Source organism: Nanorana parkeri, unplaced genomic scaffold (genome assembly GCF_000935625.1).
Source record: "Nanorana parkeri isolate BGI_ZX_2015 unplaced genomic scaffold, ASM93562v1 scaffold147, whole genome shotgun sequence".
NCBI classification, from domain to species: Eukaryota; Metazoa; Chordata; class Amphibia; order Anura; family Dicroglossidae; genus Nanorana; species Nanorana parkeri.
In genome coordinates this window covers 1977816-2086228 of record NW_017306415.1, presented here as the reverse complement: position 1 = coordinate 2086228, position 108413 = coordinate 1977816, and the positions used below count along the sequence as shown (strand labels likewise).

Here is a 108413-nt window from a genome sequence, read left to right as displayed (position 1 = left end):
GCGGGCCGCGGTAAAATTATCAAACGTTGACCGGTCCGCTGCGATAAAAAGGTTGGGGAGCACTGATATAGAGGACAAAAAACTCCACTAGGGATTCAGCAACTTTCGTAGAAGTTCACTGTTTTATGCAACTCTGTCAATTATATCTTCAGAATCTAGGTTCATTAGTACTGTATATCTTTTTCTGTTGCCATCAGCATGAAAGAGTTCAAATGCTCCTTAGAAATTAAATTTCTCATACCGTTCTTAATAAACTTCAATGTAGAGAAACTTCTTTCACAGGCAAATTGAGTGAAAGACAGTGTAGGCAGAAATTTGTAGGCATCAGTTAACAAATTATAGCGCCATAGAATCTTATAGCAGCAAATAGCACCGTTCTTACTTGTCATGCAAGACTTGTTTACCAGTTCTTGTAACTGTAAGTTTTTCATATGTTCCCTGTACCATTTGAAAAGCTTTTGAGATGTCCATTTGACTTGTCTGCAGATATTTGGACAATGGTGTTGTCAATTCAAATATTCACAAAAATATTTGAGCCATGAGGATGGTTTTATATTTCAGCAGGGATTCTACATATGATTTTGCTCCAACTCAGATCTCAGGTTGGATGACACACTGTCTTCAATTCTGTTCAATGTGCAAATTAAGCTAAAAAACAAAGCAAAATCAGGATTTGAAAAATCCTTCGATGATGAGGGTCTTGACTGACTTGTTCCCAGATATTCATGCGCTGGCAAGAATCGCAAATAAATATTCCAATGTCATTAAACAAACTGAATAATGATGCACTTGCAACCACTGTTTTTGTTGTATCTGTAAGTACTAAATTCAGTGCATAGCAACAGATGTGAATTTGGCCTGGTGATTCAGTTGACAGCCAAGAAGAGAAACCGTTATATTGACCTTGCATATTTGCTGCTCCATCTGTTGAACTGCCAATACATTTCGTAATATCAAGTTTGCATGATTCTATGACCTTCATTACCAATTTAAAAAGATTTTGTCCTGTTGAAGAATCACATTCAACCACTGCAAGAAGCTTCTTATTCATGCAGTCACATAGCAAACAATTATAGAGCACTGATCTTTGGAGGAGATATTCTGTACTTTGTTGGAGATATTTTCCTGGATGAGCAGCCGAATAGTTTTTACTACTTTGTTAACAGTTATTTTTGAGAGCAATGTTATTATAGATCCTCTTCCTTTACCACCACAGGACTGCAATTTTCTGCTGTGTTCAATACATTTGTTTACATAATCTTTCATACAAATGTCATACTTGCTGAGAAAGAGGAGAAGCTCTAAAAAATTTCCGCAGTCTTTTGTTATGTCCTCTAGATTGAATGCAGCCTCATCTTCATTTCCCCTGCAACTCAACCCTTGTTTTTCTATGACTTTTATAACGTCTACTACTCAATGCAGTACTTGCCGCCTGTTTCTCAGTTGTTTTCCCTTACAGATATTTGTTCATATAAAAGTAGATTATCAACACTAGCACTGCTGGATTTCAGAAAAAAGGATTCGGCACACACATTCTTTGATAGACATGACGCTTATCTGTCATTCCTTCAATAAAAGCATATGTTTCATGTGACTGAAAAAGCCAGACAAACAGAGCAAAACAGCTTTATTTTCATTACAGTAGCGGTGCCATTTTCTATGTGTTCCATCTTTACGATTTACAGCCTTTTTAAAACAGGATCTGGAATGACCTGTCGTGGGTGATATCTGAAAAAGGCAGCAAGTTGATTTTTATATGAGCAAAATAATTGAATGATGGATTTAATTATTTGTCTATTCAATTAATGTCTTCAGTTTGGCACTCTGAAATATCTATAGTCACTTGTTTCCTTTGTAAATCAATGTGTCCCAGTTCTCTATGTTCTGCAGTGGATAATTCTGATGTTACATCAACACATTTCAATCGTTTTCCTGCTCTGTCTCCATCTCCTCTGCCCCTAAATCCCATTGTCCAATGTCCATCTATCTCTCCAAGTCCCCTGCTCTGTTCCCATATCCCCCTGTTCTGTCCCCATCTTTTTACCCATGTCCCCCTTCTTTGTCCCTATATCCCTCCTGACCCCATATTCCCTGTTCTGTCCCCATTATTTTCCCCATATCCCCCACCTCTGTCCACATTCTTTTCCCCATTCTTTTTCCCATGTCCCACTGTTTTATCCCGATTTCTTGTCTCATGTCATTGGAATCTGGCTGCACACATTGCATAGTATACTATTAGTATGCAATGTGCGTAGTTGAATTCTATTATCCTCCTCCTTTGACCAGTCTTTGCTGCTGCCTATGCCCTGTCCAGCTCCGCCTACACAGAACCAGGTGATCCTGCGCCACCTCAACAGAGTCATTGGCCGTTCTGGGCAATCCTGAAATAGAAACAGGCTTCTGGACAGGCCTGTTTAAACTGCTTAAGGACAAAGTATTCAGAATCTGGATACTCACTTCACATAATATACTACATGAAGTAAGTAGCTATATTTGTATTACTTCTTACCTCAGGAGCTCCTTAAAAAGGCCTTTTTGTATTCCAGGATGGCCCAGCATAGCTAATGATTCCATGAAGGTGGTGCCCTGTCACTTAAGGATTACCACAACACTATCCTGCAGAACATTACCACAACAGCACCCAGCAGATTATTACTACAACAATGTCCTGAAGATTTTCACTATAACAGTATCCAGCAGATTATGGCAGTAACATGTCCGGTAAAAAAAAACCTCCTAGAACCAATCAAATGGCAGTGAATGCCTTTGACCACCATTTGTACTGCTCTCTGAGCCTCTGTTGAGGAAGTAACTTTTTGGCTTGGTAAAACACATAATTTATTTCCCAACTGAGCCCAGCAGACAACAGCTTGCCATTGCTAAAGGGAGATGATGAAGATGGCCGCGGGCAGACGTGCACGTTTGAGAGCACGCTGAGAGCTCCGGCCTCTAACCCAGGAGAATGATAATCAGTAGATAAGAGACGAAGGAGGATTAGCTCTGACAGCCCTGCATAGCTCCAGCTAACAAGGAATGAGCAACGAAACTGAAACTAAACTGATACGAGAGACAGAAGACTCTGCAACGGAGGTGGTGGGGGATAAGAGAGGGAGAGGAGACGGCTGCCAGTAAGACAAACTACAGGAGATAAGTAATCCACATTAACCCTTTACAACCTATTGCTGTGGACCATTGAGCATTTACAATAATCAGCATAAGAAGAAGGTAAATTGAGGGTTAGGTGGTGTGGATAACTGAGCAGCGTACCCCCCCACCATTCAGATGGGTCGTTGGACGGGACATAGAAGGTTTTTTTGTGAAAAATACTGAGTCTGCTGAAACTGAGCTTACCCCGAAAGGGGAGCAGAGGGGGATGGATAGAGATTCCCAGGGGGGTTCCCTTCCAGTCTCCCCTGTGGATTCAGATCGCTCAGAGAGAATGAGTGGAGCTGGGGAGCTGCCTGAAGCGACTGAGGTGAAAGGAGGAGAAACACAGATCTCGCAGGGGCTAAACGAACGCTTGGCGGAGTTGCCAACAAAAAAGGACATTGAGAGGATGTTTAGTAAAGCGGGAAAGGAAAATAAGGAGGTTATGCAGGAATTGCACGAAACTATGCAGGAGTTTAATAGTCGAATGGAGGGGATTGAGTCCTCAGTGGGTCAGTGTTTTGCAATAATACCAGAAATGCAAATGATTCTACAACAGCAACAGGATACTATGCAGATACTTTTTTTTTTTTTAGTGTGCGTTGTTTTTTGTGTGCGTTGTTTTTTTTGCGGGCGGTTGTTTTTTTTTTAATTGTTTTTTTCATATCTCTCTCTTTCTTTCTCTCTCTCTCCTGATCTTCTCCCTTCTCCCTCTCTCTCTTCCCTTATCTTTTGCTTTCTTTTTTTTTTTTAAACAATTTTTATTGCTGAATAAGAAAATAACAACAACTTACATACACATTCGTGAATTGTGACATCTTGAACACATTCACATACATAACATCCGTATATACCTTGCAATACCATAACTTTGATTACCTTTTTTTTATTTTATTTTTATTCTATATTCTCATTTTACTAACATTCTGTTTTCCTGCTGCTTACATTTTGTGTACATCATGTTTTGCCATATCCACCTATTGTGCTCATATCTGTGACAAAATCATTGCTTACACTTATAGTGGCTAAAGGGCTGGCGGTTAACTGGTGCTGTCACCCCGAATTCCATCATCCACCATCCATACTCTGTGTCTGACTATATATTACTTGTTCAGGCATTTACAATAGCATTGGGGTCCCTGTACTCGTGGGTTGTGCGGTTCTTAGGGGGAAGGGCTCTATGTAGTTACCTGTGTTGTAAATAGAGGTGTGTCTTTTTTGCTTCCCTTTTTTTTAAATGATCTTTTATTGATGTATTATTTGTTTGTTCTTATTTTGTTTTAGTTAGGTCGTTCCCATTAGCCTAGTCTGCAGTATAAAAGTGGAAAAGCTAAATGGAGATAGGAATGCCTCCTTTTCCTGAGGACCGAAAAGAGTATCTATAAAGGACATCCATCTTTTAAGGAATGTGGTCACTTTATTGTCCTCCTCTCTTTGGGTCTCTGCGTCTAGCTTTTCCGGATGTAGTAGGTCCAGTAGGACTTCCTTTACCCCCTGTACTGTGAGGGGGTGAGGTGAGATCCATTCCCGCATTATTCAGCGCTTGGCTGCCAAGAAGGCTATGCTTATCCACTGCCTGTGATTCTTACTAAGCTCATACGAATGTTCCCAGTAATTAAACAGCATTAAGAGAGCTTCCAGTGGTATTTGCCGACCCACCACTGAGACTACAAAGTCAGTCACCTTCTCCCAGAACCTCTGAATCGAGGGACAGGCCCACAAACAGTGGAACAATGGGGCAGCATGTGCCAGGCACTTCGGGCAATGATTCAAGAACCCCTGATCATGTGAGGGTGTGCGTTTAATTTGGAATGCGCAGTATGCCCTATGCATGATCTTAAATTGTGTCTCTCTCCATTGCTCATTAACCATCGCTTTGCAGATAGAGCGATAGCCCTGTAGTACTTTATCAACTATATTCTCCGTGGGGATGTCTTCTTGCCATTTGAGCAGGTTAGAGCTCGTTAATAGAGGAATGTGAGCTTGTCTCAGGTGAAAGTAGATGGTTGAGATAGACTGTCTATCAGTGACCATGATCCTGTCAATTAGGGACTGATTTACAGATTGAGATATCTTGTGACCTATTTTGGCTAGGTGAGTCGTGGCCTGCATAAAATGTAAAAAGTCTCGTGAGGGTATCTGATAGGCTCTTTGTAGTTCTCCATACGTTAACCTTTTGCCAGTGGTGGGGGAGATTAATTGAGCAAATCTGGTTAGTCCCTTGGCTTCCCATTTGTGAAATGCATCATAATCCTCCCCCTGTGGGAACGATGGATTGCCTCTCAGGCCCAGATGTTGGGAAAAATATGGGTTTAGTTTCGCTATTTTATGAGCCTCCCTCCAAGCCACGACAGTATCACGAATGATAATGTTGGATCGCAGGGGTGGAGGTATAGTAGAAAAGGGGCAATGTAGGAGGGCTGCCAGCGACCATGGATAGACCATCTCAGATTCCAGATGGAAATTCGAGTAGTGGGAGGACCCACCAATCCAGTCAGCTGAATGTCTTAGGAGGCAGCTCAGGTTATATAGCCTTAGATTGGGAAAGGCCATTCCACCCTCGCTCCTCAGCAGAGATAACTTTTGCAGGGATATTCTTGCCTTCTTCCCCCTCCATATAAAGGCCAGGAAGGCTTTGTTAAGTGATTTTATGTCTTTGTGTTTTAAGAGGAGAGGCAATGTTTGCATGGGATATAAAAGTCTGGCAAATGGTATCAATTTTATTAGGTGAATTCTGCCAAAGAGCGATAGCGGAAGATCCCTCCACACCTGTAGTTCTTTACCGATTTTTTCAAAAAGGGGCAAATAATTTAGGTTATATAAGGAGGCTGGGGATTTACCTACTAGCAAAACCCAGGTATGTGATGGAGTCCCTAGCAACACAGAACATCTGAGAAGAGTTCAGGGATAAGGACGCAGCTGAAGTCAGAGGTAAGACTACTGACTTGGCAGCATTAATCGTCAATCCAGAGAATTGTTTATATTTTAAAAATATGGAGTGGATGAGGGGAATATCACCGGACGAGTTGTTCGAGAACATAACTATATCATCTGCGAATAGCATTATTTTGATTGGTGATGTACGGAAGGGGATCCCTGTGATATCCGGGGTGCCCTGAAGAAATAGCGATAGCGGTTCCAAGGCAAGGTTAAACAGTAGAGGTGAGAGGGGACATCCTTGCCTGGTGCCCTTTAGCAATGGGAAGTTGGGAGATACGTGACCTGGTGTGCAAATGCGAGCACTTGGGTTTGCATACAGTGAAGACAAGAATTGTTGAAAACGACCCGAGAATCCCATCTCTCCCAGTACTCTAAATAACCAAGGAAATTGTATACTATCGAATGCTTTTTCGGCATCGATCGAGATAAGATCTAAGGTGGAAGCCGGTTGTTGTTTGGCGTATTCCAAGACTGACAGTAATTTACGTATGTTGGAAACTGCCGATCGCCCTTTGATAAAACCTACTTGGGCTGGGGAGATCAGCTGTGGCATAAGAATGGCTAGTCTATTTGCTATGATGTTGGATAAGAGCTTGGCATCTGCATTTATGAGAGATATAGGCCTATACGAGCCTGGTAGAGTGGGATCCCTATCTTTTTTAGGTAATAGCTTCCCTTAAGCCTCTGTGCCCGTTCTCAGGTATTCTCCCCCTTGCCACATAGAATTAAATACCCTGTGTAAGGCGGGTGAGACTTGGTTTTGGAGCAACTTATAGAACTCATTGGAATATCCATCTGGTCCTGGCGACTTTCCGTTGGAGGAAGTTTTAAGAGCCTGCAAAATCTCCTCCAGGGAAATGTCATCGTTGAGATGAGAGAGAGCCTCCTGGTCAATAGCTGGAAGAGATACAGACCTCAGGAAGGAATCTCCCATTTCCATATCTAATGGGGTAGCCAAGTACAGCTTACGATAGAATTGTTCAAAGATGAGGTTAATTTTCTTTGGGTCGGAGGTCATATCTCCATTCTCTGAACGAAGGGCTGATATATGTGACTTTTGGGCACGCTGTCTCGCTATATTCGCTAATAATTTGCCTGATTTATTGCCGAACTTGTGGAAAGTCAGTTTAGTGTGGGAATAATAATAATGATACTGTTTCGAATTCCACTGGTCAAACTCCAATTTCGCTTTCAGCCATTTCTCCCTCAATTCTGGAGTGTCGTGGTGTGTATAGCTTAGCTGCGCTTGCCTTAATGTCACACTAGCTAACTGAAATTGTGTTTTGGCTTTTCTTTTGTTTGCTGCGACATATGACATAATATTGCCCCTCAGGACTGCTTTTGCTGTTTCCCAAAACAGATGTGGGGAATTGATGTGTTCCCTATTGCATGTCTCATAGTCCTGCCATGCCTCCAACAGCATGGCCTTGAACGAGGGGTCAGCGTACAGGTGCGAGGGAAAACGCCATATATAGGAGTCGCCTCTTGGCAGGTGATCCTGTAACTGAATCAAGACCGGGGCATGGTCCGAGATAGCTATAGGATATATTACTATGTCACTAACTAGGGAATCCACAGCTGTCGTTGCCAGAAAGCAATCCAGTCTGGCAAATGAGTTGTGGGCTGAAGAAAAATGTGTATATTCACGTTCAAGGGGATTACGCACTCTCCAGACATCTGTGAGAGCTAGATGTGCCGCCATGTCATGTAGTTGTGTAGTTGTCTGTGCAGCAGAGGTGTGTTGTCGTTTTACCCCTCTCGATCTATCCTCATCCACAACCATCACCGAATTAAAATCACCCCCCAGAATCTTTTATGGGTTGGCATCTTGGGTTATCCATGAGGTGATCTCCTGAAAGTATGCTGCCGAGGGGGAGTTTGGAAAGTATAGGTTGTATAAGGAATATGTTTTATTATGGATTTTGATTTTGACCAATAACTTACGCCCCTCTGGATCCTTGGTGATGTGCTCAATACTGTAAGGCAATGATTTATTGATCAAAATAGCTACCCCCGATCTTCTCCCCGTAGCTGGAGAGCTGATTACTTCGCCCACCCATAATTTCCGCAATCTATCACTATCTTCGGACGGAAGATGGGTTTCCTGCAGGAATACTATGTCTGGCTTAAGCTTTTTAAGGTGGCGAAGTACCATCATACGTTTTGCCGGGGATTTGAGGCCATTAACGTTCCAGGAGATCACTCTCATATTAAGTCATACATCAAAAAGGAATAAGCATGGGATAAAAACATCGTTAGTTTCACAGCTGACAGTGGCATAAGCGTTCCCAGCAAATTGGGATATCGGTGTGACATGTGTGTCAATAGATCTGTACGCGAGGTCCAAGGCTCGCTAAGCAATATACAATGCAACCTGAATAGATGCCGTAAACATGGGTAGCAGGATCTACTTGTCCCTTTTCGGGGAGATATATAGGAGAACAACCGGTCAACATGACCGCAAACAAATAAACTTAAAGAAGAAAATAGAAAACTAAAAAAACATTTCGCTTGTGACCACTTTTTTCCTTAAGAACGTTACAGAGTGAGCGGAATGACTTCCGCTGAACCAGGTAATTTTTCTGGAATTTTTCTCTGGGGACTATGTTTAAGGTTTAAGTAGATGTTGGGCTATTTGGTCGGGGATGGAGCTACTCTTTTCGGACTCTTAAGCTGTTCTGCTTCCTTTAGTATCTATTTCCTTTTCCTCTTTTTGTCTCTTTTTTATGCTCGCACATGTGAGCCGTTTAGTACATAGATGCTGGACAGAAAGTCTTCTATTGATATAGATATGGAGGAGATCATAACAAATGTTTGCTTCAGACATAGGCGGACCCCTAGGTTAGATATTCCTCTCAGACTGTTCTGATTTTTTATTTTAGTGATGGGGGATAAATTGGCAAGAATAGGTGGATAGATATGTTCTGTTGTACAGAACTATTATATATTGTGTGTATGGCCTCTAGTGATCCCCTCCTACTACTTGATTATGCTAATGTGGGAGAAACGGTAATGCAATTGTATGCTATACTGATTGTGCATCATGTGCTATTTTATTGTTTTATTGTATTTTGGAAAATTAATAAAATACTTTGAAAGTTAAAGGGAGATGATATCTGTGATTCAACCCACCAGTTTTCTTTGCAGTACTGTAGTGGTATGGACAATCCTTGATGAAGAAGAAGTAACTGAAGTGCAAAGTGACTATTACAAACTATGTCTGGAGGAAAAAGGGAAATATTACTACTCCAGATTGACTTAAACACATAGAAGTGGTTTAGTTTTTGCTTACAAATATAGCAGGCCCAGTGGCAGCTGTAGACTTTGTGAGGCCTTAGACAAAACATGTACATGAAACCCCTAGAGAATTAGGTGATCCAGTGTGTCACGTCCTGGTCTCAGCGATTATAGAATCAGGATCTCAGCTACGGAGTTGAGGGAGAGTTGGACTCAGGTTGAGTAGTGTGACGGTAATTCAGGCTTGAACCTCTGGCGTCACTCACAATCTAATGGGGAGTTAGAGGTTCGTGCATCATAAACCGTACATAAATCAAAACGGACAGTAGTGGCTATTACTTCATAGACCACAATGTGGCTAGTAATTACAATTACTACATAGCGTCAGCATCAAAGTATATATAAGTAGTTCGTTGTGCGTCCTCACTTGAACAACAGGTACTACGTATAAGCACGGATATAATGCACAGCGTGGCACAGCACAAAGTACTCCTGTAGGGTATAATGTCAATGAGGTTCACAATGCTAAATCAGTGAATGAAGTCCACTAACATAAGGACTGCAGTTTTAGGTGCAGAGTACTTGCAGTTTGCAGAGTGGAGGTTGCAGAGTGGTGGCTGCTGAAGAAAATCCTCCTGGCAGGCTGTGGAGGGGTATTAGGAGTCCTGAGGCAACAGGAGGCTTCAGCTGGCTTCAGATGGCTGGTTCGGGTGGAGGGTTAGCAGGGAGTTCGATCCTCAATAGTGGAATGCCTTACTAACCTTGTAGGAGTCTTTAAATAGCCCGCAAGCCCGGGAAACGGAAGAAAGCCCCAGCGCCGCTTCCGCGTTCCAGAGTGGAACGCATCGGCCGGCGTCTTAGTGAGGGGGCGTGACAGCGGTGATCCTCTTCCTGGTGCGTTCCACCCTGGAACGCACACTCGCCGCTGGACATACCCGGAACCCCTTACAGTACCCCCTCCACAAGGGAATACCCCTCGGGTTCCTGACCGAGGAAGGCCTACTAGGGTATCTGCTGTGGAACTGCTTCTTTAGCCTAGGGGCATGGACGTCCTTCTCGTTTTCCCATGAGTCCTCCTGAGGTTCATACCCTTTCCATCGTATGAGATATTGGATAGAGCTCCCCATTCCTTCAGGAGTCAAGAATACTAGCGACTTCATACTCAGTATCACCGTGGACCTCAATAGGAGGAGCCGGGGAGGATACCCTGCTAGGAAAAGGGTTAGGCCTAAAGGGCTTGAGGAGAGACACATGAAATGACGGATGAATCTTGAACTCCGATGGCAGAGTGAGTCTAACGGTGTTAGGATTTATCACCTTTTCAATGGGAAACGGTCCAATGAATTGTTTTCCTAGCTTCTTCGTGGGTATTTTAAGGTGAGTATTTCTTGTGGAGAGCCACACTTTCTGGCCTGTTTGGTAACTAGGGGGTGCACGGCGTCTGAGGTCGTAGTAGTGTTTCTGGCGCTCTTGTGCAGCCTTTAGGTTTCCTTTTAAGATTTCTGTGATATGCTGTAGATCGGACATGAACTGTGCTGAGGAAGGTACGTTGGTGGGAATCATGAAAATGGGTATTTGTGTAGGGTGGAACCCGTAATTAGCACAGAATGGTGAATGGAGGGTAGAAGAACTGGTGGCGTTATTGTACGCAAATTCTGCAAGGGGTAATAGAGTATACCAATCATCTTCAAGGTGAGTACAATAACATCGCAGGTATTGTTCTAAGCACTGATTGACTCTTTCGGTTTGCCTGTTCATCTGCGGGTGGTAGGCACTAGACATTCTATGGTCAATCTGTAAAGTGGTACAGAGGGATTTCCAAAATTTTGAGACAAATTGACTCCCTCGATTGGATATGATACTGGTAGGTACTCCGTGTAATCTAAGTATGTTGGTGATGAACGTTTGAGCGGTCTCTTTTGCAGTGGGTAATCGTTTTAACGGAGTGAAGTGGGCCATCTTGGTCAAAAGGTCTACAGTGACCATGACCGTGGTGTGACTTTCTGATGTAGGTAGGTCAACTATGAAGTCGACAGAGATGACTTCCCATGGTCTATTGGGAATTGGGAGTGATAGAAGCAACCTGTATTTAGGTTTCCTCTCACGTTTGCAAGTTGTGCACACTTCACAAGTGGTGACATACTCCTGTATAGTCTTGGACATTTGGGGCCACCAGAACTGCCTCTTGACTAGATCAAGAGTTTTGGAAACCCCGGGATGGCCTGCCAAAGGGCCGTCATGCAGTAGTTGAATAACTGCGACTCTCATGTTAGAGGGAACGTACATTTTAGTGTCCTTGAAGAGGAACCCTTCCTCGTCTGGTTTGAGACCAAGAGGTATCGTCTCCGATTTGGTGGTCAGATTAGTCTTGAACCATTCTTTGAACGTCAGGGTAGCACATATGAATCTTTCTTGGGGAATGATGGACACCGGAGGAGACGACAAAGTAGAGTCCTCCCTCATGCGAGATAAAGAATCGGCTTTTGCATTCTTAGACCCTGGTCTGTAGGAGATGAGAAAATCGAACCTGTCAAAAAACAGACTCCATCTGACCTGTCTGGCGGACAAAGTTTTGCAAGATTTAAGAAATTGTAGGTGATCCGTGAATATAGTGAAGGGGAATTTGGTGCCTTCAAGTAGGTGTCGCCAATTCTCTAACGCACCCTTTATAGCTAGTAGTTCTTTTTCCCCGATGGGGTAATTCTTTTTTCGTAGGGGTTGAGGGTCCTAGAAAAGAATGCGACAGGGTGCAGAGGAGCTGCAACCTCAGCACGTTGTGAGAGAACAGCTCCAATTGCAACCTGCGAGGCGTCTACTTCGAGTACATAGTGGCTATTTGGGTTTGGTAGTTGTAGTATGGGTGCGGAGGTAAACCTCTGTTTTAGCATGTCAAAAGCTTCTTGGGCTTCTGTATTCCAGGAGTAGTTGCATTTGGAGCTAGTCAGCGCCGTCAGGCGTTTAACAACGGTGGAGAAATTCCTAATAAACTTTAGATAGAAGTTGGCAAAACCCAAGAATCGCTGTAGAGCTTTTCTGGAACGAGGGTTAGGCCAACTTAAGATGCAGTCTATTTTTGATTTGTCCATCTGAATTCCCTCGGGGGAGATTACATATCCCAAGAAGGCTATGGAGGTTTGTTCGAAGACACATTTCTGAAGTTTGACGTAGAGGGAATGTGCCCTGAGTCTTGTGAGGACGCAACGTACATGCTTCCTGTGTGTATGAAGATCTTCGGAGTAGACGAGTATGTCATCAAGATAAACGACTACGCCCACATCTAAGAGATCTCTGAATATATCGTTTATGAAGCTCTGGAACGTAGCAGGAGCGTTACATAAACCGAACGGCATCACCGTATATTCTAATCAAATTGTAAGCCCCTCGGAGATCCAGTTTGGTGAAAAATCGAGAGGTCTGGAGCCTCTCAATGAGCTCAGGTATGAGCGGAAGAGGATACCGGTTCTTGACGGTAATTTTGTTGAGCTCTCTATAGTCTATTATAGGTCGAAGAGAGTTATCTTTGTTTCTAACGAAAAACATTCCTGCACTTGCAGGGGAAGTAGAAGGCCTGATGAAGCCCTTTTTTAGGTTGTCGTCTAAATATTTATTTAAATGGTCGAGCTCCGGCTGGGAGAGAGGGTATATTTTCCCAGTGGGCATGGCACTTCCCGGAATTAGCTCTATGGGGCAGTCATACACTCTATGTGGCGGAAGAGTCTGGGCAAGTTGTTCACTGAAAACGTCAGCGAATTCCCTGTAGCGTTTCGGTGCCTCTTCCGAGGTAATGAGCAATACAGGGGTTAAGGGGTAGCACGTCTCTTTGCAGTATTCTGACTCTAGCTGTATACCCGTCCCTGACCATGATACTGTTGGTTTGTGAAGCCTTAACCATGGAAGGCCTAGCACAACCAGGAAGAGTGGTGAGGGAATGATGTCAAAGGACAGATAAAGGTGACTAACAATGGTTGGATCTGGCTACAAATGGGTCCTGAGGATGAGGTAGACCCCTCAATAAAACTGACAGACACCGGGTTATGTTTTTTGAGGTGAGGTATTTTATTTTGCAGAACTAATTGGTGGCCTATGAAATTTCCGCACGCCCCCGTGTCGATCATGGCGTCAACCGCTATCCTCTCTTGGTCGCACTGTAATATGAGAGGGACATAGATGTAAGAGTCAGTCTGGGAAATTTTTGATGTCAGTTTGCAAATGTGGTATATATTACCTTCTGACTTCCTTTTGATTAGAGGGCATGACCCAACGGTGTGTTCAGACGCGGCACAGTAAAGACATAGGTTCCTAGCGCGTCTCCTCATCCATTCTGCGGGGGTTAGAGGACCTCTCACCGCTCCGACTTCCGTTGGTTCCTCTCTAGGAGGGGGACTTGATCTTATGGGAGCGGTTGCACCCCCTGACCAACGTTCAGCCCTTTTCTCACAGAGATGGCGGTCAATTGTGCGTTGAACCAAGTCGTCGAGAGTATCAGGTAGGACGTCACGGGCGATTTCGTCTTTCAGAGCCTCAGTGAGGGGCCTAGGCAGAATTGGTTGCGGAGACTGATGTTATTCCACTCAGTCTCCCTGGCCCAGCGTTTAAACTCTGCAACAAAGTCTTCGACTGGACGTCGACCCTGTTTCAAGGCACTTATAGCAGTCTCAGCTGTTAACTGCTTAGTGGGGTCTTCATAAAGCAGGGACATGGTGTCAAGGAAACACTGGAAGGAATCAAGGATGGGGTCTCTTGTCTCCATATAAGTGGTTGCCCAAGCACGGGGCTCCCCCCTGAGATATGATATCAGTGTAAGTACCTTGACCCTATCAGTGGGGTAGGTCCGGGGTCGTAACTCGAATAGTAAGTTGCAGGAATTTCTAAACTCGCAAAACTTTTTCCGATCGCCAGTGAAGAGGTCAGGGGGGCTGACCTTAGGTTCGGGGCCATCTCTGGGTGGCAGGGTGGGTGCTTCTATGATCTCTCTAAGGGATTGGTTCTGTAACTGCAGCTCTTGTACAGTTTCTGTTAAGGACTCCACGGTTTGAGTGAGTCGCACGATGTGCGTTGCTAACTCCGTTGGATCCATATATAGAGGTTCCACTATTCTGTCATGCCCGGGTCTCAGCGATTATAGAATCAGGATGTCAGCTACGGAGTTGAGGGAGAGTTGGACTCAGGTTGAGTAGTGTGACAGTAATTCAGGCTTGAACCTCTGGCGTCACTCACAATCTAACGGTGAGTTAGAGGTTCGTGCATCATAAACCGTACATAGATCAAAATGGACAGTAGTGGCTATTACTTCATAGACCACAATGTGGCTAGTACATACGATTCACGTAACTTAGGGCAGGAAATTACTACATAGCGTCAGCATCAAAGTAATATAAGTAGTTCGTTGTGCGTCCTCACTTGAACAACAGGTACTACGTATAAGCACGGATATAATGCACAGCGTGGCACAGCACAAAGTACTCCTGTAGGGTATAATGTCAATGAGGTTCACAATGCTAAATCAGTGAATGAAGTCCACTAACATAAGGACTGCAGTTTTAGGTGCAGAGTACTTGCAGTTTGCAGAGTGGAGGTTGCAGAGCGGTGGCTGCTGAAGAAAATCCTCCTGGCAGGCTGTGGAGGTGTATTAGGAGTCCTGAGGCAACATGAGGCTTCAGCTGGCTTCAGATGGCTGGTTCGGGTGGTGGGTTAGCAGGGCGTTCGATTCTCATTAGTGGAACGCCTTGCTAACCTTGTAGGAGTCTTTAAATAGCCCGCAGGCGCCGGAAACGGAAGAAAGCCCCAGCGCTGCTTCCGCGTTCCAGAGTGGAACGCATCGGCCGGCGTCTTAGTGAGGGGGCGTGACGGCGATGATCCCCTTCCTGGTGCGTTCCACCCTAGAACGCACACTCGCCGCTGGTTGTACCCGGAACCTCTTACACAGTGCCGCCTCAACAGAGCCATCGCATTAGCCATTTTGGTCCATCCTGGTCAATCGTGAAATAGAAATAGACTTCCGAACAGGCATGTTTAAACTCCTTAAGGACAAATTGGTGTATCCTCTCTGCATCACCAGCTGTACCCCGCACATCTGTACCAGCTCTCCCTAGTTCCAGTCACCAGCTTCTGTGTAATTTTGAGTGCCAGTATCGGCAGGAGTTACATGCGAGCAGGGCCGGACTGGGATAAAAAAAGGCCTGGGCATTTTAGACTCAGCAGCCCAATCATGTGACCCCAACATGTACTGCCCCATCACAATCCGGGGGAGGAGCCAAACACTGAAGCACAATCGAAGGGTGAGGCCAGCTGCTGGTAAGTGCAGGACGGCACAGCCGAAACATAAACCTTGCTATAACCAGCATACTGTTAGGGAACCAAGAAACCAGACAGAAACTTAAAGTGCAGGTTTAAAAAATAATAGGAGTTTATTGAAAACTACAATAAATATAAATGGCAAAAAACAATGGAGAAAGTCCAGGACGTTGTCAGTGCCAAGCCAGAAGTCAGATGCCAAAGTGGGTAGTCAGCCGAAGTTAATTACTTATTTTACTGTATTGATTGCATGAAAATGGAACACAGACCAGAAGAGGTAACTGTATAGAAAAAAATAATTTTCTTCTTTTCTTTATGGTGGCAATATAGAAGAAAAGTATATATATTAGACATGTGCACTGCCAAAAATTTCGTTTAGTTTCGTTTCGTTTTAAATTCAGATTTGTGTTATTTCATTTTTCGGGATTCGGGTGTGAAAGTCAATTTGGATTCGGAATTCGGATTCGGACGAAATTTGGTAGCGGTAGTTCGGTCGAAAGTTCGTTTCGTTTTCGTTTCTTATTCGTTTCGTTCGTTTGCAGCAAAGTGACATTTGAAAAAAGTTTTTCGCCTTCTCTGTCACTTTGCTCCAACGAACAAAACGAAACGAACGTTCGACCGAACTACCGCTACCGAATTTTGGAAACGGAAATTCGGATTCGTTTGCAATCGTTATATCTGTAATTCGGATACATCCGAATGTCCGAATTTCCGAAAATTCGTCCGAATTTCGATTCGGAACGAAACTAATCGCACATGTCTAATATATATAGAAGAAAAGAAAAATATGGTGGACAGCCGATCAGCCATACTCTTTGACAAATATTTAGCATCTTGATTCAACAGCGAAATGTGGCGGTAAGATCCTGGCTTCAGAATATATTTGTCTAACCCTAATATAGGCCTCATTGAATGTGGGGGGATACATTTTATGTTTAAGAATATAATTGAATAAACCCAAGAGGGTAGGTGAAACCTCTTCTAGCAACAATTTGTAAAACTCTGAGGACATTCCGTCAGGTCCTGGTGCTTTGGCTGGGGAAGAAGATTTAATTACTCGCTGGAGTTCTTGTAATGTTACATCTGAATTAAGATAGGGAAGGTCTGATTCTTATAGCAAGGGCAATGGAAGAGAGTATAAAAAAGAATCTCCTCTGTCCGGCTCAAGTGGAGGAATATTATAGAGAGTTTGGTAAGATCTGGAGAAGATGTTGGGCATACGTTTCGGGTCAGTATGGACCTGACCCTCGTTGTCAGAGAGATTAAGTATATGCGAGGAGATATGAGGTCCCCGAGCCATATTTGCCAGAAGTTTGCCAGGTTTGTTGCCAAATTTAACAGATCAACTTCTCTATAAGAACGTATTTGAGAGTCATATTGTTGTAGCCAGTGATCACAATTTTGTTTGGCGTGTAACCTGTGGGAAATAGAGGGGTGAAGCTTAAAAGCAGTGTATGCCTGTCTAGCAGTCCTGCATGCTTCTATGTAACAATGTATAGTCAATTTTTTACGAGATGTGCAATAAGCCAGTATCTTACCGCGGAGTACCGCTTTAGCAGTTTCCCAATACAGGATAGGGTTGTCAGTATGTTGGGAGTTACATTCCTAAAATTCCTGCCACCCTAATGATAAATTGTGTTGGAAGGTGTCATCATGCAGAAGGTAAGCAGGTAAACGCCAGGTCAAAGGCAAGGAGGGGATGTCCATATGATTGAGGAGTATGGAGACAAGGGAGTGATCCAAGATAACCATGGTATCGATATTGGATGTAGCAGGTGCACACTTCAGCTCCGTCCCACACATCTCCTTTCACAAATTTTATTATTTTTCATACAACATACAAAGACATGTGTAACATATAACCATATAATATTATAACATCCGTCTGAAAAAAAGGGGGGAGGTTTCCCCATTAATTTTTATGTTCAACTATTGTTTCATTTATGTCTTTATTCAACCTCAAATACTATGTAACTATGTAACATGCTGTGCAAATATACAATCAAATAACCTTCGGATGCTAAAAACCCCCCCGATCTTTACATTTTCGCAGCCTACCATAGATAGCTATTACCAGTCAGGGTTGCTATCCACATACTCCCTAAAGCATCTCTTAAACAAAAACAACACACAAAAAACAAACAACAATAAAAAAAAAAAGGAGAAAGGATAAGTCAAAATTAAATATTACGAACACAGAAAAGAATAACCCTGTGTCCAGGTGAAAAATTTGGTCGGAGTGGGCTGGAGCCCAAAATCACTCTGTCTTTCTCATATTGTTGGAGGGCTTATATGAGCCAACCAGGGATCTCATGTTAACTCGAATTGTGCCACTTTATCCAGGAGAATACTTGCCAACTTTTCATGAGTCATAATCCAGGATAGCTTAGTCTTCACTTGTCTCATAGGGACCCTGGATGTTTTCCAGGCTCTAGCAATCGTAATCATCCCACACATCTCATGCCCAGTATCCTGACACTCCTTCTGGAAGCCATCTCCTGCTTACCCGCAGCTCCGGTACTTCAAATGGTCGCATGGGATATATTTGTGCCAGATTTATGATGCTCGATAAACAAAGATATCCCCTGCACACAGTACAGCAATGGGGACCGTGTTTTAAGATAGTGGTGGTGCTTGTAGTGATGTCCACGGATGGCACCATGCGTATCAAAGGTTATAACGATGAAGATCACCAGCACTCAAAGGATAATATAAATCCAACAGGGTTATTCACAAAAGGGTGAAGAGTTTGGAGAAGGCAGGAGAAGTGAGCAATCTAGGACAACATAGCTGAACTGGAAAGTAAGCTCAATTGGAGAATTTTTCCAAATCATCTATTTTGGCCTGGATTGTTCACTTCTCCTGCCTTCTCCAAACTCTTCACTCTTTTGTGAATAGACCTGCAAGTGTTATTTTATTCAAAGAAGCATGTCATAAGTGTTATACAGCCAACGTTTCGGAAAACACCCAGGGTCCCTTCATCAGGGCAAACATAGTGACACCAGAATGAGTGTTATACAGAGTACTGTATGAAGCACTGCTGTATAAAGTTCTGACACTTTACTACACTGACACCAGTTAGCTTGCACTACACTACACTAGGCATGGGCTCGGTGTTTGAGTCGAACGTGAGTTCAACTCGAACATCGGCAGTTCGTGTGTTCGGCGAACACACAAACTGTCAGGCTATTCAGAAGGACTAGTATGTTGCGCTTGGTTTGATTAATCTATTTGGTTTTGAATTCCCTCATATATATCATTAAACTATGAAATAATATGTTGATCTAAGTATAACACCCGCGGTGATTATTATGTTGTAAATAATAAAGTGGTGATTATAAATATTTCGTACCAATGAACTCTGTGAATAATAAACTTAGATCTTTGGTATTAAATGATTACTTGTTTGTGTCTCTTTTCAGTGATTATCTCTTAAATGTGAGATATTCTAAATACTGTATGGCGTGGTCTAGTGAGCCCCACCCAACTTGAATAAGTGTAACCACTATGTGTGTTTTAAACACATCACACTGTGGGGTGTGAACTTATGAATATAAAATGTGCAAAATAACAATGGTGGTACTTGATTAATAATGCATAAACAAATTACAAGTTAAACTCCAAAAATTGTTGGATAGAAAGGTGAAAGATAAATTACAGCATGTATTCAGTGCAGCGTGTATTCAATGTGACAAACAATATAGCATTTCAACAGTTAACTGTAACAAAAATTAGATGTGCCCAACAAGTTAAACTGGTATAGTCACATACAAGGGACCTTTCCAGAGTGGAGCGAAGCCAGCAAAGTCGCCGCTGTTATTGCTTCCTTTCCACCTTCCTAGTAAATTAATCTTATCATACACATCACATACTGCAAGCATTAATTCTTCTTTTCATATTAATTAAAGAAGAAATCTTATCTGCAGTCCTTTTACCTGTCCTTATCGAGGTCAGAGATTCGGGGAAACAGTCAGCAAAAAAGGTAGGATTAAAGTCTCTTTTTTCTTCACTCTGTCACAGAGCTGATGGAATCACTCTTATTTCTTTCCCCTCCGGTTAACCCGTCATTCTCCTCTACGGCGGAGATGCCAGCCCACCGGGTGCAGTTGGAAACAGGACCGGGCAGATTTGGTGAAGGGAAAACGAAAGAAAAAACACTCCTAAGTGCAGCAATCAAACCATTTATTAAAAGCAGAAAATGTTCACACTTACAAGATTGTACAGTATAAAAGCATTTGAGTGTAAAGGACACCCAGCCTTGTAGATCATCCGGTATGTCGGAGAAGAATCCCTTGGCGCGTTTCGTCGTGTCTGGACTTTTTCAAAAGGGTAATTTCTTCTATCTCCCACCGGAACTTATATAACGCAGTTAAATACTTCATACATCAATTAACTTCTAGGTGCACCTCCTCTATAATCGCAGGTGCGCTACGTCCCAGTTACTACCAGAATTGGCAAGGATGGAACGAAATCCCTCCTATATTGCATTTTAACACCAATAAAAAGGATATTATATGAAATATAAATCTCTGCGAGTTATATTTAAACCATGTCGGCTATAAATGGTAATCCTAGATGGATATATAAAATATTTTCGTTAAATAAGATGTAACTATAATTTAGATTATTACTAAAAACATTTACAATTCTGTCAGTCAGTTCAATAATTCATATAATGCTTATATATACACAATACATTAGTTATTCGTGTCCTTCGCTCTATACTTCAGATTTCACATTATAACAGTAGGGGGCATCTCGATCACTGGATCTCAAAGGGGATAATTTAAATACAGTTATACAAATGGATATAATACATATTCATAGTACTATTAATCTCAATAATGTATTTTTTTTTTTTGTAAATGAACTAGTTGTACAGTTTGTACAAATTAATTAACTGATCAATTAGTTAAAACTTAGAAAGCATTTAAAAACATAGAAGACATTTAAAAAAACAGTAATGGATGTCTCGATTATTAAATCAATAGTAAGGGAGGTAGCTTCCGATCCAAGTTAATGTAGTGCATGATCCAACACATGGTATTAGTGGATCGTTATATTATGTTCAATTCATTAGTTATATATTTATTTGCAATGTTAAAAGTAAAAAATAGGTGGAATACATATTCTCAATCGTAATAGTAATCCAGTATTATATTTGATTCATTATATCTACATTAGCTAAAATATTAGTTAAAATATTAAAATATCAAAACAATAATATATTCCTATTACTGAATCTATATTAGAGGAGAATAATTTTGATGCAATCATATGGCTAGGGGTATATAGTCTTCATAGTGGTACTCAGATGTTATATTAAAAGGTTGTATTAAGCTAAATCCTTTTTAATTGCATCAGTAAGGTGGCTTATACATTCATAAAAGCACATAATCAACAATTTTAACGAACTAAATTAAGTAAAATTCCTATAATAGAGTATTTTTCATTGTATGTGAACTATTTATTATTGCATCAAAATCTCAGTGGTTAGAGGGGTAGGCTAGATATTGATAACATTTTATGTACTTATAATTGTTTGGCGTAAACAAAAAGGGGGGGGGGGGTTTAATTTCTTTTTAAGATCGATATCCTACTTTTTTGCAATCTGAGGGGTGAATTATATTTATTTTTATTCTCAGCAGTAATTATTTACATATGGAGGAGAGGCATCTATATCTTTTAAAAGGTATTATATCTCAAAGAATAGGGGGCTCACTACCTCTTCCTAACTCTGTATAGGCTATGTCACCCCCTTTCTGGATTAGTCATCAGCCAAAAAACAATTTAAGTCCAGTTCCACATTCAAACCTTTTGGGGTCATAGTTTCCATGAGGAAGATCCATTTTGTCTCATTCTTTGAGACCTCCCTTTTCATGTGATTCCCTCTCCAATGTTTTTGTATTTTGTCTAGGCCTGTAAATTTTATTCCCTTAGGGTTACATCCATGTTTTTCTTTAAAATGCCTAGGCACACTATGGTCCAGCTTTCCCTTCTTTATGTTATTTATATGTTGTCTTATCCGGATTCTGAGTTCCCGTGTAGTCCTCCCTATATATTGGAGTCCGCAAGGGCACTCCAACATATAGGTAACATGGGTGCTTTTGCAGGAAATGAAATCTTTTATTTTGAAATTTCGGTTGTTGTAATTAGATTGAAATTCCAATATTTTTCTCTTCTGACCTGTCTCTGTGCACCCTACGCATTTTCCACACGGGTAAAAACCCTTTCCTTCAAAAAAAGAGAACATTTTCTTGGGGGGGTCCACTATATTGTGTACTAACCGATTTTTAACATTGGGGGCTTTTCTATATATTACTCTGGGCTTTTTTTGTATCACTGATCCTAAAATCCTGTCATTCATTAGAATTGGCCAGTGTTTCTGGAGGATATGTTCAAACTCTTTGTATTGGGTCGAAAAGTCTGTGATGAACAGTATGCATTGATCTTCTTTTTGTTTTCGTGGATTAGGCTGTAACATATCTTTTCTATCCAATTCTTTTATTTTTATTTTTGTTCTATCTAGGTTCTGTTTGCTGTAGCCTTTTTCCAAGAATCTATTTTGGATCATAGTTGCCTGTTCATCATAATCTTCAACTCTTGTGCAATTCCTTCTCATTCTTGTGAGTTGTCCTTTCGGAATTCCTTTTATCCAGGATGGGTGGTGGCAACTCCCTACCGGTATATGTCCATTTCGATCAGTGGATTTAAAGTGGGTTGTAGTAATTATCTTGTCTCCTCTCCCTTGTAGGGTTAAGTCCAACAAGTGTATTTTTTCTTTACTGTAGTTGTGGGTAAAACTAATTCCCTCATTATTGGAGTTGATGTGTTTAAGGAACTCTTCTAAGGAGGTAGTCTCTCCCTTCCACACAACGGCCACATCATCTATATACCTCTTCCAGAGTTGTAATTCCAGCCATTTGTGTTCATAGATTGCACTTTCCTCCCATTTAGCCATAAATAAACTTGCAAGACTTGGGGCGAATTTCACCCCATGGCCACACCTTTTATTTGCGTGTAATATTCTCCTCCATACCAGAAATAATTGTTTTTCATGAAAAATCTGTGCATTTGATGAGAAAATCGATATGTGTGTTTTCTAATCCTGAAAACTTTGTTAGACCCCATTTTATAGCCGCTAATCCTTTGCCATGTGGTATGTTAGTATAGAGGTATACTACATCCATAGTTGCTAAAATTGTGTCATTATCATATGTCATGGTTGCCAGTGTATTAATGATTTCTCCACTGTCTCTGAGGTAGGATTTAGTGCGTTTAAATAGTGGTTGCAAAAACCAATCGATGTATTCCCCTAAGCGGGATATAAGTGAGTTTATACCACTGACAATTGGTCTTCCCGGTGGTTTAGTTGAGTTTTTGTGCATCTTAGGTAAGAAGTATATTACCGGTACTCTTCCCACTGTGGGTAGTAAATATTTATATTATTTTTTGGTTAGGATCCTCCTTTTCAGTCCATCTTTTAACAGATGTTTTAATTGTTTCTTAATTTCTATTGATGGATTTTTCTTTAGTTTCTTGTATGTATCCTGGTCTCCCAGAATGTTTGCCATTTCCTCTTCATAATATGTCTTGTCTAGTAGGACCACCCCTCCTCCTTTATCTGCTGGACGGATCACAAGTTCTTTCTTCTCTTCTAGGAGTTTTAATCCTTTATCTATCTATATATTCTATATTCTTTATTTCTTTTGTTTTTTATCTTCAGTCCTTGATTTAGTATTAGGATTAAAAGTGGATTTGTTCCTTAAAGTAGAGTGTTTGAATGTCTCCCTTGTTTCCTTATTCTTTTCGAAAAAATAGGATGATGCAGCAAAATGTATATTTAGTTTTCTTATAAATTTGTTTAAGTCAATATAGGTGCCGAATTTATCCAAATTCTTTATCGGTGCAAATTTTAGGCCTAGATCTATACTTGAATTTCCTCCCGAGACAGAATAGCTGAGCTTAGATTGAAAATGCCCTCTCCTATTCCATTGTTGATATCCATTGTTGATATCTTTGTTAGTTTTTTTTTTTCGTTTCTCCATTTGGGTGGGGTATAATCGTTGTGCTCTGTTTGGTATAGTTCCTTCCAGTGTGGGGCCCTCTCTCTGGTACGTACCCCTAAAAAATTTTTGTTTGAGGTATTTTGTCTTTGGTCTTTGATACCACTTTGTTGTACCCTCTGAGAGTCTTCCAATATTGGGTGAAACCTTCTTGTGGTTTCCATGGTATGTTGATATTTTTCTTCCTGCCCATCCATTTTCATACCCCGTGATTGGTCCTTTGTTGTTTCACCTTCTCTTTTTCTTTTTTTATTGTTATTACTTGTTATTTTGTTTTCTACCTCCATTTCATAACTCAAAAAGTCTTCTTCGCTACCACTAATGTCTCCCTCTTCATCCTTATCACTCTCATTCGATGATATTGTATTAAAATTGCTTTTCTGCCATTTGTATACTGTATTGTTTATAAAGTCTCCAGCATCTCTCATGTATTTTTGAAATACTGTCAGGCTATTCACCAGCTGAGGTCCCCACAAGGCACTGCTCCTTGTGAAGCCCTGATTGGCTAAAGCGTTGCACCTGATCACATTCAGGGCCCAGTACTCTGTAAGAGCCATGATTGGGCAAAGTCATGATGATTTTGCCCAATCATGGCTCACCTGGCAGATGCCGTAAAACTGTAAAAAGTTGGGCGGAGATAGCTGTCACCGATAGCTCCGCCCAATTGTTTATATGTTGCCGACATCTGTCAAAATGACATTCTGCTGCGGTGTTCGTCGCGAGTGGACGGGACGGTAGTCGTCGTTTTTAAAAATTATTATTTATTTTTTATTTAACAGAGGTTTGGATACACGTCTTCTGCAGAAAATTTGAAAGCTGCACAGCCGCGCCAAGGCACCTTTTATAGTGCGGTCCTGACTCTAAAATATGAGAGTCTCCATCTTGGAGCACATGGGTCAGAAGATAAAATTGGGGGCAGGTTTGTCAGGAGGAAGCCCAACCTCCCTTAACGGCACAGGAATGCACAAGGGATCCCGCACATCCCAATGGCAGCTGAGACCCCCCATGCATCACTGCACCAAATCAGTCAAGCAAAACAAATGACAAATGCACTCATCAATTCGTCACCAGCTTTACATCAAGGTGCACATGGAATGGGCTTTAAACAGACCTTAAGGGCCTGGTATGACTTTACCACACACACTTTTTTTTTGTTTTTTTTACAAGGGGTCCCTCCTAAAATTCCTACCAGGCCGTAAGGGTCTGGTATGACTTTTGGGGGGAACCCCACGCTCTTTTTTTTAAAAATGAGGTTCCTTCTAACATTCCTACCAGACCTAAAGGGTCTGGTATTGTTTGGGAAATGAACCGCATGCTTTTTTTTCTTTTTAAATGTCATTTTTTTCTTTAAAAAAATCATTTTTGCTGCAGCAGGTTCTACACATCATACACATGTGCCACTTTACAGACATTTTAAGGGAACCCACCAGGCACAATTTTTAAAGGAATTTTCCATTTTTATTGTTTCACTTTCAGTGATGTTAAAATCATTGCTCCTTTAAAAACTGTATTTTTTTCATTGATTCATGTCCCCCAAGGCAGTACCCAAATCCCCATACCATGTTATGGCCAATAAATTGCATATAAGCCTTCAAAATGGGTTCAATTGATTTTCAAAGCTCTAGCTCTATAGACTTGCATTGAGTCCATGTTCTAAAGTTCGAATTCGATGTGAACATTGGAGTGTTCGGCCCATCACTACACTACACTACAATGCCAGAACCACTCTTTATTTAACTCCAGCAACACACTACATAAGGCTGCCGTGTAAGCAGCCTTATATAGTGTGGGGCTGGGACTTAGCTGTGAGCCATGATTAGGCAAAGTCATCATTACTTTGCCCAATCTTGGCTCAAACTTGTTCTGTGATTGGGCAAAGTCTTGCACCTGACCTGTGGTCAGGTGCATTGCTTTACCCAATCAGGGCTCTCCAATGCTCGCCAACCACACGAACTAACCATGTTCGAGTTGAACTGTTGTTCAACTCAAACATCGAGCCCATCTCTAATCAATTTGACAATAGGCATCTAATCAGCAGAGGATGTTAGTAGCAAGGATAACTAGTAGGAGGTTCCAGCACAACCAGTACATCACAAAAGTAAAGAGAATGGGCATGTACCTGACTAGGGCTCTCAACTAGAGTTAGAAGCCTGTGCCGGTCAGAAAAATGCACCTCCATAGAAACAATACCCAAAATGCCCTCACCCACCTAGCTCTACACAAGCTCTCAACTAATCGAAAGCTGATTAATCGATGATTGAAAATGTTGACAACTTTTTCAATCATCGATTATAATCGACTTAGTCGATTAGTTGTTGCAGCCCTACATTCATCCCCGATTTCTTGGGACAGTCCCCGGATTGAGGAGACCGTCCCCTGACAAATTATATCCCTGGGAACATAAAATAAACCAATTTTTTTATTTTTAATACTCACTCACCTGATCCCTGAATCCACCGACAAGCGCAGCCTCCCGTCTCCCAAGCTGGCTTCTTAAACCGGCGCACGCTGTGTGCAGCTTCTGAGAAGATACGCTATTAGCATAGCGAAGCAGTCGGCTGCGCATTTTGCATCGATCCTGCTACACTAATAGCGTATCTTCTCAGAAGCTGTACACAGCGCGCCGGTTTAAGTAGTAACCAGCACACGCTGTATGCAGCTTCTAACAGCGTGGGAGACCGGAGGCCGCACTTTTGGTGGATGCAGGGGTCAGGTGAATATATAAAAAAAAGGTTTATTTTATGTTCCCGGGGTAAAATGTCCCCGGATAATATATTTTAAAAACGATGTCGCCTTACTTTAGCCTGGTGGTCAGTGGGGGGCTCCATGGACCCTGTTTGTGGGGGGGTCTGCTGTAAAGAGGCGCATACAGAGGCGATCCGGGCTGGCTGTACCAGGTAGATGCGGCATGTTGGAGGGCCCCCTGCTGGGACCTCCCGAACAACCCCTTGCGGAGCAGTGGCTGCGCCAATCACAGAGCCGCTTTGGATGCGGCGGACCGGCCGGGTGCAGGTGGCAGCGGAGTTTGAGGGGCCATTCGTGGCAGCATCGCAGAGGCCCGGGGGCAATTGCCGCCCTGCCCCCCCAGCCCCCCAGCCCAGTCCGCCCCTGCCCCTCGGGTCTTATTTGTTGCATTCAAAGTGTGATAAGCTACTGGATAGTGATGGCCATAATGTTTGGGAATAACATTAGCTTCAAACCACCACAAACGTTTTTTGGGGGTGTTAAGACTAATTGCATTTAGAGAGAAACATTTCCAGAATTACTGTTAGCAGAGCCATGTGGTAGAGCAGGCATGACTCAACAAGCTTCCATGTAGAAGACTAGAAGATGTAAGTAGCCACAGGATCATGCTGAGGGAGATCCCACTCCCAAAAAAGCATACAACATGCAATAAATGGAGTATGTAGAGGGCTCTCAGATACAGTAGAGAAGCAGAGGGCAGCCACAGAGGATAAGAAGAGGGTGACAGTGCAGTGCTATCCTGCAAATATAACTGAGGATAATGGTCTAGTAGATCCCTTGTTTGGGGGCACCCTCTAGGTCAGTATAAGGTACCAAAACAAAGTACTTAGAAGTCCTGGGAAGAAGGGGTAAGGCAGGGCATAGTGTGCAGTGAGCTTGCCCCAGGTTATATATTAGCAAGAACAAAAGTAGGGTAGGAGAACAACAAAGGTACATTGAGGATGGCAAAAGAACTTGGGTGCACTGATTCCTGAGAATAGCAGTGTGACTGGGGAGGATAGAGGACAGGGCAGACAGGTACTTTTCTGGTTCCAGGGGACAAAAGGATCTTCAGAGCTAAATGTAATTATTTATTTATTACAAGTAGTTGGCACAAGGCTCTGGGGAATCCCTAAGTGAGTAGTGCAGGGGGCTTTAGGGTCCCTGCAGAGGGTGTGGTGCAGGATTTCAGAGCTGTAAGTTATCTCGGTTGTAGTTGCATTGTCAAGAAGATCTAGGTGGTGATGACTCTCTGGGCCTAGTTCAGTCATCTGAGAGCATGAAATAGTCATACCAGTTAGGAGCGCAACCACTGGGATCCAAAGTTGAGAGCAGAAATCTCTAGCGGTAATGTGCGCAGGAGGGTCATGTGACCAGCTCTGGTAGCTGAAAGGTAGAAGGGAAAAAAGCCAATGGTGTGTGATATTGCATGTGAAGCAGAAATCGGAAGGTTCTCCTGTGGTCTGAGAGACATATTGGTAGATTTGTATCAGCCATCCATTATATAATAGCTGCTCCAAGTCCCAAAAACTGTTGGTTTTGGGACATGAAGACTCTTTGTATGGTGTAAAGTGTAGCATCTCTCCCCTGAAGGAGCTCTGCCATGGCAAGTGCCCCCTAAGGTTGGTAATAGCCAAAGCAAGGTTGTTCTTAATATCTGTTGTCACAAATTGGAAGTCAGACACACAATGGAGCTTTTATAGCCATGGCCATGACGTTGTTTTATCCTGATGTGGTAGAAGAGAGCTCCGTATTAAAGACTGTACCCAGAGGACAGGTCACAAAAAAAGTGAGAGAGGCCTGCAAGCCCACAATGCTATTCGGGTGTTAGGTTCCCAAAGATCCTAGGAATGTTGTGGCTAAGCTACGTGGAGAAGTCATCTGGGGGTTTAACTGGATTTAACTAAAAGTCCCTCCACTGTTGCTAGAGCAGTGAGGTTAAGTAGCCACTTTAGCATGCATCCAATATTTGGCCTTTTAGTACCCCACTAGGAAGTGCCATAAAGACCGAGGAAAAAATTCTGTCAAATAAGACTGGATCCTGACATGGCCATATTGCTTCACAAATCAATGCCCCTCCTCCTCAACACTTTATTAAATACTGTAAAACATTATCATATTGTGGTCATATTCCCAGACCTGCAGTTTTGATATGGTACATGATCTGTTTTATGGACAGTACTAACTTCAATGTCCCAGTTATTTTATCACCAATAATAGGGACCCCATTTCTTATTTGTAGCAGCTTTTCATGTTAAGCAGTATTATTTATGTGAGGTAGCTTCAGCTGTGTCAGTTTTGTTAAATGGCTAAAATAAATACCAGCTACATTACAACTATATCAAAATTGGGTGGACAGAAATACAAATCCTTTGGTAGATAAAACATCTCCTTTAGTACTCTTTAATCAAGATTTTACAGTCAAGCAGACCTTCCCCCCTCCCCCATTTCCCCCGCTGTACGTAAATCCCACATGACTATACACAAGTCTGAACCGAGCTTGGCCGTCGCCAGGACGTGGAGATACCGCTCTCAACCTCACCCTGCACAGAGATTTCCCAGCTCGCAGGACACAATCTCATGCCAGCAGACTGAGAGCGATCGTCACCAGGGTTGGTTAACTCTGCAGTTAACCCTTTACCCACAAACGTTCACTGCCACCATGTGTTCTTTTTTTGTAACAGCACACAAACCATGCCCAGCAAATGCTGCGACAATTTAAACACTTAAACAATGCCTGTGATACCACAGTCCTCTCAGACAGAAATATGACAGGATTCACTATACAGTAGCGCTCTTCACAGAGACAAGGATACTTTGAGTTTGTATTTAGAGCGTAGACATAAGCTTAACGATTGGAAAATTGTTCGTGTTTTAAGTAATATTTAGGCTTAAAATGTGCATTGTAATGTGTGCGGAAAAATTTAAAATGACCCTGGCATCTGTTAAAATCAGTCTTCTTGTTTACAGCAAGACTATGAGCAATACTGATCCCTACACTCTTTTGAAGTGCTCGTTGCAAACTTAGGTTAAATCATTAACTATACACCCCCCTTTTGAAATAAAACTAGTAAAGCTTGCTTTGCAACTTTAGTTTCACACTGAACATAATTATTCACTCTTCAGAACACTGAAACATACTAAGTGTTGTGTCATTCTGTTTTGATGTAGAAATACACCTGTATATTACTTTTGAGCAAACTAATGTTTCTTTATTTCTCCTGTAGGTACAATGAATTTGCTACTAACATTCAAACGTCTTCTGATGGCGATTGCTGTGTTTTGTCTGCTATCAAGCATAATTTATTTTCAAAGACTGAGGAAGGTAACATTAGGATATAAGTAATAATTTTGTCCAATAACGTTTCTAAAGCATATGTAATGATCTGTGTTTAATTATAAGCTTGGTGCTCTTTTTATATGTACATTGGTGCATACACTGTGTTCATGATTTCCTTTCATGTCAGATGAAACCTGTAGAATAAAGGTCCCTCGATTCAAGAGTACTGTTAAACAAATACCACCTCTAAAGATAGTGAGGCGGAAAAAAGAGGTTATGCTTCAACCAGTATCGATAATCATAATTAGCCTATTGGCTTACTTTATTTATATATGGAAAAGGATTTTTTTTGTATAAAAGAGTACAAACACAGCACCATCGTGACAGCAACTCTCTAATAAAAATTGTCAACGTTGTCAAACATATCACTCACTAAAAACATGTAGGAACAACACGGTGTCTTAGACCCCTTATGATTATTTCATTGAATGCCCCCACTTGTAATAATGTCCAGCTCCACTGATAATAGTCATCCCGTTGGTATAAGTGCATAGAAAAGCAATATATAGCTAATGGATAACCTGTTTTTGAACAAAAACAGGACTGACTTTCTCCTTGAAAAAGTCCCCAAATTGTAACTTGCAAGGATCAGCTTTCCTCTCTCATGGCATAATAAATACTTTAGTGTGTCAAGTTTCAAAATAGAAACAAAGTTTCGTAGCAGAGAGCCTGTGAGATTGTACCATGCAAGGACCGACTTTTCTCTCTCATAGCATAGTAGCCACTTTGGTGTATCAGATTTCAAATAGACACAGGGTTTCGTGGCAGAGAGACATCAAATGATTAAACAGTTAGAGTAGCTTATTGAAAGAGCCGAGTGTCAACATGGATAAATCATCCCAGCCGAAGCCGCATTGTGCACACAGTTTAAGACAGAAGGGAGAGAGTAATCTTACTGTTTCCCTCAGGGACGAGCGCCTTATTCCGTACTTGGCAGCTCACTCTGAACACCTGATAGCGGTGTGTTTGTCAGAGTATAGCCGCTCCTCTTCGTTGCAGGACGGCTCAGTTTTTGAGGGTACACATAAGGCTGATCTCCCATCTCAAGCACAGACTCTTTCCAGGTATCAGGGGCATATCTGCCGCGAGGCAAACAAGGCGTTTGCCTTGGGCGGCAGATTCCAGCCGAGCGGCGAATGTACCGGCCCGTGAGACGGTACTTTATTTTATTTTAAAGTATGAAATTTGGCAAGCGGCCCCCAAGAGAGAAAAACATTTGTCGAGTGGTACCTGAGACGGAAGAGGCGGGGGGCGAAGACGGAGCTCCAGTCGGGCGGCGAAGATGACAAGGAGGCCGTGTCGGGTGCCAAGGATGAGGAGGCCGTGTTCCAAAGAGGTCAGGCCATGCAAGGTAAGAGGACTGTGCTGGCAGAGCCCAGCATAGATTCTGCACAGCCCACCAAAGAGTCTCAGGTGTGCTGTGCAATACTGTACCGGCCCGCGAGACGGTACTCTGGCTGTGCAGGATCTGTGAAGGGCTCAGCCGGGTCTCAGGGGGGCTTTGCAGGATCTGTGGCGGGCTCTGCGGGGTCTATGGTGGGCTTAGCAGCCTGAGACCCCGCAGAGCCCACCAAAGATCCTGTAGAGACCACCGCAGAGCCCTCCTGAGACCACAGCCAGGTGGGGTAAATTTAGTGTATGGGGGGGGGCGCCCGAGTTTTGTCTTGCCTAGGGCATCCCCAAACCTAAATACACCACTGCCAGGTATATAGGAGGAATCACATCCATACACTCCAAACCAAAAGGAGATGGTTAGCAGTCCACAGTGGATTTATTTTCAAACTTGATTTTAGCCATGGCAGTCTGTATTCATGTGGGTCATGATGTCGGGTTAGTTCCACAAACCCGTTAACGCGTTTCACCCCGCCTCCTCCAGGGCTTCGTCAGAACGTAGAGGAGGGTGGAGGCAGAAGGTACTTATAAGGAAATCCGTAATTAGCCTCAACTCAAATCATTAACCCTCTCTTGGTATATCAGTACATATAGATTCAATAGTATAACGCAACCTCACATTCTAAAAATGTTTAACAGGGTAATTTTTCTTAATACTACAAGCATAGCATTTGTTGGTGGGAAGTCTAGTTCCAGAAAAATTGAAGGCAAACTACAAAAACATTTGCAAATTAAGTTCAATGTTCAAACCCCGTGGGACTAATGTCTTCAGTCTGTATATCCACATTTTTTCTTTCTGTTCCAGTATCTTATCAAAGTCTCCCCTCCTCTGGGGCAGATCTAGAACAAAAACTTCCTTTACTTTAAGACCTTTTAATTGACTATTGTGGAATTGTGTAAAATGCTGTGCTATTGGACTATCCTTGTCATTACATTTAATATCTCGCATATGTTCGCCAATTCTAATTGTTAGCTGGCGCTTTGTTTTCCCCACATAAAGTGTATTACAGGGGCATTCTAGCAGGTAAACCACCCTCATCATTGCACAATTGATGAAATGATTGATAATAAAAACCCTTTTACCCTCTGAGTCCTTAAAGATTTTTGTCTTTTCCACATGCGGACAGATTTGACATTTTCCGCAGGGGAACATCCCCTTCACCTTACTAAAATCGGATAGCCAGGTATTCGAAGGGCTGGAGGTGTACTCAGAATGGACCAAATGGTCTTTTAAATTTCTTGCTTGTCGTGCAACCATTTGGGGATATTCTCCCACAATCTTTGATACATTTGGACAAAGCCATAGGATGTGCCAATGTTTTTTTTAGGATGCCTCGAAATGCATGCCATTTGGATTCATATTGTGTAACCAGGCGGACGGGATCACTGTGTTTCTGTTCTTTCTTAGCACCTTCATTAACCAGAATGGATTCTCTTGTTTTCTTACCAATTATTTGTTGGCTACGTCTAAGCACTGCATGCGGGACATTTTAGGTTAATTTCAAACTAGACTGCACATTTACACATGTTACACTGCAGCTTGCAAAAGTAAATAACACCATGCTGCAGCTTTCAAACTGACTTGCACTGACAAGGGGAAAATGACTCCTGGACAGAATCTTCACCTCTCCCTTCCCTATCTGGAATGTTTCCTTCATCTATGAATCACGTGCTGTCTGATTATTGATCCAATAATGTCTACAAATTGTGACTAGGTTGTTGCTTGGATAAGGACACTGCTGAATGAATAAGCTTTTACAATGGGTGAGATGTAACCCCTTTTCATAACCTGCACCATTAAATATTGGCACATGGTCACAACTGCTGTCCAAACACAACACAAAGTGTCCACTTATATACACATTACAGCAATTCATACAAATTAAATTCAAATTGTAAATATGCTCTAAACTGTCTGACCATGTTTGCCATAATGTGTTGTTTTTTTTAATGCATTTTAATTAATATGTTAAATCAGCAGTTCTCAACTTTAGCGAGAGTCCAGTAAATTCTTCCAAAGCCTTCTGTGACCCAAAAGTAAAAAAAAAAAAAAAAAAATTAACACTCAAATGATAAAATTATGGAAATGCAAAGTATGTATATAAAATGTATTAAATAAGGGAGTAATCAATTATTGAAATAGGAGTTACTGTAATTTAAATAGAAACTTTAAGGGCTTGTTCACCAGACCAGATCTAGATGCGTTTCTGCGAAAGCATGTATTCACATTTTTTATGTGTTTTGATGCTTATCTTCTCAATTGGTTTTGCTTGGGTTTTTTGTGTGTTCCAGTGCGTTCTGGTGCTTGTGTTTTTGTGCGTTCCCCTGAGAGAAAATGCAGCACACTGTATCTTTTTTAAAGGCTGTAGAACCAGCGCAATTGTGTGAACGAGCCTCTTTTAAAACCATTGGAATTGCTGTGTATGCATTTTTGGTGCAGGAGATGGTGTAAACTGGCCCTTAAAGGGGTTCTAAACCCTCCCGTTTTTTTGCCTATATCTACTGCTATTGAGCAGTAGATATAGGCAAACAGTTAAAAAAAACAAAAACGCTTTAACAGCGGTTTAAACTTACGTTGTTTTCGCTGCAGAGATGCAAGGTAAGTCTATGGACGCGTGCACCCGCATGCAGACACCATGGGATCAGAAGTGCCAGCAAGCAGAGAGGAGTCAGCGCTGGATCGGAGAGCCACCGCACCGCTGGACGGACAGATGAAAACATCAGGAAAGAAGAAGAAGATTGGATTAAGAGACATTATTTAAGGTAAGTGCTGACATTAACATTGGGGGGAGGGGAAAAAATGTATCCTTTAATGTAACTTTAAGCTTTATTTTTCCTCATTCTTGCAGTCTTTTTCTCCTTTTCTCTCTCTTCCTCCCTCATCTTCCCTCTCATTCTCCCTTTCCTTCTGACACTGAAGAATATATGAGAGCTATATTAATGTAAAATAAATAATATAATATAAATGATAATAATAAAAAAGTGTGTGACTGTGGTAGGATATTAGAGTGTAAACTCCTCTGTTGCAGAAACTGACGTAAAAGGCTCAGTGTTCTATTCAGCTCTGCAGAATATGTAAATGCTATAAATAAAGTTTTTTGATAATAATAATAATTATTATTATGTGTGACTCTGTTGGGGCAATAGACTGATGTGACTGGTGCACTGTTCTCTGTACAGTACTGCAAACTATGTCAGAGCTATATAACTGTAACATATTAATAGCAGGTGACTGTGTTGAGATATTAAAGTGTAGGCTCCTCTGGTGCAAAGAATGAAATGAGTGGCTCAGTGTTATCTGTACAGCACTGTGGAATATGTCAGAGCTATATAAATGTAAATTATTAATAGTAGTGTGTGACTATAGCGGGACATTAGAGTGTAAGTTCATTTTATGCAGAGACTGATGTGACTGGCTAATTGTTCTCTGTTCAATACTGAAAAATATGTTAGAGCTATGTAACTGTATAATAATTCTAGCATATAAGCTTATATGGTGCAAAGAATGAAATGAGTGGCTTAGTGGTCTCTTTACGGCATTGAGAAATATAAAGCTAACATATTTAGAAAGCCTGACCAAATTGTATATTCCTCTACATTAATGTAACCACTTTTTTAGGATGGTAACTCTATTACAGTAGACATTATTGAAAATACTGTATTTGAAAGTTGACTTTGGGGAGTTCAATTAGTGGCATCACAAGGGGGGTGTAGGGGTTGTGTAGGGTCGGATTTACTTGTCAGTAGCCTGTAGGTAGAGAGAATCCGAAGCGCCCCCGTACTGTAAAAAAAAAGAAAAATGTCTGGAGGACAACAAATTCCAATACACACTGTAGGTGAACCTCCAGTGTCTCAAAGAAAGTAAATGCAATATTCACTATATATGGACCTTCTACCTTTTAGAATCAGTTCCTCAGTGTCTTTGTCGAAGCACTACCAGTGGCATTTCCTCCAGAGACCAGATAGGGTGCAGTTGAAGTGGCAGGTGCAGTGGCTGTCCAGGGCCAGACACGGGCAGGGTGAGGGGACATCCTGGTGCTGGCATTCCTGGTGTGAAATCAGCGAGTCTCCTACCCTGAGGATCAGACAGACCCCTCTGGGCAGCATCTCTCCACCTCCACAGGCAGTTCAGGTCTGAAATTGTCCCCCTCAGAGGGGCAGGTGGTGGCATGGGGTGTACGTGCCCCTCAGTTTCCTGCAGTGATCCCTGTGCATCCGAGTATCCGTCTCACACTGATTGGTGCTGAGTGCCACCGTCAGATTTGCCGCCACTCACTGTGATTGGAGAGAAATGAGAGGCCCTAGGGAGGAGTCATTCCAGAGCCTCGAGACTGCTGCTGAAAGATGGATGTGCTGTATACCCAGGAGACAAGCTGTGTGCATCCATCTGTCTGATCGCAGCCCTGTAAGGCCTGCAACAATATACTAAAGGAACCACTGAAATACTATAGTAGGGGTGCAAGGAGCAAAGCAGGGGATAACGCCAAACAGGGATACCAGCTGGTAGAGGGAAGCCAAAAGGCACAGGGATCCAATAGCAAGCGCAGGGAATAGGATCCCAGAGGTAGTCAGAGACACAAGGCATAAGACTTGTTGCTCGCACCAAGAGCAACAAGTGAGGAAGTCCTAAATAGGGGAGAAGGAGAGCAGATTGGCTGCAGCCTTGTGAGACACCATAGGCTGACAGCCCAGAAACAGGGAGCAAAGCGAAAATCCGGCACGGATTTCCGGATATTGTGACAACTATGACTGCTTGAAAAATTAACTTTTTAAACCATTTTTAAACCATTAAACCTTTTTAAACCATTTTTAATTAGTAGGCTGCTCCGAACGTAGGAACAGCTAATAATAACCTTAGAGACTGATCCTGACTTTAGTCAGATTCAGATCTCACTAAAAGCTCTTTGATCGTGCCTAGACGATCAGAACTGATACATTTCACTCAAAAGATATACATTGTATCTTTTTAGTGAAATGTATCTAAACATCGGGCTCTCAAAACAAATAGCAGAGAGGTGAGTCACTGCTACCTCTCTGCTATTTTCAGCTGTCAAATACGGGATCGCAAATTGTGGTCCTGTATTTGCATGTAAGGGCTTCATTCTTTCATTAATGAAAGGAAGAAGCTTTTACAAAAAGCTTAATTATTTCATTAATGAATGCCTCAATACTGAGGCATTCATTAATGACTGGTAACTGCTGAGAATCATCTGTTACCAGCATTACAAAGCCTGATATAACTCATCACATACAGTGTACATGGCCAGTCATATAGGCACAAAGTCCCAGGATGTACACTTTACGTCTCCTGTCATGAAGGGGTTAAGGTATTACTAAAGCATGTTATTTAAAGTATTTATTTTTAATGTTTCCCTTAAGATGCATTAAAAGGCCCTCTTCCGCGCTGAATTTTTTGTATTGGTACATGTTCCCATGGTGTGCCCAGCTACGCATGACATTTATTTAACCAAAGCTTGCAAACTGGCCAGGAAAAAGGATAGAAAAAAACAAGATACAACTCTCATTGACTTCAGTGGGGTTCTGCTCTACGTTCTATGTTAGAAAACGTTCTCCTGGGTTCAGCAAACCGAACTTTACCTGTTTTGAGTGAGTGTTGTCACCCTAGGATACGAAATGTATAACTGGCTTGATCCCCAAGTCAAAATAGAGGGAAAAAAGTAGGAAAAATGAAAACCAATTAAGCCACCACATCTAAAGACTGGTAAGGTACAATATATAACATTTTTGTTTTTGGGTTTAGATACACTTAAAACTAGTTTTGAACAGACACACTGGAGAATTTTCTGGCTTACCATGCTGGCATCTTGTATCTATTATTGGCAGAACTTCCACTTTTAAAGCATAACAACTCTTAAACAATCTAGGGCCAATTGCTACCCCCCTGGAGGCTTGAAAATTGCTTCTTAGGACCTATGTAGAAAAGCCACACACATGGCAGTGTGTCATGGCAGCTAGCTCACTAAGGAAAACTACAAAACGGCATAAGAGAATTGCCCAGTATTAAGTGTGGGATATGATGGAGACCTTCCTAAACACCAATCTTTCTAGATTTCTGAGATAAAAAGTTCAGGGGCTATTGTGACACCCTCCAAATTGTTTGACAATTGTACCTACTCATGGTGCTTTTACAAAAGTTAGATTTCTGATTGATTAGTAGCACACTTTTTATAAGGCTGAAGAAGCATTCCCAATTACTTTGTTACCATCTTATTTTTTTAAGGCTGAATTGAAATAAATGATGCTTGGTCCTCCTCAAAAGCAATAATCTTTTGTGCTTGCTGTTGCCTATCCTGGTGCTGCCCAATCTCCTGTTTAAATGTTCGTTTCCTGAGCAATGATTAGTGACACAATATTTATAAGAATTACAAAGTATAAAGAAACATAGATACTGATAAACTCTGGTTCAAATATTTTTCTTCCATTTCATTTAAGTGTTGGATGCAAGATGCCTCTTATATATTATCAGATGGGACAGTGGCACAGACATCAAAACTTCAACTGGAAATAAAAAACATTTTAAATCGAATAGATCAGACAATCCCTAAAAATAATATTACAATCAAAGCAAAAGCAACCAGTGCTAAAGACAGCAATGTTTTCCTAAGAAATCCAAAGAGCAGCTATTGTGTTGGAGATCATTTAATCGTAGAAGTTGAAATGTTTGATTACCAAAGAAATCAGAAGACATATGGAGGGGACTTTTTAAGAGCAAGAATGTTTACATCAGAGCTTGGAGCAGCATCTTCTGGTAAAATTGAGGACTTTTATAATGGGACTTATCATGTCCATTTTACTTTGTTCTGGGAAGGTAAAGTAAATATCTCTATATTTCTAATGCATCCTAGTGAAGGATCATCAGCTCTTTGGAACTTCAGAAACAAATGGCATGGATATGTAGACCATATGGGTAAATATACCAAACATCAAGAAGTACAAGAGGTAGAATGTGGATTTGAACGCATGAAAACGCAAGAGCTTTGTGAATATAAAGACGAGCGAGATGAAGAATATTTTTACTGTGTCAAACCTCAGAATTTTAGCTGTGAATCGCTTACACATGTGAAGAGCTGGAGAAGGTATGAGAAGACATTTTTCACTGAGTTCGAGTATAGTTTGTTTAACAAGTAAGTCAATTATGCATTCATACTGGTTTATGTTCAGCTAATTGTTTTTATTATTGGATAGCGTAGGGAAGGATTAAAACCCTGTCAAGTTTTTATTGCTTTTAAAGAATGAAAGAAGGAGAATGTAAAGCCCTCAATATCAGTCTAGATGTAATTCTTTAGGTCACAACAAAAGATTACTTAAGAGTATATTACCCAATGCATTTTGGGGATTGTATGGAAGACCACCTTCATCAGGGCTAAAATGTAAAGTGAACAAAGTTTGTTTATATATATGTAGAAACTGCTAGTAATGTATGAATTCCATACAAAAGTATTTTATATTTAATATAATAATAATAATAATTATATATATTTATCATAACAGTTATGATTTTAACCCTAATGAAGGGATAATTCCACATAAGCCCCAAAACATGTTTGCTACTGTTGTGTTAAATATTTTATGACAAATAAAGCATCAAAGATGGACTGATATTCATTGTTTAGCTCCATTTCTTTGATTCAACACAAAGTGGATATCCTGAGAGACCCATCAAGGTTTTTTTGAGGCATCATAGAAGTATCTGAATACAATTCTTTTTAATTGATTTTTTTTCTTACCTATCTTGGAGTCCAGCACTTCACTACTCTAACTATTGAAGTTTTTATTGCAGCTTGCATTCCTGCTACATAGGTTTATCTTCTCTGCTCATTTTGACAACCATTTGTACTGAGACAGAAAGTAAAGGGAAATCATAGCAATGTTTTTTTCCAGTGAGATAACTGTCTAACAGGGGAAATCTCCTCAATTTATAGAGATTTCATTTTACTTTCTGTCATGTCTCGTGAACAGGAAAATGAAGTTCAATTTTCCCAATGTAACAGAGACACACAAAAAACTTACGGGGTTTTAACCCTTCCCTAATCCAAAACTAAAGAAACATTTTAGCTAGATATATAATTTAGGGAATATACCTAAATGCATAGGCAGTAACTCTTAGGATTCATCTTTTAAGTACTAAAAGTTGGCACAGTAATATAAGCTGAGCACTGGTTGGTTGTAACTGGTCACTGAGTTTGACATGCCGTGGCTTTGTGTACAAAGCACTCCAATTGCTTTTTTAAGTCTGCAGAAAAAAATGCCTTTAGAGCTCTTTCACATAGCCATTCATGGCTGTGCATACTTCCTGTTGCACAGCTAATAGAAAACACCTAGCTGAACCCGCCACAGAAATATGCTGATTTCAGTGGCATGTGGCCATGAAATGGTGTGTAAATGAGCCCTTAAAGGATTGTATTGTTCAGATATTACAGATACAGAGAGAGTCGGACATAAATGCTTAGATGGATAAGTAAGAATCCTTCACTACTATTTCCAATAGTGCACTTCTCTAAGCATTCTCAAGTGGCTACCAAAACAATTGGTTTTGAACAAAACCAATACCTTATGTGGAGTTGGCTATGTACATGGACATCCTAGCAGGATGTCCATGAACATAGAACATAGGGTTGTACACTATTAAAGTCTATCAGGGGCAAGCCTTGTCATTTTATCTGGCCTTATTAAAGGTAACAACAATAAAATGGGCATACAGCCTGGGTGGCCAAAAAAGGGAGGCCAGCCATTAATTATTTTTGAGAGTGCTTCAATATCTGAACAATATGTTAGTGAAGAAGATTTTTTTAGCAGGAGCTTCTGTTACAGTTCTACTGTATATATATATAAATATAAACATTATCACAAGGACACTGCGGGGATATCTCCAACAAGGACACAGATCGCATTAAAAACACTTTTTGTTCATTAGAGAAAGGCTAGAAACCCTAACACACTGGTACTGATGTCTGTGTCCCAGTTGCAGATTTGCCCTATTTCCCATCTGGTGATATCACTCTTATCAGAACAGGAAGTGAAGGTAACTCTTTGAACAGAGGCATACAACAATAAAAACCTGACAAATCTAACATAAAAATAGTGTTAATTTGTGTTAAACTTTAAAGCTGAAGTGTATAGTATGCATTTAATACTTTCCCTTGCCTTGACCCACTTCCCCATACCAATGAAGATTCAATTATAATTTTTTCAATTAAATAATTTCATAATGTGATTACTGTGTCTTTTTGCTGGTCTTTGTTCTTTTGTAAGAGTTTGGTGGGAGGGATCAGTATGTTCCTGTAAATGGCACAGCATTCTGCCTCAAAACCTTTTTCAAGAGCCCTCCCAAGCAGTTGGCTGGCTCATGATAGAACTTTATAAGAAATGTTAATGGCATCACTCTTTTTGCAGTGTGATAGACACATTTTCTTTAGCTGAAATATACATATGTCTTCCAATGATGTTCAGTGTTTCAGGAGTCCCAGAAGCCTAGTGATCACGTATAAATAAGAAAATATACAGTATTTTTCAAAGTATAGAATGCAAATTAGTGTAAATACAACTTTTTAATTCTTTTGTGGTTAATTGATCTAACATTTACTTTTGGTGTTGATTCAAAGGTCTAACATCAGAGTTGAAATTCCAAAAGACTTTGATGCTATCAATGTGTTATCCTGCAACAACAGTAAGTCTTTCTGTTGTAACGTGTTTTTATTTTGGTTGGTGTGATGGAAAGTTAATAAGCTTATCTTTCAGCCTTGACAGACGTCTTCAGTGAAACATATAGTAAATTTATAAAAATTGTACATTCTATACCTTAGTGATACTTCATATGATGTCTTATCTTTTCCCATCTCTGCAAAAGTAAAACTCAAATGTGTTTCATATGTGCCTTTTGCAAATCACAAGGAGAATGAGAAATCTCCAGTAGGGATAAGCAAACCAGGTTTGGTTTTGTTCACAGGCACTTTGGTGAATTCCAAAATTTTACATTGGTACATGTCCCTCATAGCAGTGATTAGCTTTGCATGCCCTTTTTCCAAAAAATGCCCATTAGCCTTGAAAAAGGCCAGAAAAAAAAAAAAAAAGCTAGTTTCTTCTATCAGATGTCAGTGTTCAGCGTAAAGTTTTGGATTCACCAAAGTGCCTGTGAACAAAACCAAACCCAGTTTGGTTATCCCTATTAAAATGTTTTTTTTCAAAATGTGGCTTAAAGGGAAACATTACAAATCCACAATTCCACTAATTAACATGCTTGGAAGATGCCTTAAAGCTGCATGTGGTGTTACAGAACAGTACAATGTAGTAGTTTAAAAATGCAAAAGAAACGGCAAGGAGTTGTTAACTGTACATGGTCATATATCATGATCAATGACATCACCCAGGATCCTCAAACAGAAATGTCCTGTCTGGATGGCAGAGCCTTCAAGCAATACTAGCAGGCACACCATGGCAGCAATAACGCCACCACTGCAGTGTTGTCACTTCAAATAAGTGTGGCCTAACAATGATTCCTTAATAGAAACCTCCCAGTCTCTGTATTCTCTGAACATCTGTATTTTGTGGCCCATAAAATAATCTATGCTGGTAATTTGTACAGTATTTTTCTCCTTTGCCACAAAGAGAATATAATCTATTTTTTTTTGTAATTAAAGATGCAGTCTGCCTGCTCTCAGCCTCTTGCCACCTATGAAAAAGAGTTTGATAGAAAAAAAGATGAAAAGTGTCTTTGCAGCAAATCTGTATATATACTTTTGTGTCAGAAAAATAACAGTCTAATTTAATATTTTTGGCTGAAATATGACTTCTCTCTGCAATTAAATCCTATTTAAATAGATGGAATTCTGTGCATTAAATGTAAAATTTGTATACAGTCTCTCCTAAAAATTACAGTATAATTGAATTTTTGTGGCTGAAATATGCCCACCCCTTCCTCCAAAATTGCCTTACATTAAAAAGGATGAGATTCTGTTTAGCAAATCCAGTACAATTTTTATCTAGGGGGTTATTCACTAAGCTGCCAAAGGGTTTAGCTGAATGTTTGGCCAACCCTTCGGCTCGCTTTGACTGCAGGAACCCTTCGGTTTAGCCACATCATAGGGCTACTGTATGCGCTATTTACAATAACCCGTACAGCAGCCAAAGGCAGCCGAATGCATATGCTTCACCTCGGCACAGCCAAAGCAGGGAGAACGGTCGAAGCCAACTAACTCCCCGCAAATTGTACAAGAAAGATTTAAAAAAGCGTGGGGTTCCCTGACAATTCATACCAGACCCTTTAGTAATGGGGGACCACTGATGTAAAAAAACAAACAAATGCGTGGAGTTCCCCACAAAAGTCATACCAGACATTTTAAGCCTGGTAGGAATTTTAAATTGATTTTAAAATAAGTGCGGTCCCCCTAAATTTCCAAACCAGACCCTTAATCCAAATAGTGACCTGGCAGGAAAGGGGGGAACGAGCAAACGCCCCCCTCCCTGCACCAATACCAGGTCACATGCTTTCATAAAGGGGGAACCAGATGCCACCCCCCTTGTGAAGGGGTATGCGTTACCCCTAATCATTCATCGTTAAGTAAAATGTAAATAAACAGACAACACCTTGAACAAAAAACAAAGTTTTTGACAATTCCCCCCAAAACAATCGTGTTTGAAGCTGGATTACATTGCTGGATAAAAATGATGACCATGGATTGCAGATTTTTTTGGGGGGTTGCAATAAAGGACTTTTTTGTTTCTGTTTTTTGTTCACTTAAAGGATTTTTTTCTAAGGTGTTATCTGTTTATTTACTTTTGACTTGACGCTTTGGTGAATGAGTAGGGGTAACAAGGAGACACACCTTTATGAAAGGCGGTACCCAGATGCAGATACCCCCCTGCCCGTAGACCCCCACAACCATGAGGCCAGGGTTGTGGGGAAGAGGCATGGAAAAGCACCCTTCCAATGCTGAGGGCATGTGGCCTGGTTTGGGGGGTGGGCGCTTGCTCATACCCCCTTTTCCTACCCTACCAGGCCAGTGCTTGGATTAAGGGTCTGACTTTTGGGGGGAACCCTATGCTTTTTTTTTTTTTTTACATCGGAGGTCCCTCCTAGCATTTCTTCCAGACCTATGATTTGGAAAGGGGGACCCCATAAAACTCTCATTAAAAAAAAAAAAACAGTAAAAGCAAAACAAAACTCTCTTTAATTTGGTACACTTAAAAAGAAAAAAAGGTTGTGAATACAAACTAAAATTAAAACACAAAAAAGAAAAGCAAAGAAAAACCCCCTAAAAAGGGGGAGCCACAGAAACAGAACTTGTTGCTGAACCACACAATTTTTTTTTAAAAGTAGCCTTAAGTTGGCCATACACCTAGATTTTCTGCAGATTTTTGTTATGGCCAGATGGAAAACATGCAACAGATTCCTCCATCTATGCTAAACTGTGTGGCTGGAAGAATCTCCCACTGGGCTAAGCTTCAGCATCTTGCTTGTCTGCCCTGCTGGCTGTCAAAATACCTAAACAATCTGATTGCATGCAGGCATTGTTCAGGTGTTTTGAGAGCCAGCGGGGCCGACTAACAAGATGCTGAAGCTTGGCCCTGCGGGAGATTCCTCCATCCACACAGTCTAGCATAGATGGAGAAATCTGTTGCACTTTTTCCATCTGACCATGGAAAATCTGCAGAAAATCTTTAGCTGTATGGCCAGCTTTACAAGAACTGTTTGACCTATTCAAATCACAGTTAATGGAGGTGGACTTACACTCCATACAAACTTCAATTTAAATCCAGCACCCTTTCCTAGTTTGTATACACTTTAAACATCTGGCTATTACTGTAGATGCTGCCTAGATAGATGGAATGGATGGTCATACACATAAGATGCTTGTTACATGTTGAATTATTTAATCTATAGTTGTCAACCCTCTGCTACAAAATTAAAAAGATATAAAATAAAGAAAATGAAGAAATTAAAGTGAACCCTGCCGCCCCTGCCATCTGGTTGCCATTCTTCATTGGGCGGAGGTTTGGGGGGGGGGGTGCATTGCAGAACCTGGCCTTGGGGCAGCAGAGAGAGTAAATCCAGCCCTGAGGACAGGAAATTTGTTAGGACTGCAGAACACTTCCCATCTTCTCTATAACATGGGGGAGTGTTCAGTACCAACACACTGCACAGAATACAGGAATAACACTAGATTTTTAGCAGGATCATCAGGTAATTTCTGTGTTTTCGAAGGCATTCTTAAAGTAATAGTAAAGCTTTAGTTTTTGTTTTTTTATCAGTGGGAGGATTTTTTTTTTGCAGATCTTTGTTTTTTTTTATTAAATTTCTGAATTCCTCGTTTTCTAGTGGGTCCCCGCATACTCTCTCCCCCCCACACCCTGCAGGGTGCCGCTAACAGCTAAGCACCCAACAGTTTGAATGACAGCAGAAGGAGCCTATGGCTCCTCTGCCCTCAGTATCCTCCCTTGCAACCAAGAAGTTTGAGACAGAGGATCGCTTTGAGGACTGGTGGCGGCGGTCACAAGTGGCGATGACAGGTAAGTGTGAGGGGGACGGGGGAGTCAAACAGGTACTGGGCATTTTTTACCTTAATGTAGAGAATGCATTAAGGTGAAACGCCCAGCCTTTAATACTACTTTAAGAGAATAAAGGGGCGCAAACAACTAAAGTTATTGAGTTTTTCATAACCTTAAAGTCCATTTCGATCTTTGTAAGTGATTAGCGTTTATTGTGGTAATAAAGATGTGCACTGATTTATGAAAATCTGTGCACAATGATTCCCATTGCAAGCTTTCTTCACTTTTTATCATGCTTGAATCCTATAATTTAAAAATTTTCTTGGATTTTTTCGGATTGTAAAACAGGCTGGAATACACTGCCTGGGGGGAGGGGGGATTACTGCCACTATGAATACTAATGCATGGGGGTGGAGAGCTCACTGAGAACTCAGTTGTAATCTACACTGATTGCTTGCACAGCACAGGGGCAGCCATTTCCATGAGGATATGAAGAGGAAACCTAACAAAAAAATTAATTAAGTTTCTGTGTTCATATATACCAACTGCATATGCCTGCTTCATGTACACTCGGTGTACATTGCTGCCATGTTTTTATAAAATAGCGCCGCAAAAGGTAGAAATAGGCTTTAAGGGTTCCAAAAGAGGAAGATGGGTATAATCCATAGTATGATCGGTAACCTGCAGTTTGTGTTTGTGTACTGTCTATATAAACATATTTGCATATCAGAATCATATTTTGTAGCACACCAAAAAATCCAATTTGTCATTTTCCCAGGCTCTACTGCTATGAAAGATAAATGCACAATTGGAATGAAGTTAGAATATCCCAGTGGATATGTCATGAATGATGTATGGTATCCAAAGGCATGCAGTATGCTGAAATATGACAATTTGGAAGAACTGGGCAAATGCATGGAAGGAAAGTTCATCTACCTGTTTGGTGATTCAACTCTAAAAATGTGGATATGGTATTTCCTGAAACACATAAAAAGTAAGTTTAAAACTATACAATAGTGCTATTTTTCCTTGATGGAACTGGTATAATAAAATTAGGTCAACCACTTGTGTGCCTCGAGTATGCAAGGTATGCCTTAAAAAACCTCTTCAGTGTGTACCTCATACACCTTGGTCCTCCTCCCATCTGCAGTTTCTGTACCAGGTAAAATCCCCAGGATGGGTTGACAGCCATGTCCCAGCATCATTTGATCTGTACATAACAGGTAAAATAAGTAATTTAAAAAAAAAATAAAAACACATAAAAAAAAACACAACACAGTTAACTTTTTTTCCCATCTTCTGCAGACTTTAAAAAAAAATACAATTTTTTTTCTTTTCTAATGTCATTTTGCTGCAACGAAATTTCGTCCAAAAACAAAATTTCGACCGGACTACCGCTACCAAATTTTGTCCGAATCCGAATTCCGAAACGAATTTCATTTCGGACCTGAATCCGAAAAAAGGAATAATGCAAAATCCGAATCAAGACGAAACTAAACAAATTTTAGTTTACTCCCAGGATCCCCAGGCACTTTGTTAACAAACAGAAGCCAGCTGCTGTGGCCCGTATGTGACAGATCCATGGCACTGTTTCTAAATGGTGCACCTGCAACTTCACATGCAGGTTTAGGGTTAATTAAAAAAACATCTTCACACTTTTTTTGGTATTCGAAAACTTACTGACAGGTTCAGTGAATGTGCAGGAAACCAAAACTTTGCCTGTTTTTCGTATTACTATTCATGAGTCAAACAACATTAACCCAATTTTAAGCCAGTGTTATGTAATCTCTTCAGCTACAAAGCAGAAGCAGGATTGGAGTTACTACTGTATGTGTCTTGTTATATTGTTCACCCCCAAAAAAATTAAAAGACCCTTGCAAAATTATATAAGATAAAATGTACCTCTCTCAATTCAAAAATTAAACCTTAAAATGATAATCCCCCAAATACCAACCCTAAAAAATTAAAGCCCAGAACTATAAAACTTTTCTAAAAAAAATAAAAACGTGAAAAAAAAAGAAAATAATTTTTAAATAGCCTATCTACTACACATAAGCTGACGGAAACTCTAACTTTTATAGGGAGGGGGCTGACACATTAGGAAACCCCCATTATCGGACCTTTTGGTTGCCATGGTGGTGAATGATCTCATTTGTTTGTCCTCTTCCAAACTGAGTAACCACATTTTGGGTCCAAATTCTGGTTGACTCAAACACCAAGCACATCCCTAGTAATGAGCTACTTTTTACCCTGAAGAGAAACTGAATTCAGGAATTTAAAAATGGCAAGAGGGCATAGGACTAGTCACCAATTTTGCCTGTTGGCTCCCTGCAACAAATTTTTCCCTATGACTTACAATTCCATGTTTTGTACCATCTTGGAAATGGCAGGACTTTGCTTTTTCATGCCAGAGCCTCCAGCAAAGAGCGCAGTAAGTAGCACAATAGTGATATCACCAACTCTCACTCCAAATCTTCTAATACTATCTAAGTGCCTTAGCTTCACACTGCAGACATACAGCTATAAGGCTGAAGGAACTGGAATGCCTAGGAACTTTCACATAATAGGACGTGCACTGCAAATCTTAGGAGAAATTTAAGGCAAAGGGAAGATTTTAAGGTCACTGCCTAGGTACAGTTAATACTTGTAGATGTTCCCTATAAATAACAAATCTGAATTTGGGTCCACTTTTAGAATATGACCTATAAGTAGTGATTGCTGGTTGTGTAATGTTCATAAGGCTGTATTGTTTCTGGAAACATAACCTAACAAAAGTTTTATTTACAGTTAAATGTTATGATACAAACCTACAGTATATATTAATACATATACAGGGAACACATTTTATAAATTACAAAATATTTAAATTAAAAATAGACTTAAAACATATAGATATACATTCAGATAAAAAATAATAATTTGGGGGGGCTAACATAATGGTATTCAGCATAATACATTTATAATTCCCATAGAGAATCAGGGGTCTATTCACTAAGCTGCCATAGGCAGCCGAGTGAATGACCGACCTGAAGTGAAGTGAGCCGAACACTGTTCGGCTAGTCACTTCAGGCTGGTACGGCTGATTTCAGCCGTACATCGGCTGAAATCATCCGTATATCGGCTTGCTTCGCATGGCTTCGGGTTGGCCGAACATGCTGAGCCGAAGTGCAAAAGGAGTTTGACTCAGCCGATCCAACCTCCGGCAGGCTACTCACTGCTGTTTGGCCTATTCTTATAGATGCCGAACAGCAGTGAGTGAATAGCTGAATGCCGCTGAGCGGCATTCGGCTCAGCTGTTCTGCTCGGTCCCACAGAGGGACCGAGCAGAACAGAAAAATAGTTAAAAAAGTTAAAAGAAAGTAAATAGAAGATGATTGTGCGGAGCTAGCAGTGACAGCCAGCTCCGCCCAATAGTTTCCTATTGTCCGGCGGCTCTCCTGCCGTCAAAAAAACACGAAAATAAACAACTCTCCCGGGCGCTCTGGGAGCCTCCCGCTCCCGGCCGCCCAGGAGAGAAACACTGCTGTTTCTTTTTTTTCTCTTTATTCTGACACGGAGCGATGTCAGAATAGAAAAAATAAATATATATATTTTTTTCTACTGAACCGAAGGGGTCCTGGGGCCGAAGCTAGCCGAAGGATCGGCCAAAGCTACGGCTAGATCCTTCGGGAGCTTCGTGAATAGACCCCTCCAATGTTTTTTGCAGATTTTATCCACTTCTTTCAGACCATTACAAAGAAATACTTGCTCAAAGCTTCACTGTTCTGTATATTTGTCTGAGACAATAGATATAAATATAGTATCTTATTACAAAACATGGATCAATTTTAATGAACATATGCTTGCTACATATATACTTATATATTACTTATATTATATGTGTTGAAGTGCTATATTGCTATTCAGGAATCTGGGAGACCTTTAGATTAAAAAGTAAAAAATCAGTGTGACTTAAAAAAGCAGACGTTTCAGAGTCTAACTAGGCAACTTTAAATGTTATATTTCTTTTTTTTATGGTCATCATTTAGGCTCTTTGAAAAGTTAATATAAGACATAGAGAGGAAACCTATTTTTTCTAATTTGAATACTGTCAATTCACATTATTTATTTTTTTTATTTTAGCATTGATACGGTTCCAGCTTTATGAAGACAATTGGGCAAGTCAGATTTTAGGTCTGGACCTGAAAAGGAATATGAAGATAACATGGAAAAGGCACACCTTTCCATTTATTAGTGGCTCATATCAGTCCTGGAAGGAGGAGCGCACTATTGCACGAGAAATTGACCTAATTGGAGGTGATCAGCGTACTGTGATTGCACTAAATATAGGGGTACATTTTAGATCATACCCTATATATTACTTTATTAGACGGCTCCTTAATATACGATGTTCTATTGAACGCCTCTTTCTTAGAAGTCCACAAACCAAAGTTATTATTAAGACTGAGAATACAAGCGCAATGAAAGAAAACTTTGAAACCATGAGTGATTTTCATGCTTCTGTTCATTATTCCATAATGGAAAAAATGTTTACTGACCTCAATGTTGGTTTTGTCAATGGATGGGATATAACCAATGCATTTGACTCAAATGAAATTCACCCTCCAGAAACAATAATTAGGAATGAAGTTAAAATGTTCATGACCTACATTTGTTAGCCAACTATAGGAATACATTATGACATTCACATTACATTCACTTAAACCTGTTGTACATAGCTGATGATCACAGATTTAACAAAGCCTTCTTAGAATGAAGGGAGCTGAGAAACAAAAATTACATTTGAAAATGTGTAATGGGTATGCTACACATACTTGCTTAAGTCTTGTCTAGCAGCTTGTTTGTAATTTCTCCATCCACACAGAACATGATTTCCATAGGAAACACATTTGCGTTGATTTACTAAATCAGTTGAGAATCTTCACACAATAAATTATGTGAATATTTACTTCAGGCATCCAATCATGTGGGCAGCACAGTGGCGTAGTGGTTAGCGCTTCTGCCTTTGCAGCCCTGGTTCCCCCGTTCAAATCCCAGCCATTTGCAAAGAGTGTACATGTTCTGCCTGTGTTTGCGTGGGTTTCCTCTGGGTACTCTGGTTTCCTCCCACACTCCAAAAACATGCCGGTAGGTTAATTGGCTCCTCTCTAAGTTGGCCCTTGTATGTGAGATAGGAACCTTGGATTGTAAGCTCCTTAAGGGCAGGGACTGATGTGAATGTGCAACTATGTAAAGTGCTGCATAAATTGTCGGCGCTATATAAATACCTGAAATAAATAAAATGTGGAGATGAACTAGGTAAAGAGGAATTTTGGTTTTTGTATGCTTGGATAAATGAAATTAATATTCATACAATGTTTATTGAAGATTCTCTGCTCCTTTCGTAAATCATCCTCATAAAGTTCTGAAGGGAGGGGGAGTAGAGAAAGTAAATTAACTGTGCTTTAGTTGTTATAGCAAAAAAAGTGGTCTCTCTATAGTGGTCAACTTACAGAGGTACTAAAGTTCGGACCCAAACATGTCTGGAGGTCCACACAATAGCTTAGTTTTTGTAAACTTGCTATTACTATTTATTAAAATGCTAGCAATAAAGTATTTAAAGTTTTCTACCTTTTATTTTGGGCAAACAGATTTTCTTCTAAAATTTATGATTTTTAAGAAGTTCTGAACTCCTTCCTTAATTGGCTATATGACACAATGACAAAGATCAAGAGTTGCTTTTCTCCCTTTTCAACATTCTCTCCTCCAGTTCCTTTCCTGATTGGCTGTGTGACAAACTGATAAAGTGATTTAGATTTGATTTAGAGGAGCACTTTCACTTTGTGAAATTACATCATGATGAGTCCTAGGAAAAAAATATTTGCTTGTGCAGATTGTTAGTGCAACATGAAAATCAAGTTGGGTGTACACAGACATACATGAGCATGAATGCAACACATTTACAGATTTTCAAACATTAAAATCATGAATAACATTGTGTTCACTTAAAAGAGCACTTGACAACTCACACAGTAAAATGAAATGTCATCCAAACCATCTTCTTTGAACTGAAGACATATCTCTTGAAGATTAATGTAAGGATGGGTTATTTATTTTATTGATTTATTTATCATTTTCTAAACTTAACCAACCAGATCTGGTCTTGTGAGTCCTAGTTTAGCCCTCCTCTGCACCAACAGATAACAGCTGCCAGAAGATCACTATTATAAGTTATCAAATCTGATCCAACCAGATGACCTCATTGCATGTCCCCTTTAAACATAATGCCAAAACATTGTGTTCTATTGTGCTGCAACTGAGCTCTATATAGCAGGTTAACAAGCCCTGGAAATTATTAGATCTTGTGGTTTGTGCTGGAAAATAACAGTCAGCAGTTCCAACAACAAAGTCCACTGGTGCTGGTAGGGCTCAATGTGTGGCCCATTGTGCTATAGACCTTAACTGAGGTCTGACCAGAATAATAAATCTATTGGCAGGTAAAGTAGTAAAATATGCATCTGTAGCACCCCCTTACTCCCTAAAGACAATAAAGGACCCCCAGAGGTCAGGAAGGCTGATATTTCACCTCATTGTAGAGTCTTTGATGCATAGTAAAGTTGTGAACAGATGTCAGTCAATTTAGAATCAAATCTTAGAGTTCATTTGCCACCCTAAACTCGGGGAAAGAGGGTCAGGGCACAGGACACCCCTAGGGACATGGAAGACTCTAGTAAAACATACAGGTAACAGCACCTTTAAGCCAAATCAGCATCCAAAGATTATAGACACTTGGCTGTGATAACCAATGCAGCTTTCTCTAAGGTGAGACACCAGTTTTCTGTAAGATCCAACCCACCTCTGGCTTAACAGGCACCTCCAGCTAGAGTCCTTCCTTGGTGAATGTTCCTAGGATCAAACTCCACTCCTCTTGGGAAGATCCCTCCAGCAAGGCTGGGGCAGCTTAGGCCCCAGACCTAGGCCTTATTTCAATAGCACATGTTTGCTCTACCTAGACAGCAGGCCTAGAGATACAAGACTTCCACCCACACACAACCATCAATTCCGTTTAGGCTGACTACAGCCCTTAAAAGATAAATTTAAAGAGTCACTCCTGTTTAGAGGTGGGTGGCTGCACACTATGGGTGGAATTTATCAAAACTGGAGCAGACAGAATCTGGAGCAGTTGCCGATGGCAACCAATCAGCATCTATCTTCAGTTTGCTCAGATAAGATTTGAAAATGGGACAGAGAAGCTGATTGCTTGCAGTTCAAATCTGCTCCAGATTTTGTCTGCTCCAGTTTTGATAAATTCCCCCCTATGTGTTTCAACTGTGATTTTAGCTGTTTCCGTTTAAGAAGGGATAAGCAGAAAATGGCTTTGGAAATAACCTTATTATTTGTCTGGGTATGAGCTAAGAAGTCTTAAATGTTCAGGCATCATATTTATAAAACAAAACCTAAGAAATAGAATCTGTCTATAACAGTCAACTTTTACTTTTACATGCATTTATATTCGCAGGATTCAGAGTTGGATTTCCTCCAAGCTTTTAGGTATGTATTCCGGCAGTATATAGTATGGTGGCTTGGATGCATGGGAAATTGGAGTTGCTTGAGGTCTTTGATGACATTGTCAGAAATTTTAATAAGCATTGGGAAGTAACTGTAAAAAAATAAGTCAAAGCAACTGGACTTGCTGTATTTTTCATAAAGACTTTTCACTGGTCAACCAACCAGTTTAAAACAGACAGGGATGTGATGTTTTATGACCCCCACCACCCTCTAGACCACAAACTGGGAGTCATCAGGACTCTACACCACTGGGCAGACAAAATTCCCACCAGAACAGAGGCCAAGACAAAGGAATTCAAACACCTCAGGGGGGCCTTAAAACTTGCGGGTATCCAGACTGGACTTTTGTCAAAACAGAAAGAAGAGGAAAGAATGCCAAAAGTACCAGTGAGGGTAAAAAGCATGAAAAACGGAAGAATTTGGTCATTCCATATGTAGCTGGGGTGTCTGAGAAACTCAGAAAGGTTTTTAAAAAACATTACATCCCTGTCTGCTTTAAGCCCAGCAATAGACCGAGACATCTCTTGTCTGCCACATATAATGCTGTTTTAACACCTTTCTCTGGGCAGATTATTAACACCTAGCTCAAATTATGCAAATTCAATTAACACCTGGTTGTGACTAACATATTATGTGATTTGGAACAACATTCACCATATTTATTCCCAGATAATTTTTGTACAAGTCATTCTTAATTGAGAAAGCTGGTTGGATGACCAGTGAAATGTCTTCAAGAAAAATACAGCAAGTCCAGTTGCCTTGACTTATTTTTTACAGATATACCATGACCTGGATAAATGAGAACCTTCACAGTCATTAACACGCAGCCTTGCTGGATAGAACATAGCATATTTCATTTGCATTTTATGGAGCATGTTCGGCCGCCCCGAAGCCACGTGAAGCCACCCGATGTACTGCTGATTTCAGACGATATACGGGTGAAATCAGCCGTACCAGGCTTCTCTTGTGGCAGCCTGAAGTGAATAGCCGAACAGCGTTCGGCTCACTTCACTTCAGGTCGGTCTTTCACTCGGCTGCCTTACGGCAGCTTAGTGAATAGACCTCTATGTTGAACACAGATGGGATCAGTAGTTTCCTTATGCTCTATCTATTCACATGGACAAGTTTGCAGTTAACCAATCAATCATTGAGTGGTTCTTCCTGCATCTGTGTAGGGTGGAGTTTTTTTTAACACATGTAAGTGAGGTACTGGTTTGTATCAGCCACCTCTATGAATAAGCCTATGGGGGAAACGCATAAGAGGTTCTGGATAGTTGGGGGTTTGCGGTACTAGTGTTGATCAGTTCATACACTTTTTTAATAATTTGCTGTAAGTTTTAATAAAAGCCTGAAGTATTGGAACTCTTTGGAGTGCGGTCTGTTTGGATATCACTATGTTCTAAGGTTAAAATGCACCCATTTGACCAGCACTCGGGGAGTCCTTGTGGGGGCCGAGGAATTGGAGCAGAGAGATCTTTCTTTGCTCTAAGCTTCATCCTGGTACTGGAACTTTTTAAGTCTAGCGGTAACTTTGAAGGTCCGTTTTGGTGAAGACATGTCAGGTGAATGGGTAACTGGCAGTAGGAGAGTCCAGGGGGTACAGGTAAAAAGGCTGATATTGCTGCAGGAAACCCAGCAGGATGATGTGCAGGATACGAGCAGAGCTCTCACAAGGTGCATCTTACTGCATGCCATACCAAGCCACTCCCCCTAGGATAATCAATTTTATCATGCTTTCCCACACTTCCATTATTATTCCATTATTATTGTGTCCACTGGCACCAATGCTGGGGTTTATCATTGCACCCAATGACATCAATGCTAGGGGTTATTATTGCATCTAGTGACACCAGTGTTAGGGGTTATTATTGCGTCCAATGACACCAATGCTTGGGGGGGGGGGCGCAGTTTGACATATTCTCCCTAGGCACCAGATTACTTTGTCCCTGCACTGGAAGGAGGAGCAGTGGGTGGGAGCCGGAAGAAGAAGAGGTGCCCTCAGCATTGTTGGATGCCGCTGCCACCACCAGGATTTCCTGGAGAACTGGAGACTAGTCATTCCACCAGAGGGATAAGTGTTTGTATGTATGTATGTATGTATGTATGTGTGTATGCATTCAGTGTCACTGAAATGGTTGGTGTGTGCACATGGCTCCCACCTATCCACCATTCCACTGGCAGTGCCTCTATGTGGCAGCCAGGTGCACTGTCAGTGCCACTGGAATGGTGGATAGGTGGGAGCCAGATGCATACACCTTTCCAGAGATACTCACACCTATCTGCCATTCCAGTGACACTTACAGTGCCTATAAGTGGCAGTGTTAGTATCGCTGAGATAGTGTGAGCACCTAGCTTTTACTTGTCCACCATTCCAGTGACAATGACAATGCACCTGGCTTCCACCTCCAGGCACTGTTAATGTCATTGGAATGATGGCTTAGTGGGAGCCAGGTGTACTGTCAGTGTCACTGGGATGGTGTACACACATTGTACCTGGATCTCACCTATCTACCATTCTGTAGACTCCGGACCTATAGAAAAGAACAATTTGGACACACCGCCATAGCGCCACCCACCATCCACCCACATCTACTGACCCAAGTCAGTAGAAGGAGAAAATCGGAGGGGTTAAGCAAGCCGAAAAGTGAACTCCAACCAAGAAAACGGAGAAGCCCGTAAATAGGATAACTATAATACTCACTCCAGATTAAAACAGAGAGAGCTGGTAAAAATGATCCAGACACTCCAGGTAGAAGTGTTTTGTTCAAACCTCTCATGAAAATGGGCCGTTGGCTCCTCTACGCATTGTGTCAGTTCAATAAACTATAAGGAAAAATGTGGAAGACCCTTTTTGTTTGCTGAGACCGATAATGGGATTAGAGAAAGAAGGACAATTTCTGGCCATAGACTTCTTTGGAGGCTGGTGACCAGGTCATAAATATCAAAGATCTGTGACCGGAAGGCAGATACCATGGGGCATGTCCACTAAATGTGCAACATAGTTCCCCTGTTTACGCCACATGGCCAACAGCATTTGGAGGAGTCTGGTAATATACCCTGGGGAATAGCATTCCATCTGTAACAGTGTGTCAACCTTTTAAAGTTCTCTTGAGCTACTGTGGCAATACTCAGTTTATGACTCAATGTGAACATTTTTGACAGTTGTCGGGGGTGAAACTACATTGCAGGTCCCTTTCCTAAGCCAAGAAATAATAAGGAGATGGGGATCCCACGTGATCTAATATTATTATTATCATTATTATTATACAGGATTTATATAGCGCCAACAGTTTGCACAGCGTATTACAATATAAGGAAGACATTACAATTACAATACAATTCAAGACAAGATAGTAAGGAGGGCCCTGCCCCTGAGGGCTTACAATCTAAAAGGGAGGGGCAAGTGATACATGAGGAGGTAGCTGTGTGGGGATGAATTGTTTGAGAAAGTGATAATTCAGTGGTTAAGTTGAGGTCGGATAAGCTTCCCTGAAGAGATGAGTCTTAAGGGATCGCTTAAAGGTAGTAAGAGATAGACGGATAGGTTGGGGTAAAGAGTTCCACAGAATGGGGCGACTCTAGAGAAGTCCTGGAGGCGAGCATGGGAGGAGTTGATAAGGGAGCTAGAAAGCAGGAGGTCTTGGGAGGAGTGTAGGCGACGGTTAGGGTGATACTTAGAGACAAGGTTGGAGATTAAACCTGGGGCTAAGTTGTGAATGGCTTTGTAAGTGGTTGTTAATATTTAGAATTTTATCCTTTGGGGCTATTGGAAGCCAGTGTATGGATTGGCAGAGGGGGGTTGCAGATACTGAGCAGTTGGTTAGGTGGATAAGTCTGGCAGCAGCATTCATTATAGACTGAAGGGGGGGTAGCCTGTGTAGTGGAAGGCCAATGAGGAGGGAGTTACAATAGTCGGGACGAGAGATAACAAGTGAGTGGATGAGTAGTTTTGTAGTTTCATTGGTGAGGAAGGGGTGTATTTTGGAGATGTTACAAAGGTGAAGATGACAGGATTTGGATAGGGATTGGATGTGGGGAAGAAAGGTGAGGTCCAAGTCAAGGATGACACCTAGCACCCTGGCATGGGTGGAGGGTTGGATCTGTCATCAATCATCTAATAGAAAAGAACGTAAGTGAGAGATCACATGTGAGGGGCTTGAGATAGAAGACTGCTCAAAAGGGGCCTGCTCCCTAAAAACAGGGTGTGCAATTGAAAATAGTGTAACCAGTGACCTCGGCAAGGGCACAGACCATCCTTGGGGGGGGGGGCGCAGTTTGACATATTCTCCCTAGGCACCAGATTACTTTGTCCCTGCACTGGAAGGAGGAGCAGTGGGTGGGAGCCGGAAGAAGAAGAGGTGCCCTCAGCATTGTTGGATGCCGCTGCCACCACCAGGATTTCCTGGAGAACTGGAGACTAGTCATTCCACCAGAGGGATAAGTGTTTGTATGTATGTATGTATGTATGTATGTGTGTATGCATTCAGTGTCACTGAAATGGTTGGTGTGTGCACATGGCTCCCACCTATCCACCATTCCACTGGCAGTGCCTCTATGTGGCAGCCAGGTGCACTGTCAGTGCCACTGGAATGGTGGATAGGTGGGAGCCAGATGCATACACCTTTCCAGAGATACTCACACCTATCTGCCATTCCAGTGACACTTACAGTGCCTATAAGTGGCAGTGTTAGTATCGCTGAGATAGTGTGAGCACCTAGCTTTTACTTGTCCACCATTCCAGTGACAATGACAATGCACCTGGCTTCCACCTCCAGGCACTGTTAATGTCATTGGAATGATGGCTTAGTGGGAGCCAGGTGTACTGTCAGTGTCACTGGGATGGTGTACACACATTGTACCTGGATCTCACCTATCTACCATTCTGTAGACTCCGGACCTATAGAAAAGAACAATTTGGACACACCGCCATAGCGCCACCCACCATCCACCCACATCTACTGACCCAAGTCAGTAGAAGGAGAAAATCGGAGGGGTTAAGCAAGCCGAAAAGTGAACTCCAACCAAGAAAACGGAGAAGCCCGTAAATAGGATAACTATAATACTCACTCCAGATTAAAACAGAGAGAGCTGGTAAAAATGATCCAGACACTCCAGGTAGAAGTGTTTTGTTCAAACCTCTCATGAAAATGGGCCGTTGGCTCCTCTACGCATTGTGTCAGTTCAATAAACTATAAGGAAAAATGTGGAAGACCCTTTTTGTTTGCTGAGACCGATAATGGGATTAGAGAAAGAAGGACAATTTCTGGCCATAGACTTCTTTGGAGGCTGGTGACCAGGTCATAAATATCAAAGATCTGTGACCGGAAGGCAGATACCATGGGGCATGTCCACTAAATGTGCAACATAGTTCCCCTGTTTACGCCACATGGCCAACAGCATTTGGAGGAGTCTGGTAATATACCCTGGGGAATAGCATTCCATCTGTAACAGTGTGTCAACCTTTTAAAGTTCTCTTGAGCTACTGTGGCAATACTCAGTTTATGACTCAATGTGAACATTTTTGACAGTTGTCGGGGGTGAAACTACATTGCAGGTCCCTTTCCTAAGCCAAGAAATAATAAGGAGATGGGGATCCCACGTGATCTAATATTATTATTATCATTATTATTATACAGGATTTATATAGCGCCAACAGTTTGCACAGCGTATTACAATATAAGGAAGACATTACAATTACAATACAATTCAAGACAAGATAGTAAGGAGGGCCCTGCCCCTGAGGGCTTACAATCTAAAAGGGAGGGGCAAGTGATACATGAGGAGGTAGCTGTGTGGGGATGAATTGTTTGAGAAAGTGATAATTCAGTGGTTAAGTTGAGGTCGGATAAGCTTCCCTGAAGAGATGAGTCTTAAGGGATCGCTTAAAGGTAGTAAGAGATAGACGGATAGGTTGGGGTAAAGAGTTCCACAGAATGGGGCGACTCTAGAGAAGTCCTGGAGGCGAGCATGGGAGGAGTTGATAAGGGAGCTAGAAAGCAGGAGGTCTTGGGAGGAGTGTAGGCGACGGTTAGGGTGATACTTAGAGACAAGGTTGGAGATTAAACCTGGGGCTAAGTTGTGAATGGCTTTGTAAGTGGTTGTTAATATTTAGAATTTTATCCTTTGGGGCTATTGGAAGCCAGTGTATGGATTGGCAGAGGGGGGTTGCAGATACTGAGCAGTTGGTTAGGTGGATAAGTCTGGCAGCAGCATTCATTATAGACTGAAGGGGGGGTAGCCTGTGTAGTGGAAGGCCAATGAGGAGGGAGTTACAATAGTCGGGACGAGAGATAACAAGTGAGTGGATGAGTAGTTTTGTAGTTTCATTGGTGAGGAAGGGGTGTATTTTGGAGATGTTACAAAGGTGAAGATGACAGGATTTGGATAGGGATTGGATGTGGGGAAGAAAGGTGAGGTCCAAGTCAAGGATGACACCTAGCACCCTGGCATGGGTGGAGGGTTGGATCTGTCATCAATCATCTAATAGAAAAGAACGTAAGTGAGAGATCACATGTGAGGGGCTTGAGATAGAAGACTGCTCAAAAGGGGCCTGCTCCCTAAAAACAGGGTGTGCAATTGAAAATAGTGTAACCAGTGACCTCGGCAAGGGCACAGACCATCCTACAAATCCAAGACATCGCCTAAACAACCATCACAAAATACCTTCGCTATAGGTGAAAGACCCAGAGGAAATGCAGGATGGCCTAGAACCAGGGTCATAGGGCCAATGTCAGAGGAGATAAGAGATTTCTGAAGCATCAAATCTCAGAGGCAAAGAAATGAGGAGATGTAAAGAGTAAAGAACAAAACCAGTGGAAGGACAATCAAAAGGAAGAACACAGGGCAATACCAAAAGAGGGATCAGTCACTTGAAAAATCCAGTCAGATAAATGGGTCAACAGTGAATCCATAAAAAAAGTTTAATTACATTACAGTTTTAACAATTAGTAGGGTTAAACAGTTCAGAACAGTGGAAAACCAAAACAAGCAGGGTAACCTGGTGCACTGTGAAAAATGTCAAAGTACAGCTATGTAATGGGGTTTTTGCACGTATCATATGTAAATAGAAGCATACAATGTTCAGGAGGGGGCTTTGATGAATTATAAGTACAGTAAACTCTCTGTTATCCGGTATTCAAAAAATCAGAACTCTCATTTAACCAGATACAAAATCCACTGTTTACTTATAGTTTTGCTGATCTGCGGCATGTATTATTCTGGAAATGTGTCTATTTGTCTTAAGTGTGTCTATTTGTCTTATTTTTCTTTTGGTTCCTGCATTTCAATATTAATATGAAGTCAATACAGAGTTCATGTTATGGTATGGTATAGTGCGGGGTATGGCATTAGTTAGACCTATTTTTAGTAATTCTCAAGCAACCAGAAACTAAATTTATCCAGAATCTACCAATCCCCATAGATGCCGGATAACAGGGAGTTTACTGTATAGCATTTCCATCTCTTTTTGAAGTAGGCAACATTGTTACGGGGATGGAAAGCTGTATGAACTATAACTGCGATAGTGTGGGGGGAAAGGACATATCACACCATGTGGTAGATTCTTGAAGTGGCGCCTAGGGACTTAACAGGTGCCTATTACCTGAGATGTGTTGGGGGTAGGTAGAGAAGGGAGGCAAAGAGGGTAGTTACAAAGAAAGTAGGAGAGGAGAAAAGAAAAGGGGAGAGAAAGAGAAGAAGAAAAAGAAAAAAAAGGGGGAGGGGAGTGTTTAGAGCATAGCACAATGGAAGCCTCTGCCTTCCACAAAGTAATAAGGAAGGAGACTGAGATTCAGTGTCAGGGAAGTATGCCATTGGTTGATTTAGACTCCATCACCTGTCCATAGGCAGGGGTCATTTTGATGTAATTTAGTTCTTCCATCTCAGCAATTTAGTTGATTCTGGAGTACCAATCCATGAGGAAGGGTTGGTGCATAGATTTCCAGTAGGTAGGGATGACCAGTTTGATGACATGAAACAGCAGTGTGCTGCCGTTGCTTTCACTTTTACTTTCCACTAACAAGGAGGAGAAGATAGTGCCGAGATCACTGGCAGCAGGAGTGGCACACAGAGCACACAGAGCAGTCTTATGACATTGGATCTCTCTCCAAGCGGAGGCTGCAGCTTACCAGGGAACTACACAGCCCAGCAACAAAGACCAACTCGACCAGAGCAAGATACAGCTGTCTTCAGAGTGTCCCAGTTGGTGAGTCATTGTATAGATATGGAGTCCTCCCAGGCCAGATAATGATCTGTGTCTCCCCTACACAGAGATCACATGGGGGCAGAACTGTCTATACATCAGTCATTTTCACTCTAATTTACTGACATGTCACGATCAGGCTGCTGACATGTCACGATCAGAGACTTCTAAAACGTTACAGGAGATCATCAGAGACCACTGACATGTTACAGGATATCATCAGAAACCGCTGACATGTTACTGGAGATTATCAGAGACTGCTGGCATGTTACAGGAGATAATCAGAGACTGGTGGCATGTTAGAGGACATGATCAGATACATCTACCTTTAGATGTATTAAAATGGATGCCTTCCAGATTGCGCCCACCCATAATGGCCCCAACCCTTTCTAACTCTTTGGCCTTTTGGGATCGGGTAAAAACCTATGGAAATATGAGCTCACCCCACACCTCCCTTGCTCCGTTATATTGGAATCCGGCATTTAAGCCTGGCAGGGATCCTAAAGTGTTTCAGTGGTGGCTGGACAAGGGCTTGTATAGAATAGGACCGTACCTCAGGAAGGGGAGGCCTCTGACATTGGAGTATTGCAGGGAGACTTTGGACATGCCCTTGTCAGAATTGTTTCGCTACTACCAAATGAATCATTACCTGCGCACTATATTAGCACAAAGTGATTCTGGTAGTAGTCTCACCCCTTATGAACGCCGGTTCCTTCAGCATATTAATCAAAGAGGGGCTATCTTCCTGCTCTACTCCATCATGTTGGAGCCCACCCCTAAACAGCCATACATGCTAGCCTGGGAACAGGATTTAAATATGGTAACCTCTGAAGAGATATGGAAGCAATGCATTAGGGCGACGACTCGGGGATTGTTGAATGTCTCACTACTGGAGGCTAATTTTAAAGTCTTTTCTAGGTGGTACTTGGTGCCCTCTAGACTGGCTCGCATGTTCCCAGGATCATCACCTTTTTGTTTTCGGGGATGCGGGCTTGGGGCACCATGTACCATGTATGGTGGTCGTGTCCTTGCGTTTGTAGATTCTGGGGAAAGGTTCTCAATTTAATAGTTCGGGTCACGGGTGTGCGCGTTCCTAGGGACCCCGGATATGCCCTCCTTAATGAGGCCGTCCCCGGAGTCTCGAGGCACGGTACACAACTGATAGCTAGCAAGTATTCTTGCGGATAAAGTCACACAATTCGATCAGATCTGGGGGCCTTGGCTGGCTTATACAAGTCCTACAATAATGTAAATACATAAGGGGGGGAAAAGGAAAGGAAAGAGAAGGAAAGGGAAATAGAAGGGGGAAGGAGGGAAAAGGAAAGAGGGGAAGGAGGAAGTGGGAGGGAGGGGAGGGAAAGGAAGGAAAAAGGGAAAGAGGGGAAAAGAAAAGGGTAGAGTTTGGACCCTAACCCATCCCGACCAAAAATTAAACTGCTACTGTTGATGTTAATTTTGCCTTCATTTGAGGGGGGGGGAGTTTTTTTTTTTTCTCCTTGTTTTTTTTTTGTTTCGTCATATTGTTTTGTCTTATGTGTATTTTCTTGCATATTGCTTTTGTAAACACTGTCAGCTAATTTAGTCTGCTAGGGGTTATAAATCTAGATTAATACCCTTAAGATTTAAAATAGTGGTGAAGGATTTAACGGACTCTGAATTGGACTCCCATGGACATCATGTCAGGTGGAGGAGGTTTTGGGCTATTGTTAAATGTAGAGTAATAGAGTAACTCTATTTATGGGAAAAGCCAAGACCCCTTATAGACAATCCTCTGGCATGATGGGAATGGGAAAACACTTTGGTTGGAATGGTATGGTCTCACCCATGGTGGTTGCTTGGTAGGGGGTTGCAACCCTATAGCTGCACTACTCATGCATAATGAATGCTTATTGAGCCTATGGTCTTGTATTAAAGATGCTGGGTAGGGATTTCATGGCAGTAACCTTTTTTTATACTAATATCAATGGTTACTGATTGGCTTGTTAATAAAATAATGCTATTAGTGTGGGCTTAAAGTAAACCCCGGAGAAAAATAGCGATTCAAGATTGAATCCTCACTAGGGGACCAATAAGGAAGTTTCTATGAGGAGGTCTTAAGAAACCATATGTATATAACATGATAAGGCCAGCAATCTATACCTTGGCAGGGTGAATTTAAGAAACCTGCCAGATACAAACTACAATGTCAGTGTTTTGTAATGTAATTGTTTTTTTTTTCCCCTCCTTTGTGAGTAATGGTGTGTTTTGTGATTTTGTGTTTCGAAGAAAACAATAAAAACTTTTGAAAGCCAGAGACTGGTGGCATGTTACAGGAGAGGTTCAGAGACTGCTAACATGTTACAGGAGATGATCAGAGACTGCTGGCATGTTACAGGAGATGGTCATAGACTGCTGATATGTTACAGGAGATGGTCACAGACTGCTGACATGTTACAGGAGATGGTCATAGACTGCTGACATGTTACAGGAGATGGTCAGAGACTGCTGGCATGTTACACCAGGGGACATGCTAGTTTTGTCATTATTATTAATATTATTATTGTTATTCTATGCAGTGGAAGTGGTAGGTGGCAGATTATCCACACATTTGCCCTAAAAGGAGAACTGTTGGGAGAGTGAATTGAGAATTGAGTGATCACAGACCTCTGATCGCAAAGTTCCCAATCATCTCCCTGAAGAGAGAGGTGACTATCAGTCATAGTCGTTCCACCCCACTCCATTTCCCCAGTGCTCATTGGAGGGACAGATGAGGGAGGGGGCGGCCACAGCTGGCTCTTGCTCTGGCTCTAGAGAGGTCAGAGCCAGCTATCAATCAGGCAGCGGGGTGGATCCTGACAATATTGTCGGGATCTTTCCCAGCTGCAGCACGGCTCTGTGCTGTCAGCATATATATCAGGCAATATTGCATAGCAGAGGCAGGATTGCAAGGCGGGGGCAGGGTGTGGCAGGGGGCCCAAGAAAATAATTGCCCAGGGTCCAATCAAGTTCAGTTGGAGGTCATTATATAATGTTTAACAATTCTCAGTCTATGAATGAACAGCCCCGGTCTGGACTTACCTGAGACCCTGCAGAGCACACCATAGATCCTGCATAGCCCACCCGAGACTCTCTATGGTGGGTGGGCTGGTCGTCAGGGTCCCTTTCCCTGTACCTCCTCCCAACTCTTCTTACCTGCTGCTGCTGGGGCCCGGCCTCCTCCACCCCCTCCCCTGTCACTTCTGCTATGCCGTCCCTGGTACAGCTGATACCCATGTAAGGGGCCTTTCAGGCTGTCCAGACCCCTCACATGGGTTACCGGCCAAACCCCCTGATGGCAGACATCCCAACTCTCCCGTACCCTCCAGGAGTCTCCCGCTATTAGATAGCGGCTCCCGCCCATGAGAGAAACATTTTCTCCCAGAAAGGTTTACTCTGCTTGATCGAGCAGAGTAAAGCTTTCCCTGCTCTGTTGTTTTTTTTTCTGACATCGGAGCCGATCAGGGCAGATCAGGTCTTCTGAACATACAATTTGCGATGCCGATCTGCCCGGGAACAGCTGAGAAAGCATTGGAATGCTTGACCTATTGGCGGTCACACATTCCACCGCCGAAAAACTGGGCGGGATTACGTTAAAATGTATGACCGCAGTAGTCACAAACTTTGATAGAATAGAGGCCCTGTATGTAATCATTTAATCAGAGAAATAGATTATAATAGGGAACATTACAGTGTAATGTTCCCCATTATAATCCACTTGTCTAATTAAATGAAATAAAAGCACTCAACCCTCCCCCCCCCCAACTGGTCTGGTGCCTGGGTGTGCTGGGCCCCCCCAGGCTCAGGCCCCGATGCAGCTGCACTGGCTGCACCATTGGTAGTTCCGCCCCTGTCTAAGCTGTAGGCATGGGAAGACTTTGGGATCAGTAATGCTTGTCTATCCTGGAAGACAGCACCTGTTATATTTTAATTATAAACATAAAAAAAAAGTAATGCTTGTCTGTCCTGGAAGTGGCCCTATTGGAAGAAGTATTCAGCTGTAGGATCGGGCTGGGGATGCCGATTTCTCAGAAAGAGGGGTGTTACCCAAATTACTAGTTTAAGTCATGATCCATCAAGTTGCTGCACCATGGGCCTCTGGGTTGTACTTGCCCCCTGGGCTAAAAGTTGCCAGTCAGCCCCTGCATTGAGACAAACGACAGACATATAAGTGCTGATGGAGAACCTGTATATTTACCAATGCTGACGTAGCCTCTCAAAAACCTGCTTAACATGCGTCTGATGGGATTCAAAAGAAGATAAGACAAGGATGTCATCCAGGTGTCATCCAGGTAAACAATCAAAAATTGGTCCAGGAAGTCCCTGAAAATATCATTAACCAGATACTGGAAGGTGGCCGGGGTATTGCAAAGGCCGAAAGGCATCACTAAGTATTCAAAATGTCCGAAACGGGTTCGAAAAGCCGTCTTCCATTCATCTCCCTCACGAATTCGGACCAGGTTGTAGGCTCCTCTGAGATCCAATTTGGTAAAGATTGTTGCATTACGAAGCCTCTGAAAAAGTTCGGGGATCAGGGGAAGCGGATATCGATTTTTAATGGTTATCTGATTCAAATCTCGATAATCGATACAGGGACGTAGGGTGTGGCCCTTCTTCTCTACAAAAAATATACCAGCGCCAGCAGGTGAAGTTGAGGGACGAATAAACCCCTTTGCAAGATTCTCCTCTATATAATTCTTTAACGTCTCCAGTTCTGGCTCGGATAATGGGTAGATTCGTCCATAGGGAATCTTGGCTCCTGGTAGTAGTTCTGGTAGTTCTAGGGGACAATCATAGGGTCGATGAGGTGGTAACATGTCTGCTTTTTGTTAACTGAACACATCAAGATACTCATGGTAATGCGTAGGAATGAGTGAGCGAAGTTCTTGATTGGTACCCTGTTGACATAGGGAAACGGTGGGTGTAGTAGTGAGGAAACAATTTTGTGCACAATAAGCAGAATGAAAATCCACTCTACTAGTTTGCCAGTCAATACAGGGATTATGTGCTCTGAGCCACGGTATTCCAAGAATAATGGGAAACAATGCGGATGAGATGACATCAAAACGTAGAAGTTCGGTATGTCCCAGGAGCGTGGAAGCAGACAGAGGAACAGTTTCTAGAATGACTGGGCCAGACTTTATGTTGGAGCCGTCAGCTAAATGAATCATTAATCCTTGGGCTTTGTCCTTTAATGGGATATGATGATGTTGTGCAAATTGATGATCGAGGAAACAGCTGCAGGCACCGGAATCAATGATGGCTTGGTTATGAAGTTCCCCTTCCGGGAGCTGTAACGAGATAGGAAGGTTAATTTAAGATCTTTGATTATCAGTCAATTAGATGATTGTTGTAGCAGGAGGAAAAAATAACTTACTGGGCTTGTTTGGGCAAGTTCTGGCAAAATGTCCGGCCTCACCGCAGTATAAGCAGAGGTTTAGCTGACGGCGGTGATTCTTCTCCTCAGGAGATAGTGGAGAATGGAGGAGACCCAGTTGCATGGGTTCAGAGGTGTCCGGTGTAGGGTTTGGAACTGAAGCCTGAGTGGTAGGCATATTAACTCCGGGTGAAAAAACCAGAGGAAACATCCAAGCAGGGCGTGGTTGGTGGGTTCTATCAGCTCGGCGTTCTCTTATACGTCTGTCAATCTGGATGGAAATTCGGATGAGTTCGTCCAGGGTCCCTGGAACCCCTGTCCGTGCTAATTCGTCCTTAAGGGTTTCCGAGAGTCCTGCACGAAACTGAAAGAGCAGAGCAGAGTCGTTCCAATTAGTATCAGTACTCCATCTCTTGAACTCTGCTATGTAGTCCTCTACTGGTCGTCGGCCTTGTTGCAAGGTGTGCAGCATGGATTCAGCAGTAGAGGCCCTGCGTGGGTCATCCTAGATTAGTGTCATGGCCTCGCAAAAGGCTGTTTCAGAGTTCAGGAGTTGACTGCTCTGTTCGAGCAGTCGGTGGGCCCAAGTTTGAGGTTCCCCTTGCAGTAATGAAATGATATATCCGAATCTTGCGGTCTCAGAAGAAAAGGTCCTGGGCTGAAGCAAAAAGCACAATTTACATGCGTTTAAAAATGCCCAGAACTTACTGCGATCTCCAAAAAAACGTTCAGGAGGGAGAATCCGAGGTTCGGGGGCAGGCGTTGAGAACGCAGGTGTAGGTGCTTCGACAATGGGTGCAGTACCGAGAGGTGGAGCGGCTTCGGCTGCCGGGGTGTGTGCCGGGGCCTCCAGGCGTCCTTCCAACTGGAAGTAACCTTCTTGTAGACCTTTGACTGCTTCGGTAAGGGCCGAAATTTGCTGACAAATTTCCTCCATGATAAAGAAAACCGCCCTTTCAAGCTCCGGGTGGCTGAGTACTACTGACACGTACCTGATGGAGCTTGAGATGACGAGGGCGGCCTCTCTCTTGCAACTCTGGTCCCAGAAGGCCTGATAGTGAAGCCAGGTGCTCTGGGGCACAGCGGGGCACGAGTGCCGGAATGAAGACCCGGGTGCTAGGTGGAAGTCCGTTTGGCCGCTTGCTGCGTAATGCAGTATAAACACACAGCAGGGAGGCAGACAGAGGGTACTCGAAGTCAGGCAGACCGGGTCGGCAACGTGCAGGCGGGAAGGTGGTGTAGCATGAGGCAAACTCGTGGTCGGGTCACAGGCCGGGTTCGATAACATGCGGGCAATACAGGAACAGGCAGGAAGCAGGAGAATCGTCAGACAAGCCAGGGTCAGGATACCAGAAGATCAGCAGAGTCAGGAGCAACCCGGGGTCAGTAACAGGAAACAACACGACAGGGAACAGGCACAGGATACAAGGCACAAAGCTGAAAGAGTACTCAGCACTGGAGACATGGAGGGGCTGAGCTTAAATAGCCCGTTTGGCGCCACAACACGTTGCAGATGCGCGCACGCGAGCGCACTGATGTCTACGCGATAGTGCACGGCCCGGCCTGACACTGTGGGTCAAGCTGTGCGCGCGCAGGCGCCATCCGCTGTGTGCGGCCTTCCTGACAGAATAGTGGCCGTTGTTTTTTTGGTGCTCCTTCCCAAGCCCGGCAAGGACCCTCTTCTATGCGCCTCCTATCGCCCCATAGCTCTTCTAAATATGGACCTAAAAATTCTCACTAAGATACTGGCTACTCGGCTGTCGGGAGTGATTGGTTCCCTGGTAAATATAGACCAGACGGGGTTCATGCCTGGCAAGTCCACGGACACCAACCTAAGACGGGTTTTCACACATGTCCATCTGGCGCAAGGTGTAGAGAGTACTAGAGCATTGGTGTCCCTGGACATAGCAAAGGCATTCGACTCGGTGGATTGGGGTTTCATGGCCCGGGTGTTGAATGCAATGGGTTTTGGACCTAAATTCCAACGCTGGATAGATATACTGTATAATAACCCCAGAGCGGCCTTGAAGATTGGTCATGCTCTCTCCGCACCTTTTCAGGTGGAGAGGGGCACGCGTCAGGGCTGTCCATTGTCACCTGCACTATTCACTCTGGTGATGGAACCCCTGGCGGTGGCCCTCAGATCCTCCCCGCATATTGCAGGTATTTGTGTGGGAGGAGTGGAGGAGAGACTAGCGTTATACGTGGACGATCTCATACTTTTTCTTTCCGATGCTAACTCTTCTCTGAGAACAGTGTTGACCATACTGGAGGATAGCCCCGGGGCTGGAGGTGGCACACGTTCTCTTGGGATGGGGAGGGGGGAGGGGGGGTGTTATGTATGTTTTGTAATTATTTCCTTCCGCAAGGAAGTGCAGGTGGGGTATGTGTAGGTTGTATCTGTTAGTAACTAAGTATGCGCCCCTACTGTTGTAGGAGGAATGTTGTAATGTATTTGCATGCAAAAATTGAATAAACAGAATTTTTCAAAAAAAAGAAATTGAGTGGAAGCCGGGGTGTTAATGTTAGTAGCAATGTTAAAGTCACCAAGAATGATAGTGGGTATTTCTGAGGAGAGAAAGTAGGGTAGCCAGGCAGAGAAGCCATCTAAAAAGTGAGATACTGGTCTGGGTGGCCGGTATATAACAGCAATCCTCAAAGAAATTGGAGAGAATAGGTGAATACAGTGGGTTTCAAAAGAGGAGAGGGATAGAGAGGGAGGTGAAGGCAGAATTTGAAAAGTGCATTGCGGGGATAGGAGGATACCCACGCCACCTCCTTTCCGTCCATTGGGTCTGGGCGAGTGTGTCCAGTGGAGGCCACCATAGGAGAGGGCAGCAGGGGAGGCAGAGTCGGATTTCTGAAGCCAGGTTTCAGTGACAGCAAGCATGTTAAAGGAATTGGAGATGAGAAGATCATGGACAGCGGTGAGTTTGTTACAGACAGAGCGGGCATTCCAGAGGGCACAAGAGAAGGAGGGCCTGGTTCTAGGAAGCAGGGGAATAGAAACCAGGTTGTGTGGATTGCAGCTGCTGCTAGAGGAAAGGCAGTGCTGTTTAGGAGGGTGAGTATTAGAAAAGAGAGGGCTCGGATTGGGAGAGATGTCCCCTGAAGTCAGGAGAAGCAGAAGGGTGAGTGAAGTGAGATGAGAGGGCGTTTTGTACGGGTGAACATGCCTCAGTGTCCTGGAGGTAAACCTAGCATGTGGATTCAGAATGAGCAGGAGATGATGAGACAGTTATATAAGACAGTTACACAATACAAACAGATCAAAAATAAAAAGGAGTCTTTCCGGATCTCTCTAAGAACACTCTACACATGAGATGTCTTTGAAGCCGCTACCTGAAGTGATACGTACCTCTGGAGCCACTTATCGTTGGGGTTTCCCCTTCTACCTGCTAGTGCGCAAAAATGGCAGTTCGTTCCCTCTGAAGACAAAATATTGTCGCTCCGCCACCTTCCCCATGTCTCTTCGTTGATTTACTCGGACCAATCGGGATTTGTCCCCCACCGAGAAGCGCGAGACAACACAACAATGGCACTCAGTCTGATCCACACTGCTCTGTCGGAGAACTTGTCAGGTTTTCTTATCTCCACGGATGCAGAGAAAGCCTTTGACAGGGTCGATTGGTCTTTTATGCGTCTTACCTTGGAGCATATTGGACTGGGTCTTCACATACTATCGTGGATCACGTCTCATTATTCGGCTCCATTCGCGAGGGTACGCATCAACGGTATCCTATCTGACCCCTTCCAGATCTCTAATGGGACCAGACAGAGCTGTCCCCTTTCGCCCCTCATATTCATTTTGACTCTGGAACCCCTTCTATGCACTATGCAAGCTCAGCCTGACATTCGGGGCTTATTGACCAAGGAGGGCCATCATAAAATTGACGCTTATGCGAACGACCTTCTATTTTTTCTTTCCTCTCCCCAATATTTCTGACCCCCAACTGGCTCTCTGCTTTGCGGCTATGTGGTGATCTCTCTAACTTCAACGTCAACGGCCAGAAGTCAGAAGCCCTTAATCTTAACTTACTGGGGGCCGTCATGACTAGGTTACGACAGAATGTTCCATTTTGTTGGTCCCATACGTCGATCAAATACCTTGGGGTTCACCTACCCCGCATCTTATGGTCAGAACACGAGGTGTTTATCCACCGGCTGTTCGTCCTCCCTGATGGTTTACGTGTTTCTGAGGTCACGCCTCCTTCTTCAGAACCAATTTGGAGTGTTTTACTGACTCCCTTTTATATATCCAGGCTGGTGATTACAACACCTGAGATCGCAGTGATAATCAGAGAAGCTCCTGCTGCAGCCAATGTCATTTGGGAAAATGTATTAAAAAATATAGATTTTTTTGTATAAAAAACTTACATGAAGCGTATATAGAACGGCTTTGGCTCTATGGCCTGGACCCAATTCTTAATAGGTGCATTTTGCCAGAGAAATATATATAGCGCATGGATAAGCACACATAAAAACTTACATAAAGTTTTTTACAAGTAAAATTACATAAAACATTACATAAAAATTGCATAAGAAATTATTACATACTGTAGATATAGAAATGCTTATTACATAGATATAGAGTGCCGCGCATGGTGATCACAATCTTTTTTCTATCCAGTTGTTTAGGGCGGCATAAGGTCAGAGGGGAAGCGAAGGAGAAGCAGGGAAGAAGGAGCCAAAACAAAACACCCAGTGCACAAACCTTACTGCACTGGATGAATGGAAAAACGCAAAGTCTTGCTAACCACAGGTTGTAGCAATAGAACATAATATAATCAGTGTTCTTGGAGAGACATCTTAGTTTCGTGTGGAAAACTACCCAAAAGGCACATATACTAAAAACAAAAGGAAATCTAAACGGTAAATGAAGTAAATTAATAGCGGACAAAGGGATAATAATTCATAGGTGTATGAAATTTCATTTTTAAGAGAATACCTTCTTGGCTAGTGTGTAAACCCATGAATCAAGAACATCACTGAAGAATCAATCACGGCTTACCGCACCCGCATCATGTGGAAATAAATAGGTTATAATAGATGCGGTGTTAGGGAATGCAAGACATTATTTTGTGCTAAGATATTCAAAATGTATGTGTGATTAGAGATATTGTTTTTCTATTTACAGAAAAATGGGGGGCCAACACAAACGAATAATGCACAGACCATGCTACACTAGATATAATAATAAACCTAAATCTCTGCAATATATACAGTGAATGTGGTAGATGGATAGATGTAATATCTGTATATAAATGACGAAGCAAGTCAAAACTGGATGGAAGACCAGTTCCCACAAGGACTAATGCACTGGGCCTCTATGGGAAAAAAACAAAAGGCATAATACCTGTACGTCTCGGCCAGAATAAACATTAGACCTCATTGGGAAAAAATATGGCACTGACATGAAAGAAGATATGATGATGGGTGAACATATCAACAAGTGGAACATCATTTGAGACACAGCTCAAAACTCAATGTACCACTACAAAGGTCATACTGGGTATAAAGCAACCAGTTGCCAGGACATCAGACTGCAGAAGCTAGATCTAATTCTTCATTAAGCCCTCCAGGGAAAAGGCTGTTGAGGGTGTAAATCCAGTAGGCTTCCCACCGGCATAGTCTCCTATATCTATTTCCTTCGTCCAAATCTGTGGACATTAGGTCAATCCCAAAGAGTTTCCTCCGGGTTATGGTTGTGGAGCTGTAGGAAATGTCTAGGGAGTGAATGGTCGTCTACTACTTTTCTGGATGTTTCTTTTGTGTTCTCCAAATCTGACACGCATAGCTCTGGTCGTGCGTCCTACATACAGTTTTCCACACGGGCGTATGATCCCATAAATTACATAGCTGGAGGAACAGTTGATGAATTGTTTAATTTGAAATGTTTTACCATTTGGCCCATCAATGCTTTTCTTTCTGATCTTATCAATAATGCGTTTTCGAAACACAGAGTGCTCCATGGTAAAAGTTCCCCTTCCTGTAAAAAAGAGAAAAACATTAAAGGTATCCATGATAAATACCAGACCAACGGTGGATAAGCACCTCATGTTCTGACCATTACATGCCTATATTTATTCAACTCTTGTGAGTACCACTACACCAGTTTTGATTTGTTTAAATAAAACGTTTTTACGCAATGGAGGCGCTCTCTGTGTCTTGTTTTGCAGTGCTGAGGTTTTCCTAGAACCAAGTGAGAGCTGCCTCGTTAGCGTCCTGCTTTACGATGGTTGCAGACTGTCTCCTTTGAACTCACAGCGCTGGCGCTGTGTTAAAGATTGTCTGCTACCTCGCATCTTATCTGAGGTATTCCCCCTAAATTTTCCCCCTTTGCTCCAAAAAATGAAGTCGGGCCTCCAAGGCTGGTCCCATCTGACATTCTCCTGGACTGGCCGATGCGATGTGATCAAGCAGAACATTCTTCCCAGCCTCCTTAATCCGTTGCAGACTCTTCCTATTTATATCTCATTGGCCTTTGTGGCCTCGGTCCAAGCTGCCATCACTGAATTTATCTGGTCACAAAAGCCCGCTAGGATTAAACACTCCATCTTAAGACGACCCAAACGGGAGGGAGGTTTACCCCTCCCTGACATCTACTTCTAGTATCTTGCAATAGACCTATCACGCATTTTGGACTGGTGTAGACACCAGGAACTCAAGGCCTGGGTCTCATTAGAACAATCCTTTTCTTCTATCCCATTACGTACCCTTCCTTGGTGCGCTCACTCGATCCCGCAACACCTCTTGGCGCACCCAACTATTGGCCCTACATGGAAAGCCAGACGTGTGGCCTTCGAGTCTAAGGGGATCTCCATCTCCCCTTCCCCTTTCAACCCGGTCATCAGGACCCCTGACTTCTCGTCTGGCATCCAGGACCCCGCGTTTACATTTTCTCCAAGGCTCAGAATGGCCTTCTCACCCTGATCTCTCTTCTGATCAGGTTGGGGTTCTGGAGACTACATCAACTGTCACATTTCCTATCCTCCCTTCCCCCGCCACATATGCTCGCTACACCGCTGTCTTTATTTGAACGTGAATGTTCTGGAACAGGTCCACTGCCCAAAACTCTCTCACTGACTTATCAACTGTTGCTCCTTCCAGACCTCGACCAGTCTTTGAGAGCTGGGAACGAGACCTCGGGGTTCAATTCTCCTCAGTTCAACAATCTCGGATTCTCCAGTTCTCTATGAAGTCCTCCATCAGTAACAGGTACCAGGAAATAGGGTATACAATACTGACTAGGTGGTATAGAACCCCTCACAGGCTTCACCAGATCTTCCGTGACACCACAGCCTGCTGCTAGCACTGTGGCCCCTCTCCGGCTGACATGCTCCACGTATTCTGGTCCTGCCCACGGTTGGCCAATATTTGGACCCAGAAAAGGGACGTTATGCAATACTTTACGGAAGCACACTTCCATTCAACACTGTGTTCTTCCTACTTTACCATAATGACCACTCCCTGAAGGGCTATACATGCTCTATCTTTATTAATTTGGTGAATGCGGCAAGAGCATGCATTCCTGTCATATGCCCACATGCGGCTAATGTATACGATAAGGTCAGTAGGTATAGAGAATTCCATCTGTAATTGGGTAGAAAACTGGCTTAAAGACCGAATTCAGAGAGTGATGATCAATGATTCGTACTCTGAATGGCCTGAGGTTGTTAGTGGTGTCCCCCAAGGTTCAGTGTTGGGTCCCTTACTGTTTCACTTATTTATAAATGACATAGAATTGAGGATTAAAAGTACTATTTCTGTGTTTGCAGATGACACCAAGTTATGTAGTGGAATACATTCCTTACAGGATGTCTCCAACTTACAAGCAGATCTGAATGCACTGTATGATTGGGCATCTATTTAGCAAATGAGATTTAATGTTGATAAATGTAAAGTTATGCACTTGGGGACTAAAAACAAACATGCGTCATACACTCTAGGGGGAGTATGTTTGGGGGAATCAATGGTGAAGAAAGATCTGGAGGTTCTGGTATAATAGCATGCAATGTCAAGCCGCAGTTTCTAAAGCAAGCAAAACACTTTCTTGTATTACAAGGGGTCTAGACTCCAGAGATAGAGACATCATCCTGCCCCTGTATAAAGTATTAGTGAGACCTCATCTGGAATATGCAGTTCAGTTTTGGGCACCAGTTCACAAAAGGATGTTGTGGAACTGGAGAAAGTGCAGCGAGGGGCAACTAAACTCATAAGAGGCATGGAGGAGCTCACCTATGAGGAAAGATTAGCTGACCTGAATTTGTTCTCTCTGGAGAAGAGGCAATTAAGGGTGGACATGATCACCATGTGTAAATACATAAATGGTCCATATAAAGAGCTTGGTGCCAAATTATTCACATTAAGGTCAACCTGACTAACTATGTAACTATGGAAACAGTCCGCTCCTCCTACCTTAGGCCAATGGGTCCAGCGAGTGAAAGACATCAAGCATATGGAGGATCTTACTAGCTCTCTGAAGGGTACTGTGCATGGGTTCTCGGCCACGTGGTTTTATTGGTCGGAGTTCTTAGAATCAGACAAATATAGCCAACTGCTGGGAGTTTGATGCCTTGTGACCCTGGGGGAGGGTGGGGGGCGTTCCTCTGTCCCTGTTTATCCTTGCTTTTAAATTTTATTTGCTCCCTCATCTTGATGAGAGCGAATGATGGACAATTTGCACAAATCAGTAAATAATGATATCGAGCTTCAGGAGAAATAACATTTCAGCTGGAACCAATCGAACGAACCTACGATTCACGGGAGGAAAGGAATTCGCGTGCGATACTGCTACCTTGTGGTGACATTTCCCGCCATAGTGAGAGGACGCGCGTTACATGAAAGGAAACCAGTTAAATCGAGTAAGTATGGATTTAATTAATTCTTTGGCTGCTAAAAGCAAATTGGAATTTAAAGTTTTGCATGGGGTATGGGGTAATCTGTGAGAACAGTGTTGATCAGACTGACCCAGTAGAGTGACAGTTTGGACACCTATGATTGACTCTTTTTTAAAAAAAATCTTATTTTTTGCATAATTACCTGTGGCATTGCCAGATTAATGCTTGATGTATAGAGTTTGCTTTGAATTCTAGAGTGAGTTTACACATGCACATGTCATTTTTGTATAGTAAGTTTGATTAAGATCACTTATCACATATCACTTAGTTGAATATATTGAAGACTACAAGTCCGGACACTGGTAATAATAATTTTATTCAAAAGATCACGGATTCACACAGTTTTATAATAACACAGATTCATTTGTTTACAGAGACCACAGAACAAACATTTATTAATTCACCAGTTCACCCATTCAAAATTTATTCACCAATTTTTTTCACAGTAAATGGAGGAGAATTACAGCTGGTTCTCCCTGATTTAAATTCACCTAGCGCAACTATTGGCATTTGATATTCACGGGTTTTCACCTTATTGTTGCAGCTAGCATTATAGAATATATATTTAATTTTTAGAATAATCAACTCCAAGCGCAACTAGTTGTTGTTATAAGTCTGCCATAATGTGATAATATGCTGTGCTTTTATGTATTATACTTTTACTTTACAAAATAGCCAGGGTTTTATGTAATCTCTAGGCTTAAAATGTACATTGTAACGCGTCCACAAAATTAAAAGCAGCCCAGGTAGCCCTTAAAGTTGAACTCTAGGCAAATCAAATCTTAGCCCCTGCAGAGGGGCCCGTTTTGTCTAGGGAGCTAAAAGGGAGGGGAATAGCCCCACTGCAATGGTTAAGATTTGATTTGCCCAGAGTAATGCTTTAAAATCAGTGTTCTTATTCACAGCAAACCACAAGTAATACTGTTTGCTTTGTGAAGTGACTGTTAATAAGCTGCAAGCTTAGGTATATTATTATGTACACATCCTCTTTTATAAATAAAAGTAGTGAAGCTTGCTTTGCAACTTTAATGTCACACTGAACATAAGAGTATACACTCTTCAGAACGTTGAAACCAGCAGCATAGTAAGTGTTGTGTCTTTACTGTCTTGATATATTACTTTTGAGCAAGCTAATGTTTCTTTTTCCTGTCTCCAATGGGTAGAATGAATTCGCTACTAACATATAAATGTCTTCTGAAGGTGGTTGCTGTGTTTTGTCTTCTATCAAGCATAATTTATTATAAAAAACTGAATAAGGTAACATTATGATATAAGTAATAATTTTGTCTAATAACTTTTCAAAAACATATGTAATGATGTTTATTTATAAGCTTGGTCCTCTTTTTTTTATGTACATTGGTGCATACACTGTGTTCATGATTTCTCTTCATGTCCAATGAAACCGGTAGCATAAAGGTCCCTCGATTCAAGAGTACTGTACTATATATGGGACATTTTAGGTTCATTTCAAACTAGACTGCAAATTTACACATGTTGCACTGCAGCTTGCAAAAGTGAAAAAAAAATCTGGAGCAGCTGTGCATGACAACCAATCAGCTTCCCACTTCAGTTAAGCTTTGAAAATGAAAGATGTATGCTGATTGCTTGCCATGCACAGCTGCTCCAGATTTTGTCTGCTCCAGTGTGTTTGCGTGTTCTCTCTCTCTCTCATCGCGACTCCCCCTGTTCACTTGCGGGACCCCATATGGGGTCGCGACCCACACTTTAAGAAGCACTGCTCTATACAGTGGCAGAACTACCAAGTTCACATAGTTGCAGCTACGACTGGGTCCTAGCATTCCACCACTTGGGGGGCCCAGACAGGAAGAAGGGGGCCATGGTAACCGCCGACAATGCAGGTTCCCACTTCCATCTTTCATACTGTGCCTTTATAATGTGCATCACAAACAGGGCAGCCATCAGAAATTGCGGGGCCCCCTACACCCGGTCCCCCTACACCCGCACCGCCAGGTCCCCCTACCGTCGCACCGTTATTATTGGGGAGAGGTACGGTTCTGGAGGAGGTGCACACAGACTTGCAGGCAGTGTCTGGCGTCCGGATTGATTGCTGGAATGCCAGACAAGTGCTGGGCTACGGCTTAAGCCGAAGAGGGAGGCGGACCTGAATGACGTGGGACTGCCGGGGTCGGCGCCACTGCTCGTCCACGTAACGCTGGACAGGGCCGGCGCCATGTTTGTGGTCTACAATGACCCCCAAATCCTTCTCCATTTCTGACTTCCCCAGCGGCATACCCATAATTGTATAACCCATTTGTTTATTTTTAATTCCAAAGTGCATTACTTTGCATTTATCGACATTAAACCTCATCTGCCACAGTGTAAGTGGCGGATCCAGATATCCCTGGATCTGCCGCTGCAGCTTTGTATAATGTATTGCTGGAATTCAGTGGCGTAACTAGAACCTTCAGGGCAAGACACTATGAAGAGCCCTCCTAACCCCCAGCCGTCATGAAACTGTGTGGTTAACAGGAAGGCTGCCAAGGTCCCCAGCAAGCGTGGGACCTCAGGCAGCCGCTTCAGTTTAAAAATTTAGTGCCGGTGTTCTGTCGAGCACGCCGACCCAGTATCTGTGTTTTCACACAGACCGATCCCGGTTTCCTCAATCCTACTGGTCTGTGAACAAGCGCAGAGGCTGAGGTCGACAAGTTCGATTACGTTGGCGTTCTCGACAGAACACCGGTATCTGCGTTTAGTATCGGGGCATTTTCACGAGTATGAGTGAAAATACCCAGTATTGGCACCGACTGGTGCATACCTACTTAAAAATATAATGCATTGCTGGGACTTGTAGTCATTCATAGTTGGTGATATTCTGCATTGCTCTATAATGATTACACAGCAATGCAGAATACCACCAGCTATGCAGGACTAAAAGTCCCAGCAATACATTATAATAAAAATCAGGGGGATCCTGAATACCACCAGCACCCCCCTCCCCCTTCCCGGTCCAGACTTACCTGACATTCATGCAGGACCCTCTTCTGTGTCTCGCCGGCCAGGTGGCGGGGCTAAGAAGAGAGGGTCCTCACACAGAAGAATGTGCTGCCTGGCGGTGCCTGCAGTACATTCTGCTGGACTAGTGACAGCCTCTCCAGCACCACCGCACAGCCGCCCGTACATGCTGCGGGTGGCAGAGCGGCGGGGAAGGAACCGCACTATCTCGGGGGTGGGGGGCTCTTCTTCCCATCTGTCCCCCCCCAACAGGCGGAACGCCAAGGCCCGGTCGAAGACCCCTGCTTCCCTGGTAGTTCCGCCAGTGCTGGAATTTGTAGTCCTGTATAGCTGGTGGTATTCTGCATTTTTGTATTCGCCCCCATTTTTGAGTGTTTTTAATTGCGTTTCAGCGCTGAAACGTGACTAAAAACAGGCGCCTGAATGGCGCCTGAATGAGGCCTAACACTTTACTATAATACTGCTACACCAATGAGAGGCTGAGGAAAGGGGGATTATAAAAAAAATTAAGGTACACTAAACTGTAAATAAGCGATGTATGTTATAAATGGTTTTTGCGCTGTGTTGGTGTTGTGATAAAATAATACAGGCGTATATTTAATTACAACACAAGGTATCACAATGCACGGCAATGCGTCACAAAGCTTTGCCATGCGCTGCCACAGTTTATTTTCCGATAGAAAAAAATCATGCACTGCGATGCGTTCCAACAATGCACTGCAGCGCATGTGCCTGGCGTACACCACAATATGGTGCACATGTATGTTATGTGTGTGTGGGGAAGGGTTTGTGCTTTATTTTATTTACACATTTATTTTTTAATTATTTATTATTATTATTTTACTGTGGGGGGGGGGGGTTGTCGGGGGAAATATCAGGGGTCTAAACAGACCCCTGACATTTCCCTTTTGAATTAGAAAAATACATTCAGGACACAGAGTCCTGACTGTCTTTTTCTGCAGCCTCAGCACAGTGAATGGGAAGCACTCAGTACAGAGGCTTCCCATCCATTCAGATGGGCTGATAGTAAGATATTTACTATCAAGCAGATTCTCAATGGGGAAAAGCCTCTGTAGTGAGTGCTTCTCCCCATTGAGAAATTCATGAATGAACAGGAAGTGATGTAAATCACCTCATGTTCATTCATAACTGGGGACACATAGTACTATGTGTCCTCAGTTATTTAGAAACACCTGAGTGATCAGACGATCACTCCAGTGTTTGTGCTGCACACGGAGGATCGGTAAATATCAATGAGGTCGATAAGACGAAACGCGTCGGGGCGGGCCTAACCTCATGCTACACCAGATACAGGATTTTGTAGTCCTATTTGATTCGAATAAAATCCTTTTGACACTTCTACACTATGAGAGGTCTTTTTCTTGTATGATCCCGAAGATAAACCATTTACCGGTCAGAGACCGACGAGAGTTGCAGCGGGGACACCACAACTTCAGGAGAATTCATTTCTCTAAAAGCTATTCAGGCTGCTTACCACAGCCACTACATTGTGGTGAGTATATACCCTGAGGGGATTTACACGGCATTTGCCGGCATCCCCAAACAAACAGCACGGAACTGTTTCCTGAATTCACAACCTGCTCATGCTTGGAACACTTTATTGTTATTCACGTGTTTGAAAAAAAGAAAAAAAGAAATACACAACACTCGTTGGACTTTTTCACTCTGTATTTTATTTTTTTCAATTTAATTTTTTTCAATTTTTTCAAAAGTGGACACAGTTTCACATGTATTTGATTTCGTTTCACTGAATAACACTTATTCACACTATATAATTAATGGTGTTTGTTCACGTTATATAATTAATCACTAATTTACCATTGTGTTGGCGCTGCATAATCGAAACATTTTTATGCTTTGACCTGTGTGGTCTTTTTTTGCTGCAGCCTTCATATCCATTTATTTATCACGATGCACTTTACATTGTACAGTCACTAGTATTTGTTCACATTATATAGTATATTTTTCTGTGTTGGCGCTGCATAATCGAAAATCTAATCTAAGAAGATCGTTTTAAGGGGACGATTCTGTGTAGAAGGGTCAGGCATCTATACCAACGAGATAAGATCTTATATCCCTTCTCTTGGTACGAAGAGGTAATAGATATTTTATGAGTTGGTATAAAGGATTTTTGCACCTCCTTATCTGTCAAAAAGATTTAGAGATCTTTTTCTCATGCTGAAATAAAATAAGGCCTTAAAGAAGATCGTACATTCAATATATTACAATAAAGTATAGAGATCACATGGGTTGGTCCCTCCTTCTGACAGCAAAGAGTTTCAAACCAGGTAAGTGGTCTATGTAACGGGGCTTTCTTCTGTAATTTATCATACAAGGCTCTAAGTTGAAAATATGTTGGTGTAAGAGCATCCATTTTTGGTGAAGGTGAGCATTGGGACCATTGAAGAAATTGTCTAATTGAATCTCCCAGTTTAAATAATGGATTCCCCATTATAGGGGTCAAAGGTCCCACATTAGTTGAACTCTGAATATCCTTCAGCAGATAATCCCACACTTTCAGAAGAGAAGGCATGCAAAAAGAAAGAGCCTGATTAGGAGGTCAAAACTCAGGCTTTATCTATGGTATGAAAAATAGAAGGATACGAGAAATCTCCTTCTCCAAACTGACCTATAGTATATGAATATCATTAAACTTTTAATCAAGTATATGAGACAATAACGTAGAATAATAATAATGTCCCCAAATCTGGAAGGTCCAGTCCACCCATCTCTTTCCTTCTTATAAGAATATGATATGCTAATCTGGGAGGGTGTCCTGCCCATATATATTGCAGCAATGCCGAGCGGTTCTGATAAAAAAAGGAGGCAGGTACATCAATAGGAAAAGTTTGAAAAAGATATAAAAACCGGGGAAGTATATCCATTTTATAAACTGCTACCCTAACTACCCAAGAATGTTGGTAAGATGCCCACCTCTTCATGCGCGCAATAGAAGATTGTAAAAGGGGTATATAATTAAGGCTGTACAGCCCGGTCAAATCTTTAGAAAGAGATATTCCTAAATATTTTATAGCAGAAGATTGCCATTTAAATGGAAAATTGACAATCAGATGGGAGACTTTCTCTTCAAGCAATGATACATTCAGCGCCTCTGTCTTCTTTTAAGGTTAACTTTAAAGTTGCTAACCAGCTCAAATTTATGGATTTCCTCCAGCAGAGATGGGAAACTCACCCTTGGATTTGATATATATAATAGGACATCATCCGCATATAGGCCAATTTTATATTGCTCCTTAGTGCAAATACCCCCTTAATAGATAGATTTCTACAAATTGCTTCAGCCAAATGTTGCATAGCTGGGACATACAGTATTGGGGACAAGGGGCACCCCTGCCTGGTACCATTCCAAATACTAATAGTAGGCAAAAGAAAGCCATTTACCCTAACTCTTGCAGTAGGTTTTGTATATAAAGCCATCATTTTATCTACTACCATTCTAGGTGTACCTACCTGTAACAAAGTATGGGATAAAAAGTCCCAACTCAGCCGGTTGAACGCCTTTTCGGCATCCACCGAAAGAATACATAAAGGAAATCCAATACCTTTGGCATATCTCATAAGGGTCAGCGTCTTAATAGTGTTATCCCTAGCTTCTCTGCCAGGGACAGAATAATTTGAATAATTGATGGAATAAAGGCTCCTATCGGTGTACGATAATTTTTACATATATTTTTAAATCTACATTAATAAGAGATATAGGCCTATAATTCTGGCAAAGAGTAAGAACAAAGAGTACAGAGTAAGAATCAGCCAATCCAGATGTTGGATCGGCTGAGTCGAACTCCTTCTGAGTTTCTCAATGGGGAGTAGAACTCTGTACAGAGGCTCCTCCCCATTCAGAAACTGGATGATAGTAAATAGTTTCTGAATGAATGGGAAGCCTCTGTGCTTTCCATTAATTTAGAACAGAGGCTGCAGAGAAAGAGATTGAGGACTTTGTGTCCTCAATTTCTATTTTGTATTTTAAAATAATTTGTTTTATTCTATTTCTGTTTAGACCCCCTAATATTTTCCCAAAGGCCCCCCAACAGTAAAAAAAAAAAAATAAATAAATAAAAAATAATGCAGTGCATTCAAGCAAGGAAGAGAGAGAAGACAAAGAGAGATAATACTATATTCTAATAATACAAAATTCATCACAGATGAAAAAGAAAGATTTAATAAACAAAATAAAAATTATTCTATTAAAGGTGCAGACGAGACTAGGAAAGCAAAACACTAGTAAATCTCTGGGAGCAGATGGCATATATTCATGAGTCCTAAAAGAACTGAGTCATGTGATTGCCAGGCCAATATTCCTAATCTTTAAGGATTATTTAAGGACAGGAGAGGTTCCAGATGATTAGATATGTAATGCCAATTTTCAAGAGGGGTTTAAGATGTTTATTGGATAACAACAGGCCAGGCAGCCTTACTTCAATAATATGCAACGTTTTTGAGGGAATGGTTAGGGACTATATACAAAACTTTACATGTGCTAACGATATCATAAGTATAGGCCATAATTGGATTTATGAATGGGCATTTTTGCCAGACATATCTACTAACATTCTCTGAGGAAGTGAGTACTAATGTGGATAGAGGAATCGCAGTAGATGTGGTCTATCTGGATTTTGCAAAATCATTCCATACAGTACCCCACAAGTGATTAATCTACAAATTAGTCTATTGGCATTTAGAAATCTATATGATCATGGGTGGATAACTGGTGGCAAGTCCACACCTAGAGGGTAGGGATAAATGCCTCCTTCTCAAATAAGAAAGCCCTCTGCTGCAGTTCTCCATCTGGTCCACCTGATTGACAGCAGCAGAGGGTGGGTACAATGCTAGTTTTGAAATAGCCAATAGGAATCTAGCAATGAATTCCTACGGGCAACAATCTTTTTTTTTAATATTCTGAAAAAGAAAAAGCAGTGTTTCTCTCCTTGGCGGCCGGGAATGGGAGACTCCCGGAGCGAGTTTTTTTTTTTTGACGGCAGCAGAACCCCCGGACAATAGAAAACAGTTGGGCGGAGCTAGCTGTCACTGCTAGCTCCGCACAATCGTTTTCTATTTATTTTTTATACTTTATGCTCTGCGGCATTCGGCTATTCACGCACTGCTGTTCGGCATCTATAAGAATAGACCGAACAGCAGCGAGTAGCCTGCCGGAGGTTCGGCTTAGCCGATCCAGATGTTGGATCGGCTGAGTCGAACTCCTTCTGCACTTCGGGTCAACCCGAAGCCACCCGATGTACGGCTGATTTCAGCCGATATACAGCTGAAATCAGCCATACCAGCCTGAAGTGAATAGCCGAGCAGCGTTCGGCTCACTTCACTTCAGGACGGTCATGCACTCGGCTGCCTACGGCAGCTTAGTGAATAGGCCACAAAGACTGCAACCCAGGGATAAAAGCAGCTAAAAGTCCGGGGTTCTGTCAACCTCGGCAGTCACCACTGGGTGGAGCTGGTGATGCAGAGAGGTAGGAAGAGCTTCCTAGTACTGCCGAGGTTTGCAAGACTGGACTTTTAGCTGCTTCCAGCCTTGGGTTCCATTCTTTGTTATTCAGTCAGCTTTTACTGCTTCATGTGAGTAGCTGTTTAATAAAGACATCTTTTATAAAAGACAGTGAGCATTATGGTATTCATCCCCTTGTATTTTTGAGCAATCACAACATATTAATGTTGTGCTAGGAGGACACTGTTGTAATAACAAAAAAAGGGAAGAGCTCTGGATAAGTGGACTCCACGGAAGGTAGATCCTCACCTCATCAAAGGCAGAAAAGCGTTCTCAAACTCTGCATGTGGGTTTGTCCATATGGTGAGCTGCAGTAGATTTGGGATACATGAGGTGTCTGGTTATCTGGTGGTGGACACACTACTTGCAAATACATTGCACATAATCCTGTTTTCCATGTATGCTGGCAAAGACAATTGCATACAGTACATCAATGTCTCTTAAGAAGGGCTTGCACATAATTAGACTTCCTTGAGACTGCTTCATAGTGGTTGTATGTAGCAGGGACGTGCAGTCAGAGGGAGCAGGTGAGACTAGTATTAGGAAGAAAAAAGGTGTCAGCTTCAAGTCTGAAACTGACAGCTTTTTCTCCAATCAGAGCAACTTTTTACAGGTTACACAGCAGGGAAAGCCTCCCCGCTTTTCACAGGTAGCGCTGAATCAAGATTTTGACAGGTAGTTAGGTTACACAGCAGCGGGATTCCCCACTGCTTGTGTAACCTAACTGGTGAGGCAAGAGCTTTCACAGCCTCTACTCTGTGTTAGAGGCATAAACTCTGCGGATGGCTTGAACCAATGGCAAAGCGCCATCATTGGTCCAAGCTTTCCAATCAAAAAAAAAGATTTAAAAAAGTGAGGACGTAGATCTCAATGCCTCAGCAGTGATTCACCAGTCTCCTCCCTTCCTCCTCCCCACACAGTTAGCTTTCTGAGCTGGGGTGGAGCTTCAGTGGGATGGGGCGGAGCTTTGGTGGGATGGGCCGGAGCTTTCGACAGGCTGATGGATGCCTCACCCAGCACAGAAAGACACGACACGTCACTGGTATGTAGTATATGCTTTTTGGATACCTGGCATCATTGTCGTAATCCACTGGTTACTGTGTCACATATTGTTTACATTGGAAAAAAATCTCTTATATGTACTTATCAATCTTTGGCATTTGAATTGTAGGACAGCACTTTTGATTTTGTAAAGCTTTAAGGTTAGTGATTTATCTAGAATCACCACTGCTCGCTTGCTAAAGAAAATACACTTATTGGCTCGAGATTTTCTTGCGTGAGTATAATATTTTTCTTCTATTTCGTTAAAGTGTTGGATGCAAGATGCCTCTTATATATTATCAGATGGGACAGTGGCACAGACATCAAAACTTCAACTGGAAATAAAAAACATTTTAAATCGAATAGATCAGACAATCCCTAAAAATAATATTACAATCAAAGCAAAAGCAACCAGTGCTAAAGACAGCAATGTTTTCCTAAGAAATCCAAAGAGCAGCTATTGTGTTGGAGATCATTTAATAGTACGAGTTGAAATGTTTGACTACCAGGGAAATCAGAAGACATATGGAGGGGACTTTTTAAGAGCAAGAATGTTTACATCAGAGCTTGGAGCAGCATCTTCTGGTAAAATTGAGGACTTTTATAATGGGACTTATCATGTCCATTTTACTTTGTTCTGGGAAGGTAAAGTAAATATCTCTATATTTCTAATGCATCCTAGTGAAGGATCATCAGCTCTTTGGAACTTCAGAAACAAATGGCATGGATATGTAGACCATATGGGTAAATATACCAAACATCAAGAAGTACAAGAGGTAGAATGTGGATTTGAACGCATGAAAACGCAAGAGCTTTGTGAATATAAAGACGAGCGAGATGAAGAATATTTTTACTGTGCCAAACCTCAGAATTTTAGCTGTGAATCGCTTACTGATGTAAAGGGCTGGATGAAGCAGAAGACACTTTTCACGGAGTTCGAGTATAGTTTATTTAACACGTAAGTAAATGATGCATTCATACTAGTTTATGTTCAGCATATTGTTTTTATTATTGGATAGCGTAGGGAAGGATTAGAACCCCTGTCAAGTATTTATTGCTTGTAAAGAATGCAAGAAAGAAAATGTAAAGCCCTGGATAATTTTTTTGTCACAATAAAAGATTCTTTAAGAGAATATTACCCAATGCACTTTGGAGACTGTATAGAAGACCACCTCCATCTGGGCTAAAACGTAAAGAGAACAAAGTATATATATATATCTTCAGAAGCTGGGGAGAGGCTGGTGAATCAGTTCTCTGCTTCGTCAGCTTCTCTGGTGGTCCCTAGGTGACAGCAGGGTGTCCTTGGGACCCCTGATATATCCATAAAAAGGACCTGTCGTGTAAACTGGCTATCACATATGGGGATTCTTAGCCCCCCATGTGATAGCAATAAAGTTAGGTGTAAAAAAAAAAAGTGTAATAATTTTTTTTTTAAAGAAGCTTAAAAAAAAACTAAAAAAGATTTAAGTTGCCTGCCCTCCACATACACACACAAACATACGTTAGGTGCGTCTACATGTAAAAATGACGATTGCGAATATTGTGACGCACATGTTACATATCATCACGAACGTCGCAGTGAGAGCAATCATTTTAGGGCAATTAATCACTGATAACATTAAACTGATGAGCAGTAAAAGCGTTTAAAGTGTCCCCTATGGCCAATTTTTTAAGTGGGTGCTGCAGTGATAGTAGATGGCACCACTTTATATCCAAATAGTAAAGTATATCACCAGCACACCAAAGTAAAATCTTCAACGAGTGATCATTTTATTGATGTAGGTGGTGCAGAATTTAACTGTGCAATCTGATGGCCAGTTGCTTGATTACACTCTAATTGGTCAGTAGATCTGCACCACTCATGGACCAGCAGGGAGGAGCATATACATCTAAAGGGATGCTGGGGACATGTTCTTTCATATACTGGACGTGAGCAGTAGTACAATGATTGATGTTAGCTCTAAAGATCACAACCACACATGATAAAGAGCAAAAATGATGGACAGCAGAGAAAGCTGATAGCTGTGAGAGGTGGGCCAACAGCAGTACAGATAAGGAGAAAGGATGGAGGATTACTGAAGTCGTTCAGGAAGGAAATGGAAGCAGGCTCAAGATAGGTGTTGCAGCTTCAAAGGGTTTTATTGAAGAAATGCAAGTTTTCATAGAATTGAGAGTAATGAGTTTTAACACAGGAGAGGACAATTGTATAAGAAAAAGGCAAGAGTTCAACCCTAATTTTGTGTGTTTATTTTCATTATTATTAAAAGTAGTATTCTGAAAAAAATGAAACATTGGTCAGAATTTGGTGTCCCAGAAGACGAGTGATCTCATATTATCTAAAAAAATATTTTTTTTTAAATATGGAATATAAATTAAAATAAAACGTTTTAATTATGTTGTGATTAATTGATCTAACATTTACTTTTAATGTTGATTCCAAGGTCTAACATCAGAGTGAAAATTCCAAAAGACTTTGACGCTATCAATGTGTTATCCTGCAACAACAGTACGTTTTTCTATTGCAACATGTTTTGCTACGATTAGTGATGGTCTCGATGTTCGAGCCGAACGTGATTTCGTCTCGAACATTGGCAGTTTGTGTGTTCTGTGAACACATGAACTGTCAGGGCATTTTGCGGGCTTTTTCGCCCGTCCACGGGCCCTGCAATGCACTGTGCCTTGTGAGCCCTGATTGGCTAAAACCTTGCACCTGACCCAGTACTCTGTAAGTCATGATTGGGCAAAGTCCAATCATGGACGTGGACAACGCTGGATGTTGTGATTGACCCTAGGATCACATCGGTGGATCCATGTTTTTTTTGTTTTAATAAAAGGTTTGTCAAAAACATGTCTTTTGCTTTTTTTTTTTCAAATAGAGGATTTTTTTCAAAAAATTATTTTACAATTTTATTTAACCCCTTAGTGAAAGGGTAGGGGTACAGGTACCCCTTACTCATTCACAAGGGGGGCACATCTGGGTGCCCCTTTATTAAAGGGGTACCCTGATGTGAATAAGCCCTCTGCCCGCACCCCCACAACCAATGCCCAGGGCATATGGGAAAGAGGCTCTTGTCCCCATCGGCACAGGGACAAGGTGCTTTTCCAGGGGCGACACTGAAAAAGCACCATCCCAGTGCCAAGGGCATGTGGCCTGGTAGCGCAGGGAGGGGGTGGGTGGGGCGCTCATTTGTCCCCCCCTTTCCTCCCCTGCCAGGCCTGTGCTTGGATCAAGGGTCTAGTATGGAATTTTAGGGGGGACCCAACATTTTTCCCCCATTTTGGGGGGTGGGGTTCCTACTTAAAATTCCTACCAGACCTTGAGGGTCTGGTATTACTTTTGGGAGAACCCCACACTTTTTTTTTTTTTTTCCTTTAAATAACATGCTCGGGGGATGCCCTGAACCTGACTGTGAAGTGGTGCACCTGAGTGAATTATACAACCTGTGTTCGGACCTAATTTTGATAAGTTTTCAATCCACTAAAGATGGAAAAATGATACAGTTTTGCACCATAGCTATTTAACCTGTATGGACAGGCTGCAATTTCTGAGCAATCAAGTTTTAAATTGAAAAGAGACAAATGGTACAGATTTGCACCACACCTTTGAATTTCTGAAGAGAGCAAGCAGATTGCACCTGGAAATAGAAAATACCGTAAGTGTCTTTTTCAGAGACTGAAGAAGAAAAAGATGGAAAAAGGTTGCACATTAGCACCACAGCTATTAGAGCTAGGTCACACCATAAACTACATCACAAATGCTTGCATATGCGCAGTTGCATTGCAATCCATTTTGACACGTTTGTAATGCATTTTTGATGCGTTCCGATGCATGTTTTTTTAAAAACTAAAAATGCAATTTCATGCCACTATATTTATGAATGCTAACTGCATTTAAACATATACTGTAGATGACATTACTTCGGTGAAATAACCACCACCATGTCAACAGCAATACATTAATTCGGACAGTGCACAAGATACACCAGCATGACTTCTACATGGAAAGGGGGAGTGCGAGTAGTTTCTACAAACAGGAGGACACTGTTTATAACAAATATGTGAGGAGTGGAGATGGGGGTGGCTGATTATTCTGCATACTCTTTAGTACATGGGTGGTATACAACTATCTAGCTTGGCTGCATATAAAACATCAAAGTTGCTGAGAAAGAGAACCACATTTTTCTTTTTGCACCTTGTTCAGACCAGAAAAATCAGGGTATAATTTAGCAGTTATTCTGTTCTTATTCGTTTCTTATTCGTTTCGTTCGTTGGAGTAAAGTGACATTAGAGAAGGAGAAAAATATTTTTTCCCCCTCAAATGTCACTTTTGCTGCAAACGAACGAAACGAATAAGAAACGAATAAGAAACGAATAAGAACAGAAAACGAAACGAACCTTCATACTAACGCTACCGAATTTCGTCCGAATTCCGAATCCGAATTGACTTTTACACCCGAATCCCGAAAAACAAAATAACACAAATCCGAATTTAAAACGAAACGAAACGAATTTGTTGGCAGTGCACATGTCTACCGCTGGCTCTATAGCCGGCTGATTGCTTGTATGTAAACAGGCATCGCTGCCTGTTTTTAAATTTTGGTTGTTTCCCACATGCACGTGCGATTGCCTGGGGCTAACAGGCCATATACGCATGGCCTGTTACATCCAAGATGCTCCCGGCCGGCCGGCGGTTAAAGCGTATGCTATATGACATGCGCATACGTGAATATAATAACACACGCCACCTAGGGGAAAATATGTGATATGCTGCGCGTGTTCGCTTTGTAAATACGCTTTTTCACATGTGCGCGTGTTGGTGTTAGTAATTCAGGCCCTATGTGTCTGCGTACTGGCTATATAAACATTTGTGTATCGGAATCATATTTTGTGGAAAACCAACAAATCCGATTTGTCATTTTAATTTTCGCAGGTACTACTGATATAAAAAAAAAATGCACATTTGGAATGAAGTTAGAATATCCCAGTGGATATGTCATGAAGAACGTATGGTATCCGAAGGCATGCAGTATGCTGAAATATGATCATTTGGAAAAACTTGGCGAATGCATGCAAGGGAAGTTCATCTACCTGTTTGGTGATTCATCTATAAGAATGTGGATACTGTATTTTCAGAGATATTTGAAAAGTAAGTTTGAAATGATAAAATAGGGTTTTTCCTTTTTGGAGCTATTATAATAAAATTAGGCCAACCCCTTGTGGGCCTTGAGTATGCAATGTATGGCTTAAAAAATACTTAATCTAAGTGTCCTAGGTTTACCTTGTACACTTCGGTCTTCCTCTCTTCTGTAGTTGCTGTACCAGTTAAAATTACCAGGACAGGCTGTTATTTTGACAGCCATGTCCCAGTCTCTACTGATTACTTAGGGTTCATAAATACATTGTAGAATAATTATTGTTACTAGTTCTTCCAGCATCTTTACATAATAACAGGTAAAATAGCCTCACATGTAAACTTAAAGTTTCTATTTAATTCCCTTTCATTTTAGTTCCTTTCGTGCTATTTTGTGCTGGATAAAATAAAAAAAGTGCAAAATGTAAACTTTTTTTATTTGTAAATAACTTTGCCATGCTTTGAAACAGTAGGAAAAATATTGGGATCAGCACTTAACCGAGACACCAACCCCTGAATACAATCATAAATACCAAAAATAAATAAATGGGGCTTTTTAGGTGACTCATAAACAATGCAAGGACATGCAGTTAGACATAATGCCACGCGAGTCATTATTGTATAGTAAAATTCATATATAATAATGTAATTTCATGATTAGCAAAAAATTGTATAAAAAAAAAACATAACACACTCATCTAAAAACAGGAACATTATACATATAAACAGCATGTCACCTCTAGGAATCCGTACAGATTTATATTGTGCAAAATAGCAATAATTTATATTTGTAATTGGATTGCAAACATCCATAATTCATTAGATCAGTCAATATATAATTACTTAGATCAGTCAACATATTGTTACATAATTTCATATTGTTAAATGTTCCAATCAAAAATCTGTACTTTTCCATTCTTCGATGCGTTTCGCCGTAGCTTTTTCAAGAAGTTTATAGAGGTGGCCTGTAGAATCCATATGAATGTTATAATGAGCATTTAAATAATTGAAAATAGCAATTAACCATTCGTAACACTAACTGACATAGATCAATGAATAATTAAATAAATACATAAATACTATGTAAAAGATTTCTGAGGGCGAGTAGATTCCCATCTAGGGGAGTCCCTCCACTCCGCCAGGAGAAGAGAAGCAGGGATAACTCAGGAGTGGTAAGGAAGAGGAGGCATCTACATCTGTCCTTTTGTGACCTATAAAATTAAATTGTAATCCAATGCTCTCCTATGTGTAACTTCATGTGCATACAGGATAATGCAACTAACATAACAAAACAACCTAAATGTGAGACAATTTGAAACAACTTCTCTGAACCTTACTAAATCAGTGAGTAAATATATCTAATCTGAGGTTCGATACAATTAGCCTTCACAATTGATACTTCTATATCCCAGTATCCACACAAGTCAATGTATCCCATCCAAAAACCATCTAAGTCATTTCCAGCCCAGATCGTCCATTAATCCAGACAATCCTATTCTGTCAATATCCGTTTAAGTATATTTAAATTATATTTAAAACATTTCAAAGATAATCCTCATTGGTATCAGTAATTTAAATTATAAAGTTAATCCATTCAGAAAATCATCCTAAGAGAAAATAACCAGATCCATTGATAGATAGGAACCACTGAATATATTCCAAGATATCAATTGGGTACCTTGTGAATCGTTCAAACTCCTCATGTATCCAAGACCAACCTCTACCTTTCTCTATAATCCAGAGTCTCCCTTTCTCTAGATCTTTACCACCGCAGACCCACGTCTAATTCGTCGGCGTGTGACGTCTGCGGACGGGCACTCGGTCCGCACTTGCACCCTTATGAGTGCATCCGAATTGTGGGAGTGACCCAGTCATACCTGGGAGTGACCCAGTCACACCCCCCAGGGCCGTCAGCCCAATGGAACGGCACCTATTGATCAACCGTGCCATCCCATCTCACGCTGACAGGGACAGAGCCCTCCCCCCATCAGCGCGGCAACCGAACCGTCAGTCCCGGGGCACCGGCAGCAGCACAACCTCAAGGATCGATCAATGTCGACCAGAGATGAGGAAGTGCTGGAGTGCAAACCCTCCCCAAATGATATATACAGGGGAACAGCCCGCTAGATCAATCCTGGGTGAGATGGATGGCATCCCCAATGCGTGAGTCAAGGCCCCATAACAATATATCTTATTTGACCAGATTAGAAACATCCGTTGTAGAACAGTAGTAATTTAACACATAGTGTATAAAAAATAATAATACATAATAGACACAATGGGGTCCTAATATCAAGTTAAATTGGCATCTAACTAGTAAATGATACAATAAGGTGCTTGTGACAGTTTAAAGCATAGTTTTGTGCTATTTCGACAATTAATTATTTGTTGTGTAAACAATGAACAGAAGTGTGCTCATTAGAATAATGTGATATAATGTGGATTAAGTGAATGTGTGAATCCTAGATCTCCAACTCCTTCCCCACATAGATATGTGATAGTATTCGATTCTCCCATACTCCTCCCCTCTCCCCCCTTCCCCCCCAACCTCACCCCACAAGAAAATAAAATTAAAATTACCCAAATCCAACCCATCACAAAGCAAGCATCAAACCCCTATCCATCTAGTCTATAGTAGCCCATGACCCCTAATACCCATGATGACGGCCCCTAGGGACCAACAATGACCCAAAGTGACTTGTGCCAATGTTAAGTGAGTCAATGTTAGTTTGTATATCTCCATTCCTGAGATAGTTTTTATGTCTCCATTCTTGTGTAAACTAAATTCTAACATTGATTCACTTAACATTGGCACTAGTCACTTTGGGTCATTGACGGTCCCTAGGGGGCCATCACCATGGGTATTAGGTGCCCAGGTTAAAAATTGTGTGCATCCGTGAAACGGCAACAAACGTCAGTAACCCCAAAAAGTCCTTAGACAACGCTTTAAAAGCCCCCACAGGTCATCAGTTTAGAGATACCTAAAAATACTGGCCCTAGAATTATTGCTCTCACCCCGGCGTGTGCGATGATACCCAACATGTGTAGCGCGTTCGCCGTTTTCATACGTAGGCGCACTCAACGCGTGTTTACACGGCGGAGCCCGTGCTCGCGGGCGACTTTGAACATTTTTTTTACATTATTTTTAGATTTATTTTATTTAATGTTAATTATAAAAACTGATCGAAAGAAAAACAAAGCGCTAAGGGTAAATGGATGTGCCAAAAAAGTGAACAATAGGTTTTCTGGCGAGGCCAGTCTAGAACCTAATGTAAAAATATATAAAACAGGACTAACTTCCTAAAAGTATATTAAACCACTTTAGCGAAAATGCAATAAACAATTAAAACCAATAAAATTCATTCCAATGAAATATATAAACGAAAAGTGTTTAGAAACATCAAAATAGTGTCCAATGAATAAAAAAAAAAAAATCCAGGTGAACGGTAGATTCCGTGTGCAAATATACAAATATGCAAAAATAGCAGTGTACTTCAAATTGATCCGAACTGTCCCTCTCGGGTGGCAGGTGAACGGTAGATTCCGTGTGCAAATATACAGATGTGTAAAAATAACAGTGTGCTTGAAATTGATCCGAACTGCCCCTCTCGGGTGGGTACTCAACGAAGGGAAGTTGATAGAAAACTCTTACTGAGTGGTACCGTGATTGGGCTTTAGCACAGACGTGTTCTCTGCGAGTCCCGGCAGCTGAAACAGTTGATTTTCTCCTCTAAGCCGTTGGCTATAACTCAAGGGTGAGGAGTCCAATCTTTTTCGGAATAGTTAATAGCAAAAGTGCTTTGCCGTTTGTCCCGCAGAGTTTTTTAGGGATGAATAAAAGAAAAAGAAAGAACCTTCATTGCGCAATATATAAAACCATAGACCTTTATTCAAAAAATCGGCTTACAAGGCAAAAAATATCGGCCAGCTAAAAACAGCACAGAGACAAGCGTGAAGCCTCGTGTCTGATAAATTAGCATCTACCCTCCTCGACGCGTTTCGTCATGTGACTTCCTCAGAAGGGGGGTGGATGCAAAAGACAGGAGGTGACGTATAAATACACTCCGCTAATTGATCCCAATCAGAAGAGAGTCAATTAGGAGGCAGCGTAAACGAATTATTAAAACAGACACATCATTAAACAATTAAAATTTAGACATAAATAGAGACTTAACAGATCAAATCATGTATCACAAAAGATAACAGTTTATATCAGAGAACATGATTAAAAATAATAACTTAGTACAACATATCCAATCAAATAAATTCATGGTAAAGATTATAATGCGATAAAAATATATCAAACCGATAAAAAGATTAAAATACGGTTGCAATCAGAAAAAAGTATAAATAGACAATTATATATCAATTTAGGGGTATAGGGGCCGATCTATAAAATGAGTGGAGATAGACAATCAATTCAGAATGAGAGGATACAATAGGGCTGATCTATGAAGATAATTAATTCAAATAAAACTTGAGTACAGATTATATCGTAAGGGGTGTGCGTGGATAATCAATGTCAGAAAGTGATAATTGATATGTGATGATTGTAGTGTGCAGCGAAGGCTGGAACAAAAGTCATGTGAAGCGAACACTAACAGTATTAGAATGAAGTGTGATTAAGCTGGAGACTAATAACCGGATGATCGTGAAACAGGTATACGTATAATATATAGTATACATAACATATGTAAACAATATATACAATATTTAATAAATCATGTAATGATAAAACATATACTATTAAATAAATAAGTGAGGAATATATATGTGAAGCTGTGAAACTAACAAATAAAAAATAAATAAAAATTGAATAGTGTCAAATGAATAAATATAAAGATAAATAAAAGAATGATAATAAATAGACTATTAATAAAACATTCCAAAGAGGATGATGTTCCTTTCCATAAGATCAGGACATCATCATATATAGCGTTTCCAGAGGATCAGGGATTTAATTGGTGTATTAAAAATAAACTCCTCCTCCCACTGAGCCATGTATAGATTAGCCATACTGGGGGCAAATTTAGCCCCCATGGCTACACCTTTCTTTTGTAAATAAAAGTTATTTCCATACCAAAATAAAAAATTTTCCATGGCAAATTGGAGGCAATCCAGAATAAAGTCGGATTGTTTAACCTTAAGATGTCCATATTTAAAAAGTGCCCACCTAATTGCTTTCAAACCTTTATTGTGGGGTATACAGGTATAGAGAGAAGCTAAATCCACAATAGCTAATGTAATATCATTAGTGATCTCTTCTGTAAGGTTAGAGAGTATTTTTAGTATGTCTTTAGTGTCTTTTAAATATGCTTCAGTCTTAATTACCAGAGGCTGTAAATGATAGTCAATAAATTCCCCAAGTCGTGCTGTAAGGGAATTAATACCGCTAATTATGGGTCTTCCTGGGGTTTTATCCTTGTCTTTATGGATCTTAGGAAGAAAATAAATTGTTGGTAATTTACTCACTGAGGGTAGTAAATATTCCTTTTCTTTTTTCGTTATTAGTTCACTTTTGTAACCCTTATTAATCAAAACTGTTAGTTCCTTTTTAAATTCATAAGTGGGATTTTTCTTTAAAAATTTATAAGTATCCCTAGTTTGTAAGATGTTTTCCATTTCCAACTCATAATAAGTTCTGTTCATCACGACTACCGCTCCACCTTTATCTGCGGGCCTAATGACAATATCTTTTCTGTCCTCACGAGATTCAATTCCTTTGCTAATAAATGCTTTATTTTTAAAGTGTTTGATATTTAGGGATCTAATGTCCTCTTCCACTAAGCTTTTAAAAACTTCTACGAAGTGGTTGGAATTGTTTTCAGGATTAAAAATGGAATTGTTTTTAAGTGGAGTATATATATATTTTCTCTCTTGGGTGTTGGTAGTGTAAGGTGTGGTAGTGTTAGATGAAGAAGAGTAGTACTTTTTTATATTAAGTTTTCTGATGAATTTCTGAAGGTCTACATAAGTGGAGAATTTGTTTAGATTGTGCACGGGGGCGTATTTCAATCCCAAGTTTAGGACCCTTTCTTCATCAGCACTAAGAGGGACCAAACTTAGATTGAAAATGCCACCCGTTACCAGGTTCTGTTGTACCCTGTTATGTAATTTTTGTCCCCCTCTACAGCCCCTCCTTGTGGGTTTTGATTTCTGAAGTGGGGTCTCTGATTCCCATATGGACCCTTCCTTCCCCTTCCCCTTATATGTGTTTGGTCTCCCCAATTTCGTTCTGTACGGTCTTCCCATCCCATATGGTTTCTGTATGTCCAGGGAGGGCGCCTCCCTCTCTGGGGTGGATAAGTCGTATGTCCCCTTAAATGTATGTCTTTGTAGGGAGGATTGTGGCGGGTGTGTTCTGAAAAAACCTGTGTTTTGGGGGTTAGATCATTTGTACCAAACGGGGATTCCTGATCTTCCTCTTCTTGTTCCATTATAGGGTGATATCGTTGTGAGAGGGGTAAATTAGGACGGGTTGTGTGTATTAGGGGTCTTTTGTTTTGGGAACTAGAATCATGATCTATTAGGGGGGGATGGTTAACCCTTCTCTCTCTCTTTTGCGTTTTTTATGTCTTTTACATCTATTGGTCTGCAGCTTTTTATCTGCAGCTATGGAAATATATAATTTTCTTCAAACTAGATCCATTAACCTTGAGGAAGTGTTCAGCTTCGAAAAATTAACTAACACCACTATTGAACAGGATCTAAAGTCACTCAAATGGTTGCTAGAAAAACAGTTGATCCTTTGGTATAGCTTCTCTCTATACCTGTATACCCCAGAATAAAGGTTTGAAAGCAGTGGATTTTTTTTTTAATTCATTGGACACTATTTTGATGTTTCTAAACACTTTTCGTTTATATATTTCATTGGAATGAATTTTATTGGTTTTAATTGTTGCATTTTCGCTAAAGTGGTTTTATATACTTTTAGGAAGTTAGTCCTATTTTATATATTTTTGCATTAGGTTCTAGACTGGCCTCGCCAGAAAACCTATTGTTCACTTTTTTGGCACATCCATTTACCCTTAGCACTTTGTTTTTCTTTCGATCTTACTAGGATTCACCCCTTTTCAGAGCAGCTTTGGGTTTATTTATTCACACATATATTTTTAATTTATTAAATTAATTTAATTTATTCACTCATTCTAACTACCACCCCTCTCCAGAAGCGCAGATTCACCTGTTTACACTTATAATTATAAAAACTGTTTTGCTTTTTTTACTTTACTTTAATTGCAGATCGCACTTAAATATCTTATAGCTGGGCTTCGGGAGCCCAGCACTGACAGCCCAGGGACCGGAAGTGATGCAATCTGCATCGCTCCCGGTCCCATAGAATGGGGAGGGGAATCGACGAAAGGAGGTTCATCCATCTCCTTCCCAGCTCCTGCCGACACCAAAGAAGCTGGTCCCGGGCCCGTAGGAGGTGTAACAGAGCCCGGGAATCACGGCGGGGGTGTCGGTCGGGGGGCGGCCCCTTCACGGGACCGTAGAAGCGATCTGGCGACAGCTGAGTCACCAGAATCGCTTCTACTGTAAAGCCGACAGTTGGCTTTACAAGTTTAAACTTGCTGGCGGCATACACTGTACATCGTCAGTCACAAAGGGGTTAAAAATTGTATTTTTTAAAAAGGTTTTTTTTCATTGATTCCTGTCCCCCAGGGTAGTACCCAGATCCTCATACACTTTTAATGGCCAATAAATTGCATATAAGCCCTCTTAGTGGGGACAAATTGTTTTTGAAAGTTCTACCCCCATTGCCTTGCAATGAGCTCGAGTTCAAACTTTTTGGAGGTTCTAAAGTTCGAATTCAAACCAAACTCAGGCCTGTTCGGCCCATCACTACTTATTAGGAATCAGGACCACAGCGCAGGGGAGTGGTGGGTGTGCAGGAAGCACAGTGCCACAGGTATACTCTGCTGCATGCTTGAAGCACACGTGGAACACCCGTGGGATGCTGGGAGAGGTTGAGAGGGTCGTTGACAGCCAAGGAACCTGTTTGAGAGACTGAAAGACTGAGAGGGAGAAAATATTGAAATTTAAAAAAGATTAAAAGCACATAAATATACAGTAGTGTTTTAAGCCACTATAGGATTTAACATATTACATTTATAATTTCTTTAGAAGGTCAACGCGTTTCATGGATTTTATCCACTTCTACAGAATCAATTTAGAGAATATTTGCTTAATGGTTCACTGTTCTGTATATTTGTCTGAAACAATAGATATAATTGTAGTCTTATTGCAAAACATAATTTTAATGAACATAAAATTACATATATAGCTATAATTATATCACAAATATGTATCTCACATTTATAATAAACACAACGACACCACATGATCAAGACAAAAAAGTATATATTGCACATTCACTATAAAAATAAGTGAATATATTTATGTGATGTTATGTTGATCTCCTTATGCCTAGATAAAACAGTGCCCCAGATGTCATTTATATAATGCCGTGCATTGTAAAATGACAACAATATTCTTACATAGTTGATGATCAGCAAAAGGGAAGCAAAATAGGCTTTAATGAAAGAGAGAAAGTTAGATAATAAAATTTTACCCTTCAAAATAAAATAAGGCCATGCAGTATAACAAAACATATAAGTATATTATCTAATATCTTAACCCAGTACTTCCAAACACAATAGATACTGTCAGACTGAAATAAGTATTAATAAGTCTTAACTAAGACATAATATGGTTTCATATAGAAAAAAGAGAAGAGGGATTTCTTTAATGTTAGAGTCATAAACATATAAAAAGAGCCAGCTGACAAGGTTGTCTCCTTTAGCACACTTTCCAAAAATAATTCATGCCCAAGACTCCCGGTGATCGAATGCTAGCTGTATAAGGAAGATCACATAGCTTGTCCTCTCTCCCAACTACAGCATCACTTCTGGTGGGAGGGTCTGGCCCTTCCCACCAAAATTCGTCTTGCTTTCCATGCTGGGACATAATTGACGTCATTAGTATCACTCCTCTACATCTGAGCATGCCCAATGGGGAGCCTGCACCAGATTGTTAGCAAGAAAGATTTTAAACTGGGATGGGAACAGGGGCTGACTGGCAACTTTTAGCCCAGGGGGCAAGTACAACCCAGAGGCCCATGGTGCAGCAACTTGGCCCCCCTCCCGCTCTGCCTCTTCCCCCGCCTTCTCCCCGCCCGTCTGCCACTTTTGCCATCCATGTAACGGTAGTGTGAACGGTCAGGTGATGTGAGGACTCCTAGTAAGTCCATGAAAGGGGTGACTGACTGGGGGATGGTGCTCTCCTCCCAGTGAGCTCCCTACATGGTTCTGGCCTTACTCCGCTCCATGCCCGCTACTTAGGGACTCTCACCCACTGTAGACCAACGCTGGCTGTCCATGCTTCTGGGCTGTGAGCTGTAGGAGGAGAGTGGGAGGGGCCGGAGAGTGTCAAAGTCAGTGTTCTATAATTATTCTTGATCCTATACATTTTCTCGACTGTGTCACTTCCAGTGGGGCCGAGTCATCCGAATCAGCTGTTTTCATGACCCCCTTTCTTCATGGCATGTGCACCTTAGAGGGCCGCCCGCTGGGGCCTTCAGAGGTCAGCCTTGAGGAGCGAGCGGCCGCCGAGTACAGAGCAGCATCTGTAGCGGCTCTGCACTCTGTACGTGGCGGAAGAGGGGGCCGCGGCACCGGCGGCCGGAAGATTCTTTTAGCGGGGGCCAGTGGCGGGCCCCTTGACGGCCGCGGGCAGCAGAGAGGCCCGGGGGGCAATTGACACCCTGCCCCCCGGCCCAGTCCGCCCCTGGATGAGAAGGTTGTAGATCCATATTATATTTTGGAGAGGCAGCATATTTTGGGGTAAGATACTAGTCTTGGACACCCCTCTGTTCATATGCTGCAGGAGGAGGTGCATTCTCCACCCTTGGCGTCAACCCGTTCCAATTTCTTAAAGTCTAACAGCTCTTCAATGCCTCAATGATGCTCTGCCATTGTATTTACATGCTAGCTAGCTGTTGGCTCCTCTTGCACCACTGTTCAGCCATGACTGATACTTGAACGCTGCAGATCTCTAAATAGTTTGTATGAGTTGCTATACCTTGAGTATAGCAACTCAAAGCAGCCTATGTGTTGAAGTAAAACATTGCTATTTAAGATTCTGGGGGACCTTTAGATTTGGATTTCAGTCTGTAAGATTGGGTAAGAAAGTAAAAAAATCAGTGCGACTTAAAAAAGCAGGCATTTCAGAGTCTAACTAGGTCACTTAAAATGTAATATTTTTTTATGGTCATTGTTTAGGTTCTTTGAAAAGTTATTTTAAGATATACAGAGGAAACCTATTTTTTCTAATTTGAATACTGTCAATTCACTTTTTTTTTCTTAGCATTGACACAATTCCACCTTTATGAAGACAATTGGGCACGTCAAATTTTAAGTTTGGACATGAAAAGGAATATGATGATATCTTGGAAAAGGCACACCTTTCCATTTCTTGGTAGCTCATATCAGTCCTGGAAGGAGGAGCGCACTATTGCACGAGAAATTGACCTAATTGGAGGTGATCAGCGTACTGTGATTGCACTAACTATAGGGGCACATTTTAAAGCATACCCCATTTTTCACTTCATTAGACGGCTCCTTAATATACGACGTGCTATTGAACGCCTCTTTCTTAGAAGTCCACAAACCAAAGTTATTATTAAGACAGAAAATACAAGCGCAATGAAAAAAAACATTGAAACCATGAGTGATTTTCATGCTTCTGTTCATTATTCAATAATGGAAATAATTTTCAGTGACCTCAATGTTGGTTTTGTCAATGGATGGGATATGACCAATGCATTTGACTCCAATGACGTTCACCCCCCAGAAACAGTAGTTAGAAATGAAGTTCAAATGCTTATGACCTACATTTGTTAGGCAATTATTGAAATAAATTATGACATTTGTGAAGGGAAATTTGAAGCCTTACTGACTGACTTAATTACCTGTAAGGATGTTCAGATACCAAGTACCGTACTTCGCACAAGTACATTTTTTTTTGTATTATGTGACAGTTTTTCTAAAACTATACAGACTAATGATTTAAGGACAGTGGCGGAATGCCAGTGTCCTGTCACAGCTGCAACTTCTGCGACTGCCCAAGTATCGGCACTGGTATTTGAACATCCCTAATTACCTGCCATTCTGTAGCGATGTCAGCCATCTTAAGAGAGACATCCATTTCTACTTATGTAAGGATAATTTTGCTGTAAACATATTTGCGAATTATGAAGAGATATTTCCAGAAACGCCACAAAGAGGGGAACATTGCCAAGGACATCTAAACCCATCTTGCTAACCTTATCTTGGAGAGCCCATGTGGTGGGCATGGAGGAACTTGAACTTATGTGATGTAGTTTCTGGACAAAAATGAAGTACTTAGTTGCTATTAACCAATGGTGTTTGATCTTGCTTTTTATCTTGATTTGCAAAATGCATAAATACCAGTGATGGCGAGCGTTTTTGAATCGAGTGCCCAATCAATTTATTTATCTCAAAGTGCCAAGTTAGTATTGTGTTGCAGTTTGGGCACTGGGGTTTAATAAACATTTAGCATCACTGCTTAGGCAAAATAGGGAAACACTTATTCAAACATTTATACACTGAATAAAACACACACATCACACAATAAAAATGAAATTAAAACATTGCCCACTCTCCTGCTTACCTGTTTTGCAGGGAGGGGGCTGCATCCCTGGGGTCCAGTGGGGCACTGGAGGCTTATCCCTGGTGATTCAGTGGAGGATCAGTGTGATCTGCATCTCTGGCTGATTCATACCATACTAATTGCTCCTGCCTGTGAGCAACGGCCCTATGAGGGAGCAATCAGTATTGGCTGCATCAGCAAGAGATGCAGATCATACTTATCCTCTACTGGACCACCATGGGATGATTATTATTTAATATATTGCCGGTTCAACAATATATTAAATAAGATCTGGGCACCTGCCAGGTTTAAAGATGGCCAGCGCGATTTGCGGTGGCCATCTTTAAAAACTTAACATTACTTTGAGACCCGTGGAGCACCCCAGGTGAGAACTTGGAGTGTGTGGGCTGCGGCAACCGGCACCTATGACACGCGTGCCATAGGTTCGCCATCGCTGACCTATACCATCATTAGGGGTGGTTGGCGGTCCTTTGACTTTTAAGCTTCCCCCCCACCCATGTGTCAAATAACTGCTTATCTAATTTGGACCTACTCACAGACATTGCTTCATTTTTGCTGACCCTTAAACACATTACATTCACCTAAACCCATTTCTTGTTAAATCTGTGAAAATGAGTTTGCTTTTTGTATGATTGAATAAATGAAATAAATATTCACACAATTTATTGTGTAAGGATTTTTTGCTCCTTTAGAAAATTAGTCTCATAAGGTTCTGAAGGGAGTGGGAGCAAAGAAAGTAAATGATTTGTGCTTTAGTTTTTATAGCAAAGAAAGTAGTCTCTGTATAGTGCTCACTTTACAGAGTGCCTTAAATGTGGACCCTGACATGTCTGAAAGGCCAAACAATATCTTAGTTTTTGTAAAATTGCTAATACTATTTACTAAGATGCTAGCAATAAAATAATTGCAGGGTTGTTACAAAAGGGTAAGGAGTTTGGAGAAGTGAACAATCTAGGCCGAAATAGCTGAACTGGATAGGGAGCTGAATTGGAGAATTTTAAAAAAATCAGCTATTTTGTCCTAGATTGTTCACTTATCCTGCTTTCCCCTGTTGATGTTTTCTACCTTTATTTTGAGCAAACATATTCTCTTCTAAAAAATGCTGATATTTAAAAGGCTCTCAGCTCTTTCCTTAATTGGTTATAAGATACAACGACAAAGCTGACGTTTTGATCAAGAGTTTCTTTTGTTCCCTTTGCAACATTCCCAATTCAATTCATTTACCAACTCCAGCTCCTTTTCTGATTGGCTGTGTGACAAACTAACCAAGGGGATGTTTTGATTCAGACAAGCTTTTCTCACTTTGTGATATTACATAATGATGTGTCTTAGGAAAAAAATAATTTGTTTGTGCAACATGAAGATCAAGTTTGGCATACATGGGCACAAATGAGCATGACTACGACAGATTTACAGAGTTTCAAACATTAAAATTATGAATGACATGGTGTTCGCTCACAAGAATATTTGATGCTCACATAGTAAAATTAAATGTCATCCAGAGCATCTGACATATTTGATGAGAACTAAAGATTAGTGTATACAGGGGATATTTAATGTATTGATGTATTTATCTTTTTTAAACTTGGCCGATTAATTTTTGAAAAAAACATTTTTTTCCCATCCCAGATTGAGCGGGGGTCTCAATCTGGTCTTGGGAGTCCTGGTCTGGTCTAGCCCTCCTATGCACCAACAGATAACTTTGCGCCATCTAACCATGCTTCCCAAGGTGACAAAAAGTGCTGGTAACATCATAGATGACTTAATTGTATGCCCCCTTTAAACACAATGCCAAATCATTGTGTTCTTTTGTGCAATTGAGTTCTCTTTAGCAGGTAACAATCCGTGGAAATGATTGTTTTAGAGCTTGTGGTTAGGGTTGGACATTTATAGCCAGCAGTTCCAACAACAAAGTCCACTGGAGCTGCTGGGGCTCAGTATGTGACCTATTGTGCTCTAGACCTTAACTTAGGTCTGGCCAGAATAATAAATATTTTGGCAAGTGATAAAATATGCATCGGTAGCACCCCCTTACTCCCTAAAAGCATTTAAGGACCCCCAGAGGTCAGGAAGGTCCTTGACATATAGTAAAGTTGTGAACAGATGTCAGTCAATTTAGAACTAAATCTTAGATTTTATTCACCACTTTAAACTCAGGGAGAGAGGATGAGGGCACAGGACACCCCTAGGGACATGGAAGACTCCTGTATTAGGTAAAGGACCTTTAAGACAAACAAGCATCCAGTGATTAGAGACATTTGGCTGTAATAATCTATGCAGCTTCATCTTTAGGACAAGACACCAGCTTCCTGTAAGATCCAAGTCCACCTCTGGCTTATCAGGCACCTCCAGCCAAATCCCTACCTGGTGAATTTTCCTAGGATCAAACTCCTCTCCTCTTGGGGAGACCCCTCCAGCAAGTCTGTGGCAGCCTAAGCCCCAAACTCAGGCCAACAATTCAGCTTAGGCTAATTACAGCCCAGCAAAGCTGAATTTAAAGGGAGTCACTCCTGCTTAGGCCAATGTGGCTACACACTTTCTTTTTCAGCTGTGAATTTAGATGTTTCACTTTAGGAGGTGATAAACAGATAATACCTTAGGAAATAAACTAATTATTTGCCTGGATATAACAGCTAAAGTATCTTAAATGTTCAGGCTTTAGATTTATAAAACTGGACAAAAAAATAAGATCAGTCTATAACAGTCATGCAAGGCCAATGAGTTTCATTCGCCTGAACATGAATTTACTGCAAACCCTCTTATTTCAAATTCAGGGTTCTGGCAATTTTTTGTCTGAATACACCCATGTGATTTTTTTGTAAAACTATAATGGACTGCACGGCCTTTGAACCATGGCCATCAGACTCAAACGCAAACTCAAAATTGGAAAAGCCAGCCCATTCACTATATTGAAGCAAGAGAAAGAGTAGGGGAGTTCTACAATGGTTGGCAAGTAAATCTCCCATGCTCACTGGATTGTGGCTTTATGACAAGATGTCATAGAGGTGAGACAGTAGAGAAGAAGAAGAACAGAAGAATGCTGGAGGGAAAGGAAGAGCTTTAAGGCAGGGATGATGTAGGTGGTATGAGGAGGGATGCTGAAGGTAAATGAGAGGCTTAGCATGGGGAGATGTAGATGGGTAAGGCAAGAATCAGTAGGGGGTGGACACTGGATGAGAAGAGCAAAAGTACGAGAAAAGGGGGCTGGGGTGGGAAGCAGTACTGGGAGTGCAGGAAGAGAGCAGCAGTACATGTGGGACAATGGATGTGGAGGTGAGTGCCAGTACATGAAGTTTCAGTGGTCGTGGATGAAGAGGGGATACTACAGGGAAAGGAGAGGATACAACCAGGGTGACAATAGAAGCAGATAGGAGGAACAGTACTGGCAAGATGGGCAGAGGGCACTGAAGGTGAATGATAGTATATTTACAGGAGAATTCTGGAGGTGAAAGTGATGAACAATCCAAAGGGGTTGCTGGGAGCAGAAAGGAAGAGCAGTGTGGATACTGCAGGTGAGGACCATGCAAAAAAAAAAAATATTTATATTCTCAAAACGCTGTTATGTCCAGATTGGAATGTATTTATCGCTAGACATTTACATTTGATCAGACTGATTGGCTCCCTGCAATTTAGCTGTTTAGCAGTAGACTGGAGTTAATAGCTACATATACCCTCTCACACTTGAGTAATAAAAATAACAATTAAACGCTGGGGGAGATTCAGTCTGTACTGGAACAGTGTGAGAGTGTATAGCGAGACCCAAATAGTGTGGTGGATAACCAGTAGACATGGAAATTTCGTTTAGTTCCAAATTAATGTTCGTGTGAATTTCAGTAAATCCAGACATTGGAATGCATCTGGATGCATCAGCGGTTACATGACCGCTCAGCTTTCAGTGTATTAAGCCGCTGTGGGACACTGCAGCTCTATGCTCTAATTATGTTACTTTCCCAATACTTCTCCTTTAATGGAAACAGACTGGCCACCCTCCCACAAGGTGCAAGGTGGCCATGGTTTCACACTTGTTACTGAGACACACAAAACTGCCCTTCGTGCATGGCACATCACTGCATACTTCTGTGCAACTGATGTGTGCTCCAATGCACCCTCTTTAAATGGTTTAAAAGTGTGTATATATACTGTATATAAGATATACTGTATACAGGGCTTGAAAAATTTGATAGTGTCTCACCAGTCAGTCAAAAATGTCACCAGTCAGCATGACCGGACTATAGCCTTGCAATTTATGTTAAAAAAGTTTGGGGACAGATAGAGCTTTCTTTTGGAGGTATATAATCACCACGGGGGGTATTTTTTTTTACTATATAATTAAAAAAGTACCATAAATGTAAAAAAACACAAAAAAGTTTCCCTACGTTATGTTATAAAACATTTATTCTTACCCATATTTTTAGTAAAACATAAAAGTCAGGGTCACGTCGGGTAAATAGACACCAAACATGTCAAGCCTTAAACTGCGTGCGCCCGCAAAAATCGCAATCTTAATCTTTCAGGTCTCCCAAGCAACAGATGTAAACATTTCCTCTTGAACCATCTCCTAAATGCAGCTAAAAATGCATACATGCTCCCTATAATCAGACATGTCCCACGTCTCTTAACTTATAGTATTCAAAAATAAATGAAACTGAACTTATGGAGTACCTCACAGCCTCCCTGAAACATCAAGAGGATAAATTAAGGCAAACATGGTATTACTGTTTGGAATATGCCTTTTCTTAAAAATACAAAGCTATCCTTTCAAATGAGCGATCTCTCTCAAAGCCTGGGTTAATTTCAACATATATTATATGTGATATTTGGGGAATTGAGCACATATGTTTTTTTTATCCGAAATACGAAATTCGGATCCGGAATCCGTTAACAGAATTCGTATTTCGTTTTGGTTGACCAATCAGAGGTTTTCTCTTCTGCTGCTGAGAGTTGCATTACAATACAGGCAGGAAATACAAAATTCCGTTGACGGAATTTCGTTCCGTTACGAACATTCGTTATATTGAAGTTAAAAAGCAAAGTACATTTATATTGGAGTTGATGGTAGTTTTTTTTAATCCGAAATACAGAATTTGGATCCGGAATCCCTTAACGGAATTCGTATTTCGTTTTGGTTGACCAATCAGAGGTTTTCTCTTCTGCTGCTGAGAGTTGCATTACAATACAGGCAGGAATATACGAAATTCCATTGACGGAATTTCGTTCCGTTACGAACATTCGTTATATTGAAGTTAAAAAGCAAAGTACATTTATATTGGAGTTGATGGCAGTTTTTTTTTTATCCGAAATACGAAATTCGGATCCGGAATCCGTTAACCGAATTCGTATTTCGGATAAAAAAACAACTACCACATCGACTCCAATATTAACAAAGGTATTTTTGCTTTTTAACTTCATCATAACAAATGTTCGTACAGTTACGAAAATGTGCCGAAACGAACGAAAATTCGTATTGCGTACGAATCCGAATTGAGTTTCGGACACGAATTACGAAATACGAAATAACGGATATTCCGAAACGGAACGAAACGAAATGGAACAAATTTTTGGACACGCACAAGTCTAAAAGAGAGGGGTAGGAAAACATGGTAGAGGTGCCTGTGGGTTGGCTCTAGAACCACCATTTCTTAGCGCATGAAGGTGTATACCAGAACCCATGCTTTAAGGACGGGAGCTATACTAGAATTTAGATGTGACATGCAGACTCCTAGGGATGTCTGCTTTTGATTTAGAAGAAGACTAGCCTAGAAGGAGGCAAACACTGGCTGGAGTGCAGGCTCAGCCACAGAAAAAAAGTCAGTCTAAAAAATGGATTCACACTTCCTATCTGTTATTCTGCTGTTAATTACCATATCAGAATGCTCTAGCGAATTTCCAGACCTAGTGGTCTGCTGGGACACCCATACATGCAGAAAGGTCAAAGCAGTACAGAGACAATCTTAAAATCGCTGCAGGTTACATATCTAGACATAAATATTTAAGAAATTAGAGTGCCCCTTTAATGAGGAGATGACAATATTTCATGGTGTTCCTGGCTGGCAAAGTCCTTTGCAGAAACACAAATTACCTGTAAGTAAGATGAATTTATAGTGTGCACTGTGAGCCCATTATTTATTTATCAAACAAACAAACAAACAAAAAATAGCCAAGCAATTGAAGTTTAACATTAGTAATTAATCAGTAGTTTAGTTTATACAGACATAACCACATCACGTCTGCATTTGCTACACATTATTTAATTTATTATTTATTACATAAAACCAAAATATGTAGAGTATACTGTGGCTCAAACAAAGATGAATTTAATAAATAGTCTGCACCCACCACCTGGGTGTATTGGCCTACATGAAATAAAACATCAATACAGGCATGTAGGTAAGATACAGTTATATTTTGGTTAATAAATGCAAATGCCATTTTAATGACAATTGCTATATAGTGAAATTGTTTTTGACAAGATGCAAAACCTGCCAAACAGCCAGCCCGCACATAGTTGGCCGCTCTGGAAGTGTTCATAAATCTCTGAATTGCACAGAATATGGGAATTATGACACAAATCTGGAAATCCAGCCACCACACTAAGAATGTGCATACTGGATTTGAACATCATTAGCACATCCATGGTATGGCCTTACTTGCCCTTCTGGTACAAATGATTTTGGCAACTGGGAGGGGTTTCTGCAAAAACTTTTAGCAGCACAATACCACCTGCTTTACACTTAAATAACCATTTTACAAATTAAAACTCATTCATGTATTAGACATTTGAATTTGTATGCAATGCTTTGGTGTACAGTAACTTAGCACAACCTAAATCACAAGTTAAAAGTTTAGTGCCCGAGTTTTGCATTTTGCTGAATCAGGTTGAGACTACAGAAATGTTAGCATGTGAAAACTGAAAAAGCTGTGCCAAAAGCTATTATCCTAAAAAGACATCATTCATTCTTGGTTTGCAATAGCTACTAAATGCTAGCAACACTTCTCTCATGAAGGGTACTTAGATATTCTCATAACCTATTTCCAAAAGTGTTATACAAATCTAAAACCTTCTATAGAGATTAGATGGGGGTCACACAATCAGGCCCAGCCTGATAACCCTGAGGCATATTTGCTTGGTAGCGACCACTCCACTTAGCCTATCTGACAATAGATTGACACGCAATCTGGTTATTTTCTGGAAGCTGTCATCTCATGTCTATTGAAACCTATCATTTTCTAGGTCCTCAAAATCATCAAGAAATCATCAATTACAGCAATAGTTATAAAGGGCCTGGTCTAACTTTTTTATTTGTAACTCAGGAGGGGGGGGGGGGGCCCCCCCAAAATTCCCTTCTAAC

At 41.5% G+C, this 108413-nt stretch overlaps 2 protein-coding genes across 2 annotated transcripts; both read left to right on the top strand.

The window, feature by feature from the left end:
* The first annotated feature begins 37597 nt into the window (after window positions 1–37597).
* LOC108785190 (NXPE family member 2-like) lies at window positions 37598–49328 on the top strand. Its single transcript, XM_018554224.1, has 4 exons — window positions 37598–38285; window positions 40764–40828; window positions 45425–45640; window positions 48769–49328. Exons 1-4 carry the CDS (start codon window positions 37600–37602, stop codon window positions 49302–49304), a joined length of 1503 nt encoding a protein of 500 aa, XP_018409726.1. The 5' UTR covers window positions 37598–37599; the 3' UTR covers window positions 49305–49328.
* Window positions 49329–75913: 26585 nt separating this feature from the next.
* LOC108785187 (NXPE family member 2-like) lies at window positions 75914–100274 on the top strand. The gene is made up of 5 exons (XM_018554222.1): window positions 75914–75943; window positions 84509–85197; window positions 86681–86745; window positions 89170–89385; window positions 99739–100274. Exons 2-5 carry the CDS (start codon window positions 84515–84517, stop codon window positions 100272–100274), a joined length of 1500 nt encoding a protein of 499 aa, XP_018409724.1. The 5' UTR covers window positions 75914–75943; window positions 84509–84514.
* The last annotated feature ends 8139 nt before the right edge of the window (window positions 100275–108413 follow it).

Coding starts and splice junctions, on each gene's coding strand:
- LOC108785187 (XM_018554222.1), top strand. CDS start 84,515: ATGCAAGATGCCTCTTATATATTATCAGATGGGACAGTGGCACAGACA. Junction 85,198..86,680: donor GAGTATAGTTTATTTAACAC/GTAAGTAAATGA, acceptor GTTGATTCCAAG/GTCTAACATCAGAGTGAAAA. Junction 86,746..89,169: donor TGTGTTATCCTGCAACAACA/GTACGTTTTTCT, acceptor TAATTTTCGCAG/GTACTACTGATATAAAAAAA.
- LOC108785190 (XM_018554224.1), top strand. CDS start 37,600: ATGCAAGATGCCTCTTATATATTATCAGATGGGACAGTGGCACAGACA. Junction 38,286..40,763: donor GAGTATAGTTTGTTTAACAA/GTAAGTCAATTA, acceptor GTTGATTCAAAG/GTCTAACATCAGAGTTGAAA. Junction 40,829..45,424: donor TGTGTTATCCTGCAACAACA/GTAAGTCTTTCT, acceptor TCATTTTCCCAG/GCTCTACTGCTATGAAAGAT.